The sequence below is a fragment of the Trematomus bernacchii genome, unplaced genomic scaffold (genome assembly GCF_902827165.1).
Source record: "Trematomus bernacchii unplaced genomic scaffold, fTreBer1.1, whole genome shotgun sequence".
NCBI lineage: Eukaryota > Metazoa > Chordata > Actinopteri > Perciformes > Nototheniidae > Trematomus > Trematomus bernacchii.
The window spans coordinates 2,531,870-2,653,765 of record NW_022987567.1 but is presented as its reverse complement, the minus strand read 5'-3'; the positions used below and the strand labels follow the sequence as shown (position 1 = coordinate 2,653,765).

At 38.9% G+C, this 121,896-nt stretch overlaps 3 protein-coding genes across 4 annotated transcripts; 2 read left to right on the top strand and 1 right to left on the bottom strand.

Annotated features, from left to right (window-relative positions):
- The first annotated feature begins 1,140 nt into the window (after nt 1-1,140).
- LOC117479057 (transmembrane protein 230-like) lies at nt 1,141-9,751 on the top strand. Its single transcript, XM_034126082.1, has 4 exons — nt 1,141-1,232; nt 5,464-5,560; nt 5,942-6,064; nt 8,934-9,751. Exons 2-4 carry the CDS (start codon nt 5,480-5,482, stop codon nt 9,072-9,074), a joined length of 345 nt encoding a protein of 114 aa, XP_033981973.1. The 5' UTR covers nt 1,141-1,232; nt 5,464-5,479; the 3' UTR covers nt 9,075-9,751.
- A 1,498-nt stretch (nt 9,752-11,249) lies between these two features.
- On the top strand, nt 11,250-66,453 carry igsf9a (immunoglobulin superfamily, member 9a). The gene is given in 20 exon segments (XM_034126060.1): nt 11,250-11,445; nt 21,136-21,230; nt 21,360-21,569; nt 30,652-30,798; nt 33,924-34,072; nt 35,151-35,262; nt 40,714-40,855; nt 48,612-48,757; nt 49,430-49,572; nt 53,664-53,804; nt 54,223-54,339; nt 56,111-56,261; nt 56,960-57,071; nt 59,301-59,494; nt 62,136-62,344; nt 63,039-63,123; nt 64,221-64,391; nt 64,789-64,825; nt 65,128-66,122; nt 66,125-66,453. Coding segments are annotated over 19 exon segments (3,372 nt in total). The 5' UTR covers nt 11,250-11,445; nt 21,136-21,169; the 3' UTR covers nt 66,175-66,453.
- A 43,342-nt stretch (nt 66,454-109,795) lies between these two features.
- On the bottom strand, nt 109,796-112,605 carry LOC117478745 (zinc finger BED domain-containing protein 1-like). Of its 2 annotated transcripts, none has more exons than XM_034125652.1 (3): nt 111,595-112,605; nt 110,659-111,258; nt 109,796-110,489 (listed from the first exon to the last, which is right to left on the bottom strand). In XM_034125652.1, exons 2-3 carry the CDS (start codon nt 111,097-111,099, stop codon nt 110,076-110,078), a joined length of 855 nt encoding a protein of 284 aa, XP_033981543.1. In that variant the 5' UTR covers nt 111,100-111,258; nt 111,595-112,605; the 3' UTR covers nt 109,796-110,075. The 2 variants fall into 2 exon arrangements, 1 of the variants encoding a protein (XP_033981543.1); XR_004555498.1 differs by having other exon boundaries at nt 110,159-110,489.
- Nucleotides 112,606-121,896: the final 9,291 nt, after the last annotated feature.

The following is a 121,896-nucleotide window of genomic DNA, read 5'->3' as shown; positions in this document are numbered from 1 at the left end:
ACACATTTGTCACAGAGCAAAGAATATAAATCCAATGGAAATACGAAATAAATGTATTTTTTGGGGAATCACAGCCATTGGCCTAAAGGAGCCCTATAATGCTTTTTTAGGTTTTCCCTTTCCTGTCATGTGTTATATAGATTTCTGTGCATGTTAATGCTCGGAAAAGACTACAATCCCAATGTTCCCTTCAGAGGAAGTTTCTCTCCCACACAACCCAACATGTAATCATGTCACAGTAGAGGCACAGAATACAAATATAACCTGAAAATGAGCGTTATAGGGCCCTAGGGAACAAAAACAATAGTAAGTGCATCATCTTTCAAAATTCCATCTCAGTTAAACACACATAATGTGACTTATAATGTGACTGACGATCATCACAGGCAATCCACTTTAAAGAAAGCTCGACCTAAAATGGTCTCTTTTCTGAAAGTACACAGCCATTTACTTTCCACTCAAACAAACCGCTGCAGAGTCAATCAGCAAATAGACCGCAATGTGATTAAAGAGAAGAGCAGGGGAGATAAAAGAGTTTGCAAAGTAAAACTATACAGCTACACATGCATAAGAGTTACATGGAAATGCAACAAAAATGAAAATACCACTGACAAACTCAAGGATGGAAGGTCTTTCGAGGACTGCAAGACTGGAATTATGAGAGGGTGAAAATGCCATATACTTCAGTTACCTTTTAATAACAAATCTTGTCATTCTAAGAAAAATCACACAAAACAACCCATTAAACACTTAAGAGCTGAGGTTAAGGGTATTGTAAGAAAATAAAATGTGTTAGGCTGAAAAATGATAAATTCTGTTGTGGCCATTATGAAAAAGCCATGGCTGCTCTTTATTCCAAACACTTGTGAAAGATAAGTAGGCAAAGTGTAAATGGGTAAAAGTCTCAGGAATAGGAATTGGATCACTATTACTATGTTATTAGTATTATAATTTGTATAATTATTGCTTTTGTTATTATGACGATTTCTAGTATTATTAGTACTAGTATTATTAGTATTAGTATTATTAGTATTAGTATGAATGGACGAATAGATAATGGAGCCTCTGATTTTCAACAGGACAAGAAACAGGATTATGTGCGCATGCGCAGTGCTTGGAAATAAGGAAGTATATTTCCAATGGATGCATTTCCTAACTAAAATGTGGCACCGTAGAGGAGCGTCCTGCTGTAGATAAACACACACACGGTGCTAATTATACCTCGACTGACGGTAAGAGACGAATGGCGAGTTGTAAAAAAGTAATGGCGTATGTTATGAGTCATGTTGGCTAGCTTTTAATAGCGTAACTTCTAAGAAGCTAATGCTGCAGCTAATTAGGAACGAGTGTTTATGAGACGTAAACAACCGACGGAGGTTAACTATTCAGTTTACAGTAGAGAATAACTTTATTTGTACTAGTTTCCTGGACACAAGCCTAAGCGACATAATGTTATTATTGCACATAAGCTACTTATTTATTCTTGGCAGTAATTAGCCCCACGTGATTTAACCTAGATAATAATAATAATAATAGGAGGAGGGTTGTGAATTCAAACTGATACACAACTATTTTGGTTTACTTTATTTGTCCTATTCAATTTAATATGAGGACACAGTCAAACATGGTACAGTAGCAGGAAACTAAAAGAAGAAAACATACTGTAGTACTTAGCCTACTCCTTAAATATTTGCAGTTTTATTATAATAACAAAGGTCGTTAACAGAAAATACTGTGTTAAGCTAAAAATCTTAAGAAATGCATTTCATTTCATTTCAAACCTTTATTTATCCAGGTTGTATCCCATTGAGATCATTGATCTCTTTTTCAAGGGAGACCTGCTAATAATAAAAGTTGCAATCATGTATTAAAAACCCATTGTAACAGGACTAGTGTAGCCAGGGTTTAAAATATAACATTACTGAGTCAGTAAATATTTCCCCCAGTAAAACCCCATCCCTCTAACAAATGTTTGTTCCTCATTTAAAAGAATGTTATTTTAAGGGCTAGACCATCTGGTGAAGAAATGCAAAGTCCCTGCATTATGTAATAACCACTTAAAGACGTTAGTCTAAACATATCAGTCAAAAACACACCATGTAATGTATATGTGTGCAATTTTAGACTATAACTAAATCAAGACTACCAAAATATAGTATACATTACATTTATAAAAGCATTCACATTGTACACTTTGTACAAATATACCATAATGTATGTGTATAACCATGAATAGTAGGGCTATAGTGCAAAGGGTGCTGGAATAAATACAGAATGATACATGGTTGCTTTATACATAAGGAAGGTGGATATGACATTGTATACACATGTTCAAATGTATCTTTTACAGTGGTGCTATTTAAATGTTAAAACAGTATTTATTTAAACCATAAAATGTATAATGTACAGGTAAGTATAGTGGATGTTAGTGTTACAGGGTGAACACAGCAGGCATTCTTCCTGTGAAGTATCCATCGTAGTGAAAAATCTGTTGTTTTGTCGAGTGAACAAGTTGGAACAGGTTGTGTCCAGGATGTGATGGTGTGCAGTGTTTCCGGCCCGATTTCAGGCTATGGAGGTGTATAAATCCAACAATAGTTTGAATGCAGCAGCCATGACTTCCTGTTCTGCATCCTGTTTGGTGGCTGAATCAAACCCCCACAGTGATGGATGTGCAGAGAACAGAGTGAATAATTGCGTTGTCAAATTGGATCAGTCGCTCCTGAGGCAGATTCCTGAGCTGCCACAGGAAGTACGCGCTCTGCTTGACCTTTTTTTCCTGATGGTGTCTATATTGGGATCCCACTTTAAATCCTGGGACACAGGATCTTAGAAACCTGAAGGCTTTCACAGCAGACACAGTGATTTTCTGTATGGTGATGAGGGGCGGGTTGTTGTCACCGTGACTGCACCAGATGCAAAGTTAATGCAAAGATCTGGACTTTGAAATCCTTTGAAAGAATGCTGATTTTCAGGCAAACAATCCTGTCGCAAATCTCCATCTGAAATCAATACGGAGGAATAGTAGTGACTACTCTAGGGCTGCATGATTATTTTTGACTGATATTGCAATTGCGAGAGAATTATCATTTTTTAAACATTATTCAAACTATCATTGAAATATATCAAAATGATCATGGTGTGATTCTATTTTTTTGAATCACACCAAACACAGAATTGGTTATTAAGTCTATAGAATAGGCTAGTACCGCAGTACGTACTTGTAATATTTGAACATATTCCCCATAACCAATTTTTACTGTAGGGCTGCAGGATTTGGAAAACATGTGCGATTATTTTGACTGATTTTTGTCAAACTTGATTTTTGGAACATTATACAAACTATCACTGTATACAGTTTATCAAAAATGATCATGGTCTGCATTCATGATCCTTACCAAACACAGATATTTGTATTTAGTCTTTAAGATAGACTAAGTACTTCGTATCTCCTTAACCAATTGTTTTGCTTTCTGCTATTTGGATATATTGCACTAGTCCATATTGTGATTTCAATAAAAATAATGATTAAGAAGGAGAAGAACAAGACCCTTTATTCATCCCCAAGGGGAAATTAAATTCAATACAATAAACATGCATGCACTGCAGGACCTATACACATTAGGTCTGAATACATATATATACTGTAGATACATATACAAACACATGCACGTTTCTGTTATATGGAGAGGTGTCTTGGCAGTGCCCAGAAGGTGAACTTGCACCTCTCCAGCTCCCAGTCCTCATTCAGGTCAGGACTCATACCGGCGATCCATTGGTTCCCAAGCCCATTAATTGTGCAGCCCTGGAATATTCCCACATATCTAAAGCTTCAGCTCTCATTCAAAGTAATTTCTCCCAGAAAATCTAGCGACATCCAGAATTTGTCCTCGTATTGTAAAGACTTTCCTCCCTTTTTTGCTAAATCTGCAGTATCCCCTCTTTGCAGCAAATGTAACTTCACAACAACCTGCAGCTTTCTTCATCAGAGAGGCTCTGTGGTGAGTTGTTGTGACAGCTGCTGGCTACAACCACAGCAGGTTTCTGTAAGCTCCTCCAAACTCTTGTTCAAGCAGAAACAACAGTTTGTATTCATGGATTAAGTCTCCCTCTGGGGGGGCTCAAGTGCAAGTATTCACAGAGCCAAACACAAAAACAAAACCCAAGACTTGAGGATATCAGATCGTATGTATAGTCAAACTCCTCTGCGTCCCACTGGAGCAGATCAATGTGCGACTTTTTCTTGTTTCTTTCTCTGTTTCTGTGGGGATGACACATCAGATGCAATTCTGATCATCTTGAAAAGTAATTTTTTTGGCACGTGTTTAATAAATACAAGAGATTCTGTTTTATTCAGTCCAAATTGGGTTTTGTAGAAAAACACGAAACATCTCAAGTTTGCCAAAGCACTTAGACGGTGTGCTGCAAACAACTCACTTGACTAATTAATCCCCAAACAGACACACTAAGCGACCTTGGGTCCCGTGAAAGGCGCTTTATAAATTCCATTTATTTTATTATTAAGTGAGTCACCTTTGCCCTTGCTCAAACAGTGAAAGCGATTGTTGGAAATGCTGAAAAGTTTTGTCAGACGCTGAATAAAAAGGTCAGTTTATTGTTTACATTCTCAGACTACTCCTAATTACGCCTAAAAAACATTTTCATATTTTTCCAAGGTGTGTTGTTTCTAAATAACTGATTTAAGCAATGTTGTGTGGCAGTATAAGCTGCTGTATGGCATCAACAAAGGAACATTTATCTACCATGATAGGTTTTGACTTAGCTATAGCCTAACCTACTTCAGATTTCTAATCAATAAGCAGAGCAATATGTTGTTGAAGAGTACACTCAAGATCTCAAAGATTGCTGTGGACATATTACGTTATTAGGAATTGGGATAAATGGTATACATATATACTTTTTTTGGTTGATAATTAATGATCTGCTTCTCATGGCGGTTACCAATAAAATGAGCAATTATTGCACTTTTATTTGTTTTTAAAATAAGTTCATAACCTGTAGTTTATGCACACCTGAATGTAAGAAATGCCAAGATGTATTTAGAAAAGGATAGATGAGCTAACATTACATGGTTCTGACCAACATGGAACTTACTATTAACACAAAAAACAATTCTTCAAATATTCCCTTTTTTCTAGTTAATTACATTTAAAAAAAACTTCAAATTGTAACCATGTTTTCTTCTATAAAGTTTTCTAAGAGCAACTGACACTGAAAAAGGTACACAATGGTGACATCATGAGTTTGTTTGCGCTTGTTTTATCTTCTTCTCTTTGTTTATTGGTGGTTTGCAAACCATCTTTAAAGTTGCATACCCCCACCTGTTGTATCGGAGTGTAGATGCTTAAGTGAAAGCATTTTGGTGAAATACCGGACGAAATAAGACGTAATTATTGAAGTTCATTGACTTGATATATGTTGTGTGTCTCTCTTTCCAAACAGTTCCTAATGAAGCAATATGTTGGGGGCTGGACAATCCAACAACAAGGTCAAGTATTCACGGCTGGCAGCTGATGACGACGGTTACATCGACTTACAGGTGAGAGGCTCCTTCCTTTCTCAAACATCGGCTCTCATGTTGTTCAGGAGCCTAGGAATTATTACCTTTTATTCCCACTGCCAATTCATTTGAGCTTAATCCCAAATAACAACTTCCTGGATATGTGCCTCCTTCATTATACTCGAGGAGATATGAGATGCTGCTTGCAAAAGAACAATTGTAATAAGTATTTTATGTCTGTTTATTTGCAAGGGATTAACACAGGCTAATTTGTTTTGTTATTAACTGAAACAAACAGAAAATACTCATTGCTAAATTAAACTAGACACTCTGTTAAGCTCAATATTGAGGCAGCACTGCACTGTCTGCTATTATTTGTTACCATAATTCTTTTTTGTTCTGTTCAACAACCTTTTACAGTTCAAGAAAAGCCCGCCAAAGGTCCCCTACAAGGCAATCGCACTGGCAATATTCCTGTTTATGATTGGCTCCTTATTGATAATCTTCGGGGCTCTTCTTCTGTCAGGAACCATAAAGGTGGAGGTGAGTTAGTCAATGTAATGAAATCTGTAATCTAACCCAAACCCTTAACCCTAACCCTAATCTATTGACAAACCACAATATTGGGTCTAGGGTTGGACTGTAGTTGAAATACTTCCCCAGTATATACATTTAAATACAGTGTATGTGTCTGTTGCCAAAGGGCTCATTGTGAAGCATGTCACATTCTCCCACAATGTTTGTGTTCCCTAAAACTGACAGTAAATACCCCGTCAGGCTTGTTCTCCTGAAAATCCATTTTTGACAAAAATGTTTCCGTCTGAGCCGCCTGCCTCCTGTCTGTTCTCAGAGTAATTCCCGCTCACAAGATGTATCTCTTTTTAAATTGCTCCTTTATGCGAAAAAGAACATATTTTCTCTACCTTTCTGTTTAATATGTCCAGAATGTGTCTCCAAACATCTCTTAAAGCAGTTTGATAAAGGAAGTCTTCAGGTCAACTTGAATGCTTTTTGACAAGAAAGGAATTGACATGTTGGGTGATACGCTTCATCGCTTTTCTTACTAAGAATTCAATGAGAATATTTATACCACTTTTATGTCTGTACACTTAATGTGAAGCTTTGTACAGCAGTAGGTTAGCTTTGCCTAGCACAAATGCCAGAAAAAGGCGACAACATATAGCCTGCCATCGTCAAAGGAAGCAATCCATCTAAAGCTCTCTGAGGTCATTTATTGTCTGTTTAACTTGTACATTCACCGGAGAGGTTTCACTGAGGGTTCAGGGTCAGGAACAACTCAGATTATATTATCTTTGGGTCTAACTAGCTGCATTCATTAGTCAGCAGTTGGTTAGCTTTGGACTGAGCCAGGCTAAATGTTTCCCCATGTTTCCAGTCCTCCTGCTGAGCTAAGCTAAGGGGTTTAGCCTTTCAAAAGAAAAGTTCCACTGCGCACCAAACAATGTTTTACCCTCCCACTTACTGCCAAGAGGGAGGCATAGACTGACAACTAATAGTGGTTGAAAAAAGAGATGACATAAAGAAAACTACCATATTTAATATTATGCATACCTTTTTTTCAAATCTCAAAGAGGGTTTATTTCAGGGATTTATTTATTTGTCTTAGATGTCTCACGTCTTTAAAATATGACAAATGATTTCAAACAATCAACACACCTCCAGTGTACCAATTCTGGGGACGGGTATCGTTTGTCACTACTAGTACTCATTCTCCACGTAAGGTTTAAGTGCCAATACTTTATGACATTGCAAAATGTATGAAAAAGTACTTCTAGAATTAATGGCAGTAATCTAAATATAAGCAGCTTTAAAGAAAAAAAGTTGCTTGAATTAACATTTTCAAATCTTCACCATTTTGTTTTACAGCACAAAATATCTGATCTTAACATAAGTAAACAAGCCAGTTAATCTGGCCAAGCATTACAAGACAGCTTTTGGTACTTGACAGTTTCCCACACTTGGCGCAACAGCATACAAATATTTAAATCGGTAAAACAAAGTATTGAGGTGTGAGCCCAGCTTTTACACATCTAGAGAGCCAACGCAGCTTTTATAGTGGCAAACACATGCTGTAATTAAAACTCTCGTTGAGTTAATCTGATTTTTAAATAGCTTTAATTGAGACGTTATCATAGCATTTTTTTGCCCTGCAGCCAGTTTTCTGATGCTGCGCTTATTTGGCGACAATTGTTTACTGCGTGTTTGAGTTCGCTCTTTGAGTGCCAACTTTAGAAGATCCCCCACTGTGGTCCTGCTTCCTCAAATAAGGACTCCATTTGGGAGATAACTATTCAAATTATATATTTGATAATCAGTAGGAGGTTAATGTGAATGCTTTTTCCAGTCTGCATATTTGTATTTGCTGAAAATTTGATCTGACATGTAGGCGGCATCAAAGTATTTGAGCCGTCTACTTGCCAATTAGCCCACGCGAGTTGAAAAAGCATATCTAATACCAGAAATTACTCAATGTTCGAGCAATGGAGGAAGGAAATATTGGATGTAGGCAGGTTCTATTTAAAGTAATGTGGTTTAATTGTTTTAACCTTTTTTCTGGAGCTTTTTCATCCACACAGTTATATATATTTGTACATGGAGTTTGCTCGATTCTCATTTAGATAGTTCAACTAAGCAGATCAGATGATGAAGACTATGAAATGTGGTTGAAAGCTCAGAAAAACAAGAGCGAGAGTCAAAGCTGCATTAGCTTGGGAAATGGAGGATCGCTGGTTCAAGACCCTGAACGTACCAAGTACTGAGTGTGTACTTTTACCTGGAGAGGAGCTAGTTTATCTCATGGGCACTTTAGAGGTGCCTTTGAGCAAGGCACTGGACCCCCACTGTTCCCCAGACTCTGTATATAACATGTAGCTGCCAACTGCCCCTAAAAGGCACCTCAAATACATGCCAAATAGATACTGTACATGACAGAAAGAGAAATGATGCTTGACGCATGGCCCATGCAGCAGTGTGTTGGCGTTACAGTTACTCAGTGCACAAGACTGCCATCTGGTGGGGAAATAAAACACTTCACTTGGCGATGATAAGGATTGCCTGTCTGTGCCTGGTGGTGGTTCAATGTGAAGTGACTAATGATTTACATGACACCAGATCTCAGACAGATGAAGTCATCACGCCTGTGCCTCCTGCACACCCTTTTCTTCCAGAGCCTGTTTATATGGCGCTGGCAGGCAAACATGGAGATAAGCATGTTAAAGCCTGATGAGTACATTATCAGAATCTGATATGCTTCTTCCAGCAGTAGGGTATTGATGTGTGAGTGAGTGAGTCAATATGAGTCTGATTCACACCTAAAATAGATTTTAAATCCAAAGAATGTCAATTTATCCTCACCCTCAACTCAATATTTTCTCTTTTTTGATGTTTTCAGAACCCAGACCGCACCATTCCTGTCATCATCATAGGGGTGCTCGTTTTCCTTCCTGGATTTTACCATTTGAGAATCGCCTACTACGCCGCAAAGGGTTACAGGGGTTACTCGTATGACGACATCCCGGATTTTGGCGACTGACCCCGACACTCGCCATACTTTATAACCTAGACTGTTGCCTGCTGTTTACTTTCTGAATGTATGTAGCTAATAATTTATCACTGGAGACACATGTTTAGTTGTTTTTTGTATGATTCTGTGTTGTTTATTTAAAGCTCTGTGTTGTATTATCTTCCACACAAATGCTTGAATTACCTTAGAGGCTTTATATATATATATAACTTTATAAAGAAAGAGCCAAACACTTAATGAGAAGGGGACCTGTTGCGGTACAGCAACATGTCGCTGATGTATAAATAAGTGTTGAGATGAGAGAAAACACAGATGCCTTTTTAAAGTTACTCCTGCTAGACCATCCATGACCTGAATGACTGATAAGCTTTGTTTTCTTTGCACAGTTGCACTGCTGTTTTTATAGTATATCATAAAAAGAAGTATTTATTTGCAATTGTAGTCTATACCATTTTAATGCAAAGCTCAAACGGGCTGATATTTCCCTTGAAATATCATATTTGCAGTGCTATCCAAAGATTGATTACTTTGTCGAGGTACACTATATTTTTAACTGAAATGTATTACTTTGTGTATGAAGTCTTGCTGTTTGTGCATATTCAATTGACTTTGAATATCAAAGAAAGATGTATTTTTACATGCATTGCCTGATTTAAAAAAATAAAATTAAGTAAAGGAGAAATCTATTTAGAAGTTTGTTACTGTGATTTTAAAAGCAAGAAAGTTAATTATGTAGATTGTCCTTTGAGATTTGATTGTGATGGTAGATTATGGAGATAACAAAGAAACTAAAAGGTCTATTTGAAACACAGATTTCAACTAATTAAATAATGACATTGAAAGTCCTTCCTTCCTTCCTTGTAACATAAACTTTCTTCATTTAAAAAACAAACGAAGAAAGGATTAGAAAGTAAGAAAAGCAAACAAATCGAGGCAAACTTTCTTCTTTTCTAAATCTATTGGAAAGTATTTGAACTTGATTGTGTTTCCAAGACCAAACAGCCATTCACACACGAGTAAAGGTTTTATTTTTTAGAGAGAAACTCTGCAAAGAACAGCCTCTCATTGCCAAACACAACATCACTTTATGCAAGAGAACATATGAAATACCACACAAAAGTATGAAGGGCACACATTGTGCAGTTTCTTATACTTATATATCTGAGTCATACAGCCAGGGGCGCCGCCAGGGATTTTGGGCCCCATGAAAAGATATCACATTGGGCCCCACCACCAGGCACAGGCCACGCCAACCAAGCACAATTGCTGTAACCACACTTCCAGAACCCAACCGACTCATTTATGCTTTAAATAACTCCACCTGTACAGGCTTGCATCTATCTTGTAGTCCAATACTAACCGCACAATATTTACTGACACTGAGCTGTGAAAATATAACACTGTGCAGACGTGCAACATTCTGCTGCAGTAGAATTCACTATTTGATATAAGACTAACATTCCTGACAATAGATTTCAATAGTCATCTTTTATGGTGTAAATGCCTTTTTAATAATAACATTTTTGAATGGAACATTCTCAACACGAATGCATAAATCCAAATAAATATAAATTAAATATGTGGAAAAATACTGTTGGAAATGTATAATTGAAATTAGATGTTAGCTTTTTGTTTTGATATATATATATATGTTGTATTCCAGTCTCCCTTCAGATATGTTAAGTGGCATGTCATTCAACACAATGCTGCTCACCTCCTTCATTTGGGAGAAAACCTGGTTCAGGTTCAGCATTATGGGGGGACAGGGCTGCTCAGCCTAAAGATGGATCTGTTCTGTTGGTCCTGGCACCAGGGATACAGCCAACAAGTGTTCCTATTTTCTTCGACTGGCCACCAACACGAGGTGAAGGACACCCTCTTGTGGTCACCAATAAACTGGTTTTCATAAAAAAAGGGATTAAGGGCAAAGAAAATCGCCTTATCATACTCTGCTGCAAAAACAAACTCATATTAAATCTGCACTGGCTTGAATGTTAGAGGGCTTAAAGTGCTAACTTTCGTTTAATATGGTTTGAGTCCTTTAAACACAGCACCAGCCAGAGTTGGGAGGGGTGGAGCTGGAGGGGAAGGGGGTGGGGTTGGACTTTCACAGGGAGGGAGCAGCAAAGTGGGTCGATGCTTCTGTCACCTGAACGTGAAATGAACACCTGTTGCCTAGCGGGTTTTAAAAGAAAACGCTCGTGTTTCAGGTCGTTTTCAACACCACAAAAGACCTGGCCCCGCTTTAAGCAGAACTACGGTGATCCGGAGCTCCACACGGAACTATCCTGGGCACACGGTTAACTTAAAAGCGATTTACGAAGGATGTGTTTTTAAATGGAAATTGCACAGCGCCTGCACACCGAAAACCGAGCTACAGGTAGGAAAAGCTAAATTAAACAACCCCCCCACACACACTGCAGTTAATGAGTCTGTAAGTGTTTCTGGCTTCCAGCTGTTTTGGAAGGATGTGAAATTAATGCTCTGAGTCCATACTGGGGAGTGCGAAATCTCCTCTCAATCCTCCGAATAACGGCATGCATTTAAACGTGGGCAATGAAGTTTTTTATGGGGTCTTTTCATTATAATTAAATGTGAAATTGGCAGAAAGTTTGTGGAGCTTCAACTCAGCAGCAGGAGCAGTTTAAGCCCCACATATTCATTCGTGAGTCAGTGTTAGTCATCTGTAAGGCTTCTGTAGGCCAAGGATTTTTATTTCCCTATAGAATGGATCATTTCATTGGGATAGAGGTGTGAGCCTTTTTTAGAACGACTTTTTGTATACCCTGAAAAACTGGATGTCTGGAATTGTTGTACCAAGAAGCTTTACAAATAATAATACTAGGTCTCTGCTCTCCCATTAATTAAAAATAATATTCAGGGTGCAAAAAGTTCAACATTACAACCCACAGCTTCCAATCCTGCTATGTACAAAAAAAGACACATATTTTTTCATTCAATACTTTGAATGGTACATTAAGTCTTCTAAGTCTTTCCTTCTGTATTATATTCAGTAACAAGGAAGGAAATGGATATCATTTATTATTTCTCCATATTTCTTGCAACCTAACTATACGTAGAGCCACACAGAATATGAAATGTCATCTCCTAACTCTGTTCACTTTGAACTGAGGTCCCTCAATTTCACAGATTATGAGAGAGATATTCTCATAACTTCCCCTAGACATGGCTCATTAAATCATTTCAAATTCCAATTCTGGTTTGATTGCAACCGACAAGTTGCCAGATGGGTGCAGTTTCCTCAACAATATAACAATTTTCCACAAAGGTTACATCATCAGAGGGAGGCCAGGTTAATTTAACGTTGTTATGAAGGGAAAGGACTTGATTGACACCAATAGTATAATACCGCATTACGTGAATGCAGTAAACACTTCAAATATGATGCTTAGACTGAAGTCGATGCAAATTAATAATGGCAAAGCACTCCTAAGCCCATACCAGTGTTTTTGCATGCTGTGTTGAAGTGCATTACTTTTGATCCCGCCTGCTGGAGGGTAAAAGGAGACACTATTGCCTTTGTAAATGTAATTGCATGACTGGGACCAAACTGTCAGAATGTTGGATTAAGTGGCTGCAATGTTAACTTGCTGCTATTGTAGGCTACTTTTAAAAACGGCCCAAAACTTGGTTATATAATTTCTTAATAACATTGATAGTCATGGCCAAAGCTAGCAAACATCAAGGTAAACAAATATATTTAGGTATTATTCATTTGGAGTTAGATGCTAAATCAACAATTAACTCAATTGACTTTGAGTTGGAGATTGGACATCCTCCTCAAGACCCAACATTTTAATATGTTGTTCTTAAAGCTCTGTATTTTTCTGACAACAGATATGGTCTGACTCATACTGTAACTGTGAGTCATACTCTTGGTTAGGATGGCCTGCTTGGGGAACCCGTGGGCTCTGTCATTTTTGCACCTTTTAGATAAAAAGCAATTTTTGGTCTGCTCCCATACGATAAAGTATTTTTATCTGGCTGAATATCTCCAGGCAATATTCTTTTTTTGCATTCTCTGGATTTTCTATCTAGTCTCAATAGCGTACAGAAATGGTTAAAAAGGGCACAGAATATGTTGCAGAACAACTTAAAACTAAATTAATTTATCTTGTTAAATGTTTTTAAATCGTTAATGAAAGAATGAAAGGCTTGTTTCTTAAACTACAATGTTTTTAGGTCTACCTGGTTATAAAACTTGAACTTTTTATTTTTAAATGTTAGTTCCCATGCTTTCTTTTTAATTATTTTCAAATGTTTGTGTTTTTTTGTTTGTAACTTTGCTGCTGCCTATCTTGGTCAGGTCTCCCATTAAAACAGACTTCTCAATAGTAGTCTTCTGTTTTATTCATAGTGAAAAAAAAAAGAAGAAGCTTTGAATCAATTTGACAGCTGCCAATCAAATTGCCACCTCTTTAGGGAAAGACAGACAGACAGCAGATGATGCCGTTTAGATCATCAGAATGAGGTGTAAGAAATCTGCTGCTGTCAACAAAAAACAGATGGCTCTATGCAAAGCATTTGACAGATATTTAAACAGAAGTATTATTAATAATTTAATGGAAAATTATAAACACATTGTTTTTAATATTTATTTTCTCCAGTACTATTTTCAAGAGGCCCTTCTATGCTTTTTGTGGTTCTCCCTTTCCTTCAGTGTGTTGTATAGATTTTGGTCCATGATGTGCAAATGCTAAAATCCCAAAGTTCCCTCCAGAGTTTCTCTCCCACACACTCCTGAAACGCCTCCATTGGACTCCATTGTTTACTTCGGTTTCATAATGACATCACTATATAACAACTGTGCTTCTTTTATCTATTGTTTCCAACCCATTGTACGTGATAGGTTAAGGGGCGGGACATCTAAAAGTGGTTGACCAATCACCACAGAACCGGCCAGCTAACCAATTTGGGGAGACTGGGCTCTGGTTTGAGACAGAGGGTGAAAAAAGAGGTGCACAATAAATAAATGAGAATAATAAAGACCTTTTTTGAACATTTAAAGCATAAAAACATGTCTTCGTAGACGGCGTAGAGGAACAAAATACAAATATGAACCTGAAAATGAGCAGAATATGTCCTCTGTAATATTATACTCACTGTTAGTCTGTAAAAACAATAGAAGAATGGGTATTACATGTGGTCATGGGTTTGGTTCAGAACTTGGACTTGACTTATTACAATGTATGTTTGGACTTCGGAATTTAGAACCAAGACTTCAATGTAATTTGTGACTTACAAAACAGCGACTTTGCCCCATCTATTCTTTTTTTAACCCTTTACATCATTGATATTCTGTATACAACTGAAATGTATTGAATAGATTACAACATCAAAAAGATTGTGGCTTTTATCTGGATTTTCCAGCCCTCTGATTCATTGAAAAGATACCGAATGTTTGTACTCTTGAGCACGGAGATGCAGTACTCACGCATAGGAAACCGCTTTATTTTTCCTTATTTTATCTACCTTTTTCAGTCAGTCCTATTTTCTCTTGAGTGCACATCAAACTGAGCGACGTAGAGCCTTTTCTTTTGTGACAGAAAGCTTGTCTATGAAAACGGGCTTTTATTTCCTTGTGCAGAGCTATAGAAGAATAAAATGTACACCAACAATATAATGCTGGCGAAGAACTTCATCTTTGAAGTATAACCTAATCACACTGACAATTACTGCTGCATCGGTAGGTAACAGCATGTTGAATGTCAATGAGCAGCACTTATTTAAAATGTTTGAGGCGTCTGGCAATCAGCACTCTGACACAACTTTCAAAGGATTTCAGCTTACTCAAGAGCTGTTGAGAAGAAACAGAATAAATACATGTTTTTTTTTTTTAAATGTCAAGATGAATAGTCTCAACAAAGTTAATACAATGAGCTTTGCAAGTGAGGCTGTGTGTTACAAATTGAGCTAGTCGGACTGTGGTGACAAGATTTGTCAGAATACAAAATCGAATTTGATCAGGTCTCAAAATCTTGACTAGCAAATTTCAAGTCAATCACAAGTGTTTGGGATATCTCCATTTCCTTATAGAGGATGTGTTGATATGTTTCTTATAGGGTGGGACAAAGTCATCCATTCAGAGGCCCAATAATTAAGAATTCAAGCTTTCAGACATTACAAGGCCTGAAGTTTTACTTAATATTTCTGAACACAAGTCCCCTGCGATGAACACCCCGTAGTTGTGGGGTGGAAAGCTACATTATATGCAAGCAGAGATAAGTCATCAACTTGTCAATTAAGTCAGGAGTAGATCGATCTCGGAACCCATCTGCTATCTGTCTATTATGATAATTTAGCATCTGGTGGCAATGGTCAATGTTTTGGGTTTTCTGGTTTTGCCTGCAGATATCCAGAAACGGAAATCCAGAATAAAGGATATCTTAGGCATCACTTCTTTCTCCATTCGTTGGTCATGGATTGCACTCAGATTAGCAAATAATGGAGTGTGTGTAGAGACAACTTCTGCGAAGAATTTGATACTTTCACAAGTAGCCATTTTATACTCCGATAACAGTTTAAAAACAGCTTGTTCAGAATGCATCCAACCAAAGCCTGATCGAACATGATTGCTCACGACTCGGAAAACAAGCGTTGTCCTTTAACTTACAGATATCTTCATTCATATGCAGACACCTGTTTACAAAGAATAAACATATATAAATGCAAATTTGTCCATGTATGTAGATACTTTTCATTGTTTTTTTACATTTTCTGAATCCGAGTCTTGTGCGATATATACCTGGTGTGTTTTAGTGCTCTGGTAAACTTTATATGCAAGAAGATACAAGTAATCAACTCTTATCAATGAATTTAACGTCTAATGAAGTGTTAGACATCTATTGATTAGGAAACCTCAAACGGGTCTAATGCAAAAACCTTTTCCCATTCCCTACATATATTTCTTTCATATGCAGACAACTGTTTACAGAGAAAAAACACATGTGAATCTACAGTACAGTACATGCCAATTTGTCCATGTTTGTAGGTACTTGTAGGCACTACTATCTACTTTTGGCAAATATCATTTGTGTCTAGTACCTGCTACTAGCTAAGCACACCTTGAATTCCAACTAAACTGTCAGCGGTTTTATTACTTTTAGGGTTTTGTGATACCAGAATGAATGACTTAGAAGAATGTGTGGAGAGAAGGATGATATCCCTTTATAAAATAAATGTTCAACATTACAGCTAACTCTGTGCTTAACCATTTAAAGAATGTTTGCCATTATGTTTTTGTCAGTTAAAAGATAAAACACCACCTCCTGTTAAGTATATTTGTGTATCTTTTTAAGGTTGCAGCACATTAGGAATTTGCCTCTTGTTCTCTTTACTGTTGTGTTCAGAGGTTAATGTCCAATTCAGCAGATAAAACAGCCTTGAAACCATCCTAACCCACTAAACAAATATCCTGCATTTCACATTCTCCTAAGGATTCAGTACCTGTAGCTTTCTGAATCATTACCTCGAACATAATAAAATACGCTTTTTGAGCCTAGACACAAACACGTGGATCACGGCAATTGTCATCCCATATAAATGGAATTTTATCAGGACCCAAATGTATAGGAGTCTCTTTATCTTTGTTTTGAATGCATTGGGATAAGAAGTGTTGATAAATCTGTTACTGTGCCTCAGTCGGGATTAATCAGCCGATCCCCATTTCTCTCCTCCTGTAGATCAAAAGGGCAACAACGCAGAATTTCTACAGCGTGCCTGTCAATGACATTTCTATTTCTGTCTGCTGATAAATCTGCGTGAGACAGCCTCTCTGTTCTGTGAGCTACGGCCTCATTTATTACAGCTTTAAACACTTTCCAGAGTGCTGCGCTGTCACTGTGTTTGTGTGTATGTCAGAGGAAGGAAGTGTCTAGAGACCATCTGTGTAACCATGGCGGAGCTTTCCACCTGTGCAGACCGCTTTGTTTTGCAGCTCTCTGAGTTTTTTGGTTTCAGATTTAATGACAGAAAATGTCCCGCAGCTTAACGAGGTTTTCTTTTTAGCTCTGATCTTGCTGCTTGCTGCGTTTGCCACACTTTCCCTGCTTGCTCTGTTCCCACAAAATATATTTTTTTATCGCTGCTTTTCCACTTTATTGCATTGCTATTTCGCCAGGATAAACAAATAAGGCTTAGCTTGTCAGAACCATAAACAAGATTGTTATTCATCTGTAGCTTTCTATATTTAGACGGTAGGAGTGTCTGGTTATTTATTCTTTAATTAGAGAAATGATGAACGCCATTACAGGGTATTCAAACCTTATCATCTCTATTCTTCTGAGTTAACAGGAGGCAGTCGATGGAGAGGGAGGAGATGCTGAGAATCTGCTCGTTATGTGCCAAACGGGGACGAGTCGTCGCTGCCTAGTCATGGCAACAGGCATCTTAATTTGTGCGATTGTGTTACTCTATCCCCCTCCCCTGCTGTGTGCTGGGATGTCAAACAATAATTATAATGTTGAAGCTTTACCTTTTGCCTTCCTGGCTCAGTCTCAGCAAACAGTCGAGGCCTGATTCAAATGTAATGCGTTCTGGGTGAACTCTCTATTGTGCTGTTTTGCATAAAACCAAGAAGGGCAGGAAGGCAGGGGAGTCTGGGCGCTCAGCAGACACGCTTCAGATTGGGGACTTTGATTTTGTCGACAATCAGTGGATGCCGTACTGTTTGCTGAATCATGGCAGTTTGTTGGAACAAGCCATGCAGTTGTTGACGGACTGCGTAATTGTTTTTCACTGGTTCAGACTTTGCCCCGGCCCTGAAATGAAAAGGCCCATAAAAGCCGTAGGGACTGTCGGATGAAGGTGTGTTTGCTGTTCATATCCAGGAAGTGTACAGGTCACTGAGTCTGGCATCATTATTTGATCATACAAACCTATTAAAGTCACCCTTGTTGTTTATAATGGAGCCTTATACAGGATAAAAACTGTATAAGGGTTATAACACACAACCTTACAGACAGATGGATCAAGAGAAAAATATATGCCCTTATACCAATTCAAGCAGTAGTCCTGCATGAATCCTATCGTATACAGAGCTGCAACTATAAAGTACACAACCCCATTGAGTCGTACTTGATGTTTGACGTCATTCATGCCTTAAAGTGGACCTATCATGCTATATTATAATAATATAGTGTAGGACCATACCTATATAAGGCATATTTATACTTTTTTTTTTTTCAAAATACCAAACAGATCATGCATTTTAGCCATGCCTCATTTTGCTCAAATTGCACTTTTTTTACCCCTGTTTTTGCAAGGGCTGATTCTGTGAGAACAGCACCACCTACAGGCCTGGCATATGTACTACATCGTCTCCAGCGCTTTCGAACGGCAATAGAGTGGCGAAGTCCCTCCCCTTCCGGTGGACCTCCATGGGACCTTATTTCGGAAAAATTATGTATTGAAGTCAATGGAGAGAGAGATTATCTTTCGATCCCGTTTGAATTGTGCCACGAATTACACATATGATGTTTGTCAATTTAAAAGATAATTTTGCAAGTCAAAAAAAAAAAAATGTGTCGTAAAACTGTGAAGTAACACATTTGTTTGTGTGAAACGCTCAATGAACTACATCTCTGGTCAACAACACACGTCACCAAGATGGCCATTTCTCCCCCGGGCTTAAATGGTGTATTATAGAATGATCACACCGGTGTGACAGTACTCTTCAAAGGGTTCACGAAATATGACTACTACTCTTACTGTTTAACATTTTGGGTTACTTAATGTTACTTCATGTTAAGGCTAATACAAATGACAAGGCTGTAATGCTAACTAATGTGCTAGCTACTAGCTAGCTTGATCCAGACACTCCTAGTCCTTTCATCAGACGGGAAGCGAAAGAACGAGCAAGACCCATTGCTGGTATGAACAACCTGGTACTAAGCACACAGGCATCTTGTTAAAGTTATCTTATCTTAGCCAGCGCCATATAGATAGATTCTATCTATATGGCGCTGATCTTAGTGGAGGAAAACAATTGACATCACTTACGCGACTCTGGGATTTGTAGTCTTTCTAGTTGCGTATTTTTCATAGTCTTATATTTCAACAGTTTTACGACAAACTGTGACTTTTTTGACATGGAAATGATTTTTTAAGATTGACAAACATCATATGTGTAATTCATGGCACAATTCAAACGGGATCGAAAGATAAGTTTTCTCTCTCCATTGACTTCAATACATTATTTTTCCGAAATAAGGTCCCATGGGGCGGAAGTAGATGGGCGTGACTTCGCCACTCTATGGCCTTGGCTGTCTCCTCCTGATTGGTGGAGTTGGCCCAATAGCCGTTGCGCCACTTCTGTGACGTCATTGAAGTGTTCAAATCTGGATCAGTTTTTATCAGATCCGTTGCAGCCCCTTTTTTAGAGATTTGGGTATGGAGGAAAATAGAGAGGGTTGTGTTTTCTGACACTTGGTGAGTTCCCTGGAACACCGGGGACACATATTCATGTATAAAAGACGTACAAAAGTGCATTTTGCATGATAGGTCCCCTTTAAGTGATGTTAATATTTCTTTAGATGATGTTGCCCGTCGTGTCTTGTACTGCTTAAGTGCTGTCGATGACATATTTCCATGCTGGTGGACAGGAAAGCTGTATTGTGCCCTTTGAGGTCATGTTGACATGCACTTTGTGGCAGGTAGCTTTCAAATAAATGAATTAATATTTCCACGCACAGTCACAGTGCTGTAACTTCCAAGACAAATCTTCACTAAAACTGAATTCTTATTTTTTCAAGGATTTGTGTTGTTATTTTTTACAAAAAGTGATGCTCCTGCCAACAATCAGCTTCTTTTTTTCTGTTAGCAGTTTCCTACGTTCTGTTGTGCCTTGCATTGAGAAACAAAAGTGTCCCAACACCGCAATCAAGGGTTACACAATTTCTGCTTTAAAGTGGAGTTGCATTTAGCCAATTATGCTTTTAAGGGAAACATATTTTCTCCTGGATTGCATTTGTTTTTGACTTATCACAGTGACTTTCCAAATTGTAGTACGCAGAAGTTGTCTTTGGGAGGAAGTTGGGGTTGATTAATGTATCAAAAAGGGACTTGTCATTCATAGCTGCAGTTTTATCAACTTTTATTTGGACCAAACACTCAAAATACATTTTCAGTTTTCTACGCATGTGGAACGGGGGGCAATTTCTGTCTCTTATCTGGCACACTTCTTCATGTTTGCCTTTGTGTGTGTATACATGTTCACCTTTGCTCTTTACATGTGCACACTGTAATTACCTCAGCTTAATGAGATGAGATATGCGCTGAAGCTAGCAAGCTGAACTGGTGTGTGGCCATAGAGCTGATATGAGCGCTCATTTCCTGTCAGATCTGACAGGAATTGTTGCCCAATGTAAATTTCCTGCATGATATGACACCTACCATCAGCATGTGTGGCATTTACTCATTCATTTCAAACAGGGGCTGGTTGCTTTTCCTATAGGAGGTGAAATAATGGATGTGTGTGTGTGTGTGTGTGTGTGTGTCTTAAATCTGACCCACAGTATCTTGTTGGTGTCCTCACTCGGGTTCACACAAGTGATAAAATGGAAACCAGGGTTGTTTTGACCGAAATAAATCGGTCGCAGAGTCTTGACATTAAGTTGAACTCTTTGATGCGTACGCTGCCTTCAGCTCAACTGATCCCCCTCATTGAGTGCTGAGTCTCCTGGCCGCCCCAGCCAAATGTCTCCATTGATGTGCTCTAAATAAAACACTTAAATGTCGCTCCGCACGTGACACTTGGGAGATTTATGTGGCATTTATGTCATTTACTTTCAGAAAAAGGATATAGGGCCCAGGAGTTTTCTGGCAGCACAGGCAGCTCTACCCATTTGTGTAATGATATGGGAAGAATTCCAGTTATTGGAAAGCTGTATGAAAATCTAAACGCTCCTCTCCTCCTGTCTGTTAAAATATGACAGAAGCGGCAGCTCTGCTTTAGCCTTCTTACTTTAGAAATCTGTCACAGACGGCTGTCATCTTGCGTGCAGCCAAGCAAGTAATGTGATTGTGACAATTGTGTCTCTTTTGCCAACAGATTGAACATGCTGCAGGTTGCATGAGTGACAGATATGGGGTCAGCAAAATTATCTTTGCAGACTTTCACTGTGGTGTCACTTGTTTGCCTATTTCGTAAGTATCTCCATCGTTTGATCAACAATATATTTAGCCTCCCACTGTCTTCTCAGCTAAACTTTTCCATATAATGTGCACACCGTTGTCCAAGTCAATCAAGTAACGTGTCAATGTTGCTTCTTATAGACCGAACAGTGACCGCTGAAGGTGCCAATCCGGAGGTCCTTGGAAAGGTGGGAGGTGTGGTGGAGTTGGAGTGTAGTTTCACTCCATCAGGGCCGGATACTGTGCCATCAGCGTCCCTGCATGTAGTGGAGTGGGTCCGAAAAGGACTGGACATCCCCGTCCTGATCAAATTTGGATCTTATGTGCCTCGCCTACATCCACAATATGAAGGTAAGCACTATGGGAAGGATCACATGTAATCCAACAGAACATTGTAATGTTAAACTCATCACTTCTCTTCACTGTGCCACAGCAAATGTATCTGTTATTGTCTAAAGGACATATTGTCTCTCTATATATTCATGCCGGATCTACATGTACAAATGTCTCGTTATTTTTAACCTGGCTTTCATTATATGGCTTCATGTAATTTGATTATGATGCAAATGTTATGTACTTTGATGCATAGCTCAAGGACACACTTTTTAAGTGAGCTTACTGCTAGTGTTCATGACATCTGGGAATACAATTGGGATGTTACACTTTTTCCTTTTGGATTTCAAGTTATGTCAAAGTTATGTAAACAATGTTCTTTAACCTAAACAACAATCTTTTCCTGAACCTAGAAAAGAAGTGTCACCCTAAACTTAGTTTTAGACATTACACCAGCTTAAAAACAGCATGCTAACATCTTCATTGTTACTGTTATTAGCATCAAGCTAATCTGAATTGCTTATTTAGATGAGTACAGCCTCTTACAGCCAATAGAAAGCCTGTTGACTCTTAGTCTTGTTTACTGTTCACCTGCAACATGATGTTAAACCACCATATGCATATTTGAACAACAACAAAATTGCTAAGTTTCTCACAATAACTTAAAGGTGGGGTAGGTAAGTTTGAGAAACCGGCTCGAGATACACTTTTTGTTATATTCCATGGAATGCTCTTAACATCCCGATAGCAATGAATATCTTAAGTGCTTTGACAAAAAATCCATAAAAAAATGTCATCTGTGGAAGCCGTAGTACTGTAAAAAGCACGACCAATCATTTTAGCCTTAAAAACTTATCTCGTGCCCTCATTGGTCATATGCTCGTTCGTGTGTGTTGGAGGAGGGGCTCTGTAAGGAAGTGGCAGATTTTTTCCGGCTGTGTATTTTCAAATTCTAGCGATCTCGAGCTGGTTTCTTCAAAATGACCTACCCCACCTTTAAGTAACAGACCTTTATGCCACCATGTATGTGATTCGAGGCCAGAGAAGGTTGAACATGAATAGAATGAGGATGGTTTCGACATGCTTCAGTTCACATTTCTTCTAGTGAAAGAATATAACTGGCTTTCAGAGGATATTCAGTATCACACCTTGATGGCCTTTCAAACCTGCCTCAGTGGGAGCTACTTTTTAAAAGGAGTTAAGACTCTTGCATTGCATCATCATCTTTTGTTCACTTTCTGCCCACAGCCCCCAGAACAAAGACAGTCTGGGGGGAAAATGATCCTCAATGGACCAAGAATACCTTTGTGTAGCTCCTGTTATCCTTTAAAGTCACACACAATGGGACTAGTGTGGACAGAGGAGAGCATGTCTAGGTGGCTCCGATCTTCCTTTTCTATCAGTCTTTTTTATTTTCCATAGAGTTGCCTGAAGAGATATTCGACCTTTTGACTTTTCCAAATGCTATTTGAATTTCTGCTGGAGCGCCATGGTTTTGACTAAAATGCACTCCCCCAGCAGGCATGATGATACCACTTCAAAGAGGGACATAAATGCATTCTTTTTAATATTCAGGTGGGAGCAGCTAACTACCACTTACTATTGATTTTCAGCGAGTTGAACACAGTCATTAGGAGACTTCAACAATCACTCTTTCACATAACAATGAAACAATTAGAGATTTAACCTTATAAACCCTAATTACCAGCTGTTGCATCAGTCATTAAAAAGTCAAGCTGTGAAGCTAAACGTCGCTCAAACCAACAGAGCTTGATTTAAAGTCTGTTTCCAACAATGTCAAATATATCAGGCTGAAGTTTAGGGAAATGTGTATAAACGGATACAAAATGACATTTAGTATGCACCCATTCGAGGAAGTTTTGAAATATTTTACTCACTTTAAACATTGTATGGCGTCAATGAAAAGCTGGCACTAGCTGATACAGAATGTGGTTCTCTTTTCCTTTAAAACTTTAAAGCTCCATACAATAGGGGAACATAAAAGTAGAAAAAGGCCCATATGTCAATCAGCAGGTCCCTAAAAATGCTGCATATTTCTATATTAAATTCTCTCCAATATACAGCCCTATTTAAAGGGGCACTATTATGCTTTTTTGGGTTTGCCCTTATATTTATTTCATGAAAAGTCCAGTGTTATTCTTTGATTTTCTGACTCATCAAATCAATCAATCAATCAATGCATTTGTCCATATCACTGCACTTCCCTTTCCTTTATGAACACACGGCCTCAATTCCCGAACAAATATTTAATTATCACCCATCTGGTTTGCTACCAAGTATGTACAGCACCAGGATGATGTAAGTGTGATTGAGTCGAAATAAAACAGAGGTGCATATGTCCATGGTAATGACAAGTGCACCAGAACCTGCTGTAGGTTCTCATGCACAAGGTATTCCTCTTAAATTGTTATTTACATTTGCATTCTCACGTTCAACACAATAGAGCTCTTGAGCACAAGGGAATCAAATATGGGAGGCTTTGGTTGGATAGAAATATACTTACCGTAGGATAAATTCTTTGTTTTGTTTAGGGATTTGTTGACAATAAAAGTATTGAATGTCGCCAGCCTAATCCTTTATACCACTTTATTACAACCTGGAAAGCTCTTTGATGTCACAGATCCATTGGTTGCAGTGCCACACAGCAAACAACAGTAATCACTACAATGAAGTATATGTTTGTCAAAGGATCAGAACCTGCTTTCGGCTGAAACAAGAGCATTCCTTATTTGAGTCGAATGCCACTCCTTCGCCCAAGCCCAGCAGGAAATAAGATACAGACATTTACATAGCAATAAAGTCAGGGTGAACCTTGGCTGATGAATTATCGTGAGTGGGAGCGGGGCAGGCTTTAATTCTAGCCCGGGCTCTTAAGAGACAGTAGCCTTTTTGTCATTAACTGTGCAGACAATCCTTCAACGTGCTCTGATGTCATACTTCATTACTTTGGCTCTTTGTTACAGAAGAAGCGAGGCAATATACTGGTGGTAAAAAACCCTAAATATTTGCCTAGCCTCTGGCCCATGAATTCACTTCTTGTAAGCTTCGCTAGACCATAAAGCACAATAAAGGGCCTTGTTATAAAAAGGACAGGTTTGCTAATCACATGCCTCTCAGGTGACTAGCAGAAAGCTGCTAATACAAAAAGGTTTGAAAAAAGATGCTTTGTCCATTCTGATGCTGAGCTCGGGGATTTCTCACAGGTACTGGCTGGTGTGGGGAGTAACAGGTGCCGCATGGGAAACTAACGCTTTTAGAGGTGGATCAAGTAGTGTGGATTTCACCCCACCCCCCCCCAGGCCATGACTGTTCTCGGGTGTCTCAACGGTTCTGGACCCAGAGTCCCACTGTTGTTTAGTAGGTGCGATTCTTATGGTTACCTGAGATATCCAAGAGATTCACTCGGCTAAGGTTCTTATGGCACCCACCTTTTTTTTAGCCGTTTGTCACCTTAAAACAGAAATTCATTGTTCCTGCAGTTTTTGTCAGTTGCTTTAGACAAAAGCGTTGCTTAATGATATGTAATGTAGTGTAATCCTTGGTGTCAATTTTTCCAACTGGTGCTCAGTAATGCAACGCTACTTTTTCATGGTTTTGCAACATGATTGGATGCTGTTTGGTTTTGGTCTAACAAATTGGATCTGGTCAGTTCAGTCTCAAGTAAAATATAAGTCTATTTAATGATTTGAGGCATGCTAATTAAATAATGGGCTTTTCGGTTTTTTGGCTTGGGCAAAGATATCTAATATTTTCAAGTAAAAAAACTCCAACTAAAGTCGAATGTCATTGGTGTTAAAATCCAAGTTTAGTTGCGAATCGCTTTACTCCCACCATTGCTCCTTATTCATCACCTTAAGACAGGGTCAATTATTTCCATACCCATAATGAGTCTTAAGTCCTTGCACTTAATTCCAAAGTCGAGACTAACACGTTTCAAGTCCCAAACCTTGAGTTTCAAAATTGCGCTATTAATCAAATGTAACGGCATTCTCGAAGTGGTGCTTAGTAACCTAACATTAGGTCTTCATGATTTTCCTTGCAACCTGATTAGATGCTGTCGGATTGGCCTATACAATTGGATTTGGAAAATGGAGGCTTGCACTGATTTTTGTGCATCGACCCGTTAGTTATTATCCCACGGTCTCCCTCGACAAAAAGCAATGGTATTTCCTTATTGGATTTGAGTAAATTGCAGAAAAGAAGCATTCTGGCTAACACACACTTATCTACAGGTTTTTTTCAACAGGATAATCTCCACACATTAACATCACTGACATTTTTGAAGCGTAAATGCAATGGCATGAAAGTAAAGAGCTAATGTAAGGCTATAAACAAACTACATTGCATCACCATCGCTAAGCTAAAGGCGGCTAATGTTTAGTGTGATGAGGTTAAGTCTTTTCATTTAGTCACTATTTAGCAACCCCCATTTTTATGACACATGGAAGCTTTGGACATTCACCAGTGGGGTGTTTACTGATGTATTTTATAACGTGGAACATTACGTGAAAATCTCTTAAGCTTGTGTTAACCACAGGCCTTATTTTAGGCTTCTAACCACAAACATGTTCAAAAAACCATTGACTTTCAGACGAGGGAACTGGAAGTGGTAAAATGACAAGTCATCTCCAGGTTTTAGGACTCATTCCTGCACCACTCTATTAACTTTGGACTAGAATAAATGAATATCTTCTAATGGTAGTTGATCAGTAAATAAAGGGTAATTTATGGCACACCATAACATACTTTGTCATATTTGGGCTACAGTTAAGACAACAAGTATTAAGTCAAACGTCCAAGTCAGGAGTCATTGGTGTTAAAGTCTGAGTGGAAGTCTTTTCTGACTTTGTTGAGTTTAGAGTAATCAATTCTGTGAATCCACACCGCTGCCTTAAGAGGATACAAATCAAACTTCCTACAGTCCACCTCATCCATCAATATGCTTTGTGTTTCACCGTGTGTGCAGCTACTAAAGTGTGAGATACATCAGATAGCTGCTCCCCCGAGGGTGTTAACAGCTAAAAGGGTTTAAATGTATTTGTTGTAATAGAGCAGTAAAGATCAAAGGATTAGTCTGTGCTCTGTGAACAGGACAGAAAGTCCCTCCGCTCCCATACAGCTGCTGACTCCATAAAAAGTAAATACAGCTGTCTAAATGCACTGCTCTACCGTGCACATCCCATCACAATCAGCAGGAGTGTGTGTGATCTGAACACATTACACGCAGTTAACAATGCTAATGAGCTTCCTTTCCCACATAGACAAACATGAGGGTTTACCCGGGGATTACTCATATTTGTTAGAGCAGCAAGGAGGCAGCTCGATCGCACACAGCGGGGTTTAATAGAGCAACAAGCAGCAAGGAGTGAAACTTTATCTGCTTCTTTTTTTTTTTAACCGGTACCTGAATGCCTCCGCTTGCCAAGAGCTGACGACATCCCTCAGAGACGACGTTGGCTCCCCGCCCGTGAATATCACATTCTCAGGGCCATAAACGTCTGTGTCACACAATGCAGTATCGAATTTAAATAATTGTTCATAAAGAGCGCTGTCCAAAACGAATTCTTTCCACATTGATTCCCCAAAAGACTCGTTTGTCATTTGTAAACTTTGTCTCCAAAATGTTACACATTCATTTTGGGAGAAGCAAAATCAATACATCTGGTGCAACCTTCCCTCTGAATAAAACTGAGAAGAAAGTGCTGCTTTTATCGTTTTAAGGGCCTGCTTCTATGGTTGCTTTGTGCAAACCCATTAACTTGTTGTGTGCACAGGAATGCTTGCTTTTGTTTCACTTTGAAGGTTATTTGTAGTTCAAAGCCTGATTAGCTTCATCATTTGCAACGCTTTAAAAAAAAAAAAAACAGACCTAAAAGAAGCAAGGACAGGAATGAACACAACTTTGGTAACGCTGCAAAACAAATAAATAAAAGCTGTTTAAAGTTGAATCCAAGAGTCAGTATCAGAAGCCCTTTATTCGTATGGTATTAAAGGAGCAAAGGAAAAAATGCATTGAAAAGGAAAAATAATAGACTGACTAATCGATTTAAAGAGGCCCAATATGCTTTGTGGGGCTTTCCCTTTCCTGTAGTTTGTTATATAGGTTGTTGTGGATGTCAATGGTCTGCAAAGGCTTAAACCCCAAAGTTCAGTTCAGAGTCACAAAATACAAATATGATCCTCAAACTGAGCATAGTCCATGTTTTCAACTTTACACGAGTGTTTAAATTCACGATCGATGAACTTGGATTAAATTCCTCCCCTTTTTGAAGCTATTACCTTAAGCCACATAGCTGCCACATTTAATAATCTCCTCTAAGGCCAGTAGAGTCTGTTAACCTTTCAAATCAGACTGATGCTATCCCTTTGTAAAGAGTTGTATTTCCTCACAGCGCTGAATGGTTTCGTGTTCCCCCGTCACCTGAGACCGTATTGAGGGAACAAGCCTTCTGGGGTTGATGGTTGAGCGTCTACAGTTAGAAACAGTTCTGCAATTAATGCATTGGACAGTTGTGTGTGTGTGTGGTGTATCGATATGGGTGTGTTTGTGCATGAATTGAATTGATAAAGGGTATTGTTTAGTAACAAAGAAGTGAGCAGAGGGGGGGTGCAGGGGAGGGAATATGAGATGTTGGTATAGGGGAGGGGCTTTTACCTGTTGTAGGTATCATTTTCACTCTTATTTGGTTTCACGTGTCATGATCTAAAGAATGATTTTAGTCTTTTACCACCAAGGGTTTAAGGTATTTTTACTCCTTCAGAACATTTTGAAGCTAGCTGGATGTCAGTAAAGTTGACTGAATGTCGGAGAACATCAAGCAAAGGTGTTAGAAAAAATCACTCGTCACCGGTTTGAGCTTCAATATCAGGATACATGTATTTATTATCCTTGCAAGAATGGAAGTAGTCATCCCATACAGAGCATTTGGTTCAACTAGTTCCAGAACAGTGTCCTTCACATGCTTGTATACAAGAGAGGGTGTTACAGTCACAAGATGGAGGAATACCGGTTCAAAGCAGTATTCAATGTTTAGTTCAGATCAGCTAAGACCCACATCAGAAATGACCATGCTTGTCATATGTCTATCTCCATAGAGGCTGAATCATCATGTTAATCACATAGCTATCATATGCCTAAAACAGTCCTGATGCTCTTCTAGGTAATCATAGATCCTGTCATAAATGTCAGTTACAGTTGGGCCTTCGTTATCATTTGCTACTCTGATATTGAAAGAGTACATTCAGTATTTTCCCAACAAAAGGGGATTATTTTTGATGATATTTTCTCAACAGCATGAAAACTATTCTTACAGGGGCCACCGGAGCAGTTGTGTTGCATATAAATCAGGCCAGACTCACTTCATTCCAAAAAACATTGGCATTAAGCTGCAAAATCAGTCTCCTCTTGTTTTCCACTGTGTATCTGGCTGAAGGCAGGCACAACATATTTGTTAAGTCCAACGCTGAAGCTGGGCAAGTGCATATGATATTTAAAAAAAAAGTGGTAAGTTAAAATGGCTGAATAAATACATCAAAATGCAGCAATACAAGGTAGGATAGATACTAATAGAGAAACAATTAAACATTTGTGTGGCTAATTATTTTAATTTTATATTATATTAACTATTTATCCTTTTTATATACAAATCGATTATAAATTATATTATTCTTATAATGATTTATCTATATTTACTGCAAATTATATTATTTCTTTAATCTAAAATAAAAGAATTAATCGATTTAAATTAGTCCAATAGAGACAGAACTACTTCTACTAATTTTATAATATTATATTGTATATCATATTATAATATTTTTATGATTTATTAAGTTACTATGAATTATATTATATATATATATATATCATTTTGATTTTGACCCAGACCTATACTTTCATAATTTGATGCCTCTAATTAATGTAGTTTCTATAATTAAATGTGTTTCTATGCCTCCTATTTTATTATCTACTTTTCATTGTATTATAATAAGTTTTTCCAGAGACATTGTTTTTTATTGTTTGTTGTCTCTTTTGTTTTCCATCAACCATTCAAAGCTTAATGACCTACACTTTTCAGTTGTTGAGTTACTCGCCCAAAAACTCACTAAAACCTCAAAGCATTCACACACTTGTTTGTGCACTCTCTGACGTGCCGAGGACAAACTAGGAGACATAGATCGACACATTTCCCTTTCTTCTTTCTCTGCTTTCCCTCTCACGCTTAATTTACCTCGCATTCAAATCCCTTGTCGTGGTGCATCGTGTCATAGGGCGGCATTTGTTGGGTCGTGCTCTCACTTCACCTCCACCCTTGCCTTTTTATCCGATGACACCCAATCACGTTTCCCTGCGTCAAAGCAACCTTTCCTCTGAGGTGCTGTACTGACCTACATCGCACTGAGCGAGTAAACACACCACGGGGGAAATAAAACTCCCACGGGTCAAAGGCTAGGATTTTGAAATGCGTAATCCCTAGAGTGTTAGCTGATGTGTGTTTTCCTCCACTGTTCCCCTCCCTCCCCTCTTCTCCCGCGTGGATTTACTCCCCCTTTGGCAGCACGGAAAAGTAAATAAGGTGTGTTATCTCTGCCAACATGCCTAACTCCAACTTCCTGGTTCTTTTTCGACTGTCCCTTCCTGCCACTAAAAAGCCTAGGTTAATAATTACCGTCGCCACACACTCATCCCAGCAGCACTGAGGCACTTCCAGGTTTTTTATTGTGTTCATGTTGTCTTGTTTTCCTGAGAGAAGAGCTCAATAATACTTCCATTGACAGTTTCTCTTCAGCCGGGCCGTTCCGTGCTGTTGAGTTGCCGCACAATTGTCTGTCTGATAAAGTGTGAAAACTAGAAGGACACCGGAGAGATATGAGCTGCAGACTGGAAAAAAATATAAAGAGCCAGTATTACTAGCCGCGCTCAACCTCGAGGAAGCCTTCACCTGGCAACCAGGATTTCATTTTTGTGTGTTTGTGAATGTACTGTTTCGGGCCAGAACAATAATGCTTGGAGTGAAATGACAGGTGAAATCAGCATCAGATGCAGGCTTATAATGTGTCTCTGTGTGCTTTGTTTCTGCAGGGCGGGTGTCTCTGGTTCGCTTCACCGACCTCAGGCTGGAGGGGCTGCAGTTGGGCGACCAGGGCTTGTACGAGTGTCGAATCCTCTTGCTGGATGAATCCACGGATGAGCTGCAAAATGGCACCTGGACTCGGCTCTCTATAACCGGTGGGTGGTGTGTGTTTGTGTTGTTTTTCTTTCGCTTCATAGGAGAAAAATCAGTGATCCTAACCTTAACCAGAATGGCACTCTGAGAGACCTCTGGCAAGGCCTTTTGCCATAGTTGAAAATGACTGCGTGTGTCAGCCATGTGATTCAGATCCACTCCAACATTTAATGTGTTCTTTCATGGCCTATGCCCTTCCACTAAGTTTTATAAAAAAAAAGGCCATTCGTTTTTGTCATTTTCCTGCTGACAGACACATCCCTATACGAAAAACAAAAACTTCCCTGGGGAGTAAGAAGGACAAAACCTGCTTTGAAAATATGTAGTTTGAAAATATAAGATCAATCAATCAATCAATCAATGTTTATTTATATAGCCCAATATCACAAATGTTACATTTGTCTCAGTGGACTTCACAGTTTGTACAGAATATCAGTATGACAATACGACACCCTCTGTCCTTATACCCTCACATCGTACAAGGAAAAACTTCCAGAGAAAACCCACAGTTTAAAGGGGAACATGGGAGAAACCTCAGGGAGAGCAACAGAGGAGGGATCCCTCTCCCAGGACGGACAGATGTGCAATAGATGCCGTGTGTAAATTGAAAAGATAATACATTTGCAACATATAAAATAAATAAATGTTGCAAATAAATAAAGGTTTGAAATGAAATGAAATAGGTAGTCCAAATGTTTGGAAATGCATGTGTCTATAATAAGAAGATGAATCCACGAGGATATCCATCCAAGATTGGTCTTCGCCTGGTGTGCCAATCAAAACACAGAAAGTCCGAATGCATAACTTATAACAGCAGAGAAAGGCCAGCTGCAATTATTACATTTGATAATTTGCTCTTATTGTGGCAACTTTCTTTCCATATCTTACTTAGAACCAAACCCAATGTGAGCCAGGATCATAATGGCAGCAGGCGCGGATCTTTGATGCCAAAAGTTGCATTTAAAAGGGGAACATTGGCCTTAGGTTGCATGAAACCAGATCCTTATACACAGTCTCTGGTCCTGTCAAAATGTAATATATGAAATGTTTGGCTCTTCTGTAGAACGATACTTGAAACTATATGCAGCTGCGTGTTGTACATAATGTGCCACTTTTCAAAAGAGGATAATACATGTTTTATACATATTGGTGGGCGTTTCCCATGGCAGTGTTTGACTGACTTCTTAGGGCCAATGTTGCTATGAGACGAAATGTCAGCTACTATAGTGCGCTACTGGCTAAAGCGCATAGTCTCATATTTAAATATTATTATTAGAGTATATATATAGTGGTGACATTATAAGCCTAGTCATTGGCAGCGAGCACAAAGTGTCACTCAGTGTACAAAGGAGCGGGGTTAGCGTCAGTCTCTCACTGCAGACAAATAAATAAAAAGTGCATTTATTCTTTTATACAAATGTCTTGATATATATTTAATCAGTTTGACATTAAAGCTGCACTGAGCAGGTTTGAACTATCAAGTTCCTGTAGATCTTACTGTATTTTCCAGTCTGCCACTTCCTATACAACGACGTTATTGCAGAAATTGTCCCTTTCTATGCCAAATAATACAATACATCTAAAGGTTCCAAGTACATGGTTTTCAGCCTTATTAGCAGAATAGTCCAATTGAACTACTAAAAATCATCTATTCCATCATACCTGCATCTTCTACTCTGTAAAGCACCACTCAAACTCTATGTACACGTTGTTTAAACTTAACTTTTATTTATAAAAACTTTTTTTAATGTAAACTTTCTTTAAAAGTTGGGCGACTTTTGACTTTCTCCACGCTTTTTTTTTCTGACTACAGTTGTCACCCTACGTGTAGATGGGTCTAAATAATACATCTAAATATGCATCATTATTTTGTTGTGCTTTGAAGTTTATACGCATTTGGGAAAACCTTTGCCACAAACACACAGAACAAAGTTGGGGCTCACGCTTGCAGATCAAAGCGAGGCGAGACAGTTGCACCGAGTTGGCCTGTGTGCACCCGTTAGAAACAAGTGTAATATGATAGATTATGACTGAGGCCTTGAACGCACCATCACTGACAGTCCTCCCAGGTATGCTCTTTATTTCCCTAGTGTTTGTCTCAACATATATGAGAATGTCAAAGGCCTCCATGGGCTGAAAATGCTCAAAGAACAAAAGCCATTCACATTTAAAAGTGTATTTTCTTTAGACCAGAAGTATCTGCCGTTGTTTTTGAATTACAGACCATAGTTTCACCAGGCCTCTCCTGTGTACCGACACTAAAACAAACATTTGAACCGGTAATCCAGATAAGAAAAGAAAAATGATTCTTAGTCTTGTAGAAAGAAACTTTTTCCACTGGTTATTTAATATACAAAGTTACAACAAAGGTTTAAATCAGAAGAATTGTTGCAAGCGGTTCGTTTGGGGTCAGATATTAAAGGAAAATTCTCTGTGTGTGTTCTGTAATGAGATCAAAGTGTAAATCATTTATAATTAGGACATCTAAAAGGCAGCTTTTTGACTTTGGCACTGGTTGAAATAATAATGGAACTTGATGGAAGTAAACTGAACACAGACGGCTGCTGTTTAATGAACGAAGCTGAGCTGCTGTACATGAATTGATAACATGCTGAGGATGGAGACAAAGGAATCTTTGTCTGATATTCTGTTTTTTCTCTTTGAAGTTTTTTCTCGTATTGCTGCTGCTTTGTGGCTGCTGTAGAGTTTTATTTTGCTACATTTTCCTCTATTTTAATGCCGGGCAAAATATCGATATTGTATCGAAGTCGCAATATAAGACTAGATATCGTCTTAGATTTCTTATATGATATTAAGTGTCCTTTTCTAATTTGTAAAGGCTTACAGTAAAGTGATTACTTTTTCAGAACCTACCAGCAATTATACTATTTATAACTGATAAATATTTTGTTAAAGCACCAATTGTCAACCCAACGCAATATCGATATGAAGGTATTTCATCAGAAATATCGTAATATTTGTTTTTACATATCGACCAGCCCTTATTTAGGTGTATTTTCATAGAGAATATTGTGTTTTACAAATGAAACAGAAGGGGATTTACTTGTATAAATCCTTTCCTTGTATAAATGAATTGACGTTAACCTTTTAATGATTTACTCCGTAGCTCCACCCACCTTCGCCGAAGCCCCGCCTCCTGTGGTGGAAGCTCTGGTTGGAAGATCCCTCTCGCTTACCTGTGTTGCTAATGGCAACCCCACTCCAACAATCACCTGGTTAAAGGATGGCAGTGTCATTCAAAGGACAGAAGATCAGGTATGTTATACAACTGTGCTTTAATGATGAATATGGATTTCATTTTTGTGTCTCTAGTGCTACAGTAAGCTAGCATCCATGCTACGTTCAAAGTCACTTAAATCAGCCAAATTCTGATGATTTAGATTGATCTTAAGAATATCATCTTGATGTATAAATCCTTAAATGCATGAAATGACTGCGACATGATTGTCTGATTTGCTCTTTGCTTTAACGAGCAGTGGATTATAGCTTCAGAAAAATTACATTTCATCTACATTTTATGTCAAATGTGTACATAAAATGAACAAATAACAGTATTTACATACCATCAAATTCATTTCACAAGGGTTATATACAGTATGTGTTAAAGTGCATGCTTTCATGGTTACCCATTGTTGCATCTGGTAGAGACGGAACTAGATTAAACAATATTACTCATAAAAATAAACACATTTAAAAAAAAATCATAGGCGGATCAGTCTGGTTCACAATCTAGTGGTCGGGTTCCTCCAAATAATAACTAATGAATTTCTTAAAAGTTGAATTAGCTAGGAAACACTAACAAATTAAACCAGAAGCACTGATGTAATCCCAGGGCCGTCCCTCCTTACAAGAAGATCACGCAGACTGCGTGGGGCCTCACCTCGCGGAGGGGGCCTCAACTGAGTCGCACCTATGCGTTTATGCGGCGCAATTAGTGTGGCGCGGCACAGTGTCGCCGGCTCCACTAGCAACCCCCCCCCCCCCCCCCCCCCGGTCGACGCTCGCGAACCAGAGGGCCTCATCATCTAACTTTGCGTGGGGCCTCAAATTGGCCAGGGACGGCCCTGTGTAATCCTTAAAATTAAACACTTAAAATCTTATTCTGCAGACAGACTTGCAACTTCTTCACCATATGTGTTGTGTTTCAATAAAGTACATTCCTTAGTGTATCCTACACACATTCCACATCTTTTAATCCATCATAAGTATGTATCACATGTACAGTATGTGTGTACCTGTCTGTATGTGCGTACACTATCTGTTACATTTATGTATTTATATGTTCTAGTTGCATCAATGTGCCTCTCAGCTGATCTGATAATGATGTTTACAGGAAGGAGCCTTATCTCTGCCAGCAGTGAGCGCACAGTCAGCAGGAGAGTACACCTGCCACGCCTCCAACTCCGAGGGGAACGTGACCTGCGTGACCAGAGTCAAGATCAAAGGTCAGTGTGTGTGTGTGTGTTCCTTCAGTCTCTGGGATGTGTGTGTGCGCCTAAATTGGCTGCCTGCCATCCGTTTCTCTTTCTCCTTCTTGCATCATATGACACAAGTCTTAGCAGCAACTCAAACTGAATTTCACTCATGTTCTGGCGCTGTGTGGATAATATTGATATCATCATTTGAGACAGGATTTCATTGGGGATGTAGAGAGTTGCTTTATCGTCATGAAGCTCTGCCTTTGGTTCAATTTGCAGGCTGAGTTTCAGAGATGTAACGTGGTTTTTAGGAGTTTGTGAAGCTGCTGTAGGGCCGCAGGGGGGAAAAATTGTCTTTTTACATATCTAAAAATGTTTCTGGTTTATTGAAAATGTACATTTCTCTTGAGCTGTTGGCTTGAAAATATGTAATTATATCATGAGATGTAATGTTTTCAAAATGTGACAGATTCCCAAGAAAACACATATAGCTAGCCTACTAGCTATAGCGGTAGCATTTTTAGCCATACCATAGCAATCTAGCACTGTCAGGCCCAAGACTAATTTTGTCCGGTCGTTAGCTAATGGTACAAACAGAGATCTTACTCGGGAGGATTTTGTTTTTCCTGATATGAAAAATGTTTTAAAATCCAGGGGGTCCTCCGCAATGAAATATTTTCTCAATTTAATTCCATTTCCTGCCTTTCTACAAATATATTAGGGACTATAGTGTTAACAAATCCAAGAAAAATGTGTAGTGTATATAATGAGTGTGCACACTTATCTAGTATCCTATCCATGTGAACCTGTTTTATTTGTGATGACCTCACATCCTCTAGGGGGGTCCCGGAAGATTTGTTTTCTTTAAATCGAAGTTGAATGCATCAATCTGGTGTACTTTGAGGGCAACATTAAGAGATTTATGGATACAGTTCTCAACACTCATATGAAACAGAACTGTATATATTTCAATAATCAAAAAGCCATTAGAATATGCTCACAACCAATAACATATCATTGATAAACTCCTCTCTCCTATCTTTATCTTACCTAGTCTGCATTTTTTCTTTTTATTTATGCATATTTGACTAATCACTCTCCTTTCAAACTGTTTTTTATTTTTGTACTGACCTATATATAGTACACATTGGAAGGATTTCTTAACTTATTTTATATACAACTATATATTACATAGATGGAAATATTTGTTTACATAGATGACCAAACCGTTTGAGACCCACTGAGATAACTAGACTAAAGTTTACAACCTAATCACTCAGAGAGTCCTTTACCTCCCTGAGCTGATGTTATCTCTCTGTCCGACAGGAGAGGACTCTCCCTCTCCTTATTGTTGAAACAGCTTAACAATAAACCCACGTAACTCTCTCTCTCTCTCTGTCTCTCTCTCTCTGTCTCTCTCTCTGTCTCTCTCTCTCTCTCAGTCTCTCAAAGTCCGACAGGAAAGAGCTCTCCCTCTCCTCATTGTTGAAACAGCTACTAATCTCCATTAGCTCCAAGCTAGCACCAAATGCTAACAACAACCCCCATAACTCTCTATGTCTCTCTCTCTCTGTCTCTCTCACAAGATGCGCTCGTGCCACACACACACACAGACGCTCCTCTGTGACGATGACCGCTTGCGTAAAAAAAAAATAAAAAAAAAATAATAATAATAATAATTAAAAAGTGGGGGGACACAAATGGGATTTTGAAAAGTGGGGGGGACATGTCCCCCCTGTCCCCAGTGGAAATTACGCCCATGGTTGAAATTAGAGCAGAGCTAGACACCAAATGTTGGCAGCTGGAGGTAAGCTTAGCTACCGAAGCTAACAGCTAAGGTAAACACAGCAAGGTTTCATTGAGTTATATAATGACTCGTTCAAGCTCTTTCAGTAAATATAAGATTTGGGCAAAGGATTACAATATCGTTATCATAAACTATTCAAATGTAATCTTGTATTTTATTTGGTGATAAACTTGAATTAAAACAGTTGTTTGAAGGAGATGTGTAACAGCCTATACAATAAATAAATATATATTTAAAACATATATTAGTGAAGGAATAATGAGCTTTAATATGAGCAATATAACAATGGCATGTATGTAGAATTTCACTTGTTTTTTGGGTTATCAAGAATAATAGAATTTCACTTGTATAGGTATCAACATTTCTGAGTTTGTAGGGAAAAGTTATTCTTTAAAAACAAAAACAAAAAATACATCCACTTAGATACATTCTATATATAAAATACAAGTGTGTCTACATGGGTAATAGGTTTATCTGAATCCAGGACTTAAATGTGCTCGGTTCCATAGTTTTGTGTCTTTTGCCTGAAAATGTACGAATTGACTGCCCAATATGAGGACAAATACATGTAGAATATGCAAATGTTCTGCTATGTATCATAGGATTACACCACCAACACAGCACGACGTAATGCATTGTGCTGTTTATTCCTGACTCCTTTTTTGTACTCCTACACCTACACCTACTGCGGAGTCTTTTTTCTCCGGAGGGCCAGGACTCGTCTGGAGCGTGGTGCTGCTGCGCGGGGAAACATTGTCTTTTTTATTTTTTTTGCATAATGTCTCTGGAATCTTGAATAATAATCATCCCGAGCACATACCGCTTTAATACTGTCAGTCTTAGTCACATTATGTGAGCTTTGGCTGTGTTTTTGTGCGCCGGTGCCACATGGATGGATCACAGGAGACTAGTAGCTGATCTGGATGAAGTCTAAAAGCTTTCGGTAACCTCCAAACTAATGCATATATCCATCAGGCATTTAAATATACTTAATCTATCCGGGGAGGACTGCTGTGGAGAACATGTGAAACTCCAAGCCCTCTTTTATTAGCACACGTGTTAGCGCTCTGCACACTACAGGGAAAAGAACAAATGTGACAGTTTGGCAACACCTTCTAGGCGTTCATGATTAGTTTACGAGGAGATTACATAACATTTCCAGCAGGAGTCTCGGGGGTATCGGGTATTATTATGTTTTCAATTATTTTGTTTCTGAAAAGGTTCTTATTGACAGCTTTTCTCCTGTGCTTTGGTGTAATTGTCAAGCAGTAATCAGGACTTTCAACACTCAAATCCCCAGCTCATTTTCTCACAGTAATATGAGTGTTTGTTGCTTAAACCAGTGATGCATTCACTATTACACTCCAATAGGGTGCCACAGTGACGCGTCCTAAAACCCGGAAGTAAACTCCTTCCGGTTTCTTCGACAAAAACCAATGCAATTTCTCCATAGGATTTTGGAAAATAGCTCGAAATAAGGTCTGTGGTTGACACGCATTTAAGAGACGGATCACGTTTTATTCAGCCGGATAATATACACATGTCTACCCTACTTTTATAATTTTCTAATCATAAATCAATCGATCATAAATCTATTGATTAGATTAGATGAAATGCTAACTTACTTTTGGGTTTTCGGACGTGTCACTGTGGCCACTTATAGTGGGAAGTTGCTAAATTACATTACATTTACTTAGATGCTGTACTAACATTGGAGGTACTTTACTTCCTTATGGTAAAACAAATTACTTTATTTATTTATTTATTTTTATGCAGTATTTTCGACAAACATTGTAGATTTATATTTTGTAATCCAAAATATTGTCACCACATACTTTTTCTTATGTTTTCTTCTATTTTGTGTACAAATATTTAAATTGGCCTAATTTGCTACTATCAAATGTTAACTACATCATTATCTTGGATGTGATAATTCACCAGGGCAGTATGATGGTTTTATACAACATTTAATCAATATAATCGATATATAAATATTTATTTTGTTCCTTTTTCTATGTATCAGGGTTATTGTCAATAATGGTATATCACAAACATTCTTTTAATAAAGCATTTATTTATTCGTATTTATTGTTCCACTATTTTTTTTTAGTAAAACAACTCAGTACTTCCTCAAAATATATAATCAATAATAATAAATAAATATATTCACATAATAAAATAAATGAAATACAAATAAATAAATAATATTATTAATAATAATAAATAATAAATAATGCTACAAAGCAGGTTAAAATAAATGTTAAAATAATCTCCAAACAACACACTAAAATACAAAGAATACAATATTAATTACACGTTAAAGGAACTGTTTAAAGATGAGTTTGTATATGTAATAATTGAAAACGGATAGGGGCAGTTTAATATATATCCCCATTTGCACCAACATTCTAATATTTTCCCTTCAATCCCTTCAACTCATAAGAACTGATAAGCCAGGAATCTTCAGAAAACATGTGTTTAGTGTGTCGTATCACATTCACACTACAGAGGCGAATACTAATCATCTCTGTGAGGTAGATCATGATCAGAGTTCATATGTGTAACTCCGCCATATTTCACACTTGATTCCTTTCATGTCGGTATGTTACGTATCTTTTTATTTATCAGTAACTCTCACATAGATCCACAGTAAATGAAAAACAAATCTGCGTCCTCTTTGATGCATTTAGGATGTTTAAAAGATACTGAAGGGTAGAGTAAATGCACATTAAAAATAAGCGCTATGGGGGAGACAAAGGGAGACAAAGCATGAAGACATGTCACAGTAGAGGCACTACATACAAATATGAACCTAAAAATAAGCAAAGCATGTCCTCCTTAAGTCTAAGATTTATGTATGTATTATTTTTGTAAGATTTAAACATTGGGATGTGCCCGAAGATAATGTTTTTACATTCAAAGCTCCTTTAATGTTTTTTTAATGAAGCTCTCTGTCATCATATTTAATGGCACTTTGACCCTAAGAAAGAAAGTTATTTTTTATTTTCCTATAAATGTTATTTATGTTGCTGTTGGATTGCTCTGAGACCGCCCCTTTAATACGGGAGCTTGTCTCCATTTGTGTCTGGCAAGCGAGAAAACAAAGGGTTTTTAAGTGCAGTGGACATGCTTTTGAAAGGATAAACACTCAAAAGAAACGATTGAAGCAGAACATTTTGTTTGATACAATACAAACATGTTATTTCACAATCAAAGTTAACTTTGAACACTGCTGTAACGTTATCGGCAAAAGTGTAGCCTAAAGGACATAAAGAAGGGCACTTTTTGTGACTTCTGCCACACTCACTGGCTGAATTGAAATGATAAAGCAGATTTTGAGGAAAGGGAAAAGCTTTTTTTAAAGACTATGTAATTAAAGTGGACATATTCTGCTATTTCAGGTTCATATTGGTATTTAGTTTCTCTACTGTGACATGTTTCCATGCTTTAATGTTCAAAAAGGTCTTTATTTTTCCCATACTGTTTTATTTATTTTATATTTTATATAATTCTAAAACAGAACGACTATTACAAAAACTCAATTCCCCCCTCTGATAAATAAAGTATTTCTGCTTCCATTTTTTTTTAATAGGCACAATTTCCTATCATTTTAGAGAATTATATTTAATTGTATCCCTTTTTGTAATCACACATTTTGTGACTCCCTACAGGTCCGCCTGTTATTGTCATACCTCCCAAAAGCACCTCTCTCAACAAGTCCCAGAATGCATTGCTGCGGTGCCAGGCGGTGGCCGACCCCCCCAACATGACCTACGTGTGGCAGAAAGGTGGCGAGAACGTCCATCACATCGAGTGAGTGCGCTCTTTACTCTTTGTTCCTGAAACACAGCTTTTTTTGTATCTCCCCCCTTTGATGTTTAATGCAGGTCCCTCAGCAGGCGGAGGAAAATGTTATCTTTGTGAGCTTTCTGTTTTATTCTCTTAGTTCTACGGGCTCTGCATTGATTTTTCCATCTAAATCAAATCTCACTTTGAACATTTGAAAAATAAAATGTTTCACAGTGAGGGAGGGAAAATGAAATCAACAAAAAGAGGTAGTGGAAATTGTAAATAAACAAAGGACGTGCGGTAAGATGAGTCAGATAAACGTTCTGAATTTGAAGATTTAAAAACTATGTTTATTCCCCTAAAGTCTCTATCCTCTAGCTGCAGCAAAGGTAAACAATGTTATCCACTATATTATCTACACACATTAACATCTGCTTCTTCATCAATGAAAGCAACAATCTTGATTATTCATCAATTAAAAAGTAAAATCTGCTTCTTTGTTAATAAGAAAAATATAAATAAGATTCTGCTTCTACAGTATATCAATAGAATCTGAAAATCGGCTTCCTCAATAATCCAGAAGCCAATATTAGTTTCTTCGTTAATAGGAAATAATAACGTCTTCATAAATAAAAATAAAAAAGTCTGCTTCTTCATCAAAAGAGACTTTTTATATGCGTCTTCATCAGCAGTGGTGTAAAGTAACTAAGAACATTTACTCAAGTACTGTACTTACTTTTACTTGAGTAAGATTTTGAATGCAGGACTTTTACTTGTAACAGCGTAGTCCTACACTCTGGTACTTCTAATTACTCACGTAGAAGATCCCACCTTTGTTCATCAGTAGAAGATACATCCTTCTTCTTTGTCAAGTAAGGGATGATGTGCTTTCTGGATAAGCTGCAGAGGTTGGATGGCTCCTCTGTAATCGACACCAGAGTTCAGTTCTCCACCACAGGTCTCCAAATGATCTGCTTCAGAAAGTCACTCAAGGTCAACTTTCTCCAACTCGTCTTAGCTGTGATTGAATGAGGTCTTTAAAACCATCGCACGGACCGCACTGTAATAAAAGAGACTGCTTCTCCATCAATAGAAACTAATATTTGCCTCCATGTTTGAGTCTTGCTCCGTTGTACATGAGAGCGGGTCCCAGCGCAACATCCAAAAACAAGAAGCGACATTTCCCAAAAGCCTGTGTGACATGCAGTCATGTGCGGTTCACTGAAGGATTTGATGACTAATGTTGAATGCCCTTGTAAAACTGACATAGTGTAAGTGGAGAAAAGTGTTTTTGCTGCATGTCTGGCGCATGTGAGGTACATTCTGAATCAACCTTTTGTGACACATGGCCAAAAAAGTATCCGTTTTTCATCTCTATTCAAACTAAATAATTAAATACGCATTTAGAAGCCTTGTGCCTAAAGTATAAAGAAGTGAGATAAGGTCATTTCTTTATGAAACTCATGATTTCTTTCTCTGAGTTTGCCAAAAAACCTTTGATAATAATAATACAATTATTATAAGGGCGCCTTTTATTACACCCAAGGACACCGTACAATTGAGTAAATACTTAAAGGTCACCTATTGTGCAAAATCCACTTGTTCATGTCTTTTATACATCAACATGTGTCCCCTCTGTGAAAAGAGACTCTGAAAGTTTCAGGAAAGAAGATTCGCTCAAGATGCTACAATGATCTGTGTGGACTGGTAGCTGGAGAGGTGCAAGTTAGCCTCCTGGGCCCTTCCAAGGTGTCTTTGAGCAAGGCACTGAACCCCCAACTGCTCCCTAGTGCCTGAAAGACTGGCAACCTCTTCGCTCTGCCACCTCTCCAGATGCATGTGTGTGCAACCTACCTCTACTGTGTGGTTAAACTATGGATGTAAAAATAGAGGGGAAACTGAATTTCGAGCGATAAATAAAGGCTACATTTCTTCTTCTTAAAAGCAACAGAACATGATTAAAAAAACACTAATAGGCAATCATGGAGGATACAAAGTAGACACTTGATGGTGAGTAGGCTAATTTAAACAGGTGGGTTTTTAGTTAGTTTAGCCAAAAGCCTGAGCACCCATGGTGACGAGGCGAGGGGTGGGGACGGTTAGCAAACTGTACTATGTTTGTCAGTGCAATGCCTTTCACTTCACGGTTTTATCATACTGCTCTGGTTGTAAACCAGCGGTTCCCAACCTGTGGGCCGCGGACCACTAGGGGGCATTGCAAGTGGGCCGCCAAATAATTTCCAAAGCATTATGATTTGTGTGGAAACATTATTAAGATTTTTTTTTATTTGAACCTCTTTTCCTTTTTCTTTCTTGATCCTCCTTAGCAACGGTCATTACAGTCCTTGACAGCGGTCTGTACTACTGGATTAACAATGTGTCACATGTTCTGAATTGACCAATCAGAATCGAGTATTCAACTAAACCGTGTAATACAAATGTCTGTTTGTTACTGATAGCCAGCTCATTTTCTAATTAAAATAAAAGTACTCTGAGAACTTTATTTAGCCTCCGTATTGTTTATGGTTGAATGTGGGCCGCGAAAAAAATGTTGAGTGGGCCCTGAGTTGAAAAAGGTTGGGAACCGCTGTTTTAAGCAATGGATTGTATAATACAACACCAGACACAATGCTGTTTAAACATTCAAAGATGGTGGTGTGGTGCACTCCTGAAGCAGGTCAGCCAGATAGGTGGGGGGGGCAGGTTGTGGAGGTCTTTTAGGTGAGCAGGAGGTTTTTGGAGTTGATCTGGGATTGAACAGGGAGCCAGTGCAGTTGGATGAGGATGGGGGTAATGTGGTCAGAGGATTTGTTGTTAAAATGCATATTTAGCTTGAACTTAAATCACAACAACAGGCAGCAAATGTAAAATAACACAGCAGTGCCAAAGAAAGCTCTCTGTGAAAAACTAAAATATATGGAGTGGTGCGTATTTATTCAAAGAGCGAGTGGAGCGATGTACTTTTTACAGGCACATCCGAGGTGTTCGACAATACAAACTAGAACATAGATGTTTTGTTGGTGGATCAGAAAATTGGCTTTTTCGTAGTTAGGTAAGGTTTTTTCCTCCATTATATTCCCTTTAAAGATGGGGACAATAACTGCAAGATGATAAAAGGTTCTCTTTTCCGCCTTTTCCATAGATGTTGTGATTATCAGTGTTTTTGCTTGAAAGTACCATAGGTGGTAGGTTTTATCATCAAATCATATAGAGCTTTTTTCCACCTATTTTTATTCAAAAGTGTGGTATTCAGCTATAAGAGCGTGACTCATTCATTTCATGTTCAGATTTTCTCCTTATAACCCTGCCCTCTCACTAAAATAGTCCCCGTTAGCGCTTTCATTTGCTCTGCTTCTCTTTCACTAATGCACAGATTTCCTGCGTTCATTTTCAGCCCTCCTCAGTCTGTCCCTTCTGGGCTACTGTAGAAAACATGGACGCTGCACTATACTGTAGCTGACTGACTATAGAGTACATGTTTCCTATGTGAAGGGGTCGTGCTAAGCAAACAAAAACACAATGATTATTAGTTTTATTTAGACAGAAGTGGATTTTATAAACCCCTTGGTCCCCCAAAGGTCAGGGAATAATGTGCGGGCCTTGAAAATCAATTCATCAATTTTGAAATACAAATATTCCAATTTCTACTTGTAGTTGTCTGAAGTACTTTACTGATTGTATTCTGTATTTTAATCCATTTCCTATTCTTTTTAAGTGCAAAATCCTTGGGCTTTTTTTACTTACTCCATTTTTTATTAAATTGTTTCTAAAATATAACTTTCAATTTATTTATAATAATATTAAACCAATTATAATTGTTTGAATCCTTGGAATATGTGAGATTCAGTCTCAGTGCTCTCATCATCACAGATCAGCATATCGTTTTTGACTGAACCTTCACCCAAATAACCATAAAAGTCATGTGTTTTTTTTTGCCGCATATAAATCTCTGGTTGTGTTTTAAATTGTGATGTGAACCTTGTTAAAGTACTTTGCACCCGATGCATGAAAAGTGCTATATATAAATAAAGCGTATTCATATTATTAATGGTGAAAGCCGTAATCTAAGCCTATAGCCAGCCCTAACTTTAAGCGTTTATCTTTTTTATTACTGCTGATTTTTATTCATATTTTATTCCTTTTTTCATTCCATTCCATTGCAATGTAAATACTGTTATATTCTTATTATATTTTTTATTATTTTTAATATTTTTTCTAGTTCCCTACCTGTTCATGTTTTATTTGTATGTACGCACCATGACGTCAAGTCAAATTCCTCATATAAACCTACCTGGTAATAAACCGGTTTCTGATTCTGAAGGAAAGTCTTATGCCTACTCTTAATTGTGGAGAGGGTTTCTGCCTTCAAAGCATTTTCTCCCATAAAAACCTAAATGGCCAAAATAACGAACCACTGCTGACTTAATGAAGACAACAGGATATAGCATTTGCCAAAAAATGCACATCATATTTAACGTCCATCATGTTACTGTAAAAGCAAATGATGTAGCTTGCCTGAAACTGTAGAAGCACTGAATGATGTTCTCTGGTGAAGAGGTTTGACAATAGCAGTGCTCAGTGGCAGCGAGAGTGAGTGGAGAGCGGTTCAGGATTCATCCACCAGACAATTGAACACTCTTAAAAAGCTGTGGCTGGTTTCGGGTCAGTCGAGCAGGTGGAGGGTTTCATTTGCATTACTTCCCCTCCAGAATATTTCTCCATCACACATACTAATTCATCCCAGTTACACTCGGGTTAATACTCCAGCTGATTTTGACAAGGAGAAAAGTTTCTGAGAGGCTTTTTGGAGCTGACGCATAATGCTGTTAACAGCTGAGTACAGCACAAGGATTATTCTGATTATCTGCTTTGAGTTAGCGGGATAAAAAGCTCTTTTGTAAAATGTAAAAAATAGTAAGGTGCTCTTTGAGAATGTCAAACCTACTTTCGCATTCTTTTTTCTGCAATTACTCACAGCTTTATAAGGATATCTCAGTTTCATGGGGGTTTGTGTTTGAAGCTTGGCACAGGAAGAGTTTATTATGAAAAGTAAATCATCATAGAAAGAGGGAATATTTGTGGAATATATTTTATGCTTATGCCTAAAGTTGAACAAATAATGTTTTTTAACACGTAAGGAAAGACCATGCCTGACATTTACACTGTTGTTATTTCATGATAAGTCAATCTACAGAAAATTAACTCAAATCTTCTTAAGTGAGCTTTTATTTCGAAAAGAAACATGCAAATATAACCAGGAAAAGGTGAGGATGGCGAAACTTCAACCACATTCAAGCATTCAGCACCTGCAGTGTGTGCATTATTCACCGTAAATCACACACCTCCTGCTTCTTTCACAGGGCTGCCAGCACTCATGCATTAATCGTGAGACTTGAGCAATTGACACATTTCACGCCCTCTCTCGCCTCATGTCCATTTTCTCCTGCTGTGGAAAACTAATTTATAACGGATACCTTGGGCTTTCCTGGATACCTACATTCGTGCAATATACGCCGTGGACGCGCATATTAATGTTTGGAATAATCAGCTGACGGAGCTGAAGCTGGTTTGGTAATAATGTTACATCAGGATAGACAATATTATCTTCTAAAACATGTATCCAAGTGCTGATGACTGTGTGGATTTTGATAATATATCTGAGTCATGCTTCAGATGTCCCTCCAACTATCAGTACTTTCTCTCCACAGAGTTGTTTTTTCTCTTTCCCTCCACAAATCGATGTTCAGTTGCTGCTCTGTGTGCACAAGAGGACACCACAGGCCTTATTTTTGTTGACCTAGCATCACAGCCAGAATACAATCAGGAGCTGCCAAGTTCTTTGAGAGCTTGCCAAACACACTTTTGGGTAATTTTGTAGCCTTGGAGTACCTGAGGCACACTAGGGCATGAAGTGGGCTCAGAAAAAGTGAATTATTAGAACAGAGAGAAAAGTTATTCACCATTTTATTGTAGATTCATGGGAAATGTTTTCATTGCTGCAATCTCCAACAGGCCTGTTGATGTGCAACCTGTTTGGAATAGGTTATGAAGGGAACGCTTGATGTTCACATAACCAGGGGGTTCTGGGATTATTTTTGGCTGTTGCTGGTTGCATTAAATATCCGCCAGCAGATCTGCTGTGCCTGATTGTGGCTTGACATTGCGTAAACATCACTGCAGTTAGAGACTGCAGATGGAACCTGCTGCCATCATATGTCTGTAATGATCCACCTGTGTAAAGGGAAAATATAGCACTGTTAACAGTCATGACTTAAAGGGTTTATTTTTTGGCTATAGCTGACCATAAAAGCTACAGTAGTTTAAAAATGTGCATTACTGTGTTCAAGATTAAACAATTTATGTTGTCATAATCGCTGAATATTTCATTTTTCTTTTCTGTATATTTAACGACACAGGGATTCCATTTGATCAAATATGAATGATGGAAACAACATAAACCCTCAAACAGAATTCAGTGAGTTAGCCGTTTCAACTTTTGAATTGAGTTGATTTATTAGCATCATTTAGGCTTTGGATTGATGCAGGAATGAGTCCTTTAACCTAGAAATTAGCTTCCATTTTAGCCCTTCTGGTTCCTCGTCTCTAAGTCAATGAATATTTGAATGGGCTTTTGGTTTGATGCCTGAAATAGGGTTGGTGGCAAACCAATTACAAGACATTTTAACATTTTGTTCTAGGACATACATTACATCCGTAAAAACTCTACTTGTGAACTGGAAGCTTTAACGTGTCTTAAAAGTGTTGGTTGCTAACAAGTGGCTACATGAGACTCTTAAACGTCTTCACGGCAAACACGTGTCCACCTGTAGTTAGTAGTGTTTAAGTCAGTCATGCAACCCCGATATAGTTCAATAACGTTAGACGACTACTTAGTTAAATTGACAGTCCTGATAACTGTGGATTGATGTCTGTACTTAGGAAGAATAGTGCTTTTAGCTAAATGCTAATGTCAGCATGCTAACGCAGATGTGACGTATACAATAACCATCCTAGTTCAGCGTGCTAACATTTGCTAATTAGCACAAAGTCAGCCAAATAATTAATGTCATTTGTTTTGTAGATATTTGGCTACACTATAAGACAAGTCACTCTTACTTTATGACGGCAGCCCTATGGAAAGTCACGAAAGTTATAATACAGTCAAATTCACACCATGACAGTCTGTGTAATGGTTGTTGAGATATTTCAGTATTGACCAAACTGCTAAGGGCCTAGACCTCTTGGTGATCATTTTTGGTTTGTTCGTCATTGCAAGCGACTCGTTAACATATGTCCTTTTTTTCACTGGTAATATACAAATATTCTAAATGGAGGCTAAATAGGTTGCTGTTATGTGAAGTGAGAAAAACAGTAGTGTGGGGAATTATCGGTGTCAGTAAAAGTCCATGAGTCATCTGACCTGTATGGTAATGTACGCAATGTGTGACTGTGAGGCGTCCCACATATTATCAGCATTAGTAAGTTGTTGCAGCCTGGTACAGTACTTCATGTTTCTCTGTAAATGTAAGAATGTATAACATGAGTGGGCACTCCTCTACCCACTAACTGAAATGAAATGAATTTTCCTCAACCTCCATCTGCACACAGTGGTGAATAACTCACAGGAAGAAAAAAAAAAAACACTCCCACACTGTTGATGCTCTCCGAGAGTGTTTGCCTTGACTGGAGTAGAGGAGCTGCATTACCTTTCGCTGTTATTCACCAGCAGCCGTTTTTTTTTTACATATCGAAGAATTTCCATCTGTTTTCTATTCTCAAGGTCTCTGAAGTCGCGGGTGAAGATCATGGTAGACGGGACTCTGCTCATCTCCAGTCTCATCCCTGAGGATTCTGGGAACTACACCTGCATGCCGAGCAATGGCCTGCTGAACCCCCCCACCGCCTCCGCCAACCTCACCGTGAAGCGTACGTTTCTGTCTGTAGTCTGCAGTCATGAGCCCTCGTAATACATCAAATACTTCCTTTTTCTTTTTTCTATTCCTCAAGAGTCTCAACAAATCACTTACAGCCAAAGTGGTTATTATGACTAAAACCTGAATGGTACATTACTTTTCAGCAAAAATATTTTATATATATATATTGTACCTAATAATTATATACTACCTGTGTTAGCCTGTAGAGCTCTTGATATATTGCTCTTAAACTTAAGTTAACTTTGTTGCCACGGCAATACATTTCTATAAATAAATGCAGAGGGGACTTAACATTTACAATTTAAAGTCCAGGGTTGTTTTTAACTCTCTTTCAGATGACATTTCCTCTGAGAGGCAATATGCTGGGTGAGGATCATCTCTGATAATATTCAGAGCCTATTTTCTCAAATGCATTAGTTAAACCTGACGTCACGGTAACTAACTGTCCCATAGATTTACTACACTTGAAACACCTGGTTTGTAAAGCGGATAAAACTGAAGCAGAGTGTTCCTCCAACAGTTTTCTAACCAGAGTAGAACTTGTTTTATTGAGCCCACTTTAACACAGTGTAAAATAGCTTTGTCATCTGAATTAGCAGCAATTAATAACAAAACGATGTACGTATAAATTACAGATGTATTCAAATGTCTTTCCTCTGCTCAGATCCAGCCCAGGCTCTTCCGATGCCCCAGAAATCGTACCTCCCGACAGGTATGAAGGGAACGGTTGCCTGTCCATCGGCCGCTCAGCCTCCTCTGCTTCGTGTGGATTGGACCAAAGATGGAGAACCACTCGACCTGTCCTTGGTAATAAAAAATGATCATTTTGGATTGAGAAGCGCTGCCATAACAGTGACCGACCTTTACTGTCCCTTGTTTTTGTCCGGTCAACATCGCTCCGTTTATTGATCCCTGATGCTGCAAACATTACAGGATGAATCCATTCATCTTCTTTTAGCAGAGAAATGTCAGGCCCCGCTGCTGACTGTGGACATCTATGAGCCGCCGCCAGCAGCTCATCATGAAAAGCTTTTCTAACAATCGGCCAACTCAAGTTTTCTTACCAGCAGAAGGGCAACTTTATTCTTGCTACTGCAGGGCGAAGACATTTTTTTCGTTTTAAGTCGGACATTTTCAGTGTCCACTATTGGAAATATGCTTTCAATTGGACAGTCATTCAACCAGATATGTCTTAAAGGACAGGGATGTGCAATCTTAAAAGCTTTTGAAGCAATCCCCAAGGAACTCCTTACTGCCCCTTGCTCTCACGTTTCCCCCACTTCCACTTCAATCTTCTGCTTCTTCTGATGGATGCGTACAGTATAGGAACCTTTGTAGATGAGAGGCTGGGGGACTCCTCAGTAGTGCACCACAGGATCTTTTAACCTCAGCATTTCATATCGCAAATCCATATTTAAACATACTTTTGTTTAAAAATATGATCACAGGGTGCCAGCTTTTAAACCCCTTTTTTCCATCCAACCACCCACCCCTCCCCTCCACATGCTGCATTTGCCCCCCCCTACCTCGACACTTTGGTGTCATTGCGATGGACATGTCGTTGGATGAGCAGCGCCACAGGAAATGTGATATATTCCTGTAGTGCTGAATGCACGGGAGGAGTCAGGCTGTTATTTTTCCAATTATTCCAATTCCACACTGGATGTCACAAGCTCTCACACACACACTAATACTTTCTCACAGCCTCATTCTGGGAAGGATAATGGCAGTTTTGACTTCATTAAAGTGAGAGCGAACCTTTTGCATTCATAGCACAACACGAGCCTTCTGGTGCGGCTTATTGGGGAAAAATGACTAGAAAATGTAATGGCTTATAATGCAAATGCATCAAAAAGGGATTTTCAAAGCTCTCCAGAGAATTTATATTAAGAACTGAGGGATCCACCTCAAAGGAAATGTCCATAAGATTATTTTCTTTTAATACGAACAGAAGACCACTTGATCTTTTACCTCATCTTGCAAAAGCTGAGCATTTTTTAGACAATGTACAATTTAATAGAAGATATGATTTGCCCATTTGGCATTAAGTACCACTTTAGGGCCATGAAGTCATTAGGCGCTTTCACACCAAGTACTTTTCCCAGGAATAGTTCCCGGAACTTAGTTCCCCGGAAATCTTTAGTTCCGGAACTATCTAGTAGATCGCGTTCACACCGGAATAAGTCCCTGAGGGAGGATTACGCAAATGAAGCCGCTGACGTCACTTCTTCTTCTTCTAATTTGGGTTTACTGGCAGGCCGTAAACAACTTCACGGCGTATACTGCCACCCGAAGTCCCCGGCCGGAAGTCCCCGGAGTTGGGAAGCTCCAGGGACTCCCAGCAGCTTCTACTGAAGCCTTCCGCCAGAAGCGCCGACACCTCCACATCACTCCACCGCTCCCATGTTTTCTGTTGTGTTGCCATAAGTTATTCTCTCTCCGTTGGTGCTCTGGGCTAATGCTAATGCTAATAATGCTAATGCGAGCAAATAAAATGGCGGCTTCACATCACTTTTCGGAGTTCTACGGCGCGTGGTTTGCAATTCGCCCAGCCAATCAGAAATTGGAACCTTTTCCTCCCCAGGAAAGTACCACCTCTCTAGCAGGGACTGAAAAGGGGGGAAAAGGTTCCAGAAAAAAAGTTTTAGTTCCAGATATTTTTGGTGTGAACACAAAATCCCAGGAACTATCGGAACTATTCCTGGGAAAAGTACTCCGGTGTGAAAGCGCCTATTGTGGTAATGCTTTAACCTGTTACGCACGGCCCCCCCGGTACCGGGCGGATAAACGCGTCATTTGCAGGAAACAACGTCTAAGGAATCTTAATATTTAATAAACTATGAATGTTTTATATCCATGTAACGGGAAGAAACTCAGCTAACTGATCTTTTTAATTTTTTTTTCCAAAAAAAAACCACAATGCTAACACTCAGCCTCTGAATTATCCACGAGCTAAAAAATGTAACCTAAAACGGCACTTAAACTCACAATAACTCCCTTATTACTTATCCTAGATGCACAGCCAACCACTCGTTTTTGGTCTCCTGGAGACACAGAATCTGTGTAAAAAACCTCAACACTCAGTGATAAACATTTGCGACGCTATAAACGAAAGCGTACATCATAACATGTGGAGCTAGGTAGCTAGAAACGCTAACATGGCTTACCTTGGTCAAAACTGGTCTTCAATGGCATTAAAACGATAAAAAAACGATGCTGCAGTTAATCCATAGGTTCATCCAATGTATCTGTGCCCTCTTTGAAATTATTTCTGATAATCCATAAGCAATAAAACTGCTTTTTCGTTTCCAAATGCCAGAGCTAGAGATCGCTTCACTCTGCTGGACATTTACATGCGTGCAGCCCCCACCTTTTCTCTTCACAACGTGTGTGTGTGGGAGCCTCCCCCTTCGATTCTATTGGCTCTAACGGTCAGAAAGAGGTGTCAACCATCCAAATCGACCAAGGGGGGCCAGAGATATGGACATTTTTTTTCACCCAAATCACCTCAGAGGTGGGGTGGTTTTGGCTAAACCTCTCTAAAAAGGTCAAATGTCACTTGTTTTGCATCAATCTTGATACAGGGTACTTATTATATGTTGTACTTTGGATTCCTAAAGCTTTTAGTCTACTAACCCATCATCCAAGGGTAGTTTTCACTATCTGTAAAAAATTATATTTGGACTGACACTATAATTTACAGTTTTTTTACTATGTAAAATCTGAATTTTCTTTAAAATAAAAAACATTTATATTGATTCTGACACTTCTACATCCAACTCACAGATGTAACCTTGCTTTGATAAAAGAAATTATTCATATAACCCTTTTAGAAGTTAAGTTGTAGTCATTTGTTTTGGGCATGTCATTTTCGAGCCTGAAACATGAAACACAGGCTTGGTGCTTAACAGGTTAAGCCTTCATTATTTCTAATGACCAGCAGGGGGCGACTCCAATGGTTGCAAAAATAAGTGTTATTGTACAGAAGTCTATGAAAAAATTACGCTATTTCTCACTCAAATTGATATCTCAGTAAAAATATATTTAGTGAGTTTATGGTACAGTGTGATGTCACAGGTTTCTTTTTTATTAGAACAGTCTTTTACATTTACTTCAGTTATATTTGTGCAAAGGCTGTGTCAACATTAATAAATGATGTACAGTTTTCAATCCGAAGTTTGGAAATAATCGGCCAGTTTGGCATTAAGTACTTGAGCACTTCAGGGCTGTGAAGGCATTGCAAGATTGCCTTAAACCTGCATTCTTTGTAATTGCCAGCAGGGGGCAACTTCACTGGTTACAAAAACATATTTTTCTATAGAAGTCTATGAGAAAATTGCACTACTTCTGACTAAATGTTCCTTGTAAATGAATGATTTTCTCTGATACAGCATGATGTTGATTTCATAAAGTATAGTTCCAGTAGAGTGAACAAATAAATAAAGCATGCTTTAGTTGTACAAAAAGACACTGGCAAGTACAATAAGCATGCCACTTTATATCACACTTTAAATAAATCATGGATGCCCCTTGCCAAAAAAAGTGTTTGTTTTGAATTAGAACAGAAGACCGTTTTATCTCCTTCATGTTCTTTAGATATCAAAAGCTGTTTTCATTCATTTTATATAATGCAACATTTAAGAGAAGTTTTGAAATAATCTGCCCGTTTGGCATTAAGTACTTAACCACTTCAGGATGGCAGATATCAAGAATTCTTCTGTAAATCCTTCAGGCGCAGCTGAGGAGCTCATGCGTACGAGATTTCCTGCCTTTTGGCTGTTTAAGCTCTCTGCTCACTTCCTTTTTTTTGCCACTACTGCCATGTATCATTCAAGTGTCTGTTTGTGTGTGCTACCTCATCTTTTTGATGTGCTGTGAGCCTTTTACATTTCTCTCAGTATCCAGGATGGACCTTGACACCACTGGGCTCTTTGTTCATGACCACAGTCAATGACGATACAGCAGGTGTGTACACCTGCACCCCATACAACAGCTATGGCACTATGGGTGCATCTGAGCCAGTGGATGTAATACTACAAGTAAGTGTGCTCTAACTCAATGGATAATAACTACATTTAAAATTCATAATGTGACTCATCAAGCTCAGAAACTGCAACCAAATATGTCCTTTTAGTTCTGCTAAACTGTCCATTTACTCCAGTGTATGCACATGTTAATTTGCCACAAATGAACCCGTCACACGGAATTAAAAACTTAACTCTGACGACATTTTATTGACCTTTTCACTTGGATGCGTGAGCCCCCCTGGCATTAATAGAAGTCAACTCACACTCACTACGATGTTTCCCACTGTTAGGGGAGTTAATTGTGCTGCTAATCCTTTTGTTATTAAAATAATCTCGTCCAAAGCGGCGATAATCCAGTCTTTTAAAATCCCACTGTTGCTTTTGCTGCAATCTCCTTGATTCTCTGCTATGTTTTTCTGGAAATTCAAAGGACCCCCCATCATTCAGCGTCACCCCAGAGAAGGAGTACAGACAGGAGGTGGGCCGGACTCTGCTCATCCCCTGTCAAGGAAACCAGGACCCCACAATTAAAGTGACCTGGACCAAGGTAAATTACCCTGTGCAGCTTATTCAATAATGAAGCAGTCCTGCTTTATTTATGGCCCTGCACATGTTGACAAGGACATCCTCTATGCAGTGTGTAAAGGCTGAAGGATTACATAATTGTGCACATAGTAAAACATGTTCCTGATGTATGTCACATACTTATGTAAATATAATAGCTTACTTTATATCTTGTTATTGTTCATTTGTAAATTCAACATCTATATTTTCTACTTTCTTGTTTATTTCTTGTCTTTACATTTTTTATTTTATCTTTTTATACTGCTGCAACACAAAGAATTCCCAAATTGGGATCAATAAAGTTCTATCTTATCTTATCTTATGATCTTTTTCAGTGGTGGAATAAGAATAAGGACATTTACTATAGTTTTTTGCAGTTCAATTATTTTCTGTTTCAGTTCTGATTTGGTTTATACCAAATATATGTTCAACATTTTCATATTTGTCATAAGGATTTTTCTAAAACCTTGTCTCTTTCCTTTTTGTAAAATGTTAATATATTTCTGTGAATGACTCTTCTCCATGTTAGTTTGGGCAATGAGCTCAGTTAAACTTAACTTCACTGTTAGCTAGCGGCTCGTCGTAGCTCACACACAATATATAATGTAGGAAGTGTTTGTCAATTGGCAAAAACTGTGTTGAATTTTTAAAAGAGCGTGTTTGACGTGGGATGTTTTAGAGGGAGGAGTGGATGGACGCCAACCGTCCTCTGCTGCTCTAGGATTTGATTAAATCCCACTTGTTATTATACCATAGCCTACATATTCAGTTTTACTGCCATTTTGCGCCAATTTGTCATTCCACTGTAACGCTTCGTACGCCAACGCTAAGCATTCTGTCAATGCTGCCATCTAGTGGTTGCAATATCATCTGTCCACTGTGTTAGTGCAGCCTCACAAGGCAATGAATGATTAAACTCATGAAAATCAGTGCTTTTCTTCCATACAGACATAGTGAGCTCTGGAAATCAGCAAATTAACCCCCCCCCCCTTTTCCTGAAGGAAATAAAAGCTTTTAAATCATGACTCACCGACAATGGGATCAGAATCAATTAACAGTTTAACAAAGTGGCTGTTCATGCTGTGTAATTTACTTAATGAAATTAGTGATAAGGTACTTATTATTTTATTAAAAACTCCTACTGCTGAGTTACAAAAAAGGAGAAACGCTTATTACTTAAGATGTTAATACTTTCTGATAGCAGTATACAGTATATTAGAGTTGGACATTATGACGAAGAATCGACATTATTAAACAAGTTCGATTTACCTTGATAATGATGAAGCATCATCTGTATTTACAACCTTCTATCTGTTTTATGAATTGTATTTTTTTCAGTTGCATTTTTTTTTATTGTGTGTGACTTTCATGCTTAAGACATTCTTATTCTTTATTAGCATCTCCATTAACACTTGCACGAGCATTGACTGCGTTTCGTGTCGTGCGTGAAACAAAAAAATGAACATTGACTTGCTTATTAACTTAACTTACGAAACAAACTACTTACTTAAGCCAAACCATGATCTTTTACCAAACTTAACCAAGGAGTTTATTTAATCATTATTTAATTATTGACGTATTTAAAACTACAACCGTTTCCTCTGAGGAAATAAGTCTCCCTTGAAACATAATGGACAACTCAGTTAAGCTTAAACATATTTATTTGGAGATCAGCTTGATTTGATACTATATACTGCATTTACTGAGACATAGAGGGTTTCTTACATGTGTAAATATTCTTTCTGTTCTTGTAGATGGACTTGGTTCGTCGCACATCCTACGCCATTGAACGCAACGGTTCTCTGCTGCTGCAGCCCGTCACTAAAGACCACCAGGGGGCGTGGGAGTGCAGCGCCACAAACCGCGTAGCCTCGGTGAAAGCTGTCACACAAGTCTTTGTCCTCGGTTAGTGGTCACTGGACATTTTTCAAATTGTTTTCTTTATACCTGTTTAAACCTCTATTGATGGCAATCTAGAGACGGCCTCTAAACCAGGGGTGTCCAAACTTTTTTCACCGAGGGCCACATACAGAAACATATTCGAAGGGCCGGGCCGCTCACTAGAGGTGAGGTATATTGCCTCATAAGTTCAGTTATAAGTTAGCAAAATCAATCAAAAGTAGGTAAATTATGCTTGATACTTGAATCTGATTTAAGAAAAAATAAACAGCCTACATCCCAGCTCTCCAGAGTTTCATTTCTTTTGTTAGTAACTCATCCCTTACAACAGGAGCCCCAGATTGATTATCATAAGAGGAAATAGGAAGGGTATATTTCAAGTTTGTTATGTATGTAAGTTATTGGGCTTTTTTCTTATTGACTTAGATTTGTTAGAACATATTTTCAAATTTAATTGGGCTTACTATTAACACATGAACACTACTCTGTAATATATGTTTACAGATATATTTAATAAGTACAATACAAGAAAAGCTCAAGTTTCATTTGTGGGCCGTATTCCATTATACTTTTTGAATTTGCTGAGGGCCGATTCATAATGTCCCGCAGGCCGCTTTTGGTCCCCGGGCCGTAGTTTGGACACCCCTGCTCTAAACTTAAGCGCTTTCAAGTGCTGGCACGTTCAACTGTTCCCTCCATTACAGGCACCAGTCCCCATGCGGCTGCCTCTCTGTCCGTCTCTCCAGGGGTGAGGCAGGCCAACGTTTCCTGGGAGGCAGGCTTTGATGGAGGATCAGCACAGACATTTTCAGTTTGGTGGGTGTAAAGCCTCCCACTTTCTTCTCTCGCTGTAACCATGGCAGCCATCGGTTGCACCGGTATTACTCTATTGATCTCGAGGATGAGGAATTCATTTATCCGTTATCACCTCTTGGCAGCTACAATAAAAACCGCTGCTGCAGAGCATAGTTTCATAATGCAGTGGCCATGCTAGCTACAATAGGAGGTGACTGAGGGGAAAAAAGAAAGCAGAAGACATATGTGAATCCGTGCTTATTCTATTAGCATTGAAATAATTGAGGATGTTTGCTTTAAGGTTAAGTTTTGATATGACAGTGTTGTATGAAAAGTGAGTCATGGTATGTACAGAAAGAAAAAAAGTTTTAAATATAAAACTGCAGCCAATGCACCAATGAAATGTCCTTAGTCCAGTTATAATGTCTTTAAATTCCTTAAAAGGGTCCTATTATGATCATGTTTAGGTTGATATATGTATATTGTTCCTCTACTGTGACATGTTTACATACTTTAATGTTCAAAAAGGTCTTCATTCACCTCTTTTCACCCTCTGTCTGAAACCAGAGTCCAGTCTGCTCTGATTGGTTAGCTGGATGGCACTGTTGTGATTGGTCAACTGCTTAGAGATGTCCCGCCCCTAAGCCTATCACGTACAATATGTTGTAGTGGTAGCCAATAGAATTGCGAGTGTAACGTAGTGATGTCACTATGTTATTTAAATCAATAAAGGAGTCCAATGGAGGCGTTTCAGGGAGGGAGAGAAACGCACTCTTGAAACAACTTTGGGATTTTAAACTTTGTAGACCATTTACATGCACTAAAACCTGTATACAACACTACAGGAAAGGGAAAACCCCTGAAAAGCATGATAGGGCCTCTTTGAAGAGGATTAACTGAACTGTAGATTTGACGATGACACAACATTTCTCCTAATGCCCATCTTAATCACATTGTAACCTTGGAGCACTACATCAGATGAAGATGAGCTATCTTAATCCCTGAGACAGAACTGGGTCATCGCCTCAGTATTGAAATAAATATAATTTCAGCCAATCAGTATAAACAGCCCTCTCAAGTCTCCTCTCGCTCTGCCAGCCTGACATGTTAATACCATATATTATGAAAGAAAAGTCAAAGTGCAAAGAAAAAATCCCTTTTATGGAGAAAAACAACACTTGCGCTTTTTCTGTACTATAATAACGTGAAGAAGATATATTGTGAGCATTTTCCTTTTGACATTTCAATGGCAGTTTTTCTCATTGAGGCTAAAAATGGTAGCAGAGGTTTTTTGAAAATATATAGACCATGTACTTATATCGATTAAAGATAGGGTTGGTAAGAATGGAGAAACCAGCTCGAGTGCGCTAGAATTTGAAAGTACGCAGCCGAAAAAAAACCTGCCCCTTCCTTCAGACTTCCTTACAGAGCCCCTCTTCCAACACACACGAACGCGCACATGACCAATGAGGGCACGAGATAAGTTTGTGCTCAGATGGAAGGCTGACAGGCAGGTAGGCCATCCAGTTATCTGACCCGGGCCAGTGAAAATAATTGGTCTAGCTTTTTACAGCGCTACGGCTTCCACAGATGAAATTTTTTTATGTATTTATTGCCAAAGCATTTAATATATTCATTGCTATCGGGATGGTAAGAGCATTCCATGGAATATAACAAAAAGTGTTTCTGAAGTGAATTACCTACCCCACCATTAATGCAGAAGAGAAAAAGCACCAACACATTTCACGTGTAAACAAGTCCTTGTCCTCGTTCTTTGCTTTATGACTATAACCTGCAGTAACATAAATTGCCTAAGAAATAATGACCAGTCAATCATCCACAGGTTAACCTGAGTTTCACTCTAGCCTTTTCTATTTTCTCATAAAAGAACGGAACTTCTATAGAAGCCTTCATCTTCAAAAGATTTAGCTTTCACACTGATATTAATAATTTTCTAAAGTTCCTCCGGTTTAAATAGGTGAATAGATTTTATTTTAGCCTCTGGGTCAAGCCATTTGCTCCGTATAAAAGAGACATCCAAATCCTCAGGAACATAAAACTCACCATAATTTGAGTTGCGAGCTCTTTGTGGAACAGCAGGGACACATCAGTGCTGTCTTCGCCCTGAAATCTGAAGCTGATGATGAGTATGAATGATTAATGAAACCTACTTTCTGTCATGTTTCATAAAACCAGACTGCCAGAATTCCCCGCCGCTCTTTTGTTCTCACTTTTTCTCTCTTTTTGCAGGGTGAAAAATACTTCAGCGAGGAGTGTTAATGATGAGAAGAAGGTCTGGTTCTCTGTGCCTGTGCCCCCGTCTTCTGGCAGCAGTCTGCAGGTGACGGGCCTGTCTCCTGCCACAGAATACCAGTTCAGCCTCCTTTCCCAGAATAAGATGGGAACAGGACCGTTCAGCGAGATAACCACCATGCGGACCTTGGGTCAGTATCATTCTGCAGTTTCCTCTAAATCCGAGGATTATATGCCGGTCGCAGTTGCAGATTTGCAAAATGCTCACTGAGCTTACACATCCATTATCAGGTCTTATATTTATCCTTGTTATTAGTAATGAACAACCCACAGAATATTCAGGCTGTTCATTTTTACCCAGTGCTGACCATCAGTTTTGCCGGTTGTAAAGCCAAACGCTGCCAGCAGATTATATCAACTGTAGCTAATTAAAGTTGAATACCTGAGTAACTTGCCCAAAGGCCAACAGGAAGCTTGGTTAATATCCTGTTCTGTATTTTAAGCTACAACCTGGTGTCTGTACCCAGATAAAGATAATTATTACCACTCTATTATTACAACGTTTTGGTTAATTTAAGTTATCTTGACATCTTTCTATAATTTGGTCAAATAGCATTACGAACACAAACCTAAACATATTTTTTGGGATGGTGCATTGTTGGTCCAAACTGAAATCTCCCAACAGCTATTGAATGGATTGCCATGACATTTTGGTATAGACACTCCTATCCCTCTAAGGATGAATTTACATGCAGTTGATGATTTACAGCAACATCATCATTGCCATTTCAAATATTTGAAGACCAAACATCTTCAAAACTAAAGAAATTCCCAAAAGCCTCATTCTCTCAGCGGTCCCTTTTTGTTTCCTGACCATGAGCATATGCTAGCACTGGGGTCATTCCTATGTTCCTTAGTATAAGAGATGTGTTAGGTTTGTCTTCCCATTTTAAATGACAAATGGACGAATAGAGATGGTTGATTCAAATGGTTAATGACTGCATTGACTCTCTGTGGACATATCATTACATTACGCTTTTATCAAAAGCAACTTACAATGACCAATTACAGGGACATTCTCCCTGGAGTAACTAAGGGCTAAGTGCCTTACTCAAGGGCACACTAGTGGTGGTGTTCCTGGCGGGATTTGAACTCACAACCTTCCGATCTTCAGCCCACCTCACTATCCATTAGACCACCACTATCCCTGGTATTTCATATCAAGGCTTAAAGTCAAGCAAATGGTCTTGGCAACAAATGTGAGTATAACATTACTAGACTCAAAGCTGAGGGTGTGGGAAATCAAAATAGTGATCCATTGAAACGTACATTAAAAATGTTGCCTAGGGAGAAAACATGGCTGAGAATATAAGTTATTTTTAAGAAGGCCATGAGCTTAGGGAAAATAGTAACTTACCCTGGGAACATATAGGTCTGGGGGTAAAGACATGCTAACATGCTTAACTTAACAAGTAAGATGGTGAACACGGTACAACATTATCCACGCCATATATTTGCATGTTGACACTGTCATGCCATGTTTGCAACTGCCTCTAAGCCAGGGCTGTGACCAAATACAACCTCTCATACTGTATGTCTGGTGTAGCTGTTTTATTTGTCATCCTGAAGTGGATTGTATCTTCAAAGGTTTATTTCTGATCTTACAGATGTCGACAGACTTCCAGGAGTGATCAAATGTTTGCTCTGTTTGAAATGTTTGTTCAGAGTCTGCCAGGGCAGTGGATGCCAAAGTTTGAAGAATTTTGCCGCTGGGAACAAAGTATGCTTCCCGACCGAGAGATAATATCCTGGGAGGTCATGGAAAAAACTTTGAAGATGCAACCCACGCAAAAAAAACATTTCAATTTTTTTCCAGAAAGGAATAGGGCCATAGTTTGGAAATAATCGAGCTGATCTTGTCAAGTTTAGTAGTTGGTATCCCCAAAATAAAACTTTAATACACAATAAGTCATCTTTATTTAGAGCTTATCAACCTTTGTGATTGTATCATGGTATAACAGGCCTATCCGGCACAGGCTAAGGAGACAAAAGTGTCAGGCCTCCCTCTGACTTTGAATGAAATATTACTCAGAGACACATTCTGACAGATAAGAGACTCAAAATGACCACGCAAGAAACGTAAAAAGATCACTAAGAACTGCCCACACCAAAACTACAGAGATGCAAAACGGCTACAAAAACCAATGAAGAATATGAAAAAAGACAAAAAATAACCCGCCTTCAAAGAGACACAAAACAGCTTCAAAGAGACACAAAATGACTTCAAATAGACACAAAACAGCTTCAAAGAGACACAAAATGACTTCAAATAGACACTAAACCACTTCAAAGAGACACAAAGCAACTAGAAAAATACACAAAACAACTACAAAGACAACAACAATCACAACGGAGACAAAAGATGACTTCGAAAAGACACAAAATGACTTCCAAGAGACACAAAACCACTTCAAAGAGACATAAAGCAACTACAAAAGAGACACAATTAAATGATTGAGACCCACAATTACAACAGCCAGAAAGAGGCTAAATACCAGTGTTTTGTTCCTTTGTTTGAGACATGGCCTTTTGCATGTCTGTGCCATACTCAACCAAAGGCTGCTATCAAATATTCATGTTGAGGTTATTGTGGCCCAAACATCACATAACAGACTCTAAACATCAGCCCCAACCCTACTCCTCTCATACTCTCAAGGTGGAACATCTGTGGCAGTAGCAATTTCCTCCACAGTAATTACATTTTTCCGCCCGAGTGTATATATATATATATCTGGCTGATCAACTGAAGGTTTTTTTCTTCTCCTGCATCAGATCCTCCGCTGAGGAGAAGTAAACTGAAGCCCCCCGCGTCGCTGACTGCTAATCAGAGCTCAGCAGGTGTCGTAATGAGATGGTCCCTTCCTCAACCTCCGATCACAGGATTCCTCCTCCAATCACGCATCGAACAAGGCGAGTGGTTCTACTTGGACGAGGACATCGACGCCAACGTTAGCGAGATAGTCGTTCCGGGTCTGCTCAAGGTAACAAGCCGGTCGCACCGCTCCCTCTGAGACTAATCAGTCCACGCCACTTGTTGAATGCCCTGGAGATTTCTTTTTTATCTAGGCTGTGCAGTACATCCATGCCTTTTTTATTTTTGTAGACTCTCAATTATGCAGACTACATGGCAGCCATCACTTCTCTGTCATCTTTCAATATGCCTCCGCTGCCATTTCTTCTCCCTGCCTTCTTTTTTTTCTCTCGTATATAGGCCTACACAAATTCAAATGAACTTCATTAGCATTGCAGGCACAGTCCCCGTGTTGACAAAGTGTGGTTTCATCCTCTGTCCTCCCCACTGTGTGTGTGTGTGTGTGTGTGTGTGTGTGTGTGTGTGTGTGTGTGTGTGTGTGTGTGTGTGTGTGTGTGTGTGTGTGTGTGTGTGTGTGTGTGTGTGTGTGTGTGTGTGTGTGTGTGTGTGTGTGTGTGTGTGTGTGTGTGTGTGTGTGTGTGTGTGTGTGTGTGTGTGTGTGTGTGTGTGTGTGTGTGTGTGTGTGTGTGTGTGTGTGTGTGTGTGTGTGTGTGTGTGTGTGTGTGTGTGTGTGTGTGTGTGTGTGTGTGTGTGTGTGTGTGTGTGTGTGTGTGTGTGTGTGTGTGTGTGTGTGTGTGTGTGTGTGTGTGTGTGTGTGTGTGTGTGTGTGTGTGTGTGTGTGTGTGTGTGTGTGTGTGTGTCAGGACTGTGTGTACGAGCTGCGGCTGCTATCTCGTCGCGGGGAGTTGCTGAGCGAGCCCAGTCCATCAGTCAATGTCTCCACCATGGGTAGGTGTTCGAAAGCAACCTTGCCCCCTTCGCATTCTCACCCCACCCCTCAGTTTCAATCCCATCCTCCTCTCTCAGTCTACTTTTCCAATTCTTGTCTCTCTTTTTCTTTATTCCCTCCCCTTTGTTACCAGTGTTGGACCAAAATTAGAGCAAGCCTCCAGTGGAACGCTGCCCATTAGAGGCCTGCATGATAGAAATAACTCCACTAATAACTTCTAAATAGTTAGGGAGGGAATGTACTGGTCTTTTCTGTTTCTTATGTGAATGTGAAATGAATATTTCATTAGATATGCTACTGAGATATCAAACTGAGGCATTTACAATTCCCACTGGTTCTGCAGGAGTTTAACAACAATCAGAGACATGGTTTGATTACTGTTTAACATAACTCTCACTGAGCAAATTTACAACAGTCAAGTCGATTTAGGATCAGCTGATAATGGCTATCATGTATGTAGATTGGCGATTAGATTAATTTAAAACTAGAAATGCCAAACTAAATGCAATGTTTAATTTCTTTCTCTTTGTTTGTGATGTTGAGGATTTGAAAAAAAGACTCTAAAAATAAATTTATATTCTTACAAATAATTTTAAATAATGTCTAGATTATCAATTAATGATATTTGGATCAATGTAAAGTTTTGTTATGTTAACAATGTTAAATAATTTACTTTATTATTTTTTATTTGAGCAAAACCTACTGTAAGATGCCTAAACATGTATACTGAAATATGTATTCTTTAATTAATTTAATTTAATAACATTAAAAATTATAAATTAAATAAATGTATTTTTAAATATATATATTTTATAATGGCAATAAATATATCTGCACTTTTAACTTGTCTTTATTGCTTTCATTAACATTTTATGGAATGTTATTAAATAAGAGATCATATATTTTATGAAAGGGAATAATTATATCTTGGCATCTTACTCATTTGTATTGTCTTATTATCCACTACTACTACAGCCATCAACAGCTCTTTAATTAAATGATTTTGTATTCCGTTCACATTAATTGCTGACACTACAGTAACACTTGGCTTGCTTTGACTTTTTCTCTAACACTATCCCTGATGAAATGTCCACAGGGATGGAGATCTACCCCGCCACATCCCAGCTCCTGGAGTACGTCCCGGAGCCTCTGCTGGCCGGCGTGCTGGGGGGGGTGGGCTTCATGTGTTTGGCACTCGTCTTGCTGCTGGGGTCCGCCTGCTTCATCAGCCACAAGAGGGACGCCCGGCGCAGAAAGAAGAAGGATGGTAAAACGTCCCCCCCCCCCCCCCCCGCCGCCCCAGAGACTCAGCAGACACTCACTTTGATGAACTGCATCATGAATATCATCATTTATTCAATAAAATATTGAAGGCACTTTCAATCCATTATATAAATCAAACCCCAGTGCATGGATTTTGGCGCTCCTCTTGTCCCGGCTCGTCCACCCAGTTATAAAAGTTATCGATGTCATTTACATTACTTGCTTATTAGGGTAATCTCTCATTAGAGGCTGATAAATGTGAGTGTAATTAACTTTTTGGTCAAGCCTCGGGGCCTCCGGTCCTTTTTAATGTGCTCTTATAAGGAATGATTGTGTTTTTACTTCATGGTCAGTGTGGTTGCATCTTAATGAGTCATCTCACCCCTCTCCCTCCCTTTCAGAGCCCCCTTCCGCCATTTATAAATGCCCCCCATCAATGTAAGTACCCCTTTATCATTTCACTATAACGTCTCCCATTGACCTTTCCCTCTGCTTCCCCTACAAACAAAATGTTGAAAATGCCAAGTGATTTTCTTTTTCAGATCTTTTTCTTCTTCATCGTCATCTATTGCTGCTGCTGCTGCTGTTTTGGTCTCGCTCTGTCTACATCCCTCCCGCCCCCTCTTTCACTCTCAATCTTATTTTCTCGCTCGCTATTTCTCTCCCTCTTACTCCTCCGTTTTTTCCCAAAAAAAACATTTCTTTCACCCCTCCCTCCCACCTCTTTCTCTCTCCCACAGAAAGACTTCAGGCACTGGCAGTCCAGACAGTGTGTTGAAGAAAAGCCTACTCCCAGCCAACATCCTGTATCCCACCACCTCCTCGTCCTTCTCGCAGACTGACAGTTCCTCCTTTAGCTCTGAGAATCATCATCAGCAGAAGCAATTCCAGTCCAACTACACCCGAGGCCGCCTGACTCGGACACATTCTTTTCCCGTTTCTCCGCCGATCGAGATGATCTCTCGCGGTCCAGATGGCCGCTTCGCACTCCTATCGTACGACAATGACGCAGCGAACATTCACGCCCAGAAAAGAAGAAGTTACGACCAAGCTAAAGTCAGACGGTCTTTGTCGCTGCACTCGGAGAGGGAAGACGGGAAGCGGCCAGCCTTTGTGCTCTCTGTTGACCTCCCGCCTTTTGCACCGGCACAAGCTAATCCTGCAAACCAAATGTACGAAATGTCCAAGAGCCTTCCCAATCATCTCCGTTATACCCCCGACCCCGACTTAAGCAGCCTGTGCTCAAGCAGTAGTTTGGCCACCATTTCTCATCAAGACAGACGAATAACTCCCACGTTTCCAGTGCTCCCGCATATCCGAAAAGGCTTCGGTCAGCCAACGACCACCGCCAGTTCTCTGGTTCTCCAAATGGAGCACGAGCGCGAGAGAGGGAACTTGAGTCGCTGCTTGAAGCTGGCTCAGGAGAGAGAGGAGCTGGAGATGGAGCTCCAGAGGTACACATTGGAAAGAGGCTCCATGAGAGAGATGAAGAGGGAGTATTCGGATGTGGAGGGGAGAGAGGCGGATGGAAGTGAACTTCTGTGGGAATATAAGAGCAGCACCTTGCCCCACAGATACCCCCAGGGCGGCAAAGACAGGTTTTCTCTGCCACAGAGCCCTTTCTCTTCATCCTCTGTGCATTGGGACCCCCGTCAACTTGTCTCTCCGCCTCCTCATCTGACCCAGACTTGTTTCAGAACGTCTTCCCCTGGGAGTCCCTCTTGTTTTCAATCCGGAAACCATCGCGCTGCTCCACCCTTCACCAAACAGGCCCCCCTTTGGTCTGAGGAGGCAGGCACTCTTTCCAAAGGCAGATTAACTCTCCCACTTCTCTCCTCAAAGCACAAGAGACATGAAAGTGTTGAGGCAGCACCCGAGGGCTGTGAATATTCACCACAATCCACAGTCTTAGAAATGCAAACGAATGATTCATGCTCTGAGGCAGGGAGACGGAACAATCTCAGCCATGGAAGCTTGTCAACACCATCTTTCCATTGCAGCAAATATACAGAAAAATGTAATTTGGTTCTGGACGGGGTGCCAGACCCTTCAGAAGCGGAGGTAGAATTCCCCGAGCGCGATCGTGAAGAAGTGTGTGTGGAGATGAGTGTGGATGAGCCAGAGTTGGAAGTGTGTGTGACGCGGCCTGCAAAGCCCATGCTGCACGAAAGAATCGCATCTCACGTGCAGAGAGGGCACTCCCTGACTCATAGAAGTCGGCCCGAAGATGCGCGTAAGAGCTTTACCTGCCGCAGTCCTTCTTTTGTGGACGGTACAATCAGGGCTTCTCCACGAACTCCAGAACCCTGGAGAGATGCGGCCCAACGCTCCAAACTCTTGGACTCTAAGAGGCGAAGTCAGAGCCTTGACTCACGGAGACGTAAAGAGACCAGGTTCCTGACTCCCGATGCGTGGGTAGACTCTCTCAGCCAAGAGAACTGTTCTGATGCGTCTTCCTGTCGGCCAGACACTCTGTTCTCGAAACCCCAGAGCTCTACGATCAGGAATATCTCCATATCTCCTGCGAATTCTCCTTCTGCTACCCAAGCTGCCCGCCAGTCACCTCCTGCTGAGGACGCTTTATCTCCAAGGAGCAGAGCGGACGTGCCTCACCACTGCGAGCCAAGAAAAGAGGCATCCGTATTTCCTGCCAAATGGCCTATGGACTACCAGGAGGCCATTAAGGACACAGAGGGTTCCTTGGAGGCGAGGAAGGAGGCGTCCAGATGCTTACCACCCGTTGATAATTATCAAGAGGCACTGGAAGTGGAGGCTGGGGGCTATGAAGGTGGGCCAGACTCGGGAGGAAGCTACAGCAGTTACGCAAGCAGCGGACGAGGCAGCATGGAGCCGGCTAACAGACGTCTTTCCCTCTGTCAGCTTTCACCAACCCTCCCCAGCTCACCTGAGACTATACAGGAGGGCCGGGGGCACACAGAGGACAGTCACATACTGGAGCTGAACCAAAGGTATCCAGAACAATGAGAATGTTTTGTAGAAGAAAATGCAGGGGCTAATGCTTGTAGCGCTGCATTCTCCTTCGTGGTTATTATGAAGCTTTCAAGTTGAGTCTCTTTTTAAAGGAAACAAAGACAGCGCTTTGTTGTTTTCAAGTTTCAATTCACAAACCCAAGGTCATTTTCAACAGATTTACAAAGAAACTTCCTAACGGACTTAATTGTTTTTGTTAGAATTGTTCTGTAGTTGGTGTTGAATGTAATTATAAAAGTTATGGTTGAACAAGTGTCAATTTATGTTAGAAATAAAGGAATTTCACAACGATATAAAACGTTATTAATTAACAAACAGACTAAATGATATGCATATAAACACTGTTTGTATAGTTTTATTGAGAGATTTTTACCATTCATATGCTGTGTTTTCAAGGGTTCATCAATGCCTGCAGTAAACACCCCAGCTGTGTTTATATCCTAAGTGTTGTTTTGTGACCTCTCCAGGAGAAAAGCCTCAGTTGATGAGAATTATGAGTGGGATGCTTCTGATTTCTGCTCTCAGCCTGGAGACAACGAGGGTGAGGAATTTTGATTTTCCCGTCGATAATATGCAGGTTATGTTTTTGTATGAACACTGGTGAGAAATACCTAAATATGTCTACTTCATAAATCAATGCTGTGAGTGAAACTAAATGATATGCTGGGTGATGGATATGGATTTAATCTCTATTCATCTAAACGGTGTCTTCAGTTTAGTGGCAAATCCTCAGCGTTTAATCTTAGAGGATGACATGTTTCTTAGTGGATGAAGAAGATTTAGGGAATGAAATGTGCTAGAAAGGCACTTTGCTTTCCAGATAGCCTAAACAAATACATCATAAATACCATAGCACAAGTCCCTCATCTCAAAATAGAAAGATATCCAATGAAATAGTTTCTTTTGGGGGGAAATACGGCCGCTACAGGTGTGGCAGTTTAAAAATACGCCATGGCAAAGTACTGTGAGGCATAAAAGTGTCTGATTAACAAGAAAAGAAAGTATGTAGAAAGTATCCCTTCAACCATTAACCATCGAATTGCCATGATTTTGTTGAATTTTTGTATACAAGACCAGTAGACTTTAATGATGTGGCTTTTAGTCGTAGTGTGGCATGCTTAGTAGAGAGAACATTTATCAGGCCATTACTGAAACACTTAGCAATGTTTGATCTGACCCAGGTGACATTTGTAACTTGGCTTAAAGAATACATTACCACAAAGGTCGGACATGTTTTCACTCTTTTGAATTAACCTTGCAAGCTAACCAACATTTCAGAAGCAAGTATTGAATATTCAACCCTTAACCTCTGAGAGTATTCATCTGTGGGAGTTCAGGCATGAGAAAAAAAAGTATCTTAACAAGATGCAGATATTTATTCAACTCACATCTGCGGCATCAGGAGAACTCAAAGATAATTTCTCTTTACCCGCAGACCTGCTCCCTCCGTTGAAGATACTGAAGCCTGCAACGTTCTGTAGCCTTCCCAGAATGCAGTGCTCCACTAAGGCACAGCTCCTTTTGCTCCTGGGGCATCAAAGCAGTCGCTCCGCTGAATCCGAACCAGACACCGTGCTGTTCTGACATCGCCCGCCTACGGCTCCTCTCACCTGGTGTGTCCTTTCACTTTTTCCATCAAGAGATGACGAAAAAACATGTGGCAGAAAGTGAGGATTTTGTCTAATCAATTGAATTCAAATTTAAAAAAAAAGCAGTTTAGAGGGGTATTCTGCTTGGTTTCTTGGTTAAACACTTAGAATATAAGAGTTCTCAACAAAACACGTCTCAGGAAAAATAATTGGAGACACGAAAAGACCTCTACCCTTCATGCAGAGCTGTACAAAGTTAGTTTTCTTTGTGACCGTCCACCATCACGCTCTTGGCATTTTCTTTTGAGACAATCTGCCAATATGAAAGCTTTTTGCCGTGCTGATGGATTCACCACGTTTTTCTTCGTGTGGTTTGATATGCATTCATCATCCAGGGATGAGTCAGTGGCCGCACAAGGGACAAAAACAATCTCAGTTATCATCAAGTGACTCAGGCCGGGGATGATTAAGTTTCTTGATGGCATCAATCACATTTGAGATCAACAATAGCTGCTCGTGAAATGCCAATAAATAAGTGAGATAAATGGAATAAGAAATTCTGCTACACTGGTACTTTCATGATAATACGGATTCCCATCAGAGACCATTTCTTTTGCCTCTTTAAGAAACTGAATTTTTGAATCTGAAAAAGCCTTATTTTTCTCTCCAGGCATCTCTTCGTTCAGCGATGCAAGACCTTTAATTATGTTTGGTAATTGAAGAAGATCAAGTCAACTTTGAGGGTCCTTGTTGATTATTTTATGGACAGAAATGGAAATTAGCTTTTATTTTTTTCTTACGACTTACATTTACAAAAGGCCACTTCATCCACTCGATGAGCCCCAGCCTGTTTCACACTCACCTAAATGTTATCATTGACACATGGGAGAAAACTGAGGTGCTGCTCAGTGGAACCAGGTAGTGAACACGTCCCAGTAGGACTTTTCAACATACTTTTTTTTTTTCATCGACTTACAATGAAATTGCCATTTGAGTGCTCAGTCACGTCACTATTTACTGTATAACAAAAAAAGACCCAAATGAATTAATTTCAGGGGAAACCGTATGTTAAATGGAATTACTCCAACATATCTGACGTTGTTTCAAATATTATGGAAGTGCCCAAAAAAACGAAATGTTTTCCCAGGCAAACAATGGGGTACAATGATTGGTCTTTGGGTACCCACATTACAACTCATCCACATGGATGTATAAAGAGAACTGGATACATGGTTAATGACAGGCTTTGAAACCAATTGTACATATAGTATTGGTTCAGTTGTAAACCAACTTTTGTCGTCTGTAAAACAGCAGACCATTTTCTTAAGGTGCATCAACCTCCCAGAATGATGATTAAATAGGCCTATATTTAAATCATTACGTTTTCTTCGGCATAATCAACTTCCTGTCAAGACACATTTTTATAGTGGCCAAATGGTTGTACTACAACTTCTGTGTCAGTCACCCAATTGGGCCTAAAAATGCTTTTTGCCGTTGGCTTACATTGAGTCATATTAAGTAACTTCGGCACAAATGAACAGTGCCTGCCCTGCCTCAAAACCTGTATCCAGTTCTCTTTATACAGCACAGTAATTTACTCTCTATAGATCCCTTTATTCGGATGCAAGGTTAAGAAACACTGGAGCCCTTGTTCTATCGCTCAATAGAAGTTACTAATCTGGCTAAACAAAGCAGTTTTTTTCTTTGTGCGACATCGAGCAACTCTGACAGAATAAACAGGGACAGCCTTCAATACTGAAAACAGTTATCTTTGTACATCCATGAGTCATGTTTGATTATTTGTTGACTGAACAGGCTGCTTAGACGAGAATATTGTTGACTTTCGTCAAGAGTAAGAAGCACAAATGAATTTCTGGTGTGATTGGGTACTATATACACTGTATATGTGCTATGTAACCTGTGTTATATATTGATATCGGAAGATTTAACGCATTTGAAACCATTGATCTGGCCAAGCTCTACTTTCCAATGTCGATTCAGTCTGTTAAATAAACTAGCAACTATCCTGGTATAAAACCTGCCACCACTGCCCAAAACCTGCTGAGAGGATCACGCTCATGCCATTGCCTCATGCTCTATTTTCTTGTTCAACAATGAAAGAAAAAGGAAAATTGGGTTTTGCTTGCCGCTCTAGCTTAAGGCCTTCACATTAGTCAACCAAATAATTAACTCAGAGCTCCACAGCATACCAAAGCATTGTGGGGTATCCATCCTATAATTGAAATTCACTCATAGAGGCTACATTTACTGCACATCAATGTTTCACTTCTTTAGGACATTTTCATTTTCAGCTGTACACATATTGTACTCTGTAAATCATCAGACCACCATGCTCTGGGGATTTGTAGTCAGCACTACTTTTTTGTCCACAAATCTAAATATTGTGCTTGCAATACATCAAATACTGTGTGAATTTTTAGTTTGTTTTGACATAAACTCGATATAATACCTTTTTTAATAAATATTTCTGCCTGCTTTTGACGAAAACCTTAATAATGGAATCAATCAGGGAAGAACCTGAATGTTATTCTGACAGCTTTTTCTGTTATTGTGTGTACTTAGTGGAATTAGCTTTAAATAAAGTATGCTTTTATCACGATTATCAAGCAGCAAATCAATTATTTGTAAATGCCAGGATGCCACTGTTCAAACATATTGTCTGAAGAAAATACATGTCAAATTCTAAAGTCTAAATATATGTTGCTCATGTTTCCTTGGCAAGTTCTTAACTTACCATAATGACTGAGTAACTGTTAATGTCAAAGTGCTGTGCAATTCTGCAGACTGGAGACTAATAATTCAAATCAACAATGTGATTCAAACATTTTAAAATCATCAGATGGCAAGTACATGTTTTTCTGAAAAATTCAACAACCATATATGGTAATTTCCCCAATTTTTACCAGAAAAATACCAATATTTATTTGAGCTTTGAACTCTATTCAGATTTTACTTTTAATATTCCAACACATTCAAAAGTGTTCCTTTCTTCTTCAAGTAGTGAGTTGGTGGCAGTGTCCTTCGAATTAGTTTAATTTCAAACCTTTATTTATGCAGGTGAAGCCCATTGAGATTTTTTCAAGGGTGACCTGCTGCAAGTAGGTTCCACATGAATACATATAAAACAGAAAACAACAGAAAAACAAAAAGGATATCATACAGCATATTTACAGCGACTACAGTGCTAGTGACATTTACAGGTTCCAACAGTTTCCGACTGCATAGCATCTATCTGTGCTTTCAAAATATTTAGTGGAACCAAATTGCTCAGTTTCCATTCCTTTTGCAGACTGTTCCAAGTTAGTGGAGCTGCGCACCTAAAAGCTTTCGTTCCTAAGTCAGTCCTAGCACTTGGAACATTTAATAAAACCACATCATGAGATCTCAGGGAATAGCTACTTTCAATTCGCCGAGAGATCAGAGAGCAGATGTAAGAAGGTAGTTTATCCAACATGGCTTTGTAGATGAACATGTACCAGTGACTGAGCCATTATTTTTTTAGTTGAAAAAGAAATAATGATAATGACCAAAAAACCCACCAAAGGTCACCACATTCTGATTCAAATGTAAGTTGTTTGAGACTCCTCTTTACTGTGACCCTCGTGGGAATCGTTCAGCTAAGGTCTTATTTGAGGTGAAGCAAAAGTCTTAGTTAGCGCGACTCTTATTTAGACTCATCTGTCAGCGTTTAGACTGTTAAACTCAATGAGACTTCAAATGCGACTCTTGTTAGGACTCATTGAGCAAAAGCCTTGTTTAGTCTCCTTCGATCAGAACAACTCTTTCAAAATGTGACTCATTTAGACTTATCTGTCCGCAAAACTCTTGAGTATACTCTTGTTCAGCGCAACTCCTTCAAAGTAGTTCTGTGTGATCGTTGTTCAGACCCTGGTTGAGACTCTTCTTAAGCACAAATCTAGTTTGGACTCTAGTTTAACTCATGTGGACTTCCCCGTCAGCCTCATTCTCACTTAAACTCTTTTTCAGTGTGACTCTTGTTGAGAAACGTTCAGTGCAACTCCTTCAGACTTGTTGAATGCAATTGTTGTTAAGTCCGTTGTTGACACTTATCCTTAGTAGGAGTCTTGTTGTGATCCTTGTTGCACATCTCTTTTTTTACCGTGACCTGCATTTGGATAAATCTGTCAGCATTCCGATTCATCTACTCTCTTGTTCAGTGTGACTCTCATTGAGCCCCCCTGAAGAGAGGAATAAGTGAGAGCCCCTGCTCAGCAACAGACTCTTGTTCAGTGAAGTAACCCAGGCACACAAAGCACACCCACTGAGTCGTTCACAAGCACCAAGCCTCACTGCGCCGTAAATACACAGAGACACACTTTCCCGTCAATGTATTGCTCACTCAGAGCCATGTGACTCTGAACTCAGAGAAACTCTCTCAGTTGGTTCCTGGATGACTCGTTGGGAGGTGGCAGGTGAACATTATTGAAGTAACTAAAAGAAAAAAATATCAGTCTTCTCCTCACTAGTAAAAAAACCAGACCTGATTCGACAGGGGATGATTCTAATGAATTCCTCTTCATTCGTCACACACATGTTCATGAAGACCGTATGGTAAAAAGTTAAATGTAGCCCTTATAAGTATTTGTACCATGCAGCACATTCTTCACATTTGGTCTGTCCTGGGACTTGTACCGGTGACTCTTCGGTTCCCAAGCCAAGTCCCTACAGACTGAACTACCTGAAACACCAACTTTTTGACAATATCTAATGTAAGCAGTATCGAAAGTGGTAATTATCAGATATTAATGATCATTTTATTTGTATTCATGTGTAGTTTGAAGCACACTCTGTGCCTGTCAGAGCTCAAGGAATAGTTTAATCAGCTTCCAATTAAACTAGATTACAGAACATGATTGGAGGTAATGGAGGTAACCCTCTGCCATTCCATTCCATTTGTTTAGACTTGCATGTCACTTGGGCATCAGAGATGAGGGGTCGGCACACACACACACACACACACACACACACACACACACACACACCCCTTTCTGTGTTGGCAGAGTACAGTTTGGCTGAGAGCGGTAATGACTGTACGAGTGCCGCCCTGCTCATTTCAAAGGCAAAGACTCGTGGCATTCAGACGACAAATCAGTTTGCCTTTGACAGTTTCTGTTTTTTTTTTTACCACAACGTGTGCATTGTGTGAATTTTTCAGCGGCGAGTTAATTGACATTCAGGCTTTCTTCCTGGCTCAATCCTGCCATCACACAAGTGAGTGGTTGTTTTTGAAGTGATATTATTCGTTCATTTCATCCCTCGATTCCTTTTCTAATGGTTTTCAATGACAGCTCGATTCAGCTTTGTATAGAGAAAGCGAATAAGTCTGGAGGTATGATGCTATATATCGCTTTTGATGTTTGTTGTGTTGATCTTTGACACAGATGTTTCAGGCGCTGATGGTTTGAAGTGACAATTAGTTTTCTTTTAACCTTTATTCCCAGTTACCTCATGGAGTACTATATTAGAGTAATGTATGCATTAGACAAACTATGGATTATGAGATTTCAGTCCTGGTTTTTTATGATAACAGGGTTACCAACAAGGGTTAACAGGGCTAACCCTAACCCTAAGGCAGACACTAAACTTCATGGCGTCCCTTAACCAATCAAAATGTCTTAATCCCAGGGGGAAATGACATTTTCTGACCGTTGCACCATATAAAAATAGAACAAGTTGAACTGAAAATGTGCAATAAATGTCCTGCAAAGAGATCTGCTGATTAGCTGTTAGTTGAAAATGCCTATCGCCTTGTTTTGTAGATGTATTTTCAACACCAAAATTACTTTGCTCTAACTGTGACTGCTTCACAATAAATGCCAACCCTTGTTTTTCCAATTAAAAGCTTTCAATTTGAAGCATCATGCTGTTGTATGAAATGTTTGGTTTGCATTAGCAGTATCTCCATACTGCCCCGATAGGGTAAACAGTGAGGGTGTTGTCAATGCGATACAATTAAAAACAGTGACTTGCATATGAATTGTTTCTTTTGAATTATAATGGATGTGAAGACTTTTCCAATGGCCTTGCCTCTAACAATGAAAACCAGTTAATTAGAGAGGTAATGGGAAAATAGCTTCCAATTAAAAATCCGACCATTATTGAAATGAAAAAAGGGGTTTGATTTAATGAAAATATCAAGACTGTGACTTTGAAAACATTTCCCAAGAAAAAGCTTGCAGAGTGTTGTTGGATTTTGCATATTTACATATTGCCTGTAAAAAACACTAGGCTAAGGAGGGACTTAGTGTAGATATTGATTGGCCTTTACTATAGCCAGTAGATTAATTTGCTTTTTACTCCTGGAATTTATCAAAGAATGAGACGGGGAGCAAATTGATGAAGAATTTGAATATGAATTGGTAAAAGTAATTAAGTGGATGCAAAATTAGTGTACAAACTTGTTTGGAAAAAATAATTGTTTTATAGTTTTCCAAATTAAAACTACTAAATTAAACTTTGAAATGCTTTTTTTTCTTTCTTTACCATATGGCATTTGTTGACCAACAAAAAACATATATCATTCAAAATATTGATTTCAAGGTCAATTTCCAATTCAAGCTTTCCCAGTATTTAAATTACTGAAGTCATTCAATCGTGTTCAGTCGTGACTCGTGATACCTGAAGGCAAACGCAATTAAAAGTTCACAATGTTTTTTCCTCTTCAATGGAAGCTTTGCTTTGACATGTCATTCACAGAGAGAGAGTTCCCTGATTATGTGCATTATAAAGTTGAAACACAGAAATCCACAAGTTCAAGCAGTCCAAAAGTTCATCGACAGAAAGCGAGAAAGCAAAATAGTGATAGAAATTGTAACGATTAGTCGGTTAATTTATTGAAAAGCAGCAAAGCCGTATCATTTATTAGGATATGCTGATTTTCACAGTTTCATATTTGTGTTTTTGTATTTGCATCTGTCGGCCACCGTACGAAATAACAACATTGTACGGTACATGGTCTTGAGGGGTCACCACAACAAATTCACACCTAATTAGTTATTCACCGCTCAAATGTAACATTTCCATATTGCTTTCCGCTGTGATTGAGGTGTTCATATTTAATTTAACCTTGCCTTGAGTGCTCCAGCAGGTATTTTCTTTCTTACATTTTTCCGGGCATGGCAATTAGCGCTTGTTGCCCACGATAAGCCGCGACTATTATCTCCTGCCAAGTGTAAAATGAGTGTGATTATCAGCTATATTTCCATAGAAATATGGTGGGACTTGGATAATGTAAAGATGGGAACCTTAATGGGAGTTTTTCAATCAGTCTATCTGCACATCCAGCACTGAGAAGCGAGAATTCACAACATGTCAGCGAAGTTAATTACTGCAGCGAAAGCCTCCCAGCTGAGTGTGGAATAATAGCATCAGGGGAAAGAATGACTTTTATTCTTTAGTATTGGTTCACCAGTACAGCAGAATCTTTCTTAACCTCTATTCCACTTTAATCAGGCATTTGCCCAAGAGACTTATTTTCTTTTAGACACATCTATGTTCTTGTTATCCCGAGGGCGATAACCTTGTGTTTCTTATTCTGTCATTGATTACAAAGTGTGTTCACCCAAATTGATGTACTTTTTATAATATGTCCTTGACAACGCACCCGTACTTCAGCTGAAATATCTCAAAGTGCACGATGATGATATCACGAAGCACTTTTAAGGTGTCTGAATTTTTTTAATATGTCTGATAACAATTACTCATTTTCATTAACTTACATGTACTTGAAATGGAAATCTTTTAAGTGTAGACTTTGATGAATAACTAAAAGGGAAGGAATATATGTACATTTTATATTATGAGGAATATTGGAATATATATATATATATGAGATTTCTATCAAATCAAGCATTAAGTTGTATAATGTATTTATGGAGATTGCAGTACTGTTTACAGCAATATACTGAAACTAAACTCATTAAGATTGGGAAATACTGTATGTCAAGATGTCTTATTATGAAGTACTTTTGTTTACGTTTGAATAAGGATAGTGAGTTTTTAAATATTGGCTTACGTTTTAAAAAACATTTTTCCATGTCATAATTTGGTTTATTTGTACATTTTGATTGTATAAGCACATTTTGAGTTTAAGTGTTTTGTGTAATTGTTTGTCTTGTAAAACCATACCATTGAAACATATGTTGGATATATATACTTCTGATATTCAATCCCTGAATCAGGGTTTTCATCATTTCAAATAAAAATGCAACATTGAAAGAGTAACATTTAAAGAGTTCATGTACAGTGCAATTAGCTTTGTTTGCATGATATTTTCACATGTATACGTAAATCTCCTCTACTGCCTCTTAAAACTGATTTATTTGTTCCTATGTAAATCATATTTTAAAGGACAGCAATTTATGCAATGGATTTTGTTTTAATGAATAAACATGAAGCATTTTTACCTTTCAAAGCCTCTGGTTTTTGAACTTCCTAAACCGATTGATATTCCCCTTTGGCCATTCTCAGTGTTTTGCATACACAAACACTTTCAAAATCAATAAATCTCGTTGATCGGAACCCCTTTGAAAATGTAACTATTTTGGGAAAATGTGGGCGCCCATTGGCATGAAAATGACTCGGCAAAGTTCATTTTCCATAACAAAAAAGTTACCCATTCATTTTGTGAATTTCTTTGACAGGAAAGGTTTTAAAGATTTATGATTTTCGTTTTTGTCAGCCTCTGAAGACAGTTTCTTTTTCATCTCTCCATCTCATTTGGATTGAGATCATGGCAGGGTGCGATTACCCGAGATCACTACTGAAAACCGACTGAATTCACAGTAGCTTAATGTCAGCAGGTAAGCCCTTTAACTGGCATATGAATTAAAGATGGAGCTTTCTTATTGGACGAGGAATAAAAAGCCCTAAACATAGCAAGAACATTCAATATCCATTTACATGAACACTTAAATGTTACATGACTCTATGGTTCCGCAACTAAAATGGCTTTGGGGAGAATTAAAAATATACCCATCATCATTACTACATTTAAAAAGGTTGACTGACTTTTTCTTCCTCACAGTGATACCCAATAAGACTCTCCAGGCAGTGTTTAGCAGTTTGCGTGGTGCCTGACAAATCCTCTTTGAAATCACTGTGAAGCTCGCGGTCCAGCAAGTACCTCAAGTGTCAAAAAAAGCATATTATGAAGGATAATTTAGCCTATTATTTTCACATCACAAATTAGAAATGAGGAGTTTGAAGCATTGGACCCCCCTCTGACAAAGAGAAAGAAAGTTAGGAAATGTAACTGCTCATGAATAGCGACACTACCAGGGGGGATGAGTGGGCATTTCCACGCTTCCTCAGTAATTACAGGAGTAAACCTGGCAAAGTGTCTGTTCTAATTATAGCACTGTCAGACAACACAAAAGAACAGTGAGGAGGACTGGCTGCCGTTTCTCCTCTACACAAAAAAGGTAGTTAATACTAATAAAAGTCAATCAAAATACTTCCCAAAACTCACAGAAACAGTTTTTTTGTGATTTCATTGTGGTTACAGAAAAAGAAGCCTGCAATTGTTGGTTTAATTAAAAGTAATAGTGAACAATTATTAATTTAAGGGCTCCTTGGCATTATTTTTGCATGGATTTTGCTGCTTAGCCTTACACGTCAAATGCCACTGCAGTTAAAGTGAATCTACTGTAGGACCAAATAAATGTTTGATTTGTAGTTGCAGTGTAGACTTTGGCTTGAATGGCTTTGTTTTGGGGCAAACATTCCAGCCATTCTTTGTGCATACAGCAGCAAGGACTGACAAAGTGAAAACAACAGAGAAGTATTTCTTTTTGATTACATACATATTGAAAAGGAAGGGCTTCAGGACGTGAGGTAAGGCAAGGCAGGCAAAATCAGCATAGATAAGGTGCAGTGTATGAGATTGGCCAATTGGATGCAAAGAAGGGATCCATGAGCTGATTGGGCTTGATTGACAGCAGCTGCTATCAGCCTAAGTGTGAGCTGAGTCTGACTTCGTGGCCTGCCTAACCTAAGACTTTGCTATACAGTATTTCAGTACGTGGTTACTGGGAATTTGATCCAAAATACTTGGTTATGTTAAAGACAACTTCAGGGGTTAGGGTCCGAATAAGGTACGTTTGTTGCGTAGATACGTTTTTGTATCTGCTTTGGATAAAACCGCCAGCTGAATGAACTTTTATTTAAAAGGTAATGCAGGAAAGTAAAGAACCTAACATAAATATGTCACTTTTGGTCTCATACAGGGCACCAACAGCAGTCACCTGGGCCCTTTCTCATTTCTCTACACACACACACACGCACACGCACACGCACACGCACCTACACACACACACGCACCTACACACTTTACCACACACACACCTACAGCTCCTAAAGCATATAATATCAGGATACAGCCGTTGTGTATTTTATTATGTGAAGCACTAAATGGTTTTAGAAAAATATCGACTCTTTGAAGATATCTACTAAACTAAAGCATACAAATACAGAGAGTAATGTAGGCCTGTTTTATACTGACTGATATATATTTTACACACTGCTCTGCTTTCTGCAAGTCAAGTATTGATGTGTCCAACATGGTTGATCAAACACCTGAAAGTCCAATGACTCTAACATCATCAATTGTAATGAATTGTGTGATATGACATTGTTGTTTATTTATGTACACATCTAGCAGCTGTCATCATCATCGTCGTCATTGGGAGTTGTGTTTCTGTCCACTTGGTGATGTAAGTACAATTTTCTTATGCCATCTTTCTTATTCCTTTATGCTGTTTTTCTGCTCTTTCGGCTTTGAACCAGAAATAACGAAACAATTCTGTCACACCAAATCATGCTTAAATTTAATGTTGCCTTTTTCTTTCCTTTTACTGGATTCTTTCACCTTTCTGTGGCCTTTCAAAATCTCAGGAGGAAAAAGAAAAGACTCTATGGTTGAACCCACATTAAAGACTAACCTGTGAACATTACTTTAAGATGTCAAAAGGGTTACGAATCACCAAGTGTTTTTGTATCAACACACACACACACACACACACACACCTCTTAGGTCCTCTTAGTCTTACCTCTTAGTCTCTAGAGAGCAGTCACCAGCAACACCAACCTCCTTCCTTTGACGTCTGTACACTCTATAGTATAATTATAATAATTACGTATAAATTATAAACCAGATAAAAAAATGGGGTCTAGAGTTGGCTCTTTAAAGTATGAATGCTTTTTGCTGCCTTCAGGTCTTCTGGGAGGCTGTTCGACAATCGCTGGCCGTAAAAATAAAAAGAACGTAGGTCTTGAATGTCCTTATCTGTACACGGTGAAAGTATGTGCTTCTATCTGAGTGTCAAGACTTACCAGAGTGAAAATATCCATTTCATTTTGGAGTGTTTAGTCACAGGTTTGAATAATCTTCAGGTGTGTTGCTGATTATAGTGCTTTCAATTTGGCGAATTTGCCTCAGACTTGTCACTCTCATGACAGTTTGGCCTCAATCAGGAGAATCTGCCTGCAGCTGTCCATTACAGTCAGAGCAGCTGCACAGCGGCACACGTTCAAGCAATCTCCATAAACCACCTGTTGATTCCCTCCCCTCTTAAAAAAAAAAACCGCCTTCAGACAGCAGAGGAGAACCACGAGTGAAGAGATTGTCCCTGACATGTAATTTGACTTTGCGTGCGATATCGATAATGTGTTGTGAAATGGCATTTGTATAAGGCCCGGGGCTTGGGCAGAATGGCAACATATTCTTCCCGGACAAATCACTTAAAAGACAAGAATGCCAGAACTAAGCGACGTGAGCACATGTGACAGAGAAGTGGTGGCAGTGCGGTGCTGTCAGTGTGAGCTTTCACCAAACAAGCAAAATGTCCTGCAGTGCCGCACAAAGGCACAGCGTGTTTGTTGCGTCATCCTTCATACTGCAAATGCCAGTTTTGGGATGAAAATCCATCGCAGAATGCCATGAAACTTTCTTGCTAGATGCATAGCCTAAAGCCTGAAATGCATTGATTACAATATGATTTGTATGTTTTCACCTCCAAATACAGCTGTCAATAGACTATTTCACACGATGAATGTGTTTATTTCAGGCAGATAGATTACTCCATTAGACACATTGATTACAAATGGGTTAGTGGAGTCGAGCGGTCAGCCAAACTACAAATTAGATTAAGAAAAAAGTTATTGCAATCAGTTCGTTGTGCTGCAGTCTATTGAGTTATTCATGCCAGGACAGTGTTGTACTGTACAGTATACTCCTTTCTGTCTGTTAGCTAATTTCTTGCTCGGTTGCAATGATTGTTGTTGAGTGTACTGTGTAACCCTTCACCGGTGGTCACATCTGGCTGTTTTTCTTCTGATTTCTGCAAGCGTCTGCTGTGTTCTGTCGTCTCCAGCTGCTCGCCCTTCTGAGTTCTTCCGTTCTGTCTTTTGTGTCCGTCCATCATCGCTAACTCTCAGTATCTGGGATTGGACAATGCCCGGAGCGTTTGTGCTTGTCTATAACTTCTGCCAGACGGAAAAGACAACAGATGCCAGTGCACAATACATTACAGTTAAAGACATCAGGCAGATGCAAAGCCCAGCTTTCGAATGCTGTAAAAGCTTACCTCGGAATACATCATAATTTCTTTTGGAACCAAAGAGGTAATTCGAGTACTGAAACAAGTCCATGTAACAGTTCGTAAAACCCAAGTAGTCGAAGTATTTCATCTGTACCGTGACTGGCACTGATCTTGTTGTTGAAACAGGGACAAAATCCATTTGGCACCACCGGATAGATAACTCATTTGGTTTGATGAAACAAGATTAAACCAAAAACCTCTAATAAAATAAGGGAATAAGACTTCTTCAATGCTTTTTTTCCAGAATGTCCTTGAGCAATCACAGTCGCAACTATCAGAGCACTCGGAAAAGCAGACCATCATTTCTATAAGTGAATAAAATGTGTGTATCCGTCCGTGATTCATATCTTGAAAATTGGGCCAGCAATGTTTCTTTTACCCTGCCAGAAAACAAACCCAACCAAAAACATGACCTCTGTGACTAGATGGAGTATGAGCTTGACAGTACAGTAGGTGCATAAATTCCTTAATAGCTTCAGATATTCATGAACCTTAAGCTAGATTTTTATTATAACTGATGGTAAAACCGTCAGGTCATATTGTAAAATGCTGACCCCAATATTGAGACTTGGTGTATTGCTTAGAAATTCAACACTCATACTTCTACATTCTAAAACAATGCACAGTTATATCATCTTTGCAGTGAAAACATGCCAGAGAATCTGCACTGGACTGGAAATGATCATTGTGCGCCTTTATGTAATGTTGCAGGGAAAAAGGCAATAGAAATTCAAAAGTGAAAGGGGAGGCTAAACTTAACACCAATCACAGGACACCGAAGTCTAAACATGCTAAAAAAAAAGGAGAATTAGATTAGTGAGAAGGACAGCAATTGGATTCACATTATGCCACCTTTGGGAGTCAAATACAAAATAATCATAAACGTATACTTTCACATCTCTCACATTTTTTTGACCAGGTTGAGGCGCTATTATGCTTTTTGGGTTTTACCTTTCCTGTAGTGTGTTATATAGTTTTATGTCCCACATACTCCCCCACCCCTCCCACCTAAAACACCTGCATTGGATTCCTTTCTTTATTTCCGTAAATGACATCAGTATGTTACACTTGTGCTTCTATTGGCTAGCTCTCCAATACATTGTACTGATAGGCTAAGGGGCGTATACTTTGGTATGGTTCAACACGTCATTAAACAACAACCAAACTATGTGGTTTGTGAAGATGTTTTAGGCAGTGCGTGTTTCATTGTGTAATAAACCAAAAAAGAGACCTTGTTACAGAACACCCACTGCGCGAGTAGGCTACAAAGTGGAACAAATGATTTCAGCACAGAGATGTTCAGACACCATGCGCCTCAGCAGTGGACGAGTCAGGCAGTCCACGATAACGAGGGTGCTACATTTACAGTAATTGGTACATTGCGTCATGAGGTTGTCAATTGTTCTCAGCGCCATGTTCTGTTAGCGTTAGCATCTCCATAAGTGTGTCAGCGAGGCAACGCAGAAACAGCAAGCATCTCAGCGGGAGATGCGACACACTATTAAACTCACACTTCAGAAGCTAAGAAGTCCATGGACGCTTTTTATGGTCATTTGTGATGCATATAGGTATTACATACTTTTATACAGGATAAAACAACCCCCAACCCATCCCAACAGTTTTATTACACAAACATTCAACAACTTAGTTTTAATATTTCAAGTACATAGAATTTGAAATGAGAGGGGAAGTCATAAAGTGCTTTCTACCTATTATTGTGTACTTAACATTGATGCTCCATGTGGAGAAAATTCATTTCAGGATTTAGTGCTTTGCTGAATGTCATAATGTTACTACATTGCCATCATGATTATATTTTTTGCTAAACCAAATAAGACTAACGTGTCAAGATAAGAACAATTGGTCAAACATGTCCTCGAACATGTCACAGCATTTAAAAGAGAAAAAGTTGTTTTTGTTCAGCACTGAAACTACGGCTAGAAATAACTTTAATGACTTCCCTCCCATTGCCAACAATAATTATTATCTTTGTAAACACAAGAGGTTTTGAAATATTTTTCTTCACAATCAAATATCTCTTTTCATTCCCAGTGTGGGCAGGGACAAAAAATACTTTGCTTTGTCCTTTGATTTCCATTAGGCAGAGATCACAAGAGCCTGGTCATTAGCAAGCTACTGGATACAAATGGTAATTTGTTTTTAAATACTTGAAGGGTTTGCCCCTGCATTGTATTACAAAATGAATGTAGTTTGGAATATTCAACTTTAAAAGGTTTTATCTAGCTTGGGACCTGTGGTGTTTTCTGTTACTCAGCCCAAGCGCTTTATCATAATCACAAATGTAAGACTAACAAAGCATTGGGGGTTTGCCAGTGACACCTAGCAGGGGTTTATATAACATGCATAACAACAGTTAAAAAAAACGTTGTGGCAGGACTTTAAAGGTGGGGTAGGTAAGTTTGAGAAACCGGCTCGAGATACACTTTTTGTTATATTCCATGGAATGCTCTTAACATCCCGATAGCAATGAATATCTTAAGTGCTTTGACAAAGAATCCATAAAAAAATGTCATCTGTGGAAGCCGTAGTACTGTAAAAAGTACGACCAATAATTTTAGCCAGCCCGGCTAAAATAACTGGATGGCCTACCTGCCTGTCAGCCTTCCATCTGTGCACAAACTTATCTCGTGCCCTCATTGGTCATGTGCGCGTTCGTGTGTGTTGGAGGAGGGGCTCTATAAGGAAGTGGCAGATTTTCTCCGGTTGTGTATTTTCAAATTCTAGCGATCTCGAGCCGGTTTCTCAAACTTACCTACCCTACCTTTAATATTCAATTGCATCTTTTCATCAGCCCATAAATGGCAATATAAGTAGTTATTAGTGGTGATAAGCATGCCCTAAATGTGTTGGATTGGTCATTTATTTACCTGGCTGCTCAATTATTAGGAATTACAAGAAGGCATTGACCTTTTATTCATTTACGTCACATGAGTAATTCACATTATGTTATGCGAAGTAACAGATGCCTATTTTAACTATACATTTTAACCCAATCCATTATCTTTCTCCTCAACATCAGCCCTTAGTTTTTTTTACTCACCAATGAGTACATAGACTATGGTTGTGAAGCCTCACATTTGGGGTCTTGCCCCTATCCATTTTGGTTTTTCACCATCTAGTTATTTTGGAAACAGGAGTGACAAGAGAAGGTGAATCAAACTATACACAAACAATGTGAAAGGGTCTAAAACATTAAAGTAGTTGTACAAAAACAAGTGATAACAGCCATCTAATGGCCTGATAACATTTAAAACAAGTGTAATAGTAGCCTCAGGGAAAATGCTCGATTGGAGTGAGCCTTACACTTTGCCGCCGCTAGGCAACCGAAAGGGAGATAACATTTTGAAGCTTCTCTGTGAATGAAGCAGGAAGATGGGGGCAGAACATTGGCATCTTTTGTGTGCTGAAGTGGTTATTCAGTAAGAAGGTCATGTATGCACCGCTGGGACTGAGGCAGGATGTCAGCAACCCACCACAGAGCGAGTATAGGGATTTATTTGACCTTCTCTGTGACAAGCTGCTTCTGGTCAGACTCATTTACTTCATACTGATCTTAGAATTCTCGGTGAACAAAACATAAGCCTTCACAGGGCGAGAAACCAAGGGTTGTGTTGCTTTGAGAATAACACTCACCGCATGTTTGAGTTCATGGAGGGCCTGACTTGACTCATAACCGGGCATCTTGTTATAGTGCGAGCAAAGTCTGAACAATACTTTCTAGACTCAGGGGGAACTTCAGTGAAGGAGGAAACCATTTTAAAACCACAGCCTGTCAAGATGTCTTTATTCTTACACAGATGGAGGTTTTAATGATACTTCAACCAAGCAATAGAAGAAAGATCCTTTGTTAGACAAGAGACGAAAGAGAGTTCTGGAGGTCCTTGCTTGGATAGTCTTTCTTATGCTTGTCTGAAAAATTATAATATGTCATGATTCACTTTGGTACCTACACACTGTTGTAGAATCAGCTGACATGGAAAGCCTGTAAATGGGATTGCTTTTCCGTATAACGCCCTTGAAAACATTGGAAAGTTATGACATTCTTATCATTTTGGGTGCATGTTGACATATTTTTCATTATTTTGGAGGTGGCCATCTGTTGGCATTGTGTGCTGCATAGCATTTCAACAAAACAATTCAACAATTGTGTGACTGAGCTTGTCAAAAGTTGCGTAAGGGCTTCTGTTTGTTTGGAAGGATTTTGAAGGAAGTTTGATCTTGAGTTGTCTTAAAGGGGACCTATCATGCAAAATGCACTTTTTTATGTCTTTTATACATAAATATGTGTCCCCGGTGTGTCAGGGAACTCACGCAGCGTCAGAAAATAAAACCCTCTCTCTTTTCCTCTGTACCCAAATCTCTAAAAACGGGGGTACAACAGAGCTAATCCAGATTTGCAGCCGATATGACGTAATATTGGCGGCGGACCCACAGCACTATCAGAAACGTTGCTATCAGAAACAATGCCCGACTGTTTTGGACGTAATATGGTCGGTGTTTACATTAGCATCGCTAACACTCAGAGCTAACCTGTACTGGAGAGCATGTGTGTGAAGAAGCAGGAAATAAAAAGGAACTCACCTTGTGGTATAACCGGCAAGAGAGAAAGCCTTTGAGCTCCATACTGTTTCAGAAATAATCCTTGATCTAATAATCCTTGTGTTTCATCACCGCAGCATTTTAGACAGTATCCAGTAGTGATGTGTCGGTCGTGAAAGAGTCGGCTCAAAGCGAACGACGGGAGCCGGCTCGCGCAAGCGAACGAGCCATTTTTTGTGTTGTTTTTGTTGTTAAGTAATACAAGACAGAATGATATGATCATCTCCGCACTACGGGTGCTCCGTGCATGCATGCAGTGACATGTATCCAAGGATTAGAGACTGTTGGATGCTGCTGTTTTGAGCATTGCAATATATTTATTTTCATTATGTTATTTATTTGTGATTATTTTTAGGCTCAGCAAAGGGTCTGTAAATGCAATGAAAACAATTGGCCACAGCAAATCATTTATATTAAAAATATAATTTTTACTTTTGAATACTTCAGTACAAAGGATGTATTGAATAATGTAAGTGATACAGTATGTGTGTACACATATAAATCATTAGTCAAAACAGGGCTACATTTGATTGAATTATAAAAGGTATATTTCGCAGATAAACCTATTAACCCCGCCCCCTTAAAAAAAACGGCTCTTTTGAACGGCTCTCGCAAAGGAACGGAGCCATAAGATCCGGCTCCCTTCAAAGAGCCATAATTCCCATTACTATCTGCCAGGTCCCGCATGAGCCGGCATAAGCTCCGCCCCCTCTTCTTTTTTTTTCAGTTTAAAAAAAGAAAAAGCTTAATTTTTATTTATTTTATTTAGCCTTTATTTATACAGGTGAAAATCTCATTGAGACACAGGGTCTAATTCTCAAGAGAGACCTGTTCATACCCAGAATCAGCACTTTTGTAACAGGAAGAGGGATATGAGGCATGGCTAAAATGGGTGATCTGTTTGGTATTTTGACCAAAACACTTCATAGACATGTTTTTTATATATTTTTTATATATCTGAGACCTATGCTATTGCATAAAAATAGCATGATAGGTGACCTTTAAGACGTACAATCTAACAGAAATCCAGCTTTAAGAGCACAGAGCTTGAGAGAGGGCATTTACCAGATGTTAAACATGAGGACTAGCAAAGGATGTTATAGTGTCACATTATGGGACTTGTAGGACTTGGTGTTTTGGCCAGTTATCTTGGACTCTGCTGCTAACATTTGAATTTTTCCTTTTCAATATTTATCTTGCGAGTACCCACTGCTAAGTTGGATTATGAGCTATTTGGCCCCTGGGCACAGACATGTCGAAGGCTCCCAGCACTACCTCTTACATAGGTGGAAGAGACTCAGACTTAATAGCTGTTTTGTGTATTTTTGGAGTTGTAACACATCTCTTTGTTGTTTGATATCTCTTTATTGTCATTTTGGGTCTTCTTTGTAGTTAATTTCTCTCTTTGTAGTTATTTATCGTCTCATTATGGTTGTTTTGTGTCTGTTTGTAGTCATTTTGAGTCTCTTTGTTGTCATTTTGGGTCTTCTATGTAGTTAATTCATATTTTTTTGTAGTTATTTATTGTCTCTTTATGGGTGTTTTGTGTCTCTTTAGTATGGTTTTGTGTTTCTTTGTTGACATTTTGAGTCTCATTTAGATTTAATTAGTTCTCTGTTGATATGTTTGGCCTCTTTTTCTAGTTGTTAGAGTCTTTCTGTGGTCTCCTTTCAGCTGCTTTGTCTTTTGATTCATTGTACAGTAGTCGTTTTATGTTAACAGTCATTTGATCATCTTCCTGGTTTGTTTGTTTCCCTTTAAGTGTCGTTTCAGAAAGTGAAAGCATCCATCGATGACTGTAGAGAGCTTGAGACTTGAGCTGCTACTTGAGATTTGACTTTGCATAGTTCCAAAAGAAAAAGGTTTTTAAATCTAGCTTTAGAAATATCACTACAAAAAAGACAAAACAAACATCCTAGTTTCATTATTTTACTGACTATAACATTTCAACTGCTATTCAAAAGTAATTTTACTTTGCTGTGCACTCAATAATTAAATATACTATTCTCCATGTGCAAGTAGAACAGGAGAATACTTTGGATACCATGGTTATTTCATTAATTAACGTCAAACTATTATCAGGATAAATTAAAGAAAAAAACATTTAATTGGAAAGAGACTTTTGATTCCCACACAGAAGCAGCAACGGGATGCCGTACAGTTATTTTAACTTACTCAACAAAGAAAAAAGTATCTGAAAATAAAAATTAAATCAGCAAACAGTGCTTCAATTATGATTAGTTTAGCAAACACTTGTCAACACTTGCGGTCATCAGATCTAAAGACTTTCCTCATTACCCTGTAATCAAATACAAAAACAGTTTTCATTTCAGTCTGGTTATTAAATCCACATTGAAATTTAAATGAGTTAGGATGGTACATTCAGTTTGATAACAAGGCATTTAATTTAGCTGTTGTTGCACAAGGGCAAACTTTGACACTTTTTGGCCGATGTTTTCTCAAGCAGAGAAGTTTTGTTGGTCTTCATCAATTACTGTTTTCCTGTGTCCTCCAATGTCACAAAGCTGTGTAAATAAGATGAGAAATCAGGATAATCTTTCAGTCTGAGTCAAATTTAGTCACTCTATTTGTGTTTTTCTGAGCTCTTGAGTACACTCTTCTTCAGTGCTTTGGAGCAGAATGTCAAAAAAAGCAATTAAGAGTGCAGTTTGGAAGTGATTTGCTGAAAGACGCACATACAATGATATTCTAATGTAGGCGTTTGTACTCTCACCTCAGAAAGCCCTTCAAACAGAAACCGGCTTAAATGGCTTAAGGAACCTATTATTTTGCATTATCAAGGTTCAAGGTTCAAGGTTCTTTATTGTCAATCTGACATAGCTACAGAGTAATTATGTAGTTGAAAATCTTATGTCACAGGCTTCTCCAACAATGCAACATAATAACATAATAACAATACAGATAGCAAGAGCAATACAAAAAGAAAAATAGTTATAAAATAAAGTGATGATGTGGAATAGTGCAGTACGAGTCTATATACAATTTATTAGAATGATATATATTAGATATTAGATACATATTACTGAGTAGCAGAAGAATGTTTTGAAGTTGTTTCAACAGTTCAATTGTTTAACAGTCTCACTGCCCTGCATCACAAAAGTCTGAATAACTGTCCCATTTAGCTTAGTAGAAATATCATTTTTAATGGATCAATAAGAGTATGTTTAGATTTTTAGCTGAGCATTATGTTCACAAATAGGATATACAATATTTAAAATATTCTAAAATGATTTAGTTTTTGTAAAAAGAGTAACAATTCTCCTATCCATGTTGAGGCTCAGAAAAATGTCTGGGTTTTTATTATCTCCAAAAACAACACCGAAGTACACCCGTTTATAAATTAACTTCTATCAGAATACTTCATTCATTTGAATAAAGTAATAATACAAAACATTTAAAATAGAATAACAAATATGTATTTAAACACAAGAAGTTTAATTAAAAAAATATACAATAAAAAGATGGCATTAAATAAAATGGAAAACAAATACGTATATTAACATAGACATGTATTTCTCTTTTAATAAACTATACATTTGAACTGCAATTTCAGGTTGAGGTTAAAGTGTTAAAAAATTAAATAAACAAATATCAGCATTATAGTCATGTTGGGTCATGCTAGCATTAGCCCTTTAGCGCAAAGCTACTCTGTTTCTCAACAGAGCTGCTAGCATTGCTGTAGGCTCCTGTTCATACTCCTGTGGGGAAATAATTAAGACGTTTCATAAGAAAACGAAAATTACACTCTAAAGATTCAATTTGATATCCTAATCTTCAGATCACTTGTGATGATGTGTAATTAAGTATAATCATAATTAATCGCAACTTGTGTAAACACGCAGTAGCCTAGGAAAATAGAAATGATGTAACACCCAATCATAAAATGGATAACATGTAATTAGTAAATGACGACTTTTTTTTTATCTTGGCTATTTTATCTGCCTCTAGCTCTCTTTTTCCCCCTTCTCTCTGCAGTACACACACACCCACACACCCTCATGTCTGACACATAGAAACTCTCCCCCTCTCCCCCTCTCGCTCGTTCTCCTGCCACCCTGGAGAGTTCCCTGCTCTTGCTGTTTTAACCTCCTACCCGGGGTGTCCATGCTGCGTACGCTGCATGTCACTCAGTGAACTGTTTGTTTGCCACTCATCGCTCAGTGCCCGGCTGCTGTCCCCACACAGCTCCCTGCAGGCCGCAAACCACTGGAGTGATTCGCCTCACAAGCCACTTCTACACAGGCTACTTCCCCCGAGCAGCTGGTAATTTACTCTAGACAAGGCATCTCTGCTCCTATCTGTGAGATAACGCCTTTTTTTTCTCCAACCTCCCTCCCTCCCGTCTTCTGTCTCTCAGTAGCAGCTCCACATGCTCTGCATACAAGGTGTTTTCAGTGATAAAACCGCAATAAATAAAGCCACAAACTAACCTCTACTACCCCTGATTTATTTTCACTTCACCCGCAGCCTGTAATTAAAAGTCAACATCAGGCCTTTCTTGTTTTGACTAAACTTCACACAGTTTGCTCCCTTTAATGCTCTAGAATATATACAGTTGAACTTACTATAAGTAGAAAAAAACAGGGTTGGAAGGGTTACCTTAAAAATATATTCAATTACAATGACTAGTTACCTGTAAAAAATGTAACATATTCTGAGTATCAAAATATAAAACTAATCTAACTTGATTACTTTCTGATTCTTTTTGATTACCTCAATGTCAAATGCAAAGCAAATAAAAACAAAATAAAATAAATATCAATAACATGTTTTTTCCTTTAGTGTGTTATAAAGATGTTTGTGCATGTATATGGTCTGCAAAGGCTAAAATCCCCAAGTTCCCTCCAGAGGGAGTTTGTTTTCATTACGTTAACTTGTTACATGTAATCCGTTACTCCCAAAGCCCTGAAATCACATATTGTTTAAAACAGAAAGAAAGCCATAAAGACTAAAAGCCCTTGCTGGGTTTCAAACCAAAGCAACAGTTGCGAGGAGAATAATAATTAAGCAAGTTTACAGTTGGAAGCAACGGGAAAAATACTGAATTTGAACACGTCGTCACACTGTAGCACTTCAACAAATAACCCCCATTATTCACTCTGCTGCTTCACAGTTAACTGTTATTCTGTCTCTTTGTGTACAGCTCTGCTCTTCCATGGTCTTGTTGTGTCAAATTGCTTCTGAAAATCATCATCTTATCAAATCATGTTGTACCATAACTGACACTTTTAAAATAGTTTCTTAAACAAGTGAAAAAATCTCCCCCTGCAGTGCTTTGCATCGTTCTTAGAAGACAATTTGTCAGATCCATTCACAGCATTGTCCTGTGTTTATTATACTTATTAATCCCATTGTTATCATTAATTGAAGGTGTCTACCAGTTGATCCCAATTAACCGCTAAGCGCCAGTTAATCCAGACAAAAGGACATGACAATGCAGGGCTTGTACACACTGTGTGAGTAATTGCACATAGAAGTAAAGTAAATCTTGTCTCTTGTTTACATGGCATTCATCAAACACAAATTGTAACAACAATGTATTGTTGACTGGTATATTTTCATGAAAGTGGGAGTTTCATACAGGCTGGCATTATTACTATCCAGTATGAGAAATGTGCTTTGCTTATTATGTTGCGGAAGTAAAGAAGCAGAAATGTAATATGTAGTATATGCTAACATAGAGCTAACATTGGTACAGGCTGCAGGCTCTTCAATGCCATCTGTGTTGTCAGCTAGCCCCAGCTGCTAATGCAGAAGTTATTAAAGGTTTTGGAAATTCAAGGAAAAGTGCCACATAATAAACTAACTTAAACACATTCACTGGTCTTGTTTCCAGCCAGTCAACATATTTCTTAATACTGCTACAATGCCATGTCTTTTTATGCTGCTGCAACACAAACATTTCCCAAATTGGGATCAATAAAGTTCTATCTTATCTTATACTATGTTCATAATTAAGCTACCATGACATTTGTTTTGGTTTTCTAACCATCTTACTGAATGTGAATCCTGGATTGTTTGTAAAAAAAATCTAAATAAAACACCTAAGGCTAATGTGGTTGGTTTCAGTATTTATTTGGATTGTTAATAAGAAGGGGCACAGTTCAATGTCAAGCCTCAATTCTGGCTTTTTCGCTGTCGCCATCTTGGTTTTCTGTCAAGAGTCGGAGTTCGCTACAACTGAATGATAAACAAGACATTTTTGGCGACCAAAATACACCAAACAACGCTGAAACCGGACCTGTGAATCACAAGGCAGCACAGCCTTAAAGCATACTTACTTCCGTTTTGGTTTCAAGACCCTGGTTCGCGGAGGATACCAAAAGAGTCCTAGAATGACAAGGAAAACGTAAAAAAAAACAAGGAATCGTTTTGGCAAAAACTAGAAGGTACCATGGGGTCGGATTCAGTGGCGAGCCGTCAGGGCCCTCTAGGCCCTCTGTGAGGGCCTAAGATATTCTAAAAAATAATTTTTTTTTTTTTTTTTTAAATATATATTTTTTTAATATTATTTTTGTTATATTTTTCATTAGTTTTACCGAAAAAAAACTTGATTTAATTGTATTTAAAATAACATTTCCAAAGAAATAAATCCTTCAAACTCTGTTGAATGTGAAGGGTTACATGAAAGAAGCTCGTCTGGCCCTCTCTGCGATTCACAGAGGGCCCGCTATAGTAACTGAACGAGAGAGTAATGTCAAATGACAGTACAATTGACCAATCATATCTTCCCTCTAAATGGGTGGGTTTTATTATCGCGGACTTTATGACAAGTTCCGCCCGCTGTGAAACTTTTCTTGTTTCCATAGCAACAACAACTTCCTGTCAACAGCGTGAACTCGCCTTCAAAATAAAAGCATGCCAAATTACACTTAAGACATACAACTGCAACGAAAGAAACAAACACAATGCAATATCATTTTCAATGTCAAAGAACACAAATTGGGTTCACAGGTGTTGTTTTGTGTGGTAGAGGGTCGCTGTCATTGATGCGTTTTGCACCCTGGGCCGTTGTTTTGATATTCCGCTGAAGTATACGCTGTGACGTAATAACTCTTTTTTTTTCTTTTTTTCTAGGGAATTGGTGGGGGTCAGAGGGCCTAGGTATAAAGCTCACGGCTCGCCACTGGTCGGATTACATATTTCCAAAGGGGGGTTCGTTCAGCATGAAACACTTGAAATAACTAAAGGATAAGTTAACAAAGGAAGTAGAAAGAAAGTGAGGTCATAGAAAACTATTTCTGCTAAAAAGTTAGCAACGATTGAGACTCAGACCTAAACATTTCAGATGTGTGTATCTCACACTGCACTGTAACTTTAATTCATGTACCTTTGTTATTCATGTTTTATTATCTTTGCTTTTAAATTAGTGTTTTTAAATGCCATTTTATCATTTGTTTCTTAATGTCTTTAATTGTTGTGTTGAAAGGTGCTATATAAATAAACTTGCCTTGCCTCGCCTTATGTTCTATTTTAATCCAAAAAGGACCATCATTAAAAAAATAACACCATGCTGTATTGAAGTAGACGTGAAACTAGTTTTTGAGACTATAAATTAATTAATAAGTTGTTTAGAGAGGTAACAAATCAAGTGTAAAGTGGAGTCATTTTCTCATTGACTTCTATACAATCTGACTCCTACATTTCTTTGCAACCATAGTTGTCGCCCCCTGCTGGACATTTAAGAGAATAACTTTTTTAAGGTAATTTTTAGAGCCAGTGGTTGCAGCTTAGTCATTATTTTAAAGATTTGGACACATCTATGATCAAAACAAATCAAATTGTTGCTTCACTATTGCGACTACATGTTATCAAATCAAATCAAATCAAGTTTTATTTATATAGCACATTTTTAAAACGATTTTTGGTCGAGCCAAAGTGCTATACATATAATAATTACTTTACAGTAAGAACACTTTACAGCAAATATAACAGCACAATTTGTACAGAATATCAGTATGAGAAAACGACACCCTCTGTCCTTAGACCCTGCAATCTACAGCAGTTGATGCTAGCTTTCAGTAGACTTATTGTTAGCTTTTGAAACTTGATGCTAAGATACACATCTTAATCAATACAAAGAAAGACCTGAGGTTTAATAACCAGCTCTATTTTTACTACTCTGTTCCATTGCTTTAAGAAAACAAGAGTTTCCCTTGTATGCCTACCACTTTAACATTTCCTGAAAAGTCTCAATCTGTGCAATCGCACAGTATTAGTCATCGGTACAAGAAATCACTTCAGGCAACACTCATGAAGACAGATAATTGAACAAAAGCTTTAAACATGCTGGATGAGATTGAGAGAAGATAATTCAGAGTTCATTTCTCGTCTCCTGTGCCACCGAAAGTGACGTAAGCTGTATTTCTTCAGCCATGAATATTCTTCTTTGTTATCTGTCCCTGCGAGTATTGAGAAATATTGCTGCAAGGAAGGCAATTAAATGGATTCCTTGGGCTGTCATGGTAAACCATTGATGTCTTTATTATTCAAGGGGGCGCAACCCAATCAAAAGAATGGCTGTGCATGCTAATCCCATGTAGGTTACTGCTAGTTCCACTGCATATTGAATTGCTAAGCTCTCAATTGGTGTTGTTTCATTGGGATCATCAGTGGAAATGTGAACTCTAATCCACTCAGTGCAGTACCAACTAGAAAAGGGAGATGCGCCTTTTCTATATGTGTAGAAAAACATACTTTAATTGGATATTTTGGGACATGATCACGTTACTTAGTACTTTAACTATGTAATATGTGGATATTTCTGCAGTGACAGACCTGTATTATTATAGAGAGCTCAGTTTGGACCTGTTGTTTGATTTGATTTCATTTAAGTTATATTTTATACTGTTTGTTTTGTTAAGTCCATAAGCTATATGAATGGTTCATAGTGAAAAGACACAAGAGTATAATTGCATTTGAAGAGATATTGCTCTGTGTTGTGGAATTATAAAGTTCACTTAGTTCCCATTACCTTTCATTCTCAGTATCTCAAGGAAGTTTACTTTAAATTAAGGTGTGGCCAGACTTTTATTGTTCGTAACAAAACCTCAAAAAAGAGACAAAATATATAATGTAACTTAATATGAATTACAATATAGGTGTATTCCATAAGTACGTGACTGAATTGAGTGTCATTGCATCGATGTCTGGGAAATGGATAAAAAGCAAAAACTCTTAAACCATTTCCATTTAACTCCACAGGAAAAGGTGAGATGATATTCCAAGAATATGGTCTTGTATACTACTAATAAAGTGATGTCATCATTTAGGATGTAGGACTGTTTAAAATCAGCACTGACAAAATTGTACGGTGATTTTCAATTTAAAAGTGAATCAGGAGGACTCCAAAATCTGTTAATGTATTGTATTATTCTTTAACTTTACTCTATAAAAATACTTAAACAGAACACTCCATCCATCTGGCTATCTATCATGTACATCTGCAGTCTTTGTTCCTACCTTTACCAGCATATATTACAATTTAACAGCATACAGTACAGTGCATACAAATCCTCAACCCGCCCACAACAAGATGACCAAAAATACACTGCAGTTTAGTCCCTGTTTAAATCATAAATACATATGAGCCAAGCGAGTTGATAACGTGCAATCATGCTTTCATATTTCCCCCAAACTCTATAACTAAAATCACATTTTTCAGAGACCTTGTTGTTGAGCAGCGCTAATAATTAGGGTCGAGCTAGGGCAAGATGCACAATAGTTACCTTCTCTTAAAATAAACCTTTCATTGCTTTGGATTGCACCATGGTTACTAGCCAGCATGCTGCTATTCTCACAAAGACAATGCAGGCATGCAGATGTTTAGCAAGTATCATATTTATCATGTCCACCATCTTTATTAGAAAAAGTGTTCTTGCATTTTCTACAATTTTTCTTTATTTCTAGTGAAAATAGTTCAGATTGTATAGAAGTTCAATGACAAATCGACCCCACTTCTCACTTGATTTATTACATATTTCTTATGAATGTAAGTCTTCTACAGAGCAGAATGTTCATTTTGTAAATCATGTTTTTTTTTCAATCCATCCTGTAAATGTTGGGATATATGTATTACTCAATAAATAAAACAAATCCACCTGCTGATGGCATTTAAGAAAAAGTAAGATCATCACCAGTCAACATAATTTATTCTCTGGACACTGTTATGGATATCTGTACATGTTATGGTTATCTATCAATATTTGATGGGATATTTCCATCCAAACCAAAGTAGTCAAAACTACATTGCCATCACAACAACCATTTCGCTAGCCTGTGGGTCCAACAAGTCAATTTTTTTTATAAGATTCACTGTTTTCAAGGAAGACATCATTTTATAAGGGCCACCTCAAAGCCCTCTATTACACAAACTGTGATAGGGACAACAAAATGTGTCCTAGTTAGGTGATTGTAGTGTGTGTGAGAGTGTGAGGTGAGCACTGTGACAGCATGGAGCATTGGGGGGGGTCACTGTCTGACCTTGAAACCCGTCTCTTCAGACAAGATAAGAGGGTGGCTGAGAGCCGGCGACAGGAGCAGCACTTGCTCTGGCTTATCCTCCACTCTGAGGTCTGCTGTTAAATGACCAGTTTGCCAGGATTTCTGTCCTCACATCAGTCCTTTCGCCTGACAGGATGAAAGCTCTGCATCAAAGGGTCCAATCATGCCAGTCATCACAAGCAGGTATCTGAACATTTCCACTTTGTGACCATAGCAGCACTGTCGACAGGTCTAATCTTTTCTCAGCGGAGTTTGGTTGGATGCCTATTCACAAAGCTGCACATCTTTGCTATTCATGTGGAATTAGCATTGCTTGGGTAATTGTGGTGTGAGACGGAGGCACTGGTGTGGCAAGCTGCCTTTTGTTCCAACCTCCTTTAATTCCTTGTCAAGTGGAGAAACTTTGATATAAGCAAAGAAAGATGTCTATTTTTGTTGTCGAAAAAAAAAGTTTATTAAATGGCATTTAAAATGAGGAAAAATTACACCCTTTGGGTAGATGGGTTTAATAAATGCAGAGAGAAACGTCTGAGTGTTTTGAATTTTTTTTCTCTCCTCCCAAGGGGGGCTTGAATTTGCAGTGTAATTGAGTTGAGTAGAATACACCCTCTAATTTTCCCTCAGCCCGCTTTCCTCTACAGCAAAGTTTACATTTGGTAATGAATTAAGAGCCTTGCGCTATTAAAAAGGTTTTTTTGCTGACATCTCTATAAGCTTAAGATAAGCTGGGCCTAAATCAAGAAAAATGCAGACCAAGCACATTGCAGTCCAAGGAAATCTTAGCGGGAAGAGCTTTCAGCGCAAGATAACAGTAGGTATATTTGCCTTTTGCATTACCCATAAAACATCCTGGTTTATCTTAATTTGAAAAGGCTTTTAAGGCGAGTCCTATAAAATAAGAAAAATACAGTCCTTAATATTCTAGCGTCATAAATTAAAGTGATTTTAAATACTGTTTTCTTGTGAAAAAAAGTAATATTTGAATGTATTAGTTGATCGCAAACCAGTAGATTGTTTCAATTGAGAAATACAACAAGATACATTCCCCTCAGTCTCATTTACAGTGAGTTTCCAATATAAATCCTCAGCCGTAGTGCAATCATGTGTTATATAACTAAAGTCTTCCACTCTGTTCCTTATTGATCACAATGTGTATACCCTACAGAGAAGAAAGCTCACAAAAACAGATTAAATGTGATTTTGTGTAATGTCCATGATATCCTTACTCTACAGGCCCGATCCCAGGAGTTCCTGTCTTTCCCTCAGAATACATGTAGTCTATACTGACTTGACAGTGCTTTGCTGTGTGTCCATCTGCTGCCGAGAGACACACAACTCACTGACGTACAAGCTGACTAGTGACAGCTGACATGCAGAATGTTCTGGTAAACTGTTTTCTCTCTGTATCACATCCCTGAGTGGGGAAGAATGGAGCGCACATAGCCCACTGCTTTAGGAAAGCGTTAATGAAAACAAATCAGTGCGAGATGAATGTGAGTAAGCTCCACTGTAGGGGTCAATAATGTTAATTATGTTGGAAACAAGCAGTGGGAGAAGAGTGTTATCTTAAGACTTAATCTACCTTTCAGCGAAAAACAACTGGTGGCGAGGAGATGCTTCCTGGCAAGTCACAGGTTTGGTTTTGTGGAACAATCAATCTGTCTATTGATCTTTTGTTTAATTGTCCTTGAGCAAGACACTCAACCCACCGTTGTTACTTTGGCTCTACTTTCCATGGTCTCAGAGAGAAATATAATGAGAACCTAAATGTTGTTTTATAGAAAAATAATAACAATAGTGTGCGGTAAATCCTTTTAGTTTATAGTTTGTGATTAAGTATATAAGAAGTCAAGGTTCCTCTCAGTTTTGTACTGAAATGTTTTAAATTTCACAACACTTACTGAGGTACAAGAATATTCATCAACTGCAAACTCAAAGATCATGCACATTTGTTTTTCAGTGTGTTCAAGCACTTTTTTTGTTGTTGTTTGTCTCACTTTCCAGTCTATCGACTCTCACAAGGCCAAGGCAGAAAATGTGTTACCTGCATAGCACCAAACAGCAGGCAGAACAAGCAGCAAACAACAGGTCTGAAGAGTGAAGCCAGGTCAAAGAGCCTTAAACGTGCTTTTTCTCAAATGGTGACTTCACTGGTTGCAAAAGAAATCTGATTGTATAGAAGTCTATGAGAAAATGAGTCTATTTTTCACTTAATTCACTCCCTCAGTATATATATTTCCAATGAGTTAAGGATCTTATCTGCTAGTTACAAATCTCCTTCAATGTAGAATCATGGAAATGTAGGAAATGATGGTGTCAATCAGTGTGAAAAAAAGGATATAAAGCAGTACAGTATATGCTTCATGGCAGTGCTGCAGTGTGATTAATGAGTTGATACCGTTGTCTGTTTGAGGTTTATTCTTAAACTTTCACAGTGTACTTATGACTTGCTAATGTTGCCATGTAAAGTGGACCTATCATGCTATATTTTAATAATATAGTGTAGGACCATACCTATTACATATTTATACTTTTTTCTTTTCAAAATACCAAACAGATCATGCATTTTAGCCATGCCTCATTTCGCTCAATTTGCACTTTTTTTTAGCTCTGCTCTGCAAGGGCAGATTCAGTGAGAACAGCACCACCTACAGGCCTGGCATATGTACTACAGCGTCTCCAGCGCTTTCGAACGGCAATGGCCGTGGCTGTCTCTTCCTGATTGGTGGAGTTGGCCCAATAGCCGTAGCGCCACCGTCCTGACGTCAGGACAGTGTTCAAATCTGGATCAGTTTTTATCAGATCCGTTGCAGCCCCTTTTTTAGAGATTTGGGTATGGAGGAAAATAGAGAGGGTTGTGTTTTCTGACACTTGGTGAGTTTCCTGGAACACCGGGGACACATATTCATGTATAAAAGACGTACAAAAGTGCATTTTGCATGATAGGTCCCCTTTAACTGAGGATGTGTACAGTACATAGTTGCTAAGTAGTTTGACAAATTAACTGAAGGGTCAAATGTGTTGTTTCTGCTCCCTTAAAATGGCAAAATCGGTTGAGAACAGTCTTTCACTGTATGGTGATCAGATGCCCTTAACTACAAATATGATTATCAATAAAGTTTGCAATGCAAATTGACAAAGGGACGCACCTTCTGAATGTCACCAAGTATCATTCAAAGCCTTTTTTCAAATGTATTTTCTTTATTAGCAGGCAGTAGCTGAAAACCACTGTCCTTCAAGGCGGTGAAATCTTCCAGTTTCCAGCAGCACTGACCCTTCTGCGGAGGGGCAAGTGATAAAAGGATTTCCGGAGCTCAACAGAGGATCACATCATCCTAAGACAGTTCTGATAAGGTTTACTGCTCAGGTGCAGCTCTTTCATTGCCCTGATGCACCACAGTGAGAGTGACACTCTGCTCACCAGGTGAAATTGAAAATACTGTTCTTGTAATGCAGAGAATATAACACAAATATATATCCAATATCAGATGTATTGCTATTTATGAATATGAACATGCACAATGTAGCAGTAATATTATAATGTAATCATTTGAATAACCTTTAAGTTCACCGTTCATGTGTTTTATTATATATATTTTTTCGTATTGTAGTAATTGTACTTATTTAAGTGATTTATTTATAATTATAATAATGAAATAATGTGGATAATTCTTCCATTAATTCTATTATCACACTGATACAATGGATTACTTGTACATTCAAGATGTGCGGGTATTTTCAGTACTGATGTCTTGAAATAAAGGACAAAATCAGCCACCACCTGAATTTAATTGAAAAGTCATCAAGGTTGGATTATGATAGCACTATTATTCAGCAGCATCTATGACGAACAATGTGAGGCACACAGGCAACCTGCTCACTGTTGCTCCAAAAGAACATCTAATTAATGTTTTTTTCCCTTTTCAAGGCAGCATTTCTATCTACATTATCTTCTTAATGCAAACAATACTTAACCTAGAGGTATTCTGATAGATTACCGTTATCAAGCAAATTCAGCTCAGTGTTAACCACATTTCTAGACATAATTACAGCTAAAAATCAATAAATCCGCACTTGCTGAAACATTTTTTATATTAAAGCATGAAATATTGGTTGGAGTGATTACGTTGATATATCTGACCCTCGTCCTGTTGATGATTATGGTTAATTGTGTCATCACAAATATGAAAATGAACATGATACAAATAATTATAACCTTGTCTTCTACGATTGATTTAAACAGTTCATTTTCCATGACGCTTGACTTTGATGATTTGGATTTAAAGTTATTTATATTTTATATTTGAATATGCAGCCCAAAACAAGCAGCCATTTTCTCCCATGATCCTCTGCAGTGAGGTCAAGTGAGGGTGGAAGTAGGAAATTGAGCGGGTATGAAATATAACTTTGCCATCAATGCCTGGCATATTCAAAAGAATAAATTGCTCCACCAAACATGAACTTAAAAAAACAGACTTGCACTGGGTGAAAAATGTGTAAAAATAACTGTTTTATTCTCGAAATATGCCACCGCTGAGGCCCGCAGGTGTGTTAGCACAGCGCGGTTTTATTAACTACAGTAGCAGCGCTAACGTTAGCATTCGCGGCGAAAATAATACAGAACCTGACCAGGGAGACACGAGGAACAGGGAGACAACATGTGGAAAGACGCTGCATTTCTGGCAGAAACTGTGGATAAACTACAAAAGCCTTGGAAAGTGGATGGCCACAGCCGGAGGCACCGAAACAGAGGAGCTGAGCAGCAGGTACGTGGCTTCAGAGGATGTTACTCTTTCATGCTCAGACAAAGATATATGCACTGTGGCTGCACACATAACATGGGCTGGGCACGCAGTGCTATGCTGTTTGCACTTTCTTAGGAAGCTTTTGTGATGTTCAGTGTGACACTGCAGTGCTTTTGTAATAGTATGATATGGCTATTTTAATATTCACTGTAACTGCAGTTCTCTTTTAATGTTTTCTGATACCATTTTGGGAATATTCTGATGAAGCTCTTGTAATATGCACTGTCTCTGCAGTGCTGCTTTCATTTTCTGATGCCTCTATTCGTAATTTGCAGTGTTGCTGTGCAGTGCTATTTTCACATGTTGTGATAAAACCTTTGTAAAATGCTAATGTGGACATTCAAATATTCACTTTGGCAGTGCTCTGTTAATGTTCTGAGGAAGTTATTGCAATGAGCATTGTGGCTGGGCAGTGCTATTTTAATATTCTGATGAGTAACCTTTTTAATATGCTTTGTGCAGTGCTATTTTCATATTGTGATTAAGCTATTGAGATGTTCACTGACTGTGCGTGTGCAGTACTACTTTCATATTATGATATGGCTATTTTAATATTAATTGTGACTGTGCAGTAGTTATGCTGCCATGAAACTTTCGTAAAATAATAAGACTAGTATAAGTTTAACTATGGCTGTGCAGTGTTCTGTTAATATTCAATGAAGTAATTGTAATATACTAAGTGTAGACTGTGGCTCTGCAGTGCTCTTATGTTTTTGGATACAACTTTGGAAATATTCTAGTGAAGACATTATAATAATCAATATGTCTGTGCATTGCTCTGTTAATATCCAGACGGAGCTGTGATTTGCACCTAGGCTGTGCAATGCTTTTTATAAATTCTTTATGCTTTTATTGTCATTATTATAATTTGCATTGTGACTGTGCAGGGCTTTTTTTCAATGTTTTGTTTTGAAACTTAACTAATATTTTATTGAAGCACATTATAATATGCATTGCGACTGTGCAGTGCTGTTTTAATATTCAGGTGAAGTTCTTGTATTATGTACTGTGACTGTGCAATGCTGGCTTCATAATCTGGAGCTACTGTAATATGCACTGTGACTCTGCAGTGCTCTTCTCAAGTTTTCCGATACAACTTTGGAAATACTCTCGTGAAGCCAGCCATTATAATATTCACTGTGGCTGTGCATTGCTCTGTTCATATTCGTTTAAAGCTCCCATGTCATGCTTTTCCGGTTATTACCCGTCCCATTGTGTGTTATGAAGGTTTTTATGCATGTAAACGGTGTGCAGAGTCAAAACCCTCAAAGTACACCCTGTAGCGAGTAAAACTCTAACACAGAAAATACCTCCCCAAAACGCCTCGTTGGAGATACGTCACTGCCCATTTGAGTCTTCCATTTAGTTCCGGGTACCGCCTGATGTCATGCGGTACCCGGAACGAAATGGACCAATCCCGAAGAGCTATGGCCACACCAGCAGCGGCGTGTTCCTCCTCCAGAGGTTCGAAGAACCGGCATTTCACAGACGAAAGCTTCCAAAACATTGCCCAGTTTGAGGCCGGATATGCACAGCTTGTTTGGACCGTTTGGAGCAGGGGAAGATCTGGGTATACAACCTGTAAGTTTGCATTGTTATTTGTGTATTTATCAAACAAGACTGTTTAAATGTGTAAACTGTGTTGGACTGCTAAGCCATTGACACAGTGCTAACTGTGCTAACTAAGTTGCTAGAGTTTCCATATATCAACTCTAATATCAGCAGATGGCCTTGCATACATGTATCTCATAGCAGGAGAATGTCTGCATTCACACACACGGAATACTCATACAGTATACTGTACTGTGATTTACCGTACATTGTGACCGTACATATACTGCATGTAGCTAACGAGGCTAGCTGTATGCTAGCGCAAAACAATGTATTCATGCAAGTTACATTGTATGGTAGCAGAATACCCGTATACGATTGCAATTATAAACACGTTATTGCTAGCCTAATATGAACCACTAGCTTTTGTTCATAGTAGTTTTATTACACTGCATTATAGTTGCCTTTCCTCCAAGCTAACGTTCATATCGTGTTAGCTACCAAGGTAAACAAAGCTAGGTTAGCATATTAGCAGGCAAGCTGTTCATTACACAACTACTACTAACGAATCTAAAACAACTAAGTTTCTCTAATATTTTGTGATTTGCATTTGATTTCGTCCAGCCAGATCCTGGCGGACAATCCATGACGTGCTAAAAGGCACTTCTACTACTACTGAGGCGTCGTGCTAAAAGGCACCGCACCGACTGTGCTGCCTGCGAGGAGGAGGAATGGATGATATACCGTGTATATATGTATATTTATGTTCATTTTGTACATTTCTAAAAATAAAGTTTAATGGAAATACTTAGTAGGCCTATCCTTTCTTCCCTGAATTCATATATAGCAAACCATGATTTGATTTCTCATCAAACAGTAGTAGTTTATAACGGGTAAAAATAACTTACTCTTTGTTATGAGCGGCTCGTAGGCCACAAAGACAAGGAGACATACACGAGTTTACAAAACCACGGCACATTTATTGTGGTAAATGCAGAGATGGTTGAGAGGATCGCAGAGTTAGTCTTCCTGCAGCCGCTTTGGAGAGAGACTGGGGCCGTAGTGTCCGGAGGTGTCCGTGATCGTGCTGATTAGCCTCTTCAGCTCCACCCCATCGTAAGACAAAGGCCCTGGGGCCGTCACACTCTTCTATAACAACAGTTAAAAATATATATGTATATAAAATATACGGCTGTGCCGACGCCATGATAAGACTGATGTTACGCTGAGAGCAGCCGGGAAAAGCACTGTTAGACATGGGCGCAGCCTCTCTGGTGGTTGACTAATCAGAACGAGTGGCCGAGCTGACCAATCGGAGCACACTAGGCTCACAGGGAGGGGGGGGCAAGAGCTCCAACGAGTCGTTTAGTGGAGAAAGTGAATACTGCTGAATACACATGCTTGACAGAGATGCTGTATGCGAAACCAATGTGAGTTTGGAAAATTGCACAGTATAAATCTATTTTAGTATACCTCAACAATGTAATTATGATCAGTGGAAATGGCCATGACATGGGCCCTTTAATATTTTTATGGAGCAGCGCAGTTGTATTATGATGTACAGTATTGAGCCTTAATGTCGAGTGTGATGTGTTTGTGCTAAGTTTTTGTCGACATTTGTCAGAGACGTTAGCATTTGTGTGTGGAGCTTTTGAGTCTGTGCTCTGTCTGGACAAATTCTGAGTCTGTATGGTTTTCGATTTCAAACTTTTTATGTTGACATTTGGGTTGGTTTGGTGTGAGGCTTGAATATAGGGCCAGTCTGTTGCAAATGCCAGGGCTTTTTTCATCCCGATCCCTGTTAAAAATCCGGATGCCAGCACTGTTTTCTCAGAAAGTTCCTTGGAAGTATTTAAAGTAAAAAAGTACTTTTTTTTTACATACTGTAGGAATGCAGCATTTCTATCCCCTTTTTTTTTTTTTAAAGATAAACCTGCTGAATTGATATGAATTCATAGGTTTGTAAAATTACACTTTTCCAAAACATTATTACGTAAGCTCTATTCTTGTTAATTTTAATCACAACACATTGGCTGCTTAAACACATTTAATCTCAGTGCTGTAGAGAACATGTGCCATTAAGGAGCAGTCAGCACAGTCTTTGAGAAGTCTACAAATATTTTCAGTTTATTATAAAACGTATTTCTGTAAATAAACGCCGTAACTAAAGCTGTCAAATAATTGCTGTTAAGAAAAATGTAAAAAAATACCTTCTTAATTGCAGTGAAGTTGAACTCTTATATTACCACTCAAAACATAACATATAAGATCAAATTAGTTACAAGAGGAATTGCCTTCATACTTCTCTTAAATGGATAAGAGAAGTATGAGGTTTAGTATTAAACTATTTATTTAAAAGAATAAGATTTTGAGATTATAAGGAAACCGAGTGGGCATCAGCACAATGCCATGCCATCCTGGAATAGATTCAAGTGTTTTAGAAGCTAACAGTGTGCTGCATATAACATGTTTCTCCGTGGAATCAGCTAGAACTCTCTTTCATCCTCCTCAAGTTCTATAACCCTCCGGTTTCCCTCCTGTTGCTTTTCCAGGAGCAGCTCATTCATGTTTGTGCCACGCTGCTGATTGATCGAACAAATCTGGCAACACTTTCCACCTCACATAACCAACATATTATGTGAGCCAGCAGCGTTATGTGAGCAAAAGCAAAAAAGTAGCTGATGCCAACTGAATATGTCACTAGATGTGTTGCTTGGCTATTGTGAGATGGTTAGTCATTTAAAGAAGTCTGAAAAGTCCCCAAAGTCTGGTGAAACAGTTGCTAGGTTGGCAGCCGTGGTTCTTGGCGAGAAAGAAGTAGTTTTAGAAAAGCTGAGCAATAATGGATATATCAGAAAGTCATGTTTTTTGGCTCTTACTCCTGGACAGCAGTGTGTAACTGCCTGTAAGAAATATAAATCAACAAATCTGCAATTTATTAAAATATGTAAATAATGTTTTTGTTAACCATTTGTAGTAATTTCTTTTTCTTTTAATAACATTTCTGTTTAAAACTTTTTTCAACCAGGAAGGACTCCTTGAGATTAAACATCTCTTTTGCAACAAAGTCCTGGCCAAGATAGGCAGCAGCACATTTAAAACCATAACAGAGAACAGATATATTCACGATCAGGAACATTATCATAGAAAGCATCGACAGACAGTTATGAGCTTCTCGGTCAATTGAAAGCACTTTAAATCTGTTCAGAGAGACCAGCTCCCTGAGATTCAGTTCATGGTTCCAAGCAAATGGAGCGGGGATACTAAAAGCCTTTTTCTCCAGCTCGGTGTGGGACAGTTAGCAAATAAGATACGAGTACTAAATAACACTGGCTGTGGGTGCACACACAGTTAAAGGTTCACTGAAGAGGATTTGTTAAAAAAGGGTAAAATAATGTGACTCGTCATTCAGTTGCCTGCATTCCTTAAACTCTAACCATTTAATTGAAAAATACCAAATATTATTTTTTGGCAAATTTAAGTTGTAAAACCTTTTACATTTTTTCACATTCCCAACATTTATGATGGAGACCTAATGACTTTTCACCATCAGCCTACCTTTCATACAACAATTGAATTGGTGCTAAATAACTTTTCTATTAACTATTCAACTAAAGATCTGTGTGTGAAAATGGCCAGCTAACAGGAGGTATTGAAAGGCTTTGCTTGCAGTTCCGTGAGTGCTTTCTTGTTTTCTTTTCTGAATCCCTTCAGGGCTGACAGGTTCATCATTAAAACCATTTTTTATTCCAAGCTAAAAGAAACCTGTTTTTGTATTTATTTCAGTCAATACAGTGCAGCATGGCAAACTACCCAAAGCAGACTGGATAAAAAAGAATATGAAAGCAAGGATTCCTAATTACTTTCTTTTACAGAGTACATAAACATATTTTTGTTTTGTTCCTTTTCTCCTTCCTACCTCGGGTTATACAGTTTAAAACATTAATTTGCTTTATTATATTGCTGTTTTGCACTCACTTAAACTATTTCCACAAACACATTTCCATAAACAGAATCATAAAGTCTTTGATTGTCCACACCTTATTTGTTCATCCTTTGTTTGCATCATTATTCCCCATTAATGCACAGATGGACGCATTAAAAATAAATGAGCATGCCCTCATATAGGCACGAGCTAACACAACAGCTCCCGTATTCTCTTCCAGCGTATTATTGCAAGCTGTCAGGCGGCTGTGTTGTGCGGCGATACTGTAAAATTGTTTTTCTAAGAGAAGTGCTTTTGAATTTAGAAACATTTATGTAATCCTTGTCGCATTTGCATATGACTGTGTAGTTTTGAGAGAGCGGGAGTGAAATCACTCTACGAGATGATTGTGCGCGTCCCTCGGGGGATTCAGCGCTCCGCTCCTGCCCCGCCCCGGCTTTTCTACGGTGGAAAATAGATTGATGTCTTTGAAATGCCCTCCAGAGTCCCTCTCCGTAGCCCAGAAATACTTGATGACAGTGTTGCCACATGTGGCTACAGGACGCAGGCTTTCACAGATAGTCACGACCCCTATGTTAACATCAAACTATTCATTTGAGTAAAAATGTGGAATGCCTTCGATATTTTCCGGAAAAAGCACAAGAAGAGATTGATCCTGCGGTATATCATTAAAACCATGAATGAGTGCTCAATGTTTTTGCTAATGACGGTGAAAGCAAAGCCCCGGGCTTATCTTGCTGTCACCCACTTCACAATCTGCTGACTAGGCTTTTTGTAGGCTGGTTTTTATTTTATTTTGTCTTCAGGTGTAGATTGTTAAAGAGACATTCTCCTTCTTCAATCCTTTGACGCAAATTAACCTTCGGTTAAGGGAAAAGTTTAATCGTTGACCTCTTTCTGTCAAACCATACAGTTCTTCACGTCATGAAGATAGCATATACAAATCTTTTATTGCCAGTGCTTTTAGGCAGTTTACGACAGACCATGTAAAGCAAACTGACACATTCAAAGCTCTCGAAAACCTCAGAATAACCTGGGATACACTTTAGAAATGCACGGCTACACATGCAATAAGTGGCCAGAAATTAGTCTTACATAATAACACACACTCTTCCATTTTTAAGCATTGGCAATGCCCTACGTGATGTTTTCTGTCCGTGCCATACAAAGAGCCAAAAGATTTCCCATGATGCTCTTGGCCAAGCGGCGGCTGCGAGGCGTAATGCTGGAGGTTTGGTGTCACCTTTGTCAATAAAAACCTTTAGTATCCTTGGCAGAAGTATTAAGTCAAGACTGTTTAGGCTATTAACATCAGATTTGAAAGTGAACGTGTCTCTTTTGGGTAGCATTTATATGAGACACCATACCTTTCTTTTTGGGGATTTTGAATGCTGGCTCACATTTAGACATCTTTCTATATCCTTGAATAACAATTACCACTACTCCTTGTCAGAAGTCTTTCTTTCTTTGAGGCTTTTGCGCCCACGTTTGCTTGCCGCTCTTTCATTACAAACAGCCAGAAATACTTGTAACATTGATGACATTTCTGATGCAATTTCTTTTTATATGTTGTGGTCTTCAATTAGCAAATATTGTAGCGCGAAATCCCTCAATCTTTGGAAAAAACATGATCCTTTTACCCTTTATCTTTCCCCACGTATCAAACTATCAATACCACCACTTCCTCATATGTAAACAAAGATAGAACGTTTGCCATAGAGTGCCACAGTGACGCGTCCTAAAACCCAGAAGTAAGCTGCGCATGGGTTCCTTCGACAATAATAGTTTTCTAATCATAAATGTATCGATTAGATTTATGATTAGAAAATTATAAAAGTAGGGTAGACATGTGGAAATTATCCGACTGAACAAAATGTGATCCGTCTCTTAAATGTGTCAACCACAGACCTTATTTCGAGCTATTTTCCAAAATCCTATGGAGAAATTGCATTGCTTTTTTGTCGAAGGAACCCATGCGCAGCTTACTTCCGGGTTAGGACGCGTCACTGTGGCACTCTATCGACTTCCAAAATAACATATATCACGGTTGGAGTGTAATATCGTCAAGTGCAAGTTGCGAAACAGTCCAGTTTTAAGCATGTGTTGAATGTAACCTACTACATTTTGGTGACAAATGTACTTGGTTAGATTCAGTAGAAGATCATAGCTTGGGTTGAAATAAGTTAGTATGTCTGTTACATAACTTAAGCTGCTTACATAAGGATAGTTACTCCCCTGTCTAAAATCAATGTCGGGAGGAGAAGGCACCACAGGGGAAGCGTTATCAATATCCGCTGCCACCCACGTGAAAACACACATTTGGCTCTGCTGTCAAAGATCACAGTACTAAAATTCTGCCGGTAACAACATGGCAATGTCCATTAAAAAGTGTCAGTGAAACTATTTCGCAAGCACTTGAACAAATACAGTTCCAGCAGCAGTATAAAATGGGTATTGGAGAGGGAACAATGACCAGTTTAATATCCTTACAAAAAAACAGATTGTAAACGGTTATGTTGAAATACGTGGAACTTATTGTTTTCTTCTTGCCCTTGTTTAGAGAATTGTGGAATTTAACTGGAATTGTTGTTGACAGCTACTTTTCTATTGTCGTAACATCCCTAATTTATGTTATATTAATAATTTGGTGTCTCATCTTGACATAAAACAACAAAAACCCTTCAGCAGCAGTGACTAGGGCTGTGCGATTATGGCAAAAATCATAATCACGATTATTTGGGTCAATAATTGATATCACGATTATTTTGACGATTATTCATTGACCATTTATTAAACTTTAAAACAAATAATATTTTACCAATAAACAAGGTCAACACATAATGGAGCGCACTTCCAAAACCATACTAAACATATATTAATATGATAAATAAAAATAAATTAGACAAAAATAAATTAAATCAAATATGTTGCAGTGCACTGTCACAACCTACTGACAACTCCTTAACATATAGCCAACATGGCCACCATGGCAAATGCTGGTAGGGCTGCTCATGTCATCTCTTAAAGATTTTTTGCAAGAAAAACCAGCCTGTTTACATGGTCTGGTTTCAGAGACGAGCGCAGGCAGGTGACAATATTGCCACCTGTACTGAAGACCCTCTCTGAAGAGGAACTTGTGGCTGGGATGCACAGATACTTCCTTGCCAGGATGGAGAGCCGTGGGTAGAACTTCCGGGATTCCCTCCACCACTTTAGTGGGTCCTCCTCAGCATCCAGTGGCACTGCCTGGAGGTAGGACTGTAGCTCAAGAGCTATGGCCTTGTCCTTTTCCAGAGCAGGTTGAGGTTCTGCAGCTTGGTCTACGGTGGCCTTGAAGAAGCTCCCCAGTCCCTTCTTTTTCTTCTTTGGTGCAGCTGCAGCAGCATCCTCCGTGTCATCTGCAGGCACCGCTGCCGTCTCAAGAGGGGCGTTCTCCTTGGAGTATTATAAAGAAAATAAGAATGACATGTTTAATCAGACTAAATGGTTATGGGTATTAACATTTATACCTAGAATTACATTATAACACTTTGACAACACATTCATTCACTTAATTGTATTTACTGTCAAATCTGACATTTTTATTTTTTATTATTATTATTACCATGAGTGTCATCACCCTCCTCATCTCAGTTGTCAGGCTGGCTTCAATGGATCCTCGATTGTCCTCACTGACATATTTGAGCTTGAATCTCGGGTCCAGGGCAGAGGCCATGTCAAGCAGCTCTTGTGTCGCTGCGTCATCATATTTATCATTGAGATAGTCTAGTATCTTCTTTTTTATGCTTTTTGTGAGGTCTGTGTCATCCTCCTGCACTGCCAGCAATGAGTTGTTGAAGAGGTGCAGGGTTGGTTTAAAAAAAGACACACTTACATACTTCTCTCCAGAAAGTGCGTCTGTGAATTCCACCAGAGGGCTAAGCGACTTATTGATTGCCTCCAGTACATCAACGTCCTGCCACGTGAGGGAGAGATGTCTGGTTTTTCGGTCGCTGGAAAGGACCTGGGCAATGGCCTTCTGCTGCTCGAGGACCCTGTCGATCATGGCCTGCCTAGATCCCCATCTGGTTGGACATTCTGTCTTTAGGGAGTGTTCAGGCAGATGCAAGTTCCCTCTTCTTTTTCCAACTGTAGGAGAAGCTGCTGACCAGCTTCTTGCAAAGCCCCACTGCACGGCCGATCCTGGGATCCTTCATTGCATTCTCTAAGATTACAACAAATACATATTATTTAGTATCATGATGATAATCATGATCTTCATCAAAGCATAATTTGGTGTGTTGTGTGTGTGAGAGAGAGAGAGAGAGAGAGAGAGAGAGAGAGAGAGAGAGAGAGAGAGGGAAAGAGAGAGAGAAAAAAAAGAGAGAGATGACAGAGTAGCTCACACATAACATAATAATAATAATAATAATAATATGTAATTAATATTATCATATTAAGAGAGAGATCATCAATGTTAATGACTTACTATTGCTATTATTGTTGTTGCTGTTGTTAAAATGACATATTACATACAACAGGAGGAAGGAATCCTGCTCACCTATGGCCAAGTGGAGTCTATGCCCGAAACACTGGAGCCTCATCCATCCATTGACCTCAGCCGCCAGCTTTATATTTGCGGCATTGTCCGTAGTCATACAGACGAGTTTATCCTCTTTTAACCCCCAAGCAGCCATCGCTTCCCTCAGTCCATGGGCGATGTTTTGCCCCGTGTGGTCTTCAGGGAAAAATGCGGTTTGGAGACACTTTGTCTTCAAATTGAAATCGGCATCGATATAATGAACTGTGAGGCTCATGTATAGCTCCATGGTGCGGCTAGACCATAGGTCCGTTGTGGTGGCAAAGTAGTCAGCTGAAGCCACATCTCTCTCAACTTCCCCACGGCATTTGTCATATAGCGCAGGCAGCGCAGACCTGCTGAAATAATACCGAGACGGCATCTCGTAACGCTTGTCCAACGTGTTGACAAGTTGCTTAAAGCCCTGGTTGCTAACAGTGCTAACTGGGCACATATCTTTAGCGATGTGAAATGTAATGGCACCTGTAATATCTCTGTGTCTCTGCGAGCTCGTCGCGTAGGCCGTTGCTCTGTGCAATGCGTCCTGAATCGATGACTGTGATGATGTTGTGGATGAAGTCGAGCGGGCATCTTTTTGGTCTGCTTTTTGTTGTATTATTGCCCCGTCGTATTGCACTTTGTGGTTGTATTTCAGATGATTAAAGAGATTGGTTGTGTTAGCGTGTGGTGCCAACACAACCTGGTAACAAATCCTGCACTGTACTTTGTTTTGCTCCACGTCGGACTCCTGAAAGCCAAAGTACTTCCAAATAGTGGAAATAGTTTTACCCTTCTTTTTAACGAGTTGCTGCTCTTGTTCTGACATCTTCGCTCGCGCTGAACACTCACACATGTCACTCCCACGTGGCCGAGTGGGCTTTTAGGGAGGGGCGAAAGCGCACCCAGCAAAATAATCGTATTTTGTCAATTATGCTGTTTTCATAATCGTCGCAAGCCATAATCGTAATCGCGATTAAAATACGATTAATTGCACAGCCCTAGCAGTGACTATGAATACATCCGAATGCTAATTATGTGATGTTATTATTAGGGATCGACCGATATGGCTTTTTCAAGGCCGATACCGATTATTAGTAATCAAGGAGACCGATAACCGATATTTGGAACCGATATACATTTGCAGTAAAATCAGAAAATCTTGGTGTCAAAATGTAGAATAACACAACTTCTTTGAAATGCCTTTTTATGTTTAATGAACTTTTCAACATCTTAAAACTGGTTTCCTCTCTGTGACCCTGATTAAAGTAAATGAAGTAAAAAATAAAATAAAAACTACTCAAAATTGTTCTGAACTTATGATATTTGAGTCTCACTCATTTAGTAGTCCCAATTCAGCAGCACCAGATTGTGGTGCAGAAAGCAGAGTTGCTGCGAGGCTCCACTAGCAGCCGTCCCAGTCCCAGTCGTCCCAGCGCGTCCCAGTTTCTCCGCTGCGAGACGCAGAAATCTTCAGTGTTGATTGACACTTCAGTATTAGCCTATCAGATAGCGCTGTGGGCGGGACATTGCTCGTGAACAGTGGTGACTGCAGCCAGAGAAACGGCCGCATCAGATCCAAAGTTGTATCGGCAATTTGATATAAAAAAAAAAGGCCGATACCGATAATCTGTAAAATGCGGAATATCGGCCTCGATAATCGGCCAGGCCGATAATCGGTCGACCCCTAGTTATTATGAAGGTACTCGGTACAACAAAGATAACAATTCAATCCACATTCATTCTCTAACTTTAACCATATCGTTATTATCATTACCGTAAAGACAAGATCTCCTATTCTAAAAAAATGTAACACTAATGCAAATGAACCGTCCCAACCTTCACCAAGACATTTGGTTCTTTAATTTGTCATTCTAAAGGTGAGGAGTTACAAATGGCCGTGTTTTGGTTAAATTTGGAGGACTCTCCTAGCTGTCTGTCCTTTAAAAAAGGACGTCTCCCTCTGTTGCTGTTAATTGTCGTTGACTTTCTTTTTCCCTGAATGTCACTGTTGCAGGTTGTCATTCGTCATTAATATGAGCCGGCGAAGGAACTAGTGGTAAAATGACATGACAAAAGCTTTTTGTTTTAATGTGTGTTCAAACATTTCCTCAGCCCATATTGTCAAGGTTCAGGACAAAACTTTTGATAAAGAGAAGTTTTGTAAAAAAAATAGATGTTTTTGGCAAACATTGAATAAAGGCACATGTTATGTCTTTCTGAACTAATAGTCAAGGCAATATATCTTCTTACGTCCCCGTGGTTAGATTTCTTTAGCTGTCAACAGCAGCCTCGTAATTTACTTTTTCAAAAGGCATTTGTTTCCATTCTGAAAGGAGGTAAAATGCTTCAAAAATATATTGACAAACAACATCATTGAGTTGAGACCTCTTTATAGAGATGTCAGGGAAATAGGGGAATAGTGCGTCCTTGGATGGATCCTTTATGAAGCTTACAAATAGATGTAGTTTCCATGTGTGTAGCTTCTACTGTTGGCCAGTTGGCCCATGCTGTTTACACAGAGTTGCAGCATCAAGCCTCCTTCTCTGTTAGTATCTGTTGCCTCATTCACATTTTAACATTTAAAAAAAGCAGAATATGATTGCAGAATGTCAGGAGGATATATAGACAGCTGGCTCCGCTACTGAAATAGAGTTTTGAAAACACCCAGAATGCCTAAATTGTGACCTTTTACAGGGACCAACGAGGGGAGGACTTTGCATTGAAAATTCCTCTGCTTTCTTTGCCTTTTCACTGCCAAGCGATTCATGGTGAACATCTGCCCTGGAATTTGTGTCAAACTTAGTAATGTCCACATTTTGCGTTGATTTTAGTTTTTTAACTAGTTAAGGTTTCCACATTAGTCCCAAGCATTAACGCGCTAACGTTCACGGCCCTAGTTTTAAACATTTTAGAAAGTTACATGCAGGACAACACACTTCAGAATGTGTTAAAGCTCCCATGTCAGGTTATTACCCGTCCCCTTGTGTGTTATGAAGGTTTTTATGCATGTAAACGGTGTGCAGAGTCAAAACCCTCAAAGTACACCCTGTAGCGAGTAAAACTCTAACACAGAAAATACCTCCCCAAAACGCCTCGTTGGAGATACGTCACTGCCCATTTGAGTCTTCCATTTAGTTCCGGGTACGGCCTGATGTCATGCGGTACCCGGAACGAAATGGACCAATCCCGAAGAGCTATGGCCACACCAGCAGCGGCGCTGGCCGCACCCTCTGCCAGCCTAACATTTACTGTTGGAAGCTCTGGTTCAGTTCACAATCGATCCAGTCATGCCACTGCCAAGGACCTGTTTCCTGAAATGTGAGGAGAAATCTGAGCTGTTTGTCCTACCGACGGAAGAACCACGACGAAGTCAGTGGTTGAAATGTCTTTTTAACACTGTTCCTTCAGAGGTTCGAAGAACCGGCATTTCACAGACGAAAGCTTCCAAAACATTGCCCAGTTTGAGGCCGGATATGCACAGCTTGTTTGGACCGTTTGGAGCAGGGGAAGATTCGGGTACACAACCTGTAAGTTTGCATTGTTATTTGTGTATTTATCAAACAAGGTATCTACCACGACTGGTTAAATGTGTAAACCGGACTCATTGACATAGTGCTAACTGGGCTAACTAAGTTGCTAGCGTTTCCATATATCAACTCCAATATTAGCAGATCGCCTTACATACATGTTCCTCATAGCTGGATAATGTCTGCATTCACACACGAAATAGTCATAGACCGTATACTCCTGGTGATTTACCGTACGGTCAGTCGCGAAACGTAATTACATTATAGCTGGCGTAGCCGACGGAGCTAGACCTTAGTTTGGTCGGAAAAACATTTTTGTTATGCTACGTTGCTAGCGTTTAAATATATCAACTACAATGTCAGCAGATGGCCTTACATGTTTGTCATGGCAGGAGAAGGTCTGCAGTCACACACACGGAATACTCATACAGTATACTCCGGGTGATTTACCGTACATTGTGACAGTACATGTACATACTGCATGTATAGCTAACGAGGCTAGCTGTATGCTAGCGCAAAACAATGTATTCATGCAAGTTACAATGTATGACCGAACGTAGCAGAATACCCGTATAATATTGCAATTATAAACACGTTATTGCTAGCCTAATATGAACCACTAGCTTTTGTTCATAGTAGTTTTATTACATTCCATTATAGTTGCCGTTCCTCCAAGCTAACGTTCATATCGTGTTAGCTACCAAGGTAAACAAAGCTAGGTTAGCATATTAGCAGGCAAGCTGTTCATTAGATAGATCCACACTCCTACCACAACTACTACTAACGAATCTAAAACAACTAAGTTTCTCTAATATTTTGTGATTTGCATTTGAATTCGTCCAGCCAGATCCTGGCGGACAATACATGACGGGGACGGGACGACTGCTACTACTGAGGCCTCGTGCTAAAAGGCACCGGCTGCGCCCAGGCAAGATGCGGGGAGGAATGGATGATATACCGTGTGTATATATGTATATTTATGTTCATTTTGTACATTTCTAAAAATAAAGTTTAATGGAAATACTTAGTAGGCCTATCCTTTCTTCCCTGAATTATTTGCTCCTATAACATATCATTCATATATAGCAAACCATGATTTGATTTCTCATCAAACAGTAGTAGTTTATTACAGGTAAAAATAACTTACTCTTTGTTATGACCGGCTCGTAGGCCACAACGGAAAGGCAAGGAGACATACATGAGTTTACAAAACCACGGCACATTTATTGTGGTAAATGCAGAGATAGGTGGTCGGGGAGAGAATCGCCGAGCCGCTGGGATTAATAGCACCGGCTACGGAGGTGTCCGTGATCGCGCTGATTAGCCTCTTCAGCTCCACCCCACCGTAAGACCTGCAACACACCTGCACAAAGGCCCTGGGGCCGTCACACTCTTCTATAACAACAGTTGTAGGTTCAGTTCGGTTAGTTAGCGTATAAAATATCAGCTGTCCCGACGCCATTATTACACTGATGTTCCCCGAAAAAAGCGGGCGGAGCCTCTCTGGTGGTTGACTAATCAGAACGAGTGGCCGAGCTGACCAATCGGAGCACACTAGGCTCACAGGGAGGGGGGGGCAAGAGCTCCAACGAGTCGTTTAGTGGAGAAAGTGAATACTGCTGAATACACATGCTTGACAGAGATGCTGTATGCGAAACCAATGTGAGTTTGGAAAATTGCACAGTATAAATCTATTTTAGTATACCTCAACAATGTAATTATGATCAGTGGAAATGGCCATGACATGGGCCCTTTAAGTATACCAGGGATGCAAACTTGTCACCTTTCGGCGAAATTCGCCGTTTTGAATCCAAAATAGGTCGTTTGTGTGATTCATGTAGATCTGCAATAAAAAATATTTTTGGGGTATGGGGGGGGGGGTCTGGGACCCGGAGTAATCTGCGGCCGCGAGCTGTTATGTGCCATCATGACACGCATGGTGTTCTTTTTTTATATATTATAATGAAGCGCGAGCTGTGTGCTCGAGTCTTCCTGCCTGTCGGCTCTGCTCATGGATGTATAATAAGGCTCTGCTGCTCCGGGATGAGGGTCTAGCTTCAGCAGCTACATTACCTACGGGTGCGTTCGTTAATATTAACTGTGCGGTCCGGAGTCACTGTGGCACAGACTGGACCGCTGGTGAACAACTGTTAGAACGGGCCGTTCAGGTGTTCAGATCAGAGCTCCCTGTCGGTCGGAGCGGCAGAGCGTGATGTGCACTGAAAAGTTTTTCTGTCGCAATATTATCGTTGAGCTAGCTAACTAGCATACATTGTCACTATCTGCTAACGTTAGCTTTAGCCTTCGTTTTCAAATAGTTTTTTTCATAGGCTATAAACGGAGGTGGTATAAGTATATATCTTGTACTTGAGTAAAAGTAGAAGCACTCAGATCTTGTACTAGAGTAAAAGTAGAAGTACTCAGATATTGTACTAGAGTAAAAGTAGAAGTACTCAGGTCTTGTACTTGATTAAAAGTAGAAGTACTCAGGTCTTGTACTTGAGTAAAAGTAGAAGTAGAAGTCCTGCATTCAACATGTTCCTCAAGTAAAAGTAGAAAAGTATTCTCATCAAAATATAGTTAAAGTAGCGACAGTAAAAGTAGTCATTGTGCAGATTGGTCCATTTCAGAATAATATATATGATATGTTTTATAATGATTGATCATGAAAGTGTTCTCAAAGCTGGTAAAGGTGCAGCTAGTTTGAATGACTTTGTATACTGCAGGGTAGCTTGTGAATTTACTCCAGGTGGAACTAAAGTCTGATTTAACACTTGATTATATTTCACATCATTCATCCACATCTGTAAAGTAACTAAAGGTATTAAATACATGTAGTGGAGTAGAAGTACACCATTTACCTCTGAACTGTAGTGGAGTAGAAGAACAAAGTAGCAACACATTGAAATACTTAAATAAAGTATCTCAAAATTGTACCCAAGTATAGTACTTGTTGAGTTTATGAACTTAGTTACTTTACACCAGTGGCTATACAGATAGAAAGACTAAGCCTTGCACAGAGGCATGAAAATACATTTTCAAAATGCTCAACAGTGCTGCCAAAATTATAAACTGACTGCTACACAATTCAAATAAATGCTTTTATACATTTCTATTAGATGTGACTCTTTGGCGTTTCTGTTATTATTAACTGCTTTAGTTGTTCTGACTGCTAAAATCCTCTGTTATTCCTCATTTTAAAGCCGATATTCCGTGGGGTCGGGGGGGGGGGCTCGGATCCTTGTCACCTTTTTCATACCTGATGAGTTTGCATCCCTGGTATACAGCATCTCAGAAAAGATTCGTCAAAATCTCTCTAAGAAAACACCATTCACAATTAGTCTGCGCAGAACCAACTACCACTTATCCCCTCAAAGGTTACCAAGTCAAGTTAAAGCGACCCCTTAGCTACGTCTCTTTTAGATTGAGTTTTTGTACAGCGTTTTTTGTTGATGCTCATTTAGAATTTCTTTTGCAATCTGCTTTTTTCCAGAAGCCATTTGGTTTGTTTAACCAAAAACATGGCAGCTGTCCCTCCAAATCAATTTGAATATGCTTTCACAAACACAACATGACAGGTATTTCCAATCAGCAACAATGACCGCTTATTAACACCTATTAACTGCCCACTCTTTTGGCAGTGAACATTTAACAGAATGGCCAGCAAAATGCTACTGTGGCGTCATTTACCACAGCCACTGAGGAAGGCAGAGGCCCAACTGGTATTTTTCTTCAGATTTATATATGAAAAAAAAAAACCCTCATTCAATTCTGAATTAAAGCACAATCTGTTGATTTTGGAAATTGTATTTTTGGGACAATTTATGATCGAACTCTAAAGTTTTGTTCACAATTTTCCAGGCAAATACAAGTTTGCTTGAGCAGATTGGCACCTGAGAAATAACTTGTTGACGGGTGAAAGATGATGACTTTGTTGCCATAGGTACAGGTTAAAGGAAACCTTTTGAAATGAAATGCTATCACTTTTGACGTGTTCACGGGGTATAATTTGGCTCTTTATTTTGTGAGTATCAGCTGCTTTGAGATCTCTCAATCAAAGTCCACAACAAGCTAGACAGCATCTCTCAATATTGCTGTTTAACACATGACCTAACATCAACAAAGGCAAAGTAAAAAACCCTGTCATTTCTCTAGTTACACTCTTGAACAAAAGGCAAACAGCAAAACGTAGGTAATTAGTACAATAATGAAGAAACAAGAAATCGTTTAGGGAAGCCATTTTGCCTTTATATGGTGGTATATCCAACACAGCTTCTGCCACAAATCTATCTCACGCAAAACCCCAGGAAGTGCAGATTGCGTAGAAGCACATTTTTGTATCGGCCATTCAGTGTTCATACACAAATGTCCCCATTGACTCACATTGGGAAAGAGGCATCTGTAAATCAGCGTATCATTATTTGTTTAGGTAAATCAGCTTTGAAAACACTTGAAGAACCCATATTTGAATCATTTACTCTGAAAGTGCTAATATCAATAGTTATTTTCCTCTATATATTTGACTGAGCTAACACCTGACATGACGTAGCATCTGGGAGGCAGCGCTTAAGAGCATTGCAAGTGTGCATGCTCTATGGAAGTGCTTCTCAAACTTTTTTAAGTAATGTACCCCCTTTGAAACATTTTCTCAGCCAATTATAGTATATAGTGATGTTCCATCAGTGTGATTTATTAACTCCTTCATGCATGAATTACAACAAACTAAGTATATTTTCATCTTTATGCATGAAAAAAAAGGAACAGATTTTTAAGTAATATATGTCTAACAAACCAATGAACAAAATGATATATTATGCAAAAACTATAAAAAAAAAGTAAAAAAATAAAAAGTTGCAACTGAAAAGAAAGTGCAATTATAAATAAACTATGTAGCCAAGATTGAGCCGTCAATATCAGGAGGCGTATGCTTTGATGGGATTCACGTCAACAAACGGCAACCCGCAGGCATTGTGTTTTGTCCGTGTGGAAAAACTAGCCAACAGCTCGATGAAACCAGCGCACCTTCAGAGACATCCCAGCACCAAACACCTGTGTCATGTTGGTAAGCCACCAGAGTTTTTCAAGAGAAAACTTGCTGAGTACAGATCCTCGCAAGATATGATGCGAAAAGCCTCCACAACATCAGCCAAAGCACTTAGGCATCGTATGCGGTGTCTCTCCTCCTCGCTAAAGCCAAAAAGCCGTACACGATCGCTGAGGACCTGTTACTCCTCAATAGTGTTGCTCCGTTGGCCATGTTCCCTGCTGTAGTGCTGCTACGTTTTAACCACGATTCCATTTCAATGTCTATTTGTTTTAATCTAATATTGCAACTGGCTTCCCGCTCAGCGTGGTTCCGGGCGAGAGCCTGATTAACTGGTTCTTCCTGTTTCCACCGCAGCGGAGCCGGCTCTCAGTACCGAAAACCGGTTCTTAGCTGGCCCCACTCGGCTGCCCAGGAAGTACCAATACTTCACGCTTACGTCGTAGTGGGCGAGATTAACCTGAGCAATAACAGTTAATGGCGAGTACGGCAAATAAAAGTTGTAACAAGTAGTAGCGCTGAGCCTAGTGACTAGAACGTGACCACACACTTATAAAAACAGAGAAGAACCAGAAAAGCACAAGAACGGAACTTGAACCCTTGGTGGTTCTAGGAATATTTTATATAAAATTATGTTTTCTATTTAACTTATTGTACTATGATTATTTTTGTAATCATGCATGGTATTTTTTTAATTAACCTATTTATTTTTTTTTTTTTTAAATCTCACGTACCCCCTGCAGTACCCCAACGTACCCCTAGGGGTGAGAATCACTGCTCAATGGGATCAATGGATATGGAACATTTCCATAGATCTAGGGAAAATACGTGGTGTATTTTTGTTAGTCATTTTGTTTCTTGGAATGTACAGGGCCCCGCCTCCAACTCTGTATCCAGTTCTCTTTATACATTCACAATTGCACCTCACAAATGTGATGGATGTGACAAAACAGCATTTGGTTTGTATTGAACTACAAGAACAAGAACATAAAATGCCCCTTAGCTGCACTGTAGCTTACGTTATAACTGACCACTCTGTGTCTAGTGGTGTGTTTGGTTCGTTAGTAGCATCCTGATGTCGTGTTCCCATGATTTAATGGCTGTAAACACAGTGGACGGCAGCCCCTAATGGCGCTGTACACTTCTTAAATTGCAGGCTGCAGATTTATCAACATATGTGTCCTGCTGCCTTCAGATGGCAGCAGGGATTTAATGAGCTAAAGGAATGGCTTTGCATACAGTATAAATCAGCTCCTGACATAGATACTGTATCACTTGTAGGAATTTCTAGCATAGTGTAGAATGCTTTACCGACATCCCTGTCCTCAATTCCTTTTAATGCCAATTTGAACCCATTAAAAAGGTTTCTTCCATGATACATTTTCCCCTTACTGCTGCTCATTTGCTCCAAATATTAGGTGGCTCTTTTTTTAAATGTACAGCAGAGGCATGGTTCAGAAACGTCAGTTCTATTATTAAATCCGAAATGTGACCAAAATACCAAATAGTGGTTTTGTACTGCCTTATTTTAAGAGGGTCTATAATGCTTTTATACAAATTTGGGTTTTCTTGACCTCTGTGCTGACCCCCACCATAGATCCATTGGCCCTTCAGCATTGAAGTCTTGGATTGACCAGACTAATACATTTCTAATGTTAAATAAATGAAAACCATTCACAGTTAAGAATTAGATATGACTTATTAATGCTGTAA

What these genes read in the sequence shown, in the direction of transcription:
- LOC117479057 (XM_034126082.1), top strand. Translation starts at nt 5,480, where the DNA reads ATGTTGGGGGCTGGACAATCCAACAACAAGGTCAAGTATTCACGGCTG. An exon ending in ACGGTTACATCGACTTACAG is followed by an intron (nt 5,561 to 5,941) that starts GTGAGAGGCTCC and finishes AACCTTTTACAG; the next exon opens with TTCAAGAAAAGCCCGCCAAA. An exon ending in CAGGAACCATAAAGGTGGAG is followed by an intron (nt 6,065 to 8,933) that starts GTGAGTTAGTCA and finishes TGATGTTTTCAG; the next exon opens with AACCCAGACCGCACCATTCC.
- LOC117478745 (XM_034125652.1), bottom strand. Translation starts at nt 111,099, where the DNA reads ATGATCGACAGGGTCCTCGAGCAGCAGAAGGCCATTGCCCAGGTCCTT. An exon ending in GGAGGGTGATGACACTCATG is followed by an intron (nt 110,490 to 110,658) that starts GTAATAATAATA and finishes TAATACTCCAAG; the next exon opens with GAGAACGCCCCTCTTGAGAC.